This window comes from Vulpes lagopus, chromosome 21, assembly GCF_018345385.1.
Source record: "Vulpes lagopus strain Blue_001 chromosome 21, ASM1834538v1, whole genome shotgun sequence".
NCBI lineage: Eukaryota > Metazoa > Chordata > Mammalia > Carnivora > Canidae > Vulpes > Vulpes lagopus.
The window spans coordinates 37,931,844-38,076,022 of NC_054844.1; the positions used below are offsets into that span (position 1 = coordinate 37,931,844).

Below are 144,179 nucleotides of genomic sequence, written 5' to 3' on the forward strand. Positions count from 1 at the left end.
CCTCAACTTAATTGATAAGTTCTGTCCTATAAACATATTTATCAAAGAAATATATCCTGAAGGCAGACAAAAGGATATTTTCTGAGAAAATAGCTGGGCTTCCATATTTGCACACTTCTGTCTAGAACTATTGAATTTAACACTGGCCCCAGTTTAGGCACATTTGCTCAGAACTTAACGGGTACCTCAATGGAGAGAGATCTACTCAGGTAGACAAAATCTACAAGACAGGATTATTTAAAAACATCACCAATTTGAGACCTAGTAACCATAAAATGTAAATTTGAGAAAATTATGGGAATTAACTTAAAAAAACATATTTAAGAAGGTAAATCCTACAAAAGATAGCTAGACATGATGTTGAAGATAGGTAATGTTAAGAAACTTATTAAAGTTCGTGAATATGTAGAAAATTAATTATATATATTTTTACAAGGAAACAGTTTTTCATTTTATTTATGAAAAGCATAGATTTATAAAAGAGCAGAATAATACGTATAGAGTTTACTGAATTTTCATAAACCGGAATCAGCAATCAGATTAAGAAACAGAGCAGACCCAGGACCCCAGAAGCCCTCCTCCAGTGCCTACCTACCCCTCTCAAGGCAACCACTAGCCTGGCTTCTAAAATAACCATGGATTAATTTTGTTTCTTGAATTCTATTGATGCCTTCTTTTGTGTCTGGCTTCTTATGCCCAGTATTCAATTTGTGAGGTTCCTCCGTGATTTTTGTCTATAGTGGTAGATTGTTTATTCTCATTGCTATATTTTTCCATTCTACAAGTATGCCACAATTTTTTTTCACAATTTTTAAAAATCTATTCCTCCGTTGATGGACATTCGTGATATTTTCAGTTAGGGGCTTTTGGGAATAGTGCTGTAAATGATAAAAGTGTATTCTTGTATAATTCTTTTGATAAATATACGTATGCTTTTCCGTTGGGTACAGTCTTATGAGTGGAATTATTGGATCACATGGTGTACGTAGATTTAGCTTAAAAAGATGCTGCTAGACAGTGTGCCAAAGCAGTCGTGTCGATGTGCTTGCCCATCTGCAGGACCAGTTGTGGTGACTGAGGGCATCCTAAATAACATTTGCATTTCTTCTTCTCCCGCTTCATTCTCAGTCTTCTTGGTCTATTTTTCCTCCTCCTCCTTCTTCTTCCCCTTACATACTCTAATACTATTATTTCACAGCTTGCCTTGTAGATTATACCATGCATTCCTGACTATTGCAGACTAATATAAATTGTCACTGTTACTACTTTTTGGATAATGCAAAACCCAGAGAACACTTTAACTTTATTTACCCTTTCTACCCTTTATGTTATTCTTGTATTCTAATTCTACATATATGCTAACTATATACATTACTATCAGTGTTTTGTAGAAATAACATTCACTTAGATTTGCTCCTCATACTCTTCATTCTTCATTTCTATGCTTCCATCTTGGATCATTTTTCTACTGCTTAAAAGTGCCTTAATCTAAAAAAAATAAAATAAAATAAAGTAAAATAAAATAAAATAAAATAAAATAAAATAAAATAAAATAAAAGTGCCTTAATCTTTCTTTTCATAAAGGATCTACTGGCAACAGAGTCTCCCCATCCCTGCTAAAAAATGTCTTTGTTTCACTTTCATTTTCTTTAGGTTGTGTGGCAGTCACTTATTATCAACACTTTGAAAATGTTATATCTTTGTCTTCTGGATTTTATTATTTCTATTGATAAGTCAGCTCTCAGAATTATTGTTTTTCTTTTGAAAGTAATGTCTCTTTTATCCTGGCTGCATTTACATTTTTTTGTTTGTTTCTTTTCAGTGATTTGATTATGTTGTGCCTAAGTGTGGTTTCTTTGTATTTATCCTGGATTCATAGAATTTTAAAATATGTGGTTTGATATCTTTGGTCAGTTTTAGAAAATTCTCAAATATTTCATCTGCCTCATTCTTTTTCTGGGTTCCGATTATATGTATGGTAGGCCCTTCTATCATTATATATATATAACAAATATATATTTGTTTATATATATAGTTTTGGGAGGTATATATATAATTTTGGGAGGTAATTATATATATATAATTGGAATATATATAGTGGAATACATATAATTAGAATTATATGTGTATTTCTGTTTGTTTAAATGTTTCTCTCTCTTTATGTTTTAGATGCTGTACTGCATCACTCATATTCCCCAGTTAGAATTGAGAGGCTTATTTTCCCAGCTGCTGGGTATGTTGGTGCTGACAACTCTCAAGTGTTGGTCCTTTCCAAAAATTTAATTCAACTGAAGCTAGCCACTTCCCTGAAGTTCATGACCTCTTCCTGGGAATGGCCTGCCTCAAATGACTGATCAATGCAGAGGTATAAAAGATGAGCCCTGTTGCTCCCCGCCCTTGGTAAAATTATAAAGGGCTATTTCAGCTTGAGTGTTTCCTGTGGTGTTGGCTGACTGTATTGAGACCTGATTTTTCCCCCTGCCCAATTCTATTCTCTTCACTTTCTTTAATTCCCTCCGGATATTAACTGAAGAGCTCTCCCCTCCCCCCCAAAAATTCCTGAATTCTATTCTCTAAGAGTCTGCTTCCTAAGGAATCTGACCTGCAATACTACCCTACAGTTAGTAATTTTTCCTCTTAATCTATCTTGAGTTTACTAATCCCATCTAATGCTATGACTGGCTGTGGTTAAGGAATTCTTGAGTTTTTAAGTCATTCATAGTTCTATTTCCTTTTTTTTTTAATAATAGATTTCACTTATTTGAAGAAACTCTTCATCTTGTTAAAATTGAACTTGATAACCATAATATCTAGATCATCAGTGCATTTGTTTCTGGGTTTTTTTTTCTTGTTCCTTTCTACTAACATGCTTGCTAATTTTTTAAATTGAATGTTGGACAATATGAAAAACCATGAAGATTTGGGATGAGGTCTTTTTCCTCCCAAGACCATTTAATTTCCTTCTGGCAGAGAGGATAGGGTAGATTGCCTCTCTGCAGTTAAGCATAGATATGCCTTGAAGGTGGATTTCAGCATTTGTAGAAACCTGTTTATTTCTGGCTCACCCTTGCTCCTGTGTTCAGCTCTGTAGGAGTCCTACCTAGAAACATGAAGTTTGTAAGAGGTACCTCTTACTTCGATGGGTTCTGAATTCTGTTTTTTTTTTTCTTCCAGCAGATAGAACTTCTGAAAGCTCTGCTTCTCTTCTCAGACTATCATCTGATACTTTCTTCTCAGTTCATGCTGCTATGTGAGACAAATGCTCCAAAGGAAAAAGCATAGACCTACTGGGCTCACGTCAATGATGTTGTCTTCTCCGTGATATCTTGGTCTTCAAGTCTCTCCTCTTAGATTGTTCTGTAACATTTTCAAAAGAAATATTAAAGCTTTCAATTCCACTTTGCTTGTTTTCTTTTCAGCAACCTGCTTGTTTTCATTTTTAATGTTTAGGTAATTTCTTTCAAATTTTGTTCTGATGTACCAAGGTATATTTTTTAAGGCAGAATTTCCTTTTTAAAGAGTTTTTGAATAGTATTCTTGTACATGTGTACCAATATAAGCCAACCTATTGATAGTGTGTATATATGCATTTATTTCCAGTGCCCATTTCCCTTCCCAAAACTGTCCTCCATTGGAAATACACCATTTTATAACAAAGAATTTTAAATCTTGAGAGCAGAGGCTTAATTTAGTCACTTCAACAGAAAGTCCTAGCCTCTCATGTAATTTCCAGACCTAGCCTTATGGTAGGGAGGGTCAAGTAGAATCTCCTGGAGCTCTTTGTCCAGAGCAAATAGTATAAATGAGCCCATATTTCCTGCCATTGAACTCATCTATGTGACTATGAAACCCTAGATGTTGGAGAGTGACAGCAGAGTATCATAAACTTAATCAAATTGTAGCTTTAATTGCAATTCTATTCCTGGCCCCTGGATTGTGATTATTGATCTGGTTTTCAACCCTTTTCCATTACTTTATGCTTCTTCTTCGTTACACTGATTCATTTTCACATCTCAAAGTATAACCAGTAATTCACATTTTGAGATAATCAACCAAGCAAAGAATTAAAATCATTTCTAGCTACTCTAGCTAATATATCGTCAAATTTTTAAGTGCACTAATATCCTTACATTCAGCTGACATAATGATATCCCCACCCCCACCCCACCTTGGTCTGCTCTGGTACCATCAGAATCCATTTCCTTATTTTTTCTGCCAGCTTAGCTTTATTGTCATCACTACCCATATGTGGTAGGTTGAAAAAAGGGCTACAAATGACTTGCCCCATTCCATTAAAAAGTATAATCTATTTCTCCACTTCTTGAAAATGAGCAGGCTTCTGACCAGCTTTAACCAACAGAACATGGAGAAAGCCATGTTGCTCAAGTCCTGAATTTAGGCTCCAAGAGGCTTTGTAGCTTCTGCTTTGACAGTGGGAGCCATTCCACTAGCTCATGAATGAACCCAAGCCAGCCCGTTGGCGAATTTGAGATTGTACAAATAGTCTGCCGCCATCCACTTAAGATCCCAGACATGTGAGTGAACTCAGACATGAATAACTGAACCTGACCCAGACCAGAAGGACCACCCAGGCCTTCTCAGCCCAAGTCGATAACTGGACTCATGAGCTAGATAAAACTGCTGTTGCTTTAAGCTGCTAAGTTTTGGGTTGGTATGTTATGAAGCAATATGGAAAATTAATTAGCAAAGTTTTGTTACTTTTTTGGCATGTGAGCATTCTCCTGGATTTGACTTTCTAATTCGTCTCCTGGGGGATGCTGGGTTATAATTAAAACTCTAAAGGCAATGAGAGGTGGTATAGGTGGAGCCTGAAGAGACTTCGAACAAGAACAGTGTCAGGCAGGCTGATTCTGCTCTCAAAGGATGATTACTAGAGTTTGGGGAATTCAGAATCCTTATTCCTCCCAAATGTTACCATCTTAATTCTCATGGGCACCGGGGCACCAGCAGCAGCACCTTATGAAGTAGCCAGCCCACAACAATTTCCTGCTCCTCTCACCTGAGCCCTGAGCGGAATCAAAGCCATGCCTGGACAAGGGGTGCTTCAAGATAAGAGGGAAATCTTCTCACCCCTCCTTCTCCATCATGCACATGGCAGCCCCAAAGCTAAGCAGGGCTAAGGACAGGGTTCTCCAACCCCCAGCTTCCTGACTGGTGACCACCACCCCTCTTGTCATCGCCTTTCACCCACCCTAGTCTTTGTTGGGATTCCCATCAATTCTCAGAACTGTGTGGGGTTTCCCTGGGACCTTGTGGGGGCTGAGACCTCATGAAAGACTCCCCTCTTCCCATTCTTGTTTCCTGGAGAGGAGGGATCACCTGCACTGAGAATGAGACAGTTTGACACAGATCACAAAATAAAAATCTTTTTGAACAACTGCAAAAAAAGAAAAAAAAAAAGAGGTTCCACTCTTTCTCAGTCAGTGCTGTTTCACGTGAAATACATTGTTGACTTAATTCTTCAGCCCCCATGATGACACTCTGCATCTGATTTTTATCTATATATCCATTTTATCTGTTTTATTAATCAATATGTTTTATCTACTAGCTATATCATTCTTAAGAGATTTTTTAAGGGTTACCTAAAAAATTTTTACTCTGATTTTTTTTCAGGGTAACCCTGAGAAACTCCCTGGTTCTCTATGTCTTTATCTAAACACTTAGGACACTAAGCCTGAAATTTTCTTTAAGTTCTGAAGTGTAGTTAAAAGCCTTTACCACTCAGCACTCGTATTTCATATTGTGTTATGGAAGTAGCCCTCATATGCCAAAATCATTTCCTCAACAAGCACTTTCTCCATAAGGCTGAAAATGATAGTTTAAGTAGCTACTTTGCCACTGCTAGTTGTGAATTATAAGTATTCCATTATTTAAGGGCAAATGGATCTTCACTGTCTAGCCACCCATCCAATTCTGATAACCGGTCTCAGTCAGCCAAGGTACCTCAGTGTAAGCTCAGTGGTAGGTAGCAGAATCCATTCAAGCCAGTTTAAGGAGAGATTTAGTTAGGGAATTAGATGCTTGTAAAACTTTGAGAGGTGACACAGCAGTCTCTAGGCTGAGTTTCTAGGAATGACTCCCAAAATCGTACTGCAGAACTCGTTTACAAAGTGAGTGAGCTTGTGCCTCTGCCAGTACTAGGAAGCTGGGGATGTAGGAAGTTCCTCCACAATTGCTGGTTCCAGAAACCCTCCCACCCCTGATCTCTGCCATGATGTGGACCAGGTAAATGGATCTTCTGCTCCTTCTCTCTCAACACCCCTAAAGCTAAGGATGGTCCAGAGAACAAGCTTCTTCTGTGTCTCACACAGAAATACCCTATGGCACTGTTTCCCAGAAGCAATAGAGTACAGCTTCTATTTTTCTACATAGACTAGAATTTGAATCTTCCAAATTCCATGCAGGTGTATCTGCTTAGCCTAAGCTATGTAACTGGCTGAACTATAAAGGAGTCTGGGGAATACAGTTTTTCACTTTTCATCCTCTATTTCCTGACTATGCAGAGTGGATCTGTTGTCTGATGACATCAACATCATCTGGAAGGGCAGAGAGATGAGTGGGCTTATCTGTTGACTGTGACACAAGGACTAAAATGCACATGATATGCTTTGTGCATTTGCTGGTAACATGGGTAATGCTCAATGAATGTTTTTTTTTTTCTAAAGATTTTACTTATTTATTATAGAGAACATGGGCAGAGGAGGGGAAAGGCAGAGGGAGAGGGAGAAGCAGACTTCCCACTGAGCAGAGAGCCCAACATGGGGCTCCATCCCAGGACCCTGAGATCATGACCTGAGCCAAAGGCAGACACTTAACTGACTGAGCCACCCAGATGCGCCCATGCTGTTTTTATTGTTGCTGGCCTGGCATTGCTCCCCAGAGGTGAAAGGCAAGCTCCAGGGTAGGGGCAATCTGAAGAATTAGGCCAGAGTAGAAACATACCTTTATATATATATATAAAGGTATGTTTATATATTAATATATTATATAATATATTAATATATTATATATTATATTATATATTATATATTTTATTTTATTTTATTTTATTTTATTTTATTTTATTTTATTTTATTTTATTTTATTTTATTTTTTGTGCCACCAGTGTTGTGCTCTTACAAAAGGTTTTCCCAAATTACCAATGCTGGAAGGGGATTAGTTTTCAATGAGCAACTTTTCAGAGGGTCTCTCTCATCATGACCTCCCTTCAGCAATTATTTCAATTTCCCACTGAAAACAATTCCACTTTCTGTCCTCATCTTTGTTTCTCAATTTCCTGGTTTCCTTTCTTGCTTTTCTCTTCCTTCTTTGTCTCCCTTTCTTGCCTTTAAAAATAAGGTTTTTACATTATTAGAAATACTTGCTATTCTTTTTTTTTTAGAGTCTTTGACTTCACTATGATGAGTTAATATTTGTAAAGCATTTAAAAACAATTCCAGGCATACAGTAAGCATTGTTTGAAATATTCACTTTTATTTACTAACTTAATTCACTAATTAAAAATGGACCTATCTTAGGCATACTCCAGGGCCCACCATGCTTTATAGTGATGTTCTTTTAAAACTTCAGGAATTAAACCACTTTGGCTGTGATGCAAGATGGGTCAATTTAAACTAAATCTTGCTCTTGAGAGAGGAACACTAGAGGATGATTCAGTGTTAGTACAGCAAAGATCCTATCACTCCATAAATGTCGAGAATATTCTGATGCTGAACATCAGGTCTCACTGCATGTCATTAAATCTAAATACTATAAATAAAAACAACCCAGTTGCTGTAGATGCTCAATTTTGCATTTCTTTTTACACCTGGTTTCATGCTTACTTGTACTTCTGCTTAACAAAATTGGATTTGAGTTTTCCAGAAGAACCCAGGAATGACTGAAAAGGAAATACACCCATATTCATCACACAAGTTTATTTGGGACAATTTTAATTATATCCCAAATGGTTTTTTTTTAAAGGCCTTGAAAGCAGTAAGAAAATAAGGATACACTGACAGAATAAACACTTTCAAGTCTGAAAGATGTTCTAGAACCTGCATTCAGAGCCCACATCCTGGGAAGCCTATATCTGGGAAAACCTTGCAGGTAGAGATGTCATTTAAGACTTGTGGGATGAAGAGGCAGGGGTTGTCAGTGGGAAACTGGCTCACCTGGGGTTCTTACAGCTGTTATCTGCTTTGTTTTCCTGCACTTCAAGCACAGTTGGATTTAAAGGGCTGTTTGATGGTCTTTTTGTCCACACGTGCTTGCTTATGTTTTCCTTAGCTGTGACCAGCCCAGATGGACACTGTGTGCAGAGCTCTCCACCTCTGAGATAGCAATATTATCTTTTCTTTAATTTAAATTCAATTAGTCAACATATAGTACATAGTTAGTTCCAGATGTAGTGTTCAATAATTTGTCAGTTGCATGTAGCACCCTGTGCTCATCACATCACATGCCCTCCTTAATGCCCATCATCCAGTTACCCCATCCCCCGACCCACCTCCTCTCCAGCAACCCTCAGTTTGTTTCCTATAGTTAAGAGTCTCTCATAGTTTTTCTCCCTCTCTGATGACCTCCCACTCAGTTTTCCCTCCCTTACCCTGTGATCCTCTGCACTTTCTTATATTTCAAATATGAGTGAAACCATATGATAGCTGTCTTTCTCTGATTGACTTATTTCACTCAGCGCAGTACTATCTCTTAAGTCCCTTCAAAGGAGTGTTTTACAACCTCTGCCCCTCAGCTTTTGAATGTGAGGAAATGACTATTTTAAACAAGCATTGCAACGGACCTCAAATTTGGCACCTGCTTTGTTAGATGTACTTCACGAGTAAACAGGATGGCAGAGTGGGAGACTCTCAACAAGAAGAGCCATTAAAAGAGCTTGATTCAAGGATACGTCCTGATGTTTGCAAACCTTGTCCCTTACTGGGAGGTATATACTTCAGAGTGTAAGTTCTTCAACAATGTTGATACCCATAAATGACTTGCAGCCAAGCAAGGATCCAGCTGTTTTCTCCAACTCAAGTGTACTGCATCCAGCATAGTCAGTGTAACTGACCGATGACTACCTTGTGGGTAGGATGTCCACATATCTCCATTTTCCAGGACAGTCCTGGGTTATGCATATTGTTGTACATTAATCCAGTTAATTGTCCCATTCAATCTCAAGCATGTCTAGGTTTGGATGATAAATTTTATGGATGATAAAGTTTATTTTTTTAACAAGAGGTCAGGAAAAAGTTACGCAGGATACACAGCATCTGCTCATGCTCTGTAGAGTTTCTGGAGTCCTGATAAATTGTGGGGATTCATGCTAGTTGAATTGGGACCTTAATGGAAACTTCAGTGACAGTGGGGATCCCTCCTTCCCACTGACCCATACCTTTCTGATTGCTGTGTCCTCCCTCTGGCCTTCCCTTAAAACTGTACAAGAGAATTGGCATTAATTAGCTCCTCTTTACCCAGCCCCCACCTTCCTCTCCATCTCCTAGCTGCTGCAACTGTTGTTCCAGATTGTTTTAAAATTACATTTTCTTTTTAAAAAATATTTAATTTATTTATTTGACAGAGAGAGAGAGGAAGAGAGAGAGAGAGCCAGAGAGCGCAAGCAGGGGGAACAGTAGAGGGAGAGGGAGAAACTTGATCCCAGGACCCCAGGATCATGACCTGCGCCAAAGGCAGATGCTTAACCGACTGAGCCCCCCAGGTACCTCTACATTATATTTTCTGTGTTGAGACACTTTGCTGAACAATTTCAATGCATATTACAGTTGTCCTATAAGAAATTATTTCTCTTAATTATATGCTGTACTGGTTACTTGTTCATTTCTTCTAGTCTTGTTCTATTCCTTGTGTCCTTTCTTTCTTGGATTGCATTTTTATTTTGAGTAGTATTTTCAGAAGGTTATGTGGGTGGCAAAATTTCTAAATTGCTTGCATGCTCAAAATCCTCTTCATTTTGCCTTCATAGTTGAATGCTAATTTGGCTGGAAAAAGTTTCCAGATCCTTTCTCCTCAGAGTATTTTCGCTATTCCTTTATGACTTTCTGGCTTTTCCATTTGCTAGTCGGAAGTCTGGCGCCAGATTCGTTCTAACTCCTTTGTAATTTTTCCTTTCCTTTCACCCCCTTTCTCTGTTTTTGAAAGTTTGTAACACTTTTTTTTAATCCTTGGAATTCATAAAAATCACAAAGGTGTTGTTTCTTAATATTTGCATAAAACATATGCATGTCCTTCTTCAGCATATGGAAATTTCTTCCATTATTTGATTTTATTTACCCACTCACCTTAGTGGGTAAATACTAGATCTCTGGAGGTAGCTCCATGTTTATTAACTCCTTCATAGTTTCATTTCTTTTTTGAACTGTTCTTGGAAAAGTCCTTCGCTCAACTTCTGGGTTGCTCAGAATGCCTCTTGTCCTCTCTCGCCTTCTATTCAATTCTTCTACTGAGTGTTTATTTCAGCAAGCCTTCCAGGAGTTATTTAGTATTCCCATGATTAAATTCCATACTATCCCTTTCTCATTTAATGGCTATGATTTTCTTGAATTTTCAGACCTTAAAGGTTTTATTCTTAAGATTTTAGTTTTCTAGCATTAATTATGCTTCCCTTGTGGACAGTTCTACTTATTCTATTTATTGGCTTTTCCCCCTCAAATATTGGGGCCTGGCTCTCTATTGGGTAGGTTTGTGTGATGGGTGGGCTTCTTCTGAATGCCAGAGAAGCCCATCTTTGGGGTAGAGGACTCCATGTCCACAGTAAGAGTGGAAATGATCTGGGGCCTTACCCTACTCCTCAATCTACCTCCAGGGCTCATTGAACGGTAGACTGAGGGTAAATGCTATTGGCAATGGCTGGAAAGTGGATTTCCACACTCTGTTAGGTTTTGCCAATATTCAAGTCCATTTGCTTCATATTATTCATTCAGAAATTCCTTAATATTTTGGTCTGCTGATGACCTAGCTTTTGGTTTTTCAGTGGTTCTATGGGGTTTTGTTGATGTTGTTCTGATATTTTGGAGAGAGAAATAAGTAGTCCATCCATTTTGAGCTTTAAGGAATACCAATTCAACAATTTTAATCCCATGGAGGATTTGCCCATTCTGAACTGTATGGACTTTATAGTTGGTAAAAGTGACTGTAAAGCTTCTATTTATCCTTTCTAATGGTGTCTCTGATCTTATAATTTTTCTAATTTCTAATTCCTTTTTTTTTTAAATTCTTTTTTTTTTTAATTTTTATTTATTTATGATAGTCACAGAGAGATAGAGAGAGAGAGGCAGAGACACAGGCAGAGGGAGAAGCAGGCTCCATGCACCGGGAGCCCGACGTGGGATTCGATCCCGGGTCTCCAGGATCGCGCCCTGGGCCAAAGGCAGGCGCCAAACCGCTGCGCCACCCAGGGATCCCTAATTTCTAATTCCTATTGAAGGAAATCCTGTCATATCCTACAACATGGATGACACTTGAGGACATTATAATAAGTGAAATAGGCCAGTCATAAAAAGAGACATGCTGCATAATTCCTCTTATATTTAAAGTAGCATCTAAAGTATGGAAACCTTAAAAGCAAAGTAGAGTGGCAGTTGCCAGGGATTGTGTGAAGGGGGAAAGAGTTGTTTAAAGGATATAGAGGTTAGTTTTATGAGATGAAATTCTACAGATCTATTTTATAGCAAGTTGCTTATAGTTAAGGCTATAATTTTAAAACAATGGTTAAAATGGTAAACTTTATGTTACCATAATAATAATAATAAAAAAAGAGAACTTTAAATCAATTCAAGAGAAGCATTACATAGAACTACTCCAGGAAGAAGGAAACAATTGGCTGAAATTTGGCTGTAGCTGTAAGTGCCTGGTATCAGACCCTAGTCTAACAGCAGTTTCACAGCAGCAAGGATAGTAGAGAGCTTGAATCTTTGGGGCTTTTTTTTCCTTCTTTGGGGCTTTTGAAGGGGCAGGGTGCACACATGAGATGTCAACAGGTCAGACAAATGCCAACTGTTACACAGTAAAGTCCATGTTCTGAAGGTGAGTGGGGGAACATTTAGAGATTCAGCAATGCAAGTTTAATCGGTAGATCATATTCCTACAAAACTTTTGGGGAGTCAAAGAATGCTTGGGAGATAAATTTCTTGTGGAATCCTATGTGTAGTTCATGAAGTTATGAGCGTGTTTTGAAGGTTATGTTGTATATGCGAATGTGCTGTGAAAAGCTAAAAATACACAAGGTAGGTATTAATCATAATGAAATCAGCAACAAGAAATTGTTTTGAATAGATGTTGGTGAGGGTGTAGAGAAAAAGGAATGCTCATGCACTGTTGGTGGGAATGCAAGCTGGTGCAGCTACCGTGGAAAACAGTATGGAGGTTCCTCAAAAAAATTAAAAATAGAACTAACCTAGGATCCAGCAATGGCACTACTGGATATTAACACAAAAGTTCCAAAACACTAATTCAACAGGATACATGCACCTCTATGTTTATAGCAGCATTATTTACGATAGTCAAATTATGGAAACAGCCCAAGTGTTTATCAATTGATGAATGGATAATAAAGAGGCGATGTACATAAATAAACACAATGGAATATTCAGCCATAAGAAAGAGTAAAATCTTGCCATTTGCAACAACGTGGATGGAGCTAGAGAGAATAATACTAAGTGAAATAAGTCGGAGAAAGACATATCATTTCACTCGTATGAAATAAGAATTTAAGAAATAAATGAGCAAAGGAAAAGAGAGAGAGACAGACCAAGAAGCAGACTCTTAACTACTGAGAACAAACTGATGGTTACTAGAGGGGGATGAGGAGATGGGGGAATAAGTGATGGGGATAAAGGAGGGCACTTGTGACGAGCACCGTATGGGTAATGTATGGAAGGGCTGAATCATTATACCGTACACCTGAAGCTAATACAATACTGTGTATTAACTAATTGGAATTAAAATAAAAACTTAAAAATAATAAAAATGAGCAGATGATTTGGTCTTGCTATTTTTACACCTCTATTTTGACCCTGCTATCTCGACTTAGACATTTTATCTTGGAGAACTTGGATCATACAAAAAATTTTTTTGATTCTGTGCTTCATAAACACTGAAATCAGAAAAAAGAAGAAATTGTTTTGACCTGCTTTTCTTTTTTATATAACCGTTTGCCTAACTTGCTAAAAGCTAAACTTAGACTTAATTGTCCTCCCTATTGCAGGACAACTCTTCATGCTGCTGTTCTCAGTGCACGGTTCCCATTTCATGGTAATAACACCACACTAAACATTAAGGAGAAGTCATAAAATATCCAAGTTCCAAGGAACTAACTAATGTATGAAAATTAGGAGATACTAATGTGATCATTTGATGGAAAATCATGAAAACAAAAACAATAGATTTTTTTAAAAGAACTTAAGAATTTTTAAGCTGTAACTTTATTTGGAATGGGAGATTTTCCTTACACAATGGTTTTTAAAACCTCCGGAAAACTATTTTAAAAGTAGCTTTTTTAAAAAGAAAAGTAACCTTTTATTTTAGAAGGGTGTTGCTTACATAGTTTTCTATCCTCCTATCTTCTCATTATTAATACTTTTTTTTTTTTTTTACAAATATCCCTTGTAATCAAAACAGGTGGCTAAATAACTACCTATACTAAGATATCCGAGATCAAAAGCCTTTGTTCAGGTCACTTTTAATTGTCAAAATACTTATTTTAGTTACAACCATGAAAATACAGGTAGACTTGATGAAGCATTTTTAAATCCACAAAATCCTAGACCGTACATTGTAATACAGATTCATTGCTCTGGGCTTCAAGAAATGTTTGTATGCAGGTTTTCCTCTCCCTCTCTCCACCCCCGCCCCCATCCTCCATTTCACCTGTCCCCTGACCCACCTCCCTTCTGGTAACCATCAGTTAAGAGTCAGTCTTTTAGGGTGCTTGGCTGGCTAGGTCAATTAAGCATCTGCCTTTGGCTCTGGTCATGATCCCAGGATCCTGGGACTGAGCCCCGAGCAGGGCTCCCTACTCAGCAAGAGTCTGCTTCTCCTTTTCCCTCTGCCCCTGTCCCCCCACCCCACTTATGCGTGCTCTCTCTCTCTCAAGTAAAAACAAAAAAAATAAAGGGTCTGTTTCTTGGTTTGTTTCTTTCCCTTTGCTTGTTTGGTTCCTTAAATTCCACATAGGAGTGAGGTCATATGGTATTTGTCTTTCTCTGACTTATTTTACTTAGCATTATACTGTCTAGCTCCACCCATGTCATAGCAAATGACAAGATTTCATTTTTTTATGGATGAATAATATTCCATTGTATATATATATATATGTTGGTTGTTGGACATTTGGGCTGTTTCCATAGTTTGGTTATTGTAGATAATGCTGCTATAAACATAGGGGTGCATGTAGCCCTTTGGATTAGTGTTTTTGTATTTTTTTTAAAAGATTTTATTTGTTTATTCATAAGGGACAGAGACAGACACAGGCAGAGGGAGAAGCAGGCTCTTCACAGGGAGCCTGATGTGGGACTTGATCCCAGGACCTGGGATCATGACCTGAGCCAAAGGCAGATGCTCAATCACTGAGCCCCCCAGGCCCCCCAGTGTTTTTGTATTCTTTGAGTACCCAGTAGTGTGAATACTGAACTATAGAGTAGTTCTATTTTTTTTTTTTTTTTGAGGAGCCTCCATACTGTTGTCCAGAGTGGCTATACCAGTTTACTTTTCCATCAACAGTGCAAGAGGGTTCCTTTTTCTCTACATCCTCATCAACGCTCATTGTTTCTTGCAGTTTTTATCTTATCCATTCTGACAGGTATGAGGCGATATTTCATTGTAGTTTTGATTTGTATTTCTTTGAGTGATGTTGAGCAGCTTTTCAAGACTCTCTCTTGGGCTAATGGGGAAATAAACTGGTTAGATTGAGATTATTCCATCTATTAGTTTTAAGGCACTTTTGTAAAGTGGGCCTTATTTCTCTTGTCCAGTTCGTACTGGGAGAAATTATTAAATAGATAGAAACTGACCTGGATTACTCCGGTCTGAACTCAGATCACGTAGGACTTTAATCGTTGAACAAACCCTTAATAGCTGCTGCACCATTAGGATGTCCTGATCCAACATTGAGGTCATAAACCTTATTATCGATATGGACTCTTGAATAGGATTGCGCTGTTATTCCTAGGGTAACTTATTCCATTGATCAAAAATTATTGGATCAATAAATTATATAGGATTTTGACAGGTTAGTCTAGATTTTTATCACTCGGGAGTTTTTTCATTTTCTGAGGTCACCCCAACCTAAATTGTTAACCCATAAAAATGGTGATACATTATACCTAGTAGGTTAGTTAAGTCCATGTATTTGGGTTAATTAATTAAGGCTCCATAGGGTCTTCTCCTCTTATTGTTTTATTCCCACCTCTTCACCAGAAGGTCAATTTTACTGATTGGAAGTAAGAGACAGTTAAACCCTCGTGTAGCCATTCATACAAGTCCTTATTTAGAGAACAAATGATTATGCTACCTTTGCACGGTCAGGATACCATGGCCGTTGAAGAGATGTCACTAGGCAGGCAGTGCCTCCAATACTGGAGATGCTGGAGGTGATGTTTTTGGTAAACAGGCGGGGTTTGTGTTTGCCGAGTTCCTTTTATTCTTTCAATCTTTCTGTGGATGCATCCCTGTGTTGGGTTAACAATGGAATTGATAAGTATTTTATTTTTGGATTAATTTTATCTTGTTGTTAACTATCAGTGGATTATCCATTTCTGATATAAGCTTATTCAGGGAGAAATAATTATTGTTACTCATATTAGGATTGTTGTGTCTATATTTAAATAGATTAACCCTGTGCAAAATTAGGAGTTGATTGAATATTGTTGGAATCGAGTGAGATTGATTGTTGAGCTTGAAGGCTTTCTCAATTGATGGCTGCTTTTAGGCCAACTATGGTAATATTGATATTTACTCTCTAAGGTTGTATCCCTTTTCTAAAAAGTTGTACCTTTTTAGATTATATTTTAAATTTACATTAAAATTATAGTTTTTTTTAGGTAAATTTAAAGTTGAACTAAAATTCTGTTTTCGGGTAACCAGCTATCTATCACCAGGCTTGTTAGGCTTTTCACCGCTACCTATAAATCTTCTCACTATTTCGCGACATAGATGAGTTGATCCTGTAGATTGTTCATAGGTAGCTCGTCTGGTTTCTGGGGGGCTTAGCTTAAGTTCTTTTTGTTAAGCTATTTCTAGCTAATTAATTATACAAAAGGTAAAACGGGTAATCTTTGCTGTTTTGTACTTTTAAAATGTTTTTCATCATTCCCTTATGGTACTATCTCTATAGCTCCAATTAAAATTTCTACCTCCTATACCTTTGTGATTTAACTAAATGTTTTGTTTTAGAGTGATAAACTAATGTACCTTAATAATACACTAATTTATTACACTACTAATTAGTTTAATAATAAACTAATGTGCTTCAAACTAATGTACTTTAGTTTGAAGTTTGTTGGGCTAGCTTTTGTTCAAAGCGGTCACAGTGCATGAAATCTGGGTGTAAGCCAGATGCTTTAGTTAAGCTACACTTTGGTTGATCCAAGCACACCTTCCGGTATGCTTACCTTGTTACGACTTATCTCCTCTTGTGTTTTAGTGTCGTTAATATGCTGTGTGTGGCATTTTTACTTGAGGAGGGTGACGGGCGGTGTGTGCATGCTTCATGGCCCTATTCAATTAAGCTCTTTCTTCTTAATTGACTACTAAATCCTCCTTCAGTTTTTCATTTCATAGAAACTTTCGTAAAGTTGTTCTTAAAATAGGAAATGTAGCCCATTTCTTCCCATCTCATGAGTTACACCTTGACCTAATATTTTTATGCGACACAATTGTGTGTACTACTCTTCCTTTGGAGGGTTTGCCGAAGATGGCAGTATGTGGACTGTATTAGCCAGGGATGGGGAGGTTTATTGGGGTTTATCGATTATAGAACAGGCTCCTCTGGAGGGGTATAAAGCACTGCCAAGGCCTTTGATTTTTAAGCTGTTGCTAGTAGTTCTCTGGTGAATTATTTTGTTAATGGAATGATTTACGTTTAGGGTTGAGCATAGTAGGGTATCTAATTCCAGTTTGGATCTTAGCTATCATGTAGTCAGAAGTTTTAAAGTCACTTTCGTAGTTTATTTTATGGTAACTGTAGCTTTTTATGGCTTAGTTAAGTTTTAACTGTAGTATAATATCATCTTAAACACGCTTTACGCCGTGGGCCTATTAGTTTGGGTCAATCGTATGACCGCGGTGGCTGGCACGAAATTCACCAAGCCTCTTTAGTAGAGCTTAGTGGGGCTGTGGCTTAGCAAGGTGTCAGGAGCTACTTTAGAGTGGGCTTGAGGGGGATCCCTGGGTGGCCCACCGTGTAGCACCTGCCTTGGCCCAGGGCGAGACCCCGGAGACCTGGGATCGAGTCCCACGACGAGCTCCCTGCAGGGAGCCTGCTTCTCCTTCTGCCTGTGTCCCTGCCTCTCTCTCGGTGCCTCTCATGAATAAATAAATAAAATCTTTAAAAAAATAAAAAAAATAAATAGGAGTGGTGAGAGGAAGGCATCTTCCCCTGACCTTAGGGGAAAAGCTCTGTTTTTCCCCATTGGATATGATGTTGGCTGTGGGTTTTTCATATAAGGCCTTTATTATGTTGAGATATGTTCCTTCTACACCTACTTGCAGAGGGTTTTTTTTATCATGAATTGGTGTTGTAGTCTGTCAAATTCTTTTTCTGCATCTATTGAAATGATCATATGATTTTTATCCTTTCTCATATGGATGTAACCTATTATGTTGGTTGTTTTGCAAATATCAAACCACCCTTGTATCCCAGAAATAAATGTGTCTGACGTTTAATGTATGGTTGGATTTGGTTTGCTAACATTTTGTTGAGGATTTTTGCATCTATGTTCATCAGAGAGATTGGCCTGTAGTTCTCCTTTATTCTGATGTCTTTATCTGATTTTGGAATCAGGGTGATACTGGCTACATAGAATGAATTTCGAAGTTTTCCTTCCTCTTGTATTTTTTGAATAGTTTGAGAAGAATAGGGATTAACTCTCTGAATGTTTGGTAGAATTCACCTTGAAGCCCTCTGGTCCTAGACTTTTTTTGGTGGGGGTAGTTTTTTGATTACTGATTTAATTTCATTGCTGGTAATTAGTCGGTTCAAATTTTCTATTCGTGTCTCAATTCTGGTAGATTATGTTCAAGTTATTTTAAACTCACATTAGCAGAGTGTGTGTAAGAAACTGTTAATATAGATTAATAGAAAAACAATTCTAATAGAAAAAAATTGTAAAGGATATAAACAAGCAACTTTCCAGTGATGAAACAGTGGTTACAAACATATTTCTGAATATGTATAAACTTTAGATTAATTAAAACAAAATACTGTATTTCCCCATCATAAAGGCGACTAATAAATAATGACAATATTAAGGAGTTATCAAATTATAAGGAGATGAGTATTGTCTTATACTACCAGTAGAAGAATAAATTGATAGTTATTTTGGAGAATAATTTGACAGCTTCTATTAAAGTTGTATGTGCTATTTGGCCCAGCTAGAGAAACACCTGCTTATGTATATAGGTAGACGTGAATTATGACCTGCAGAATTTTTGTAATAATGAAAGAATTGCAAACAATAAATGACTATGACTTGAGGAATAGTTAAGTACGCTATATTAAACAGTGGGGTTATCTTAGTTAAGGCAATAAACCCAGTCTACTGAAAATGAAAATTTCAAAAAATTACACTCTTAAAAATTATAGAATAAATATAGTATATAAACTTATGTTTAAAAATGATACAAAACAGTTTTATAGTTTTGTCTATGACAAAGGTCTGCAAAGGTATGTAGCAAACTCTTCATACCAACTCACCCTGAGAATGTGAAAGTGGAAACTCCCAGGCCTCTTAAAGAACTGGCATAGGATCATTTCCTCTACATGCTTTTGGTCAGAGCAAGTCTCAAGACCAGCCAAATTCAAGGGCACTTCATCTCTTGATGGGACAAGTGGCAAGCATATGGGCAAAGCTGGTGCTGGTGGGATTGACGGCAACCATCTTTGTAGACTGAATACCATTTTCCTTCCCTTATTTCAGGCAATTAATATCCTCCAGCTCTTGGTTCTTTTGCCCACTCCTATATCAAAGCTTGCTTTTAAGGGAAGATTTTATAGGATTCTTTTACTTTAATTGAGAATTTAAAACAGATACACCATTCTAACAGGACATTTATATTTTATATCTCTCTCTGATCGTGGCAAGAAATAATTTATCTCTTAGGGCAAGTTCAGGCATTAATAAGTGGGTGAAGTGTTTTTCAGAGCCTTGCTTTTGAGTCACACTTCATAGTTTTCTAAGTGCTTCACCTCTTTCACCCTCTTAAAAACTGGCTGGGGATAAAAGGGGAATGTCATCCTGGAGGGACTGAGCTCTCCATTCACAGATGCTGCCCAGAGCTTGGCTTTGAACCTCTGAAGAGGTGTTCATTGCCTGGAACAGAGGTGTCTTTAACCATGTTTTGTCTGGGCCACAGTTGGTGGCCATGTCAGATATCAAGTAGGCGGAGGGGGACAAGAAGAAACTATCCATTCAAAAATACTTGGTGAGGACCATGTAGCCAGATACTACACAAGATGCTGGATGTACCAGTAGTGAATGAGATGGACTGAGTCTGCCCTTGTAGAACCTGTAGTCTGCTGGACTATATATAGACAAGGAACCAGCAAGTATATATGCATTAAGTACGATAGAGGGAGGTTATTACAGGAACCTACAGAGGGGTCTAAAAAACTAGACTGCTGCTAAGTCTTTAACAACTGGCTTTACCAATAAAACAAAACAAAACTAAAAGGAAACCCCCCCTGATTTGCCCGATTTGCCAATTCTCATGGTGTAAAGATGCCCCATCAGTTTCATGCTGCCAACATGATCTCACTGAATGGAGTTATTAAGAGAGTTGCAGCCCTAGCAAGCCAGCACAAGCCAACTGGACTACCCCACTGGATCTAAACAAGTAGCCCAAATACTTTCATAAAGCTCTACTAAACAGCACTTCATCTCACAGCAGGATTTATATCGAAAATGAACCATGTGATGAACATCCTTCACAGGTAAATTATTTGACAAAATAGTCCATTTTCTTTTCATTTTCCTACACAGCAAGATTACTGCCATCTTAGCAGCAGCTATACTCTTCAGCAATGGCTGGACTTCAGCTGGCCAAGATGTATACCGTTAGGAAAAGAGCTAAATGCAAAATGGCAACTGGTTTTAGTTCTCCTCAAATTGCTGAGTTTGCACAGGTTGAAGGAAATGCTGATTACCCATCTGGGAACAGAATTTCGGGCTGCAGACCAGGTTTAGACAATCTCTTACCTAGTAAAGCTGGATGACTTTCCAAAATTTTAAGTTCTAAAGCTGGCAGTAATAAAATAAATATGCCTATCACTTTCTGGAGCACAGTCAAATTTTCCTTTGAGAAGAGAATACCAGCAACCAGAGCATAAAATAATCATTCTTGAGTAGCTTATTCACAAATGATCTTGATAAAATGCTCTGTGATCCAGGGCCAGGGAAGCTGAGCCATGATGGACAGGGAAGAACTGGGTTTCTGTCCTGCTCCCTGTACTTCCCAGGGCTGGTGGAAAAACTTCAGCTTAGGGACACTTATCCTGAGTGTCCAACTAAGGGTAAAGATGGCTGTGTAGTAGCCTTATTGCTAGAGCTACACACTGCCTGAGCCAGACTTAGGACTTAGAGACTAGAAAGGCCAGGTGCAAAGGTTGTTTTATCACCCAGGGTATGATCTACCTTGGTAAGTGTTCCCTGCCTGCTGTGGGGATGGGGGTGGGGGAAACTGTGCCACTGGGGTGGAGCATTCTATATGTATCAGAATCTTTTGGTTGATTGTATTCCTCATATGTTCTTTATCTTTGTTGATTTTTCTGTCTAGTAGTTCTATCAGTTTCTGAGAATTGGGTGTGGAAGTCTGCAACTAAATTGCAGATTTATCTTTCTCTGGTCAGTTTTCATTTCATGTCTTTTGAGGTTCTGCTTTTTGGTGTGTGTGTAAATTTAGGGTTAGTATGTCTTCCTGGTGGATTGCCCCTGGCAGGTACATAATAAAAGGACCAAAGGAACACCTTTATATCTCTAATAATTATCTTTTCGCTGAAGTCTACTTTATCCAATGTGAATATAGCCACACCCACTTTTCTATTTTTTTTTTTTTGCATGTATGTCTTTTTATACCCCTTTACTTACTTCCAAACTACCTGTGTCAGTGAATTTGAAGTGAGTGTCTTATCAATGTATAGTTAGTTGGGTCATGATTTTTATTTATTCTTTTAATCTATTTTTATTGGTCTACTTAGACCATTTACATTTAAGGTAATTATTGATGTTATTGCTTAAGTCTGCCATTTTATTATTGTCTCTTTGTTTTTCCTGGTTCTCATTCCTGTTTCTCTTTCTTAGGCTTCCAGTGGGTTGTTTAAACATTTTTGAGAAATTCATGTTTAGTTATAGCATTTCTCAGTGTATCTCTTTGTATAGTTTTTGTAGCAGTTGCTCTGAGTATTGTAGGATACATATATGACTTATCACAGTCTACTGGTATTGACATATTACCATCCGGAGCAAATTGTGAAAACCTCATTTCCATAAGTGCCTTTTACTTTTTCCACTTAAAAAAATCATTGCGTTGAGTATTAGATGATAATGTTTGTTTTAATCATAAAATGTATTTATGAAGCTCATGAAGAAAAGGAGAGTCTATTGTGTGTACCCATATTTCTGGTCTTTCCTTTGTTCTTTCCTGATTTTCTAATTTTTTTTTTTTTTTTTTTGTCATTTTCTGTTTGAAGAACGTTCTTTAGTGCATCATTATGGGTAGGCCTGGAACCATTCACCTGGTTTTCCTTTTTCTGAGAACATTGTTGTTTCTGCTTTATTCTTGAAGGATAGTTCTGCTGGATATAGAATTTACTGTTGAAACTTTTCTCTCAGCACTTAAAAAAATGTGCTGGTTCTTTGTAACTCCATGTGTTTTGATAAGAAATCCTCAGACACTCAAGTGAGAGTTCCCCTATAGGTACTGTGTTTCTTGCAGGATGCTTTCAAGATTTTTTCCTTATCTTTAGTTTTCAGAAATTTTGATGATTATTTGCATGGTTTTCTTTGGGTTTTCTTTTTGAGAATTCACTGAGCTTTTTAAGTATGTAGCTTGGTATCTCTCAACAAATTTGGGAAGTCCTCAGCCATTATTTCTTCAAATTGTCTTTTAGCTTTAATTCATCTCTTTTCCTTCTGGGACTCTGATGATACAAATGTTGACTTTGTTTTTGTCCCATGGGTCTAGAGCCCAGTTCTGTTCTATTCTTTCCTTTTCTAGTCTCTTTCCTATTTTTTGTTCAAATTGGATGGATTCTATTAATACTTAGGTATGTTGATTCTATTCTCCATTTCCATTCTACTGAGCACATCCAATGAATTTTTCTTTAAATTTCTGTTATTACATTTTTCAGCTTATAACTTCCAGTTGGTTCTTTTTATAAACTTTAGTTTCTTTGCTGGGATGTTTTATTTTTTCATTTGGTTCAAGAGAATTTATAATTGAAGCATTTTCAAGATGGCTACTTTAAAATTCTTGCTAGGTATTTGAACATCTAATTCCTCTCCGTGTTCATGTCAGTTGATTATCTTGTTCAGGTTGTACTTTTCTTGGTTCTCGGCATGGTGGGTGATTTTCAATTGTGTATGAGATTTTCTATTAAAATATCATTGTAGCAAGTGGTCACTCTTTAGATTTGGCACATAGATCTTGGCCTACTTTGTGGCTGTAGTACTAATCAGTTTAATTTTAAGAATCTTTGTTGTTTTATTTGGTCTACTTGCTTTATAATTTTGTTGGGGCTTGTACCGATTCCTGTTGGAGCTTCTCATAAGATAATGAAATGTGTTTTAAATTACTAAGTGTGTGGTCATTTGTTATAGGAGCAAAAGGAATCTAATACAGATTATGTGAAAAGTGTATGCATACATATGGGTGTGTATGTGTGGAGTGCAAAGTCAATGGAGGAATCATTTTTTTTGTGTATGCTGCTGTGCTTCTTCATCTTTTTTTCCTGACAACTTCAATGTCTCCTTTAGAATTCAACGCAACGGGCATCTGCTGCTAGAAATCTGACTACTCTCCCCAAGCTTGACCTGGGCATTCCCCTTAGAGGCTCCATGGCATATGGATATATATGGTATATAGTAGAGCATTTTTCATTTTATATTATAACTATTTGTATACATGCGCCCCTTCCTCTATACTGTAAGCTCCTTAATAGACAAAGACTAATTTGTATTCTTGTGCTTAGGACAGTATCTGATGCATGGTCTTCACTGAATAAATGTTTATCCATTAATTTATTCAACCTAGTGGCAAGGTGGAGTAGTCCCCAGAAACATTTGACTGATTCTAACTCATTTTCAGGATCACGCTGCAGAAATCATTGTTGCAAGATATGCTTTGGAGCTCCCCAATGACCTCTAATTTATTGACTGTCAAGCATTTGTTGTAGAGATATGACTGTGTTATAAGGACTTTGATTTCAAGTGATCACGATCTAAATCATCTTGACGATTGCATTACACAGAAATTATACCAATGGAAATGAAAAAACTGAAGCTCAGTAAAGTTAAATGACTTGCCCAAACCATGGATCTGAAATCCTGGTCTACTGGCTATGCTATATCATCTTATTTAAGTCCTTTTCATGTTCCACTTCTGGCAAGGGTCTGCCCCATCTTTCCAACTTCTGCTTCAGTCACCAATAACTATTCCCCAATTGTGAATTGTACTGTCATCCAATTCTGCCTTTAGAGTCAGCTGAAAATACAAAAATGTATAGAAATTGGCAGCACGTTTTATTTTTTCCAGAAAATATAAAGGGATAGAAAAATGTTTCTCTAAGTTCTTTTTTTACAACTATAAAAAATACAACTATAAAAAATACATAATCTCTGTAGGAAATTTAGAAAATGACAAATATTAGGAGATGAAGACTAACATCACTTATTACCTCGCTACCTATGATATCTTTTATCATATATGTCTATTTCCTTTTCTTCCTATTTCCTATCTTTCTATTCCATGCATTTTTAATATGTAAAATTGGTATAATAAAGCATTTATTTTGTTTTTTTTTCCACTTTAATGTCATAGCATAGTTTTTCATTTTTTTGGTGATTATTCAAAAACATTTTTAATCACTATGTCCTATTCCAGCCTATGAAGGTCCTAGAATTTATTCAATCATTCCACAGTTTTGGACATTTGGAATGCTTAAAAAATGTAGCTCATTATATGGTGAAAGACTACATTAGTATACAGAAGTGAATTTACTTCTCTGATTTCTTCCTCGGAAGAGATTCTTAGAAAAGAATTATTGTGGGGCACCTGGGTGACTCTGTCAGTTAAACATCTGCCTTCAGCTCAGTTCATGATCTCAGGGTCCTGGGATCAAACCCTGCATCAGGATCCCTGCTCAGTGGGGAATCTGTTTCTCCCTCTCACTCTCCCTCTGTGTTAAATAGATAAAGTCTTTTAAAAAAAAAGGTGAGTGGATCAAAAGACATGAATGTTGTGTTTCCTAGTTTTCTATTGCTGTAACAAATTTCACAAACTTAGCAGCTTACAACAATGCTCCTTTATTACTTACAGATCTGGAGGTCAGAAGTCTGGCTGGCTCAGCAGAGTACTTTGCTTAAGGTCTCTTGAGCTTCAGATTGAAGTGTTGGTGCTCTGGGCTCCTAGCTGGAGACTCAGGAGGAGAACCATTTTCTTGGCTCATTTAAGTCGGCAAAACTCCTTTCCTTCTGTTTCCACATGGTCTCTTCTATCTTTAAGCCACCAGCAGCAGTTTGAGTCCTTTTCATGCTTTGACTCTTTCTGACTTCAGGTGAAGAAAGTTCTCTGATTTTAAGCGCTCATCTGATTAGATCTTTGGGGGGCTCTTCTGCCGGCTACACACATCCTTAGGTATCTTTAAGTGTTGCCAGCATGGTTTCCAGGGAAGCTGAGCCAAGATTTCTGCCACCAATGTTGAATGAATGTTCAGCTCCCTACCCTCACCAGCACAAATGATTACCTTTTCTTTCTTAGTAATATGACAGACAAAACAATTGTACTTGTGTAGTTTTTTTTTTAAGACTTTATTTATTCATGAGAGACACAGAGAGAGAGAAAGGCAGAGACACAGGCAGAGGGAGAAGCAGGCTCACCATAGGAAACCCAATGCGGGACTCCATCTCAGGACTTTGGGATCATGCCCTGAGCTGAAGGCAGACACTCAATGGTCCAGCCACCCAGGCGTCCCTGTACTTGTGTTTTTACTTGCAGGTCTTTGACTCTAGTGAGGTCAAACTATGTATTTTTTTCTTCTGTGATCTCATGTCCATTGCCCATTCTTCTATTAGTTTCTTAGTAGTTCCCTTATTGGTTTTTATTATCCATTCATACATTAAGGATGTATTGGTCTATATTTTATAGGAGTTGGTGTTTTGTTAATTGCTCTTTCATGCACTGCTATATAATCAACGGTCCATCATTGCCCTTGTAATTTCCTCCACTGTGTCTTACTTCCCCAGGCAGCTGTCACGTTGTTCTTCCTAAAATGCCATTGCTTCTATATTCCTTATTGCGTTTGTCCACTTTGGTGTGTGGTGTGAAGAAAGGCTCTAAACTGATTTTATTTTCCAGGCAGTTTCTTCAATATGGTCTACTGAATAATTAGTACCCAATATTTTCTGGGAAAAGACAGTCACAAGAGTACATGACATAGAAGCATAGGCTCTGCAAAACTGCTTCCGCACGTGAATGGAAACACAGAATCTAGAGGAAACGGCATGACTTCCAAGCTGATTAATAAGAACCACATGAAGTGATTTCTCCTGTTTCATCTGTACGTGCCTATAAGAAAGGGCTGAAAAAACTAATGAAGTTGATTACAAGCAGCCAGAAAGGGTTTTTGATGTCCTGGGACTATCTAAGTAGTACTAGGTCTCCTAACCAAGAGTCAAAGTGACTAGGCAAAGGTTATTCTTAGTCAATTACCTATAACAAAACAAGAACTATATTCAATAAAGCTCACTACAAGACAAGAAAACATACTACCCACCTTCACCCCTCAAAAAAAGAGAAAAAGAAAACTTACTCTCCACATTTGAAAATCTTAGCATTAATTATAACAATACCATCCTAATTAATTTTATCTCCATAAGACAGGAATTGCAGAGCCTCAAGCTATAAAGACAGGCCCCAGAAAGATAGAATTAAGATACCTTTAGGCAAATGAGTAGGCATGTCATAGATTGAAAAAGGTGTTTGCCATTTGACAAAGGACGTGTGTCCAGAATGTATAAAGAACTGACAAATCCACAATAAAAAGACAGACAGCCTAATTCTTAAAATGGGTGAAGGATTTGAATGCACACTTCATAAAAGGAAACCTGAATGGCCATTAAACACATGGAGAATTTTCAATACTCATCACCAGGAAAATGAAAATGGAAATGAAAATCACAAAGAAATACCATTTCCCACCCACTTGAAAGGCTATAAAGTACAATGCCTGGGGTTGGCAAAGCTTTGGAACAACTGGAGCTCGTATATATTCTGAGTGAAATGAAAGTGGTAGAAACACTTCAGAGAACTACCTGGAAGTTTCTTAGAAAGTCAAACACACCACTTAGCACAGGTCTTGTCTCTCCCACCAACTGTGGATTTCTACCCAATCCTCTGCACTCCCATGTTGCTTTCTTTCTTTCAGATCTTCCATGTCTTTATTTTACTTTATTTCATATTTCTTCTATTCTTTTTCCATCCCAAGCGAATTCTCCCTAATTAGCCATAAAGAAACACATTTTCCCACATCCATTCTAGGAGGTATATATGTGATGATATAAATGAAAATGACTTAGATTAGCTGTGTATTTTGCCAAAATAAGATGGCAACTATTTTTTTGACAGCTATAAATGTTAGTTACGTGTCAAGAGTAACAATGAAAATGGAACATAAACCAATAGACACAAGACAATATTTAGACTTAACATGTTTTTCACATGCAAATAATTTATAGCCTTCAAGAATAGAAAGAAATTCAAATCATAATCATTTGAAAAGTTCATTTATTATATACCAATATACACTTTCTGTAATAAAAAAAGCCTCCCAGTACATTGAACCATCTTATAAATGAAATAAGAAAATAAAATTTTCATCTGTTCATAAATGGGGTTAAATTAACCAGTACAAGATATGATATGAAAGTCTGCCCTGCAGTCTATATGAGCTCTAATCCTGAAAATGGCCATGAGAAAAAAAATGGTGCTTCATTATTTGGCACTGTAGTATTGCTCTTGAATATCTGTATAATTACAGAGGTTGATATTTTCAAGTTAGTTATTTCAAAGGTGTAAAACATTCAAAATATATACAGATTTTATGCTTTCCCAATTTTTAAAATTAATCTTTGATATTTACATTTAAATACATTCAGATTAAACTTTTTTTTTTTTTAAACACATAGAAGGTGACTTTTTCCACTTTCTATTTTGGTACACTCTTTAGGTGAATGTAAATGGAAACATATCTTGAAGATGCTATTTGGCAAATATTTTCCAATAATATTGACTCAAAAGTTATGATAGTTTCTAGTAATGCTCAATTTCCATAACAAAGTGCACCATTTGACAGTATTATACCTCCAGAAAATACTACATAAAACAAATGTGTATTTTCTTAAGGCACATTTTAAAGCAACTATTGAAATGCGATTTAATATTATACTTAAATGATAGTTGTATTTCATACTTGGCTTTATACTAAAATATAAAAATATGCAATAAATGTTCTTGCTACTGATTTGGGGGTAAAAAAGGTGGCACATTCCAGAAATTCTGGGCAGTGAGTGCTGGTTTTTAAATCCATTTCATGTAAGCGTGTTGTAGAAGTGAGCAAGAATAATAGTTTGCTTCTCTCTGTAGTGTTAGCACTTCCGGTTTTGTGGAGAACCATTTAACATAGTGTTAAATGGCAAATGAATGGCAGCATACTCCCGTGCAAGCCAAAATGAACTAAATCCTATCTTAGACATGCTAAGTTAAAAGAATAACCTCAGTATTGATAATTATTTGCAAATAAGGAACTTATTTTCTTGTAGATGATTGTGTTATCATTGTAAACATTGAAGAGCATTACTGAACTATATATAACTTAGGTTTCAAATTTAAAATATTCCTAATAGACAGATACATACAAATGGATTTTTGAGCCCATCAACTTAATTCCCTGCCCCACCCTCAATAATATAAACATTTTGACTGTGAAGAGAGAAAACTACACATGTAAAAAATAAAAATCAAATGTACCATACGTTAAAATTCTGATGACTACAGAATAAGATTATATACATAAACATATAAGCAATCACAGTTTCCTGCACTGAATGTTTATCAAATAAAAATGTATCAAACAATACTGGGTAATGTAGCTCCACACGAATCGTGGTCTATCTAAAATTCTGAATGACAATGGAAGACGAGAGGGAGAGCATTGTTCAATGACAAAAGCATGACAAGAGGACTAGGAATAATATTGAAAAGCAGATGCTTCCAGAACAGGCAGTTTAGCAATAAGCATTATTTTTGTTGTTGCTCTATAATTTAAATAAAGCCCCTCTCTCTGTTTAGTAAGATGTTTTAACGTTTATCAAAAAAAATATTGAACGAAGAAGGCATTCATTCAATGTCACAAACAGAATGGGCAAAACATTCCTTTACTGTTGACACTAAGGTGTTCTGGCCTGGTGTCTGTTCATTCATGTATGAACCTTACAGGGACAGTTCATAAGACATGCAGGCATACCCCGGAGATCGCAGGTACGGGTCCGGACCACCACAATAAAGCAGACATTACAATAAAGCAAGTCAAATAGATTTTTTTTTGGTTTCTTGGTGCATATACAAGTTATGTCTACACCACAGTCTACTAAGTGTGTAATACTATTATGTCTAAAAAAATGTACATACCTTAATTGAAATACTTTATTGCTAAAAAATGCTAACCATATCTGAGCTTTCAGCAAGTCTTAATCACTGATCACAGATCACCATAACAAATATAATAATGAAAAAGTCCGAAGTCCTGTGAGAATTACCAAAATGTGACACAGAGACACAAAGGGCAGACGTTGTGGGAAAAAAAGGTGCTTAAGGCAAGGTGGCTGCAAACCAATTTGTAAAAAAACAAAAACAAAACTTCAGTATCTGCTGAGCACAATAAAGCAAAGCGCAATAAAACGAGGTATGCCTGTGTTTAGTAAGCTGTTTTAACATTTACCAAAAATCTATTGAAGGAAGAAGTCACTATTTCCACGTCACAAGCAAAATGGGCAAAATATTCCTTTACCGGTGAGAATAAGATGTTCTAGCCTGCTGTCTGATTATTCATGGACAGACAGTTCAGAAGACCTGCCTTTTGCCTCTGTTATTAAATAAACCCAGAGAATTTGGTGCTGGATTGGGGGAACGCATTAAGCAGTGATAGCTTTGCCACCAGGGCATTTTTGTTTGATGTTCTCAGAATACAAGTATTTGGTACTTTGACGGGGGGAGGAAGGGTATTATCCGATGACCATTACATGCAGCTACCCTTATTCTGCTTGTACAACAGCAAAAATACATCCTCTCACACTGCTCTAGGAAAACCTGGGTAGAAATGCGCACCACAGATTTTAAACATATAAACAGCCATTCTTGACAAAAATGATGCCTTTCCTCTTCCGCAGGTGCCTGGTGATGTTACTATAAACATCTTTGGAATCTTCCTGTTATTTCCTATGAATAACATTCCAATCAATAGAACTCAAACGTCTCTTGCAGCATGATTTGCAACCATTTCCAATAGAAAAAGTATTTTTCCTTGGGTTAGTGATGCTTGGAATTTGGGGGATTGTAAATCCAGTCAATTATAATGAGAGCCATGCTTCCAATCATGAAGATGATTCCAACCACAAGGAAAATTAAAGCCTGTAAGTCAGAGAGAACTTGTTAGGGGACACAGAAACCAGGTTTAGCACGGTTTGCTCTTATAAGTTGTTTACTTGTAACAACTGGGCAGCAATCTGATTGGCATATTGAATTGTATTATGCTTCTAGCTCAGATGTCTGTTCCTAGCAGTTCAGTGACTTTAGAACCCAAGAAATGGTTGATTTGATACATTGAAAGTCCAAGCAAGATGGACCGAAGAGGGTAGGAATTCAGGGGTGAGATGATGGGAGGAGCTTTTGATACCAAGTTGTCCTGAAGTCCCTGAACAGCCTTGAGGGGTGAATGACTCTCCAGAAAAATTCAGCGTAACTCGGCAAGAGGCATTGTTTTTAAGCATTAAGTGTCAGACTTTATTAGAAAGTCATTGATAATATTTAATTATCAGAAAAACAATTATTTCTGGCATATGTTTCCATAGAATCATTTTGGAAAATAACTATGCTCTAGTTTTATAAGATTATATTTTGTATCCAGAGAGGTCAACTGGAAAAGGAGTGGTTCTGTCCTGGATCTCCATCCACACCAGGGTATTATGGAGGGGGAAACAAAGCAGCATCTTTTCTTTTGGCCTTACACACCTAACGGATATGACTAAAGTGTTTAAATTATTTCTTAACACTGCCAGGGAGCCTAATACCTTCCCACAAAATTTCCCATAGACAGTGCTGTGGTCTTGGTGGTGGAAACTGGTATACATGCATGCCTGCGGAAAACTCCATTAGTGTTGGGCAAATAGAAAGAACTCAACACGAGATCTTTGACAATATGAAAGGAAGAAATCCAGGAATCCTCACCGTACCCAAAATCCACCCCTGTTTCTCTCCATTACAGTTCCAGCTCATCTCTGATGTTTGGTTCTTGTTCATCAATTTTTTGAATCACATGTATTTTCTGCTTTACTGTAAGTAGCCGAAGAGCAACTTATAATGGGGGGAATTGCAAACCTTACTTACCCCAACCTTCTGTGGTGACCTGAAAGGTTCTTTCTTGACAAGTTTAAGATAAAACACTGCTGGAAGAATGAAGATCAGCATAGTGGCAGAAGAAGCCCCTGAGGAAAGAAGCACAGGACAGGTCAATGTCTTATTCAGCAAGGCAGAGACTCAAGGTCTTGCACTTTAAAGAACCAAATCCAGGGCACCTGGGTGGCTCAGTGGTTGAGCATCTGCCTTTGACTCAGGTCATGATTCTGGAGTCCCTGGGATCGAGTTCCGGGTCAGTCTCTCTACAGGGAGGCTGCTTCTCTCTCTGTCTATGTCTCTGCCTTTCTCTCTGAATCTCTCATAAATAAGTAAATAAAATCTTAAAAAAACAAAAAGCAACTAAATCTATCATTCCTCTAATCTTTGCACTAAAACTACTATATATTCACTCATCTTGGTTGCTTATGCAAAGAAGATATGTTTATGAGAAAATTAAAATATCCCTAACATCACAGTTGTATAGCACGTGCACATAGCACACAATAAATAACAAAAAGGCAGCCTATTAGCAATTCATAGGAAATTGAAAATATAACGCCCATTAAGGAAGCTGAACTCATCACACACCCTTCTTATCCACCTTAAACTTTCCAAGTTGCTTACACCTAATCTTTAAAAAATTTTATAGTATATTTAATATTTGAGTAATCCCTCAAATCAGGAGATGAATACTAAATTATTAGGCTACACAGTCAGGAGGATATGCTTTATGAGACCAATCTCCTTCACCTCCAAAGGTGGCCGTCACTGCTCAGCAGATCCTGACAGACTTGAGGGTAAAATCTATCTTCCTCACTTTTTGATTCGGATTTAAGACCTAAATCTAAGTCACGGATCTATTCCAAGTCACTGATATTCTCCAATTTTGAAAGTTCATGTTATGCCAGTTTGCTTTGGGGAAGACCTAGATTAGTACCTATTTTTGCTAATTGGAATCTGAGGAGGATTTTTGCCTTTCAAAAGAAAAAAAAAACGGCAACAAGTGAAAATAGCATTCAGAATTTGCTGCACAGTGAGCATGAATAGAGGGGAGCCCACCCTGAGCTGTGAGAGTGAGTCACCAGATTCTTTGCCTGGGAGCTGCCCTCCATCTCAGCAGTAAGCTGTTATAGCTTTTGAATGATGTCTGAATATCTGTGTTTTATCTCCATGTATTTTCTGCATTTGTTACCAATACGTATCCTAAGGTATCAGGAAAGCCCTAGGAGTTTATTTTTTTATGTCTGGGATGCTCAAATATTTTCCCATATAAATGGATGGTAAATTGCTTTGGTTTATGCCTTTTAGGCTTACAAAAGGTCTCATAGGAATGCTCGACTTTTGGATGGGGGATGGTGGAGAAGCTGTAGATGACTTCTGTGGGCTCAATTTCCTCATCTGTCAGAAAAGGCAGCTGGACTAGTTGACCTCTAAGGTTTTTTTCTGATCCTATGAATAACTTCCCGAGTCACCCGCAAGGGAGGGGAGGTGGCCAGCTGGAGTCCTGTTGGACTAATAAGAATCCCATGAGCCTAAGATGGACCAGGGATCCTTGCCCTCCCATCCACCAGCATCCTGTTTGCCATTTAAGGAGGTATCAGCTTGAGTTGACTAAATAAAAGCTTTTCTCAAACTTACCTATGAATCCAAAGATGTATTTTATAGTTGGCACGAGGATGACCAGAACGTTATTGAGTGCAAGAAGTATGGCTGCAATTAAGAAATGTCTTATCCAACTGAAGGGTCTTTTGGGAAATAAGAGTGTGGTCACTGATGTACGAATCTGCAACAAGAAAGTTCAAAGTTGATTTTAACTACAATTTCAGATATCCTTGTCACTCTAAAGCATCTTCTGTGTTTTTTCCTTTTCTTCCCAGAAAATATCTCGGTCTGATTTATCTTTCAAACTTTCAGTACCGTGGCAAAATATATATAACGTTTACCATCTTACCCATTTTTAAGGGTACACGTTGGTTATTAAGTACATTAATATTATTGTGCAACCTTGATTCTGACATTCGTTTGAGAGGGTATTTTCCTTGTGCTCACCTCAGCTTTCAGATTTTTTTCTTCAAAATTGTCTCAGAAAGATATAAAATAACAGGTAAGACACAGAATTCAGGGTAAGATCCTTGTTGATTCCTAAACACGTCTTTTAGACTGGATTAAGTATTAAGGGCAAGCATTGCATTGATTTATATACTGCTCATGAACAGAATTTTTACAAATCTGTTTTTTTTAAAACTTGGCATTCATTGTATTTAGCATTTTTGCCACATAATGTTTTTTTAAAAGATGGTATTCTTGGTATTTACTCCTCTCTCTTTTTTTCCCTTTTCCCTCCCCCCCTTCCCAATTCTAGATTATAAATGTACAAGAAGCAAAGAGTAGGACCTAATAGTTTTAACATTCTTTCAAGTTTCCAGTTCGGTGTCTTGCACGCAGCAGGCACTCAATAAATGTTGAATCAAACTGAACGGAACAAACCCCTTCCCTCCCTTCAGGAGCCTTATAGACTTCAGCCCTATTTCAGCAGCTACAATAAGTAGGTGAAGAGTCAAGAGAGGCTCCATCTGTAGCAGCCTTTCAAGTTACTGTGCTGTAACCGGATCAAAAGATCCTTGTGGGCAGAGGGAATGCCCTGCATGTTTGAACAGCTTAACAAAGTAGAAAATACTCTTATCTTTGGAATCTTTTAGAGGATACTTTTTGACTTAGTGGAATTAGTCTCTTGGCTTTTCAATAAGTGAGCACTTCAGGTAGGCTAGGACTTCACATTCTTAGAAATGCTGGGATTGATTTTTCACTTAAAATTTTACTTCTGAAGACTCTTACTGGTGGAGAGATGGGAACTCATTTAAGACAGAAAATGTAAAATACAGTTAGAAACACATGTAGGAACGACAAAGACTTCGAGCTGGATTGCTTACAGTGTCTAATGTGACATTCCTTTCATACCACTCCCCTCGAAATTAAAGCCATCTGTTTAGGTTTCAAAAGCAATTTCATTTCCAGAATGGCAAACCAGATAGTCTCTGGAAATGGTTTAAGGGTGACTTTGTAAAGGATTTTAAAAATTGGATTAGTGAAAATTATGAAACTCGCTCTGAAAAGTAGGCTTGAAGAAAGCAAATGGTTTGATTACGTTTCCCCCAGCTGCCCATACATTCTACATAATGATCCACAGTTCGTGCTTCCTCAGTATCGTCCAAACTGGTCTTATTAGGCTTAAAAATGAGCTTTCTCTGGCACATCCACATGGCTTAAGGATTTATTTGTCTGAAAGTGCTAAATTTATAGAGCGAACAAGTAGGATGCAGGTTATTAACAGGCAGAGGTGATACGTATGGGATTTTGCCTTTTGTTAAAATAATACTCTTTATTCAATAGGTTGAGTTAGAGGTAAACCTATTCGTACAGGGTCCCTGAGAATGAATGCAGTTTGCTAAGGTCTCATGGCTCCCAGAAAGACCAAGGTTTGGCCTGATGATGTAAGAGTACAGAAGGTTTACAGGAATCGAGGTCAGAACGAATGGTGAAAACTTGCTCCTCACAGCAAATAAAGAATAACAAAATCCCAAACAGAACTGAAGGCATACGCAATTGCCAGTGCATTCCTAGGAAGGATAAGAGGGCCCACAGGGAGATAGCAGGCTGCTGCTGGTGGGAGGTGGTGGTGGAAAGGAGTAGAAGAAAATTGCTGGTCATTCTATGTTAAAATGCCACCTTGGGAGGTGAGCCTGGATCAATAGGTCCGCAGCAGTTCTGTTTACCCTATGTCACCCTGTTACCCACAAAGCACTGCCTCCTGTTCCACTTATCTAAGTGCCTTTTCTCTACTGACACAAACTGATAAGAACCTGGAAATGTGGGTCAGATGCTGTGCATGGAGGGGGGAGGAAGTCCATAGCAACAGCCATGGCCTCTGACCCAATATGATTCTGGAAAGGTCCTGGGCAGCTCTAGAAAAAAACATCTGTTATTTCCAGAGAGAGTGTTTGGAATAGGAATCTGTTGGGGGCGGGGGGGGGGGTATGTTCTACTCTGGGGACCCAATGAGGGGCAGAGTAGAAAGTGGGAACTTTAGGTCTGAACTCTTAAAAAAAAATCAATCCCATTGTTTAGAAGTGAATCCCAGCTTCACTTTCTAAGATTGCTTAGGACAAGAGTGTTGGAAATATCTGCGGATCACTGGAGTATCTGGGGATCACTACTCTATTCCAGTCTACGGCAACATCTGCCATATTTCTATGTCTATATCTAACAGGGGGTCTGAAGGCAGCATAAACGTAAAGAATGATTTCACTATCAGAAGATAAAATAGAAGCAGCTAGAGAATCTGAGATCTTTGTTTGGGTTTTTTTAAGATGTGGCAAATGGAATGTGAGTCTGTGTTCTTGATAAACTCATTAGGATTATCTGGTTTTCTGTTTTTCATGGTGATGTGTGAACTTTACTGCATAAAGGGAAGTACAAGCTGAAAATGGTATTAATAGTCTTTGGGAAGGACGTGCAGCACCGTAATGGACAACCCTGCCCGTACCACCCCACCCCAACGATGGAAACAGAAATGTTGGGATACAAGTGAAAAAGTAATTCACTTCATTTATTCATTTGTTCGATAATCATTTTTGCACTCAATATGTGTCTTTTATTAAGAAGGGAAACACTGATCTAACTGGAGAAAATAAAGAAAATAAATGGAATCATCAAAGGAAAATCCATCCAACCACCCAAGAACAGCAACACCCTTGTCGTCTCTTCTTGGACTTCTAAGAAAAAGAGACACTTGACATTTGTTGAAAGAACTAGAATATAAAATTATTCCTAAACTTGAGAGGTTTTAATCCTAATAGATTAGGTTTTATTTTTATTATTATTTTTTTATTATTGGTATGTGGGGGTGTCAAAGCAAAGTAAATAAACTTCTTATTGGTCAAGAGTTTCTTAATTCAAAGAAACCACCGGGAGAACCCTGCTGTGTGTGATTCAGTGTTGGGCATGTTGAAAATGTGTCTGTAAATCATAAGGAACAAACACGCCACTAACAACTTCTCTCACCTTAGGGGGAAAGTGTTTGAAGGCAGCCTTGTGGTTTTGATGGGGCAAGGAGGCTTTTTTCTCCTCCATGTTCACTTTTATGTCCTCCATCATACCCATGGCAGCTTGGTTCATTTAGCCCAGATCCTCACCCAAACTGAAGTTCATGGCAAATGTTCAAGGGGAACAGCCTGTGCTTTTGCCAGAAAGGGCAGTTTGTCTTCCCAAGAATAGGCAAGATTCATTCGGAGACCATTTCTCTTGGCAACCATTGTTGATCTCCTGAGCCAGTCACCACGCACATCCCTAACCTCCAGGACTTTTAACCCAGGGGAGAAGGTGGACCCTTACACAGTTCATCTCAGTGTAGCATTGTTAAGGTCAAAGACAGAATTATGTGTGAATGTTTTATAAATGCTAATGTTGGGTGAAAAAACTGTTAAGGATAACAAATAGTTTTTCTGAAATTTGGTTCTCATAGTCAGTTTTGATACTAAGGGCCATCAAATGGGAGATGTTTCTTGATAGTCAGTTATACCAGTGTCTTAATTGTCATGAGAGAAAGAACTTCTATGGGGAGACCTAGGTTTTAAATGTTGAAGTGAAATTACCATCAGTAAATGAAAGGCTAACTTCCACTTCCCATTATCTTGACCCCAGCCATCAGTGTCCTGCTGTGAGCGCTGCATGAGTCAACTGTGACTGACTAACTACAAGACCATGGCCAAGTCCATTAATCTCCTGAGATCACAACATGAAAGCGCTATATTTAGGGTTTATGAATAAAACAATACAGAAGCACATAACAGATTTCTTTTATAAATTACTTTGATTCAATAATGATGTGAGTGCGTATTGTGCGCCAAAAATTAATGAGTGATATCTTTACACAGAAAAACAGGGCTTTCAACATTCTTTCCTCAGAGACACTGTTTGCTTGGAAATTTTACCCTATGGTAGGCTTTCTGTCTACAGCTGTCTTGTGCCTTGTACCCACGATGGAGCTGATTTTAGGCTAAAGCTGTGTGCATGTCATTTGAAATACTTGGAGACATATGAGAGGCAAGATATTATTTAAGAGTAAAATATTAGCCCTCCTGGTAATAAGGATCTGATTTCATGCACTCATGGAAAAGGAATGTGTCAAAAAATATTTTGGCACACAAGCTGCATTTAAAGTGACCACAGTGTCATTATAGGAGTAGTCCTCACATGCTGGGCCCTGTATGGAACATTCTGTACAGGATGGTGCTGGTTACCATGTCGCTTATTTTTCCCCCTAAAATGAATGAGTAAATTCAGTGTTTATGAAAGGAGAAGAGTTGGCAGGAGAAGGTAGACCTGTGTTTATCCATAGGTGGTGGTTTTAACTCACGCGGCCCAAATCTCTTCAACCAGCCCTGCTCTGTGATCCCAGAACAAGTGATGCCAAAGGCAAATGCCAGGATGGGGAGATCCCAGTATGAGTCTGGTAGAGCGTATATCAGTTTTAGGGATCATAGAAAAGATATATGATGGATAATATAACTGTTTTTCAAGAAATTTAGCTCTAGCATGTAATTTCCTTAAGAGGATTCCCCTTCTCATTGGTCTTCAAGGAATCAGATTAAGTGACTTTTACTTTTGAGTGTCACTGCAACTCAACAAACCAAGGGTGGGGGGAATTAAATACCTTCAAAACTGGTGAGAATGCAATGAATTGAAAAGTAATGTAGTTTTGCTTTCAAGTTTCAGTAGCTCTGTGAAATCCTACTCATTTCTACTAACCCACAAGATAGAAACCCAGGATCCGCTTTTCGAATTTGAGCTTAACAATGAATTTTCATCTCAATAAAGCTGGAAAATATAGAAATATACTTTGTGACTTTTTGCCCCCTATATTTTAAAAGTGTTTAACATCTAAAAGTATTTGTTGTAGCTACATATTAAATTATCCATTTTAAATGGCTCCACAGTGCTATACAAAAATAACGTCTTCACGCATTGCAAAGTCACATTATAATTAAATCCACATCAAATCAGAACATATGTACTAATTTAAGAGGTTAAGCAGGATTCTTTCATCAAAACTTCAGGTACTTACTGGGAACAGGACAATGGGCACTGTTAATGTCACTGCCACAAGGACCGCCAGGCGTACCATGAGGAGAGGGGTGTCAAATGTGTATACTTTGCTGTAAGCATGCAGTAATTCATCTTCAACTTCTCCTACAAAGAGGAAAAAGAGAATGGGTTCACTTGCTATTGTCAAGTCAATAACAACAGCAACATTTTAGAAAAGGAACATAGTACAATGGGATGAAAAAAAATGAAAACCCAGGTGTGGGAATCTAGACATCTGTTTTAATCCTGTCTCTGAGCACAATAGTTAGTTGTGTGACCTTTCTTCAAATGAACAAAGGAACCCTGAAGCTTATAAAGTTGCAGAAACTAGAATAAAATTATGAAGGTGACTCTAGCTCATTTGCTTCGTGAGAAGTCCATCCCTGCTATTTGGAAGCCTCACAAAAGAGGTGACAGGCTGAGGTGCTCTGGTTGAAGGGGATGAAAGGCCCAAGCCCCACCAGCCTGTCCCTCACATCCTGCCACCCCCCCTCCATTCCCACCTGCCAAGTGAGTCTTGACATATTGACATAGCTTCTCTGAACCTCGTATGGAAACCTTAGGACAAATGAACTCTAACATTTTTTCAAGTTCAACAATTATGACTCTATCATGACACTGATACACATACTTCTGGGGATATTTTTAAAAAGAGTTTTTATTTATTCATTTGATAGAGAAAGACAAAGGGAGCAAAAGCAGGGGGAGAGGGAGAGGGAGAAGCAGACTCCCTGCTGAGCTGGTAGCCCAATGTGGGGCTTGATTCTAAGACCTGGATCATGACCTGAGCCAAAGGCAAACCCTTAACCATCTGAGCCACTCAAATGCCCCTTTTGGGGATTTTTTTTTCAAACTTTTGTTTGACTTATGAAACCTATTAGAGTCGGCATAGGTAACATGCAAAGATGAATTAGCATGATTTTTACAGGGTCTCCCAATGACTATTGATCTAAGATTAAGATGCCACCCACCTAGAAATCTTATTCATTCAGAATTCCAGACACAGATGACATGGAGATGCTTATAGAATCAGATGTAGTTTGTTTTTTTTTCTTTTTACTCCCCTCCAGAGCAGACAAAGGGGGATAAAAATACCTTCACTGGTACTGATCTGACTTTTATTAATTCACAATCCAACAAAGTTAATGCCCAATCTAAAGTGAGTGTTGGTTAATAGCCAAGTATTAGCCAAACAGAGAAAAGCCCAAGTAAATGGTGACTCCTCCCCAGTCTTTTCCTCCACAATTTGTCATGCAATCAATTAAATTTACTGCATCGGGGGTGGGGGTGGGGGAAACCAAACTAAAAAGTTAGAGAGCTTTATATGAAAGATCTATCTATGTTGCTAACATCAATTAGCAGCAACAGGTCAATGTTAGAGTCCCTGAAATATATCTATAGGGCCATGCTTCATGAAAGGCGGTAGCAATCCTATTTTTTTGTGTGTCCATTAAGATGCCTCAGAGAAAATGTTTTAGGCATAATCTAATGTGTCCATAGTCACCTTCCTTTGTTTTTGCTAGTACATTCCCAGATTGAAAGGCATTCTGCATTGTCTTCTTTTCCAGGAAACCATTCACTGTCACAGAATAGAATGGGATAAGCCAGAAAATTCGCCTAGTGCTCCAAGCCCCCAGATTCCACTGGACTGGTCAACAAAAGCAGGTTCCAACTCCAAGACTTTGTACTTTTCCTACCACTTGCTTGGTAGCTAGTTATTCTATCAAGAGTTTCACAGTACACGATTGGACTCATTGTCATTGCTTCTAGCTTGAGATGGCCTAGGGAGTCAAGTGAAAGAAATATAATCTATCCTTTAGGGAAAATAATAGGCTGATTTTTATAAATATGCGTGAATTCACAAATTGTTGTAACTTGTTAGCCAGTCTAGTTTAGGTTCCATTTCCGTAGATCACAGTGACAAGACTAAAATAGCATGTTAATTGATTATATTATAGATCATGCTGCTTATAGAGGGCAATTAAAAGAATTATACCTACTTGGGTTAATGATCAGTCCTACTAGGATTTGCACAAAGAAAATGACTGACAGAGTGACCTACCATAGAAGGTTAGGTAACCAAAGAGGGCAGCAAGCAGGTACATGATGAGCATCCCCGTGATGGAAATATTTGACACTGTTTGCATCTTCCTCCGGGACCGACTGAAAAGAAAACACCAAGCTTTATGTCTTTTTTTTTTTTAACTTGTGAAAGTATCACTTTTATAATTAAATTTAAAAAAAAAATAGTGAAGGAATGTATGCCTGTGTTGCTATTATAAACCCACATTTCTGGTACAGAAACATAGCTTATTTAGATTTATATGAGAGAGCTGTGGAGGATTTGTTTCCATTTTTCCTTTTTTTTTTTTTTTTGATGTATTTATTTGAGAGAGAGAGAAAGAACACAAGCTGAGGAAGGAGCAGAGAGAGTGGGCAAGAGAGAGTCTCAAGCAGACTCCCATGCTGAGTGTAGAGCCTGATGCAGGGGTCAATCTCATGACCCTGAGATCATGACCTGAGCTAAAATCAAGAGTTGGGTGCTTAACCAACTAAGGCACTCAGGCACCGCATTTCCATATTTCTTAAACACTACTCCTTCAGTCTTAGAGACAACCATTTTCCTAGAAGACTAGTTTATTTTGTGTTCATAAATATACTTGTCTACTGAGTATTCAAGAATGTAATTAAGATAAAGATCAAACTGACTCCCACTGTAGAAAGCTTTCATATTTCATAGTAAGATGGTTTTACTGAGGATACAAACCTACTAGAATCAGCAAAACATAGCTTTCATGAGTCCAGACTACCAGGAAGCCTGGACAGCTTCTGGAAACCATTCTGAAGGGCACCCAGATGCTTAAAGTCAATTATCAGGCCCCAGAAATGGCTGCTATCTCTTCTTGATCTTTGGCTAAAACCAAGCATAGAGTAACTGCTACATGTGATTTTCCAAGTAAACCAAAGACATCAAAATAATTGAAAGTATTCCAAAAATTTCTTATAAGGTAAATCAGAATTTATGAAGCAAGTTACCACTATTTATGGATAATAAAGAGTGGGGTCATTGATTTCTGGGCTAAATAAATTGGGAATTATTATAGGACACCCTTCTCTAAACATAAAGGGAAAAACTGTGGTAATGGGCTCAGGCGTACTTCATACCTAAGTAGATGTCAACAGCCTCAAAGGGAAAAGACTTAATGAATCATAGAATTTCAGCTAAAAGAAACAAGATTGTCTAGCCTGTGTTTCCATTGTACAGATAAGACAATGAAGGCCAGATTTTGGCACATCCCCGTGGTGAATGTCTTCTAGACAAGGTTAGGGACTGACCACAAGTGACATCAATGGCTTAGCAAGGCCACCTTAACCATAATTTTTGGTCTTCATGGGTGTGGTCATTTCCTGTTGAGGTGACATCATTCCCAGCGAAATTCAAATTCAAATTCCTCATGCCAGCCAAAATTCTTCTAGCCATTGGCTCTTCCTCCTCCTGCCCGAAACCCCGCTTGTGGACCAATTAGGATGGAGAACTAGGAGTGAAGGAAGCAGATAAGGTAGTGCAGTGAAGGGGGTGACTCACACTTTTTGGTTAAAGTACATTACTGATAAGTGATATGTACCACAAACGTCCAGTGAAGAGAAAAACCATTAACCGTGCTTCTGTATAAAGCACCTTTGAACACATGAGCATATTTGCAAAACAAATTAAAATGCTAAGATGATGGTTGCCTTACTCTTTAAGTTCACTGTAGATGGGTAGGACCTCGGGGTGGCACACAAAAGCAAATGCTAGGATAGGGATTGCGTAGGCCGTCTGAAAAACAAAGGTAACAACACCTGTGTAGCATTCTGACACAGATGACAATCCCAAACCATCTCAACTTATAAAGATTCAGCTATATATTAGGCTCATCACTCACCCGGGAGTTGAATACAAAGTATTTGGGTTGGCACTTGTCGTCACTGTGGGCTTCATACTCTACTCCACTGCCATGAAGAGAGCCCTTGGCCTGGTTCTCATCTAGCCCTGCAGGATTCTGGTGGGTGTAATCCATCATGAAGTTCACACCACTACTCTCAGAGTTGTTAGGTAACATTACCATGTGCACTGGAAGGGTATTGTTGAATGTCAGATTTCCAACATTGTGATCCAGAACGGGCAGAGGGCAGGGTATTTGGAATTTCTTGTAAATCACCTAGGCCCAGTCATAAAAAAAAAAAAAAAAAGAAGAAGAAAGAAAGAAAGAAAGAAAGAAAGAAATCATCAGCCTTTTAAAGAAAACAATGAAACAAAAATCCATATATGTGATTTATGTGTTAGAGGTGAGGGGCCTCTGCTGAGGATTCCTTTAGACTAAGGGAAAATGGAGCCTCCTTCTAGCCTCTGCTCTAAGGAAAGACTTGGAACAGTGGTTGCTCCTGAGAGTCAACAGAGCAGTATTTTGCATGAACCCATCCTAAGCATCGTTCATATTCTTCTGAGAAAGATGACATTTCCTTACATGTCATATCTTTTAGTTCTTCAAACTAATATAATGTGGGTTATCAAAAATTCTCCTCTCTTCTTTTGCCTTTTTGGGGGAAATGCTGTATACATTTGGCCATGATATTACATGATATTACAAAAAAGAAATGATATTACAAAAAAGAAAACTCCCTTTTGGTAGAGAGTGGGGGCTGTGGGGAGAAGGATTTCTCCTTTAATTCCACTGGGGTCACTCTCTTTTCATGGGTGGAATGTGCAGGAGAAAATGGCAGATTGATGTAGATATGGATAATTCTATAGCCTACTCATTTCTCTTCTGGGACTCTTCACTTCCTCCTCCACCTTTCTAAATGTTAAGTCGTTGTGACATTACTGCTTGAAGGATTCCTTTTGTCCAAATATACATCCAGTGTGCTCAGAACATGCTATTAGCTATGGCCTTGACATTCTAACTCAACTATTTTTAAACTCATGACTGTCCTTTCCTCATTCCAAATTAGAATATAAGAAAATGGCTTGTGATGCAAGAAATATTTCATGCTAGTGAAGTGCTTGAATAAAAATGAGGACACTAATTCAGGGACTAAATGTCTCGTGCTCACCAACCTACAGGGATCGTGTCAATAAATCACTTACCACACTGACAAAAAACACCATGCAGGTAAGAGAAAATCCACTGGTATAACCAAGGTAACCTAAAAGTTAGCAGAGAAATTCTGGAAGGTGAATACGGTATCTACAATTAGCTTACCTTTTAGAATATGAAATTAAAATAAAAATTAAAAATGACTTTACCTAAATTTTTAAGGAGAGAAAGTGGAAGAATGATTCCAAGAGACACAAATATGACGAGGTAGTTGCCATTGAGGTACCATTCTCTGAAAGAGAAAGAGTGGCAAGGATATTAGGGTGCGCCTGGGTGGCTTAGTTGGTTAAGTGTAAGACATTTGATTCATGATCTCAAGGTTGTGAGACCAAGCCCTGCTTTGGGCTCCGTAGTGGGTGTGGAACCTGCTTAAGATTCTCTCCCTTTCCCTTTGCCGTGCACCCCCCACCCCTCACTCTCAAAAAAAAAAAAATCAGGATCAGAAAAGACCAAGTAGAATGAGTTAACAGATGTTACAGAGAGGACATAAGACATACCCAGTATTTTCTTCAAGTCCCATGAATGCTCTGATTACTTCAGGTAGTTCATATTTAATGATAAAGAGGTAGCTCGACATTGCTAAAATGGAAAACGTGATAGCTTAGTGGTGTAAATAGCACTAAAGTCACAGGCAAGTTGTGAGAAGTCCCGGCATTTGGGACATTCAGTCTTCTGGTAAGATGAGCATCTAATCCCCCAAACGGAAAGAAAAGCCACCAGTGTATTTTGTACTGCTTCCAAGTTCTTTTCAAAAATAGATATTTGGCCCTCTTGCACATGGACCTCTGCTAACAGTATCAATGCTGATTCTGTTTTTAATCCAGCTCTGAGGTTTTCAGTGAAGTTGCTCTTTCAAAGTTTCCCCCTAATTAGTTATAAGTCATCATGGCCTGTACTGAGCGCCTGTTTTAGGATCCATCACTTGGGCAGGGGCCTGGCAACAAAAGGCTTGGGCCAGAGGAGAGAGGCGGGAACTGCAGGCCGGTGCCCTGTAGACTGTGTGCCACTCTGGCTTCCCCAGGAGGGCGCTAGTCTAGTCCTCTGTGTTTACCCTCCCTGAGGGGCATGCAAAGCCTCAGAGCACTGATCATCTAAACTGGAGGCTGAGTGGGTTGATAAAAGAATGTGAGAGATGCCATCTTCTCCCACCTTGGTCAGTGGATTTGTTTTCTCTATATCCCAGTCTCCCTTTGACCAAATAAGAAATTATACAACATGGCAAAAGTTCTTGAGCATCTACATGAGTGATATATGTGTGATCATGTACTCTTCTGAAAATCTGCTGATATAATCTATAAAACCCTCTCCCTGGGAAAATGTGTATGTATGCATATTCATAACATATAATGAAGGTTGCCTGAAGTTGTAGGGATTTATGCAACACCTCTTTCCCCAAGTCTATCCATGCTGTGAAGTATAATGCAAATCTGACACATGGTCCAGTGAGTTAAAAATAAAATTCATTTTATTAATTTAAATTAAAAATACAACTGACAAGTTTTGCATTGCAGTGTTTAAGTGCGTGCTATATGCGTCTAGTGAATTTTTGCTCATAGGCATGGAAAGCAGCTAAGTTGCAAATTGTACTATTAATAGTTTTGAAGTATTTCTTTAACCTCCAACAATAGTAATAAGAGTGATGATAATTCCCTAGATTGTTTAGTCGTGCAGACTAGTCCATTTGATCAGCTGAAAAGCCACGTAAAACAGCAAGATGTAGGTTATTTTCATTCCACAGCTGAGGATATAAAGATTTGAAAGCTTACATGACATGTCCAAGATCTCACAGATTGAAAACAACAGACCACATCCCAAATATAAGGCCAGTGTTTCCTCTCTATTGTGAAGTGAAATGATTTTTACAATACCTGATGTGTCTTCTGTAAATATTATTTGGTTAATCTTTACAAAGACCTTGGCTAAAGCTAAATCTTACAGAGCGCAAACAGAGGAGATATTTCTGATTAACTGGCTCAGTGAGGTACCATTCAATTTTAGAGCTATTAATTGCTGACTTTCAGTGATGTCACCACTGTTAATGTGTTTGGTCTTCGAAAATTTAGAATGATCTGGGCCTGTCTGGGTAATGTCAACATTATTCTGCTAATGTTGAAACATCTGTGGTAAATGTTAATTTTTCAGGGGATTGAGAAAATTAAACGTTCTAAATGTGGAGTTGCTAAATACAGAAATACAAGTGATTTCTCTCAGGCTAATATAGCTACTAATCACATAGAATAACCAAAGTGAGAACATTTTTAGGAATGGTATATGAAATTTTGTTTTATTCCCTTAAAGCCATATTTCCTTCATGTGTGTGCATCTTGATTGAGAGACCATATTATAGTTCATTCCATTTTTTAGAAGCATAATGGAAGCTGCACTTTGAGCAACAGACGGTGCTGTTGCCCTTCAGCTCTTTGGGTCTAGGGCTAACTCTGTGTATGTCCAGGTATTTCAGGTACCCAAACAAATAAATTAGATCAGCTACGAGGTGATCCTATTAAATGCCTGACATTTTTAAGTCTTGAAAAGACTGAAGATTTGAACCAAATGTAAAGCAGTCTATTTGATGGGGGATGGAGAGCTTATAAGCCTGTGGCCCCAAACCAGTAAAATGTATGAAGCAATCCTGGTATTATTGCCAAATTCTATGCGGGCCTATAGTCTTAATATATACAAACGTGGAAATAAATTAATAAAATCCAGGCATATCTTAATGATTTGTATTTATCTGTTTACCAACCAACCATTAGCAGGAACAGGTATGGTTGGATAAGGTTATTAAAAGAATTGGCGCATTCCAGCAATCCTAGATAGCTCCAGTGATTTTATTTAAGAAGGGTTACCTCTTTGCAAGATCTCTGTATAAATTTATTTATTGCAGCAATTGTTAGTAATAGTGAAAAACTGGAAACGATCCAACATCAATAGGGATTCAGTAAACCCATTATGGTACATTTGTACAACGGAAAATCCAAAAGCTATTTTAAAGAATAATATGCAAATTCATTCAGGGCATATTGTCAAAAAAAAAAAAAGGAAGCTGCAAATCGGTATTATAAAATGATCCAATTTTATCAGTAACAATATACTTATTAAATTTTGCATAGAGGAAAACCTTGGAGTAGTTATTTCTAGTGGTGACTTACATAAACATTTCTTTATAATATATGTATTTATGTAATGCTTTAGGTTTTCACAATTAGCATATATTTGCCTTATAATTATAAAAAATGTCCATTTAAAAAATAATCAGTAGGGCCCCAGAGACATTGAATCCGAGAACTGGGGTGGAAAGAATGTACTGAACCCTTATTATGTGCCATATATTATCTGATTTCATCTTTACAATGACCTTGTGAAATGGAATATTTCATTTTCAATAGATGGAAAAAATAGACTCAGAGGAGTTAAGTCACAGGCAGTGACAGAAACACTCAAATTTAGGTGCATCATATTCCAAAAGTCTATTCTCTACTCAAGGGTTTGAAAACAATTTTTTTTTTTTAATTTAAATTCAATTAGCCAACATATAGTACATTACACCCACAAGTTTCTGGCCGAAGAAACTGGATGCTCCTCGTTCATTGAGAGAAGAAAGAAGAGAAGAGTAGAATGACAGGTTTGGGGACTGGAGAGGAGGAGATGAAGTAAGCACCCCTGTGTGATGATAGATTCCAGGCCAGGCAAGAGGACATAGGCAGTAGGACACAGAAATTGTGGGTGTGGATGCCTTCTGAGGGTCAAAGACTCCATTAGGACCAGTGAAGCTGATGGGGGAACATATCACCTGAAACACTATTAAACATGTGAATTTATAGGTTCTATTCTGAAAATTATATTTAGTAGGAATCCTAAGAATTTATAGAAACAAGTAATTTGTGGTTTTATTATCAGACTTCTGGTGCCTACCTAGCTTCTTAGGAGATACTCCAGTGGGCTGGCTCTATATAGGCTATCTCAAGGATCCCCCATATTTGGCTCTGCCTTTCACACACTTTATTTTCAGGTTTATGAAATAAACTCAGTCATACATATGAAACATCAACTGTTCTGTCAATGACAGGAATAAGCACTAACGCCTTAATTTTTTTACATTTAAATTAAAGCCATAGTAGCATTTGAAATCAAGAAAGCTTTTATTCTATATTTTACTTAGTATTTTCTTAGATATTGTTATTTTCAAAGAAGGACAGCAAATCTACTTAAGAATACTTATTTTTTAAAAAAAAAATTTCTGAATACAAACCAGCTGTTTTTCTGCATGTAAAGTGCTTGTTCATTACTGTAAGAGTTTTCTGATTTATTGAGCATTTTTTAGAAAGTTTAAGTAGTAGTAAAACTATATGCCCTTACCTCCAATGTTCTGCATCGTAATGGAAACAAAAGCTCCGATTTTCCCGGGCCATCCAAATGCCTTTTCCCCTAGTTTTTCATAAATTAAAGACCCTATAATAAAAAAATAAAAAACAAAAAACCAAATAAACAAAACAAAACAAAAAACGCTTTAAAAGGATTGTTTTAATGACTAAAATATTTCTATAATTGTACACTGGAGTCTCAAATATGTACACAAACACCACATAGGAATCATAAACCCCAAAGATGCAATCTCAAAAGCCAATACAAAATATGTTAAATGTTCTCCAGACAAGAAGCAATGGCTTCATTCATCTTCGCTCTGCACAGCAAGTCAGAACTGTTATTTCTGTCATCCATCAAGACTCCTTTTTCCTATTTGGCTTGAATCTGAGCCAGTTGCCTTTCACTTCTCTTAGATGCCCAAATTACTAAAAACATTGAGAGGCCATGTCATTGGGGTCAGAAGAAAATGAAATGTGAAATTGACTAAAATCCTCCCCTAGTTATAGACCTATAGACTGAACTATACTTCAACAAGAATCAAGATAGAACATTTTGGACTTAGGGTGTAGCATACCTCCTTCCTTGGCGGTCTTTAATAAAAGGTGAACTGAGTAGAGTGATAATATTGCTACAGCAAGCAGCATGATTCTGGGAAGGGAATAGAGAGTAGAAAATAAATTTCTATAATAAATAAGGCATATTCATGTTAGATGTCATAATAAATTATTGCATTGGTCCTTTCAATCATTAACTTTCCAAAAGTATGTGGATTTTTGGGAAGCTGAGAAATTCTTTTCTGAACCCCACACATACCCTTTACTGTCACAGAACTGGAATTTGCTATATTTTATGTGCTGAAACATACCACCGGAAGTTCTTAACGTTCCTATTTATTATTTATTTATTTATTTATTTATTTATTTATTTATTTATTTATTTTTTTAATGTTACCCACTAGTAGAATCTGGTCCATAACTTAGATGTTAAATGTATAGCAAAATTAGCAAGTACTATATCTACTTATTCAGCATATGGCTATATGTCCATCATATTTATGTGCTATTCTCAGCAACATTTATAATCGCAAGGCTATTTGACAGCTTGGCTAAGCCTTAAGGTAAAATCTAGAAATAGAGAAGCCAAAGCATGAAGAGTCTAAACTGTATTACTACTGATCCTGCACATTAAATGACAAGATACTTTGTGAGCCAGAGGGTCAGGTAGTTGCCTGTACACTAGAGAGAAGAGAGAAGAGAAGTGTGGGGTACAGTAAAATGACTTTTTTGGTATGGGTTCAGAAAGAATCATTTCTGGCATGTCCTCAGGCATGTACAGATTCTTTATGTATATATAGTGATCGGTGTTTCTCCAAACAAAAGAATTGGAAAGCAAAATTAAGAGTGTAGATAAAAGCATTCTATAATGAATAAAGGAACAATACTAAACTTTATTTGAAATCTAAAAAAAAAAAAAACCCAAAACAAAAAACACTTATTCTTTATTTTACACCATCAGAACACATTAAACATTTTCCCCACAATTGATCTAATTCTTTGGTAATTCCTGATGAAGTCAATGTTGCAAATGTACATTTGGGCCACAAGTTCCAAATCTTTACATATACTCTAGCTATTTTGTGCTCTTGTTTTCTACAAAATACATTTATCAAAACTAACTAATGACTTACTCATATATGTTTCCATATGCCTCATGAACTTACCTGTTTTTAAAGATGTAATTCAGATTACATAATTTTGTTTCCTGGAAAAATAATGAGCCTCCCCTGTATTCTAACCACATACTTGCTTTGGGCGAAATACTAAAAGTAAAACCAATGAAATCCTGTGTCATTCACTGTGAATTAAGGGAAATGGCCGAATTCAGTCTTGCTCCTTGGATACACAGAGCACGCCCTGTGATGTCTAACAATTTAATTGCTCTGGACGGTTTAATCCCTTAAATGTTTAGGCCTGAAATGAGGCCCTCGGTTTTAAAAGTGGAATATTCTCGTCCCATGAAAATGATCTTGTGGCCCTAGGATGGGGGTAAGAGCCTCTTACTTCTATTCATCAGTGATCAATAGTATTACCCTAATTGTAATGGTTTGTATAATTAATAAGGAGAAGACAGTCTGTCTTAGTGCATATTACAAAAGTACACGACTGTGTGTATGAATATATCTCTAAGCCATTAAGAATCAAAGAATGAAGAAACTACCTTATTTCAAACATGACCTAAAAAAGTGGTTGATATAAAAATCCGTTCTGCTAAAAAATATTATACCTACAACAGATCAGAGCACTAACACGATATAAATATTTATAGTCCTGCCTGATTCTTATCCCTCAAATAGCTGTGTGATTATCTAATCATAAATGATGTTCAAAACATAAATAGCATATATTTATAACATAAGCATTGCATTCTTAGACAGTTATTTAATGCACTAGCATTGCATTAGGGATGGCAATCTGCATTCACACTGATGCCTGACTAATATTAGACTGTATTCCTGTGAAGAATTCCACTACTGCCAACTGTGTCTTGGAAAATACCAGGCTGTACATAATGCACACAAACATCTGTGGCTGTCTGTCACAGACGGTGACATCTACCCTGCAGGTCAGCTATGGGATGCTGCTGCCCTTAGGCAACATTTGACCAAGTACCTAGGTTTAGGAATAAACATTGGCCACTCTGCAAATATTTCTGTGCCAAGCACTATACTAGGTCTTGGGGATACAGTGAGTCAAAACAGACATGGGCTCAGTCCTCTGGAGATTACAGTCTAGCAAGGGAGATGCATACTAACCAAACTGGACAACTACCCTAAAATATTAGAATTGTGGGGAGTGTCTAATGAGGTGTTTGTGCCAGTCATGGAGGTCAGCGAAGGCATAACTTAGGTGATGATAAGCTGTGCTATGAGGAGTTAACTAACTAGATGAAGAAGAAAGGAAAAAGAATTCTAGGACCATGTGCAAAGGCCCTGTGATGAGCAGGGAATAAGGCACCTCCTGTGATGGAGAGAAGGCCAGTGTGCCCATTATATTAAGCATCTAGGGGGTGTAGGGATGGGGCCCAAGATGGAACCAGAGCACACAGGACTCTGTATGCTTGACTTGGGATGGGATCCTTTTCCTCACAGTATGATACAGTTGGATCTGCTTCTGGGAAAGATCTTTTTATGGTAAATCACCCTGTAAAATGATTTCTGTGAACTGGTAGGGCTGCTCCAGTACTTTGGGTGGTTGACCACATATACTTTCTGTCATTTGGTGGGGACAGCTGGTTGAACAAGCACCAGGATTAGTCTACTGATTAGTCCTCGGATTGCTGTCTATAAGCCAGAGAATGTGCCAATACTTTCTCAGATCATTCTTGTTCACAAAGATCAAACTTGAGATTGTTAATAGAGATGGTTAATTGAAAGAACACCAGGTGTGCATGGGCGTTGAAGCAGATATGCTTACATAAAAAGTATGATCCCCGTGTTGGCCATGGCGTAGGACAGGCCCAAGATTCCACTGCCCATGATGGCATTACTCAGGTTGAATGAAGACATTCCAAAGGAGGTGGTTCCAGGGTGCTTAAAGAAAAAAAAGGGCACATTTTAAGCAAATATTTGCCAAAGGATGAACCTTTTCCAAATTATTCTTATTCTGCTATTATCTTTACTGGAGGAGGTTACAGCTCAAAATCAAAGAATAAGATAAAATCACAACGAATAAAAGCTGTTAGTTCAATAAAAGTATATAATTTTCAAAGGAATGCTTGGTTTCAGCAAGGGGTCTCAGGAAAAAAATAGAAAAGACAGGTTGAATAACGTAAAGAAGGGAAAGCATGTCTGATTGCAGATTACATTTGGGTTAGAATGATTTCTCCAAAAAACAAATGAATTTCATAAATGATTTATGTAGCCATATGGCGAACAGGAAAAACAAGTCCTTATTCCAGTAAGGGCCTGAATAAACAGAGAATGTGCTGATCAAGGCTTGGAAAATTTCAGTCACATTGTTTTCCCACAGAGACTAGGTAGATCAAGCACCCTCAAGTCCTGTTTACTACCCGAAAGCAGAGATTCACTTACATGTTCATCATCATAATCTGCCAGCTTCTTTTCCCCTAAAAATCCATTTGTCAGGAATTTCTGACTTTCAGCATCTTCATTAGTAAATTGACTGGATGCACATACAAAAAAGAAAATAAAGCAAAAACATCGAAGTAAATGCTCTGAATTATATTTATGTTTCAGGTGATCCATGTAACCGAATCAAGGAGGAAAATCAAGGCATTTGAAACTTTTTTTTTTTTCCTTTCTTCTCTTCCTTCACACCAGTGCTCCTTCCAGACCAACAATTGAGCTCCATTTATGAATATCCTTTGGGAAGGAGAGAAAAAGTTGTGAAGGAAGAAAACATTTTTTAAGCCACATTTCTTCTTTCCCTCATGAACTGTGCAAAAATGAGAATAATTACAGCTAATTTTGTTTTCATCTTGAGCCCTCCAAAAGAAAAGGTACAAAGTGGCGATTGAGGTTTCTCAATACTACTGCACCATGATCAGATGATTGTATTAATCAGTAAATACTAAGTGCCTAGGCATGTGATCCTCATCTCATTTGATGCTCAAATATCCCGAGGAGAGGAACGTTCATGCCCCTACTCTAAAGACGAGGTGACCCTGGCTCAGAAGGACGAAGTAGCATGCCCAAGTCTAGGGTCTTCCATGGCACTGTGCAGTCCCAGGCAAGACCCCATTGCTCATGTTTTCTTCTTTTCTTGATACTACTTGCTTAATCACATATCCCTTGCTGGAATGTGGTTCAATGGCAGCTCTGTGTTGTGTTTGGTTGTTTTTGTGAGTGTGTAGATTTTAACTACTCTGAAAATATACTTGGGTTGTTTAGATAATGAGAAACTAAGAAAAAGATTAAAGAAACCTATGAATTGGTAGAGGAGCTGGGAAGGAAACAGGACATTACACCGTCACTATCTGCAAACACTGTGATTGTCGCTTACTTGGGCAGAGGCTGGAACTGCACAGCGTCATACAATACATGGGTCCTGTGGTTATAAGCCAGGGGTTTTGAGGATACGGATCTAGTAGAACCACATTTCTAAAATGCTTGACTAGTAATTATAGGAGATCTGTACAAATTATCCTTTATAACAGCAACTAATCCTGAAAATATCTTGTGAGAAAGAGGGATAACAAGGTTACTTTGGGAGAGTACAGAACAATTTTTAAAGTGTAGGCAGAACCAGCAGACAAAATTACTAGGCTTTATTTGCTTTTCTGGATGTTCACTGTGTACAAGTTAGGAACATTTCCTGGCATTCCCCTCTTCCTCCTAGGAAGCATAATGCCCTCTGATGCTTTCTTCCATTCCTGTACTAACCCCTATCACCCTCTGCTCCCTTTTTGTGCTTTATTTTAATGGTCTGTAGTTAATATACTTGCTGTGTGGAGACTGGTACATAATGTTCATAGTTGGAAATAGGCAAAGTAAGATGAAATGGAGCCTAAAACAGGCCTAAGGATTATAAAACAAAAGTGTCATCTGGATTTTAAACTCTGGAAGGCCAACAGTCTATTTTTTTTTAAAAAATCCCAATCAATAAATTAGAATCCTTTAGTCCATGAGTAGTTTTTAAAATTTTAAATGTGAAAGTAAATAGATTCTCTCTCAAGGCATTCACATGTTTTTATTTTGGCATGAGATGAATTATAAAACATGAGAAGACTGGATAAAATGTATGAGACATGTTTTGAATGTCTTAAATGTTTTGATACCAAACCCAGCATGTATTGAAAATATATGCATAATGATTCCAAATAAGTGAATTATGTTCAATTTCCTAGAAATTTATGCTTAAGGCATCAATCCAAACCAAACATAAGCAAAACCCATCTTTTAAAAGTGATCATAAGATTGCAAAAAGATGACCTGTGTTTGAGTCAGGAGTTAAAAGCTCAATCACTGTAAGCCGTCCAGAACCCATTGTACGAATCTTAACAAAAGCATCCCTATCTTTCTGTTGCGGCTTTAAGAGGACCAAGTTGAATGACCCTGTAGGACTGTTCTCGAGATGGCGTCCCCTTCAGCCTGGCCACCTCTGCAGGAGTTCATATCTGTGTGCAGCCTTCTCGGAAACAAGAGCCCTCAGAGTTGGTCATTTTACCCCGGTAACAAAGTGGAGGTAAAAGAACCAGAGTTGACTGGGTATCAGCTCTCTTTCAGGCATTCGTGTAATCCTCAGAAAAGTAGGTGCAGGTTGTCATTCCACATTTTTCACCGAGGCTCACAGAAGATAAGTATCTTCTCCAAACTCAGGCAACCACTCTGTAGATTCCAAAGCGCTGTGTTCTGCCCCACTGTGCCCTCTCGAGAGTTGCTCAACCTAGAAAATACCACAATCTACATCTCCATTGTCTCTCTAGTCCAACAGCACAGAAGTCAACTGCACTGGCTCTGTGGAGGAAGAATAGTGCTCCTCCTGATGATCTTTCCTGGATGATGTGAAATGAAATGAGATGTCCTTGTCTGAGGGTAGTATTCTCTACTTCAGGTCTAGCTTTAGTAAAATAATTCCATCTCAGTGTCTTATGTGTTCTATGTTTTATGCCATCATCTGTGTTCTATGCCATTTTGTGAGAAATTAATTTACTTTATCAAATGACTATGTGAACCTACTATGTTCCAGGCAGTGTGATATGTGCTGGGGCCACAGATGCCATTACCCTGTTGGTAGTGGAATAAAGATTGAGAGAGGCCACACAAAGAAGGAAATGGTCATTTCTACTCAAGGGAAGGCTTCATGGGAGTTCTGATTTTGATCCGTGTTTTGGAGGATGAATGGTATCAATAGAGAAAGGGGAAGGTGGGTGGGTGACACAAGAAGAGGGCATTCTAGGCAGATGGAGCTGAATGAGTGAAGGTATAGGGCGCTGGGAGTGGCTCAACAAGGCTTTCCTACAAAAAGGGAGCAGAGCAAGAGATGGACAGGAGAGCCAGGTCAGGGACAGATCATGAAGGGCCTTACATGCCAAGCAATGTATAGCCCCATTTTTGTCTTACAGCTACTGGGGAACCACCTTTTACCAAAGGAGAATCCGAGTCACTTTGCAATTGTAAATTATTACTTTTTCAGGGATGGGAAGAGCTAGTTGGAGGAGAGCAAAATGTAAGATAGGGAGACCAAGGACAGGAAGGGCTGTTTTAATAGATAGGTGACAGATGATATGCTCCTAAAGAAAGATGGCAGTAGAATGGGTACAGAGAAGAGGGTGGATTTTTAACATTAAAGAGGTAGAACCAACTAGATATAATCGAACACTGGATGTGTGGTTGGGGGAAGGGATGATTCAAGATTGACAGTCAGGGTCTTTTCACTGACTTGCTACAGGATAGTGGTGACTTCCATCATGGTGGCAATTACTGGAGGAGGAGTAGATTTTGAAGAGAAATATCAGAGTTCAATATTAGACACCACAAGTTTGACTTTATAAATAAGGCAATTCACAGACACATGAGTCACCCTGTAAAGATGTGCAGTTGACAGTTGGATATAGTGCTCTGAAATGAAGTTGACAAGTCTAACAGGCTGAAGATGTGGCACACGTTCAGTGAGTGAAACCCTGATAGTTGTGAATGAGCTTGGCCACCGGTCACTTTTAGTGACCAGAGAATCCCTACAGAATTCTGGAGATGCAGCAACATTTACAGGGCAGTCAAAGGAAGAGGAGTCGGAGGGAATATAGTCCAAAAGGTAAAAGAAATGATTAGCTAATATAACTTAAAATGTTCTATATTAATGGGGACAAGAACATTGTAACCTCAATTCTAAATCAGTCACACACAATCTAAATCAGACTGACATATAGTAGTGATATAATAATGAACTTTAGGATCAGAGAGTTGATGTGTGAGCATCGATGCCATTGTTATCTCGCAAGTAAGTAATGAATCCAATTCTTCCTGACAAAACCCTTGTTTTACACATCCATAAACCTGACATTTTTCCATGGAACCTGGTCATTTTTAATCCCATACCTGCTCATTGCTGCTTTTTCTAAGTTTCCCATCCCGGTGTAGCTATCTTGAGCACTTTCTCCACTGACACTCTCCTCCTCATCAGGTTCGATGTTGACATTTCTCAGCTCCATAGGATCCATTTGAGCTGCCAGGGCCTCTTGTCTACACACAAGCTCCTTCAGCTTCAGGTTCTTCGACGTCAGGGTGATGTTCAGAACACTCTTTTCTGGAAGCAGAATATGAAATAAATCATAATTTTCTTTAAATTAGATAAATGAATATGAATCACATACTTTGCATATGGTCTCTATAGAAACATGGAAAGAAAGTAAGCTCCTGAAAATGTCCTATAAAAATTTATGTCTGGCATGTTTCCTTTACCCAACACAAAAATGAAAAATCAAAGAGAAGGAAAGTCACTGACGAATTGCTGAATCAGCAGATATTTATAAAGTGCCTATGCATATGAACATGGCAGGTGCTTTGCTAGGCACTGTGGGAAGAAAAAGAAAGAAAAAGACCTAGCAGTGATTTGCAAAAAGGTTTCCTATTTGTAAGCAAATTGCCTAATTTTAAAGAAGGGAAGATGAAAGTAAAACTGTTGACAAAGACCTGGCAAAGCAGAATCTAACAGTATCTCTACTAGCAGTAACAATTACTGCTTGAATTTGCTAATTGGGTATGAAAGATTTCACATCACCAGAATACCTGATAACATGCGACACAGGGGAGGATCTTGCTAGGGGAACTGCTTTCCAGGCACTTGGATCATGAAACCAAAGTTAAGAATATAATAAAAGGTAATCCAGGTTTATCTTTGAACCAGCATCTGTCACCATCCATATAAAATTAAAATGCATTTTAACAACAAAGAGGCTCAACTTTTAGGTTCTGTTAGGCCTTTAATTCATTGGATCCCAATACAAGTTAATTTTTCTTTTCTTTTCTTTTCTTTTTTTTTTTTAACTCATTTTCCTCAACTGTAACATGGAAAGGGGTGGACTGACATTGTGTTTAAAAAAAAAAAAAAAAGCTATGACTCCATCATGGGTGGGTTGATACAAATTCTTCTCAAATTTTACTATCAGAATCAGTCAATTCTTGTTGAAGTGTCAGTCACTCTTGGAAGGTGTGGTTCTGGAATACGCACTACCCATTTGGTAAGAAAATCCTGAGCACAGAAACTGACATGAAAATTGCTCTAGAAATGAAATCCACAAATCCTCTGGCAAATCTAAAACAACCACATGGGAATGCCTACCCAATCCGGTGCAGTGACAGCAAATCTGCAGAAGGCAACTCACACTTGATGAGGTCACAGCCCCAAATTACAAAAGCCACAAAACACACATGGAAACTCAGGGTGAGTGTCAGTAAGCATAAGAAATAAGATGCATACCTGAGTAACAAGAACCAAAGCAAACTAATAGTGACTTTAAAACTATATAATAAAAACTAATAGGAAATTTGATATAAGAAATAACATCCATGAAATAAGAAGAGTGTAAAAGAAGATCGGGCTGGTTTGAAAAAGAGTCAAAAAAGGAATTCTAAATACTAAAAAAAAAGTAGTCATTGAAATAAAGAGTACTCAGCTGAAGGGAGAGTCATGAAACTGAAAGATCCATGGAAATCACTCAAACTATATCACAAATAGGTAAAGAAAGACAAATATGAAGTTAAGAGATGTGGGAATGGGGAGAGCAAGAATAAGAAGCTTAGCATACTCTACTAGGCCTGCAAATATGAAGAAAGTACAAGGCCAGGGAGAAGCAAAATAGAAAGAAATAATGGCAGAGAATTGTCCAGAACCAAAAAAAAAGATAGTAGCTCTCAGGATTAAAAAAAAAAAAGCACATAGTACTCCATTAATATGAGGAATAAATTCATTAATACGAGGTACTATACATATAACATCAAAGATAAAGAGAAAAATTATAAAAGCTAACAGAGAGAATAGAAAATAAGCATATGGTTAAAGAAAAAAATAAAAACTTGTATTAAATGAGTAACATTTCTCTTACCATCACACAGACCAGTTTTACCTAAGAGCAGGAACTATCAATTACTGTTTCTATTTGTAGTTCTTTATTTAAAGTTAGTTTTTCTTTCTTTTCTTTCCTTTTTTTTTTAAAGATTTATTTATTTATTCATGAGAGACACACAGAGAGAGGCAGAGACACAGGCAGAGGGAGAAGCAGGCTCCTCGCAGGGAGCCCGACGTGGGACTCGATCCTGGATCCTAAGATCAAGCCCTAAGCCAAAGGCAGACGCTCAACCACCGAACCACCTGGGCATCCCTAAAGTTAGTTTTTCTAAATTTAAACTATTCACTAAAACCTCTCTGATGGTTTATCAATTCTAAATCTGTATGTATAACAGATGAGGAAATTAGCATAAGTCCCAACTGTCCTTCTCACAGCTCCTAATCGTTTTAGTTAATGAAATACTTCTACAAGGTTAACATGCATGATACTTTCATACTATTCTGTAAAACAATGACATCTCTCATAATTTTCTATCGATTGTTTTTGAACGCTTAAAGACAACTATCAACATTTACAATGTTATGATTGTGTAAATGATATGCTCCAAAAGTCACGTGGTATATGTGACTACATAATAAATGATAGAGAAGTCCTCTGTTAGGAAAACTTTGCAAGGGAATTTTCCGTATTTTTACTTTCTAAATGGTTTTCTCCTCCGCCCTCTGGGTCTCACTCAGCTGCCAATGTCTTCTGAACATCATTGCATGTACTTTCCTTCAATTCATTTTGCATTGTGCTGGAATCCACCTTGAATGACTCCTTTCATACAATGTGTCCATGTTTGTAAACAGAATTTCTGAGATATTTCATGTTGGGAAAAAAAAAAACAACAACAACTTTACTTTGCCCTCAAACTTTGTTTGAAAAAGTATTGAGTAGAGTAGAAAAACATAGTCTACTTTGTTTTTTGTTTTTATTTAAATTCCAGGGTGTTAACATACAGTAAAATACTAGCTTCAGGTGTACAGTATAGTGATTCAGCTCTTGCGTACATCAGCTGGTGCTCATCATGACAAGCCCTCCTTCATCGCCATCACCTGTTTCCCCCAGTCCCCCTTCCACCTTCCCTTTGGAAACCACCAGTTGGTTCTCTATCATTAAGAGTCTGTTTCTTGTTTTGCTTCTTTCTCTTTTTTCCCCCTTTGCTCATTTGTTTTGTTTCTTAAATTCCACACATGAGTGAAATGACATGATATATGTCTTTCTCTAACTGGCATATTTCATTTAGCAGAATATATTATCTAGCTTCATCCATGTTGTTGCGAATGGCACAATTTTATTTATTTATTTATTTATTTATTTATTTATTTATTTATGAATGACCCAGAGAGAGAGAGGCAGAGACACAGGCAGAGGGAGAAGCAGGCTCCCTGTGGGGAACCCGATGTGGGACTCGATCCCGAGACTCCAGGATCATGCCCTGAGCCGAAGGCAGCTGCCCAACCCCTGAACCACCTGGGTGTCCCGTATTCATTCTTTTTTATGGCTGAGTCATATTCCATGTATAGCATGGCTTACTTTTAAGCTAGATCTATTTTATTTTTCAATGTGTCCACTAATTGCTTTTCACCATCATGTTTTTAATTTGTAATAACTTGATCTTCATCTTCCTCTTTTTTTCATCTTAACCTTTCTATTTTACAGATGCAATATTTTCTCAACTCTTCCCAAGGACATTGACTAGAAGTTTTCAAAAGCTCCTTTTGTTCTGTAAATTAATTTTTTTTTTCTGGAGTTAATTCTGTTTGTTCATCTTGGTGCTTCTCATGCTTCCTGGTTTTCCTTAAGTTCTTAGGGATCCTAGGTTTTCTGTTCATCTTTATGAATGAAGAGTATGTTGGTTAACTTAGGTAGTACTTGGGTATTCTCTTAAATCTTGCAGGCCCACTTCATTAATGGGTTGCTCCCTTGTAGGTTCTGTAAGTGGCTTCTCTGCAGATGTCTATGTGTGGAGCATCCTGGAGAACCCAACTCCCAGATGCAGCTGGCACTTTCAGAGGGGTTTCTATAGGAGCAAAATGCTGTCACGGATTTTCCTCTTGGGTGGAGCTTCCGTTTTTGCTTGTAATCCCTCTTGGTCTCTTGTGGAGGCCCTAATGCCTTTTGTAAAGTTGGGCTTTCTTTACAGACTAAGTCACAGCCTTATCCTCTGAGCAAAGGTGGCAGCCCAAACGGACTGAAATGTCCAAATAAATAAAATCTTTTTTAAAAAGTACTATTTTGTTTAATGCTTCATTGCTTGAATTCCTCAACACTAGGTCCCAATCCCCCATTCTTCCCATCTACTCCCAAGGCTTCATATCACAAGTTCCATCTTTGGCCCAGGCTTCTCTGAGCCTCAGCTGCATATGTCCAGTGTCCTAACTGATGTATATGCTTGCATATCTTAAATTCAACATGTCCAAAATCCAACTTGTAAGTTTCTTCTTTTTCCAATGTTTCCTATCCAAACAATATTGTTACCATCTGAGAAGCATGAGTCTTCTATTATAAATTTTCTTTTCTTACCCCCACATCCAGTCCTTTACAAAGTCAGGTTGAATTTTATGAGTAATCAAAGTATATTCTCGTTAATCTACTACCTTCCATTTCTGCCACCAGCGCTCTTGTCCAAACTACCATCATTTTTCTTGCCCTGTCAACAGTTGCCTCCTGTCCCCCACAATTCACTCTTCACACAACAGCCAGAATGATCCTTTTTAAATTTTATTTTATTTTTCAGAATGATCCTTTGAAAACAAAATTTAGATCATATTTATTTGCTTAGACCCTTTCATGTCTTTCCCTTGTTTTTAGGAGAAAGTCTAAGTTCTCAACATGTCCATGCAGTTCTGCATGGTTCACCCTCTTTTCTGGTCTCCTCTCCACTCTACCTCAATGTTCTAGCTATATTAGCTCTCTTATAATTTCAGGAACTCTCCAGGTTCTACTGCCTCAGGCCATTTGCACACCTGAGCCATGGTGCCTGGAATGCTCTGCATTCCATGCTTTAGTTTATTAACCCCTCTAGAGGGTTACAGGAATATACATGGCAGTAGGCCTGGGAGCTTCAGTTAAATACCATTTCACTTCATACTTATTCAAAGGAGCCTCACTGATCTCATTCATATTAAGGCATGCTAACCTGGTATTGAAAAATATAGCCAATATGGTGACGCTCACTACGTACCTGCCAGATACTGTTACAGAGCTTCATATCTATTATCTCATTTAATCCTCACAGCAGTCCTCTGAGAGAAGTACTATTTTGGTTCTATTCCCATTTTACAGATAAAGTCATAGAGGCACAGAGAAGTAAACTGGCCTCTCTGCTATGCCACCTCTGTTCTGCTGTCTCCACCACAGAGAACTAAAGCCTACAGGGAACAGAAACTCTGGCTCTAGTGATAAATATAACTGGGTATAAATCTGACTTTTTTGTCTTACCATATGTAAAATGAGGGTAATACCATTTACTACAAGGCAGCATTCAAGGATTTAAATGATATATTTTTAAAAACCATTTCATTTATTTGCGAGAGAGAGAGAGAGAGAGCACACAAGTGGGGTGAGGAAGTAGGGGCAGAAGAAGAAAGAGAAGGACAAGCAGATTCTCCAAGGAGCATAAAGCACAATGTGGGGTTGGAGCCCTGGACCCTGAGATCATGACCTGAGCCAAAGTCAGACGCTTAACTGACTGAGCCACCCCAGGCTCCCAGGGATTTAAATGATATTCTGCATTTCATAGATTGGTATGTAGTAGTAAATTTAAATTCCTCTTCTTTTTAAAATTTTTATTTATTTATTTTTAAAGATTTTATTTATTTACTTGAAAGAGAGCAAGAGAGCACAGAGAGGTTAGGGAGGGGCAGAGGGAGAGGGAGAAGGAGAAGCAGATTCCCTGCTGAGTGCAGAGCCCAACTAGGGGCTTGATCCCAGGACTCTGGGATCATGGCCTGAGCCAAAGGTAGACACTTAACAGACTGAGCCACCCAGACAGCCCCCCTTCTTTCTTTTAATAATTAGAATTTAATTGCTGTCTTTATCTGCATGCAAGCTATATAGTATTTTATATGCATATCTACAACTTTTATAAAAGAGGACTTTACAATTCTCAAAACTCACAAAAAATGTAAGCAAGGTGGGTACACTTCTCAAATAAAGAAATTGGGACCTAATCTTATGCTGTTTATGCCAGATATAAAACATTACATTCTCTTTGGAAGATGACATGATATAGCCCATGAAGTATTAAACAGTGGTTTAAGATTTCAGCCCCAAATCCTAATGTTGTCCCTGGCCAAGGGGCATCTTCACGTAAAAGTTGGAACACATTTCATAGCTTATATCTTTAGCTCTGAAGATTCCATTATTGACCTATTTTAAGGAAACAATAGCCATAAGCAAAATTTAAGAGGAATTAGAATATTATGAGAAACTAGATATTCTGTACCATTTGCCTACAGCACAAAGTACATACATACCTTGAGACATTCAGACCGTATCATAGCTATTAAAATTTATTAGCACGATTATACTTCAGCGTGGGAATATTTTATAGATGGTATTTATTCATTCAACAAATACTGAAAATGAAATAGGAGGCAGAAACTATAAAATATGAAGCATGACTAAGACAATCCCATGGGGCACCTGGGTAGCTCAGTCAGTTCAGCAACTGACTCTTGGTTTTGGTTCAGGTCATGATCTCAGGATTATCAGATCAAGGCCCACATCAGCCTTGGCGCTCAGCATGAAGTTTCCTTGAGATTCTCTCTCTCTGTCCCTCTGCCCCTCCCCGCACTCGCACTCTCTCTCTCTCTCTCTGAATAAATAAATAATAATAAATAAATAAATAAATAAATAAATAAAAAATAAAATCTTTTAAAAAAGACAAAAAGATAGAATCCCTGCACCCAATGAACTGTTTGGTAGAGAAAAACAGATTTTGAATGAACTGTTCTATTATAACATAATTTACATTTTTTTCTCTAAGCAGCTACTTAATGAAAAATCGATGAATCTTTGCATGGGTAGGCTAGAAAAGAATGATGTTGGCATACACTTTGCTTGAAAAATATAATAATATATTACATTAATATATATGGTATGTTAAATGTAACATTATAATAGAATTAAATGTTCATAGGCAGAGATTCTTCTACGGCTATCCATCACCTTCATTAACCGAATTGCTCGTGGGAGGAATCTGGCTATAGGTATAGACACCTCTCACTCTCCATCCTGAATCTCCCTACCTATGTCCAGTCTATCACCAAGTCCGATCAATCCTTTCAACATTTAAAAATGGGCTACCTGGGTGGCTTAGCGGTGGAGCGTCTGCCTTCGGCTCAGGGCGTGATCCCAGTCCCAGAATCGAGTCCCACATCGGGCTTCCTGTGAGGAAAGAAGCCCTTCCTTCTCCCTCTGCCTACACCTCTGCCTCTCTCTTATGTCTCTCATGAATAGGTAAATAAAATCTTTAAAAAAAACCCAACAACTCATTCACTTCTGTCTCCATGACCAATAATTCCAAATGACTATCTGCTGAAGGCCCTAAAATGATTTTTTTCATCACTTTTTAGAATAAAGTCAAATTTCCTAATATGCTTTCAGGGTCCACATACTTTAACCCACACACACCTTTTTAGGTCCATATTGAACCACACCTCCCCTTTCTCACTGGATAAACTAGGCTTTTTAAAATTTCTCCTTGCCACTTTGGGACCCATTAACATTACTGTTCTCTCTGCCTGGAATGTTCTTCTCCACATTCTTTTTTAAAAAAAGAATTTTATTATATTTTTAAAATCTTCTCCATATTCTTAAACCTAGGTGTCTCCCAAGGTAAAAGGAACCTGAAAATCTTTAAATGCCAGGGGGCCAGCTACCACCATCATATAAACTCGATCCTCCGTTATACGCTCTCGTACCATGTTCTCCTCTCCTTCATATGTTTATCACACGTTGTACTTTAGAATACTATCACTGTTAGAAGGCTTTGTTTCTTCATATTCATTAAGAGCTATCTAAATGTCCTAATTTATATCCAAATTCTAGTTCTTTTTTAAATATATTTTTTTAATTTTTATTTATTTATGACAGTCACACACAGAGAGAGAGAGAGAGGCAGAGACACAGGCAGAGGGAGAAGCAGGCTCCATGCACTGGGAGCCCGATGTGGGATTCGATCCCGGGTCTCCAGGATCGTGCCCTGGGCCAAAGGCAGGCGCCAAACCGCTGCGCCACCCAGGGATCCCCAAATTCTAGTTCTTAAACATGATGTCTTATTCTTTGAAGACGTACCCAAGAAATGTAGGATAGGAGATTCTCAGAAATCTCAGAAATCTCAGAACTTACTTAGGTGATTCAGCTCCAAAGAAAAACCTCAAATCTGGAAAGCAAAACTGTCCTTGAGTCAAGAGGCAAAAGTTATGACCTTCCCTAGTGACTGCAAACATTTATTTTACTGATAAGTGAATGTGAAAAGGAAGCTGACATTGGCAGAGCACTTCCCACTATCCTAGTCTGTCTTTCTTTCATGCCAACCTATTTCTGACGAATCTACTCTGAAATCTGGGCTCAGATAGTAGATCTCCTCCCATGTCATTTACCTTTTGGTTGAGTAAGTGGGAAGTAGCTGGTCATACAACTTCTAAAAGCCAAATGATCTTTGCATCCCAGGAACTGACTTAAATCCACATCCCAAATGTGCCTTAGGTAAACGAACACAGCTTTAACGATGAAGTCAATCTTATATCACCTTTATACTAAATTCTTTTAAACAATTGCCCCAACGGTGCCCTTCTAGTTGCACACAGAGAGTCAGATGGTTTGTTAGTCTGTGGCATGATTTTTCACAGAAATTAGCTTCTGTAAAAATGTTCAGTATCATTCAGCCTGAGGTACATCTTAGAAAAGATACTGCCAATGACAGCAAAACTGTATTTACCTGACCACGTCTTATTGCTGGTGCTAATATTCTAGAATTTCCGTTCCTTTCCTCTATTCAGATATAGCTTAGAAATAATATCTAGGGAGAACTAGGAAAGTTAAAAGAAATAACCCTATATTGAGGTCTTTTCCTTTTGCTAAGAATATTAAATGCTTGCTCATATGAGTTACAGCAGCCATATGATGAGGTATAAAGGTTAAATCTGAATATGTTAAAATGTTATTTTGTTTATATTTTACATACAAAATATAAATATAAACAAAAAATAAATATAAATATAAAATATAAGCAAAATAACATTTCTAGCTCTGTTCTTAGAAGGCAACCTAGATTCTCTAGTCCTCTTAAACATCTTAAATTCACACGTAAATTTCAGTTCCTATTTTCCCAAGCAGTAGTTTCTAGAAATGTAGAAAGATATGTACCACGTATGATATTATCATAGTGAACTCTTCATGCTTCATGTATTAAAACATGATATTTAAGAACCTAAATTGTGGACGCAGTCAATTTCTAAAATGTCTACATCCTGTATAATAGATACGGACCACCTTCAGAGGTAATTTTTTTTAAAATAAATTATTTTACTTTCTCTAAAGTAACTCATGTATTAAAAACAAGAACTTTAGTAATCCACAAAGCATCCTGTATAACGTAATTAAAGAAAACTCGAGAGTTTGGTCCTCAAAACTATCCTTCTCAGTACTTCAATCTTACTGATTTAAGGATTAAAAAATAAAGACTTTCAAAAAAAACCTTCAACATCGTCTACATATAAATCTGAACAACTGGAGGATCTTGGACTCCAGAACAAATAGTAGTCTTTTCTAGAAAACACCCCTAAATATCTTTAGTATGTCAAAAATCAGACTTTCAGCCAACTATCCATGAATGCAATATATATCATCAGTTTAAATATTTTTCTTACTGAGTTAGGAAACACTCTTTGCTGTCAGCTAGGTGTTTAGTTAGAATCATCAAGATATGCTCTGTAAGGTACCCAAGAGATGGCGATACTAAAATCCACTGAGAATTTTCCCCCCATCTGACTGACAAATTTGAGGAGTACAGCTCTAATTGATTCTAGTCCTTCCAAATCTAACACTATGTTTATATTCTATTCAACTTCCCAGTTTCTTCCAGTAAATCTGCTCTAAAAATACTCCTTCATTAAAATGGACAAATAAGAAGACAAGGGGACGCAAGTCTTTTCTTTTTCATTTGACAATGGTGCAGCCCATACTCTTAGCTATTCGTATCTGCTGCAGTAATGGGATGTTCCTCCTTTCGTTAGTTTTTGTATTTTTGGTTTCAAGATAAAGACAATCTTTAATGTTACAGCATTGAGAATGTACTTCTAAAACCTTATATTTTTCTCTAAGACAAATTGTGTCCACTCTTTACTCAGTGATTAACCAGGAGATGTCAATAACTAAATACTTGTACCTTCCTTTTTTTTTTTTTTTTTACTATGTCTCCCTTTTCTATTATCCCCTGTCCTGATTTTATACTCAAACCTAAAATTATCTGCAAAAGAAAGCTGCAGTCAAGACCTAGGTAAATAATTTCAATGTCTGACATTATTCTGAATTTATTTTTTTTAATGAGAAAAAAATGTAAGTAGTATTTTCAAATATTTAAATTATAATAAATAAACATTCTACACCATAAAAAGAAGAAAGGAAGCATTATTTTAACTCTACAACTATTCGTGTAAAAAGAGCTTTACCTTAATTATTTATCCAGTCCTGTGCAATCTTTCTGGAATTGTTTGGAATGGCAGACCCCTGTAACAGTGTTGACTTATATGAACCTTTGGGGACCTAGACAATGATTTAAAGACCAGTGGGCGTGAATGAGACAAGCCAATCACACCACCACCACCTTGCCCCAACACCTCCCTCTGTCCAACTTGCGTCAGCTCTTAAAAAAAAAAATAGAGAGAAGCTAACTCAGTTTACTGTTGTACATTTGGATTAAACATCGGTTACACCAATTTCTATTTGTTTTTAGAATTTTGGCTTTTATACAGCAAAATACTTACTGAAAGTTTTCTCTTGATTGGTATCCTTCTGTATCAAGATGCTATAGGTTGGTTGATAAAGCTTTTGGAAAATTAACATTTCTAGATTTATGAACTGAAGGCAAAGTTATAATAATACAATAACAATAGTTATAGAGTCAGATTGTTTAATGAAACATTACAATCAGAATGCATAGAAAATAGTAATTATAGAAGAGAAGAGTTGTTTTTCTTTGGATTGCTGGCTTATTCAGAGGAAATTTTATGGGATGACAGACACTTACAAATGGCACCAACTCCTCAAGGAACTGCAAGACTGAAAATCATCGGCTCTATCCGCCACTGCTACCATTCCAAAGGCACTGTGCTGAGTAAGCAAAACGCTATTTGGAGTTTTTAAAGAATTTCTAAATGAACAATTTGTCCTTTTCAAAGAAATCTACTTGGCTTTCCAAACATCAGAGAAAGAGTTAAAATGTATTGGCATATAATTTATGCTGTTGTGAAAATATATCAGTTATATTTATCAAAGTTAGGTGAGAAAAAGATTAAAAATCAATCCAGAATTAAACATTCTTTGCCTTTTAAATATTTATGACACGAGTGAACAAGCTGATGACCAATCAGAAGAAATTCTAGATTACAACAGGTGAGTCAACTCCCAATTTCCATAAAAACACAACTAAACATTGTTCTTTTGAGTAAGAAATTCTTAAGCTAATGCAAGGCATTAAATATTAAGTAAAATGCCCAGTTATCCATTTCTTATTTCCTTTTCAAATGTGCCCATTTGGTTTATTAACTTTTATATGGTGTATTTGTTTGTATTTGTCTCTTAGTTTGTTCTTTATTTTTCAAAATTACTCTGTAGATTTGTCTTTTATTGGATGAAATGTATTATGGCCTAGGAAAAAATTGTAACAAATATGTTAATCTTCATTTCAGAAAAATTTAAAGAATATTCCTTTTCAACTTCCATTATTGTGATGTTTCCAATTTAAGACTTTTTTCCATTTTGAAAAGTTAACAGAGGAAGCAAGCAAAAACCTGCACTAATTGTTAGAAGATTAAATAGCGGTATTCTAATAAAATTCTGTTTCATAGTTGGTCAACTGAAAAGAAAAGGGTTCTAATATGTGAATTTCATACTATGATATCTCCATATAAATAAGGATAGAGATAAATGTCTAAATACTTTTACCTCCCTTAAAATATTGTTTAGATTTCTTCATAATTTAGATCTTCAAGTATACTAAGTTATAAACTAGCAATATTAGATTAAAATAAAATGCACACTTAAAAGACTTCTACGAAGTCTTAGATTTCTCTTGAGCCTATTCTAATTGCAAAATTCTTATTACAAACTTTCCTAATACACACTTAAAAATCAAATATAGACCTGTGAAAATTAATTTGACAAAAGTCAGCTGAATTAATATAGCTTAGGAACTTGTTTGTTGACTATTTTCTTCCCTTAATTTTTGATACGTTTAGATATGTTGATTGATGAAAAATGTATGGTCTGGTCTTGACAAAACTCATTGTAACTTTCCATTCATAAGGAAAACACAGACAACACTATAGTTTAATGTTCTGCATATTTCTTCATTTGGTAATAGGTCTGTGCTCTTTTGATTTTTAAAGCATGGCAAATGCAACATATTTATTTAGTTCTGATTTGGTTCCAGTACCACTATAGAAAGAAGTAATTAACCAGAATATGTACCAACTTAAAAAAATGAATAAAATGAAAAATATGCAGGTAGTGAATAATTAAGCAAGTCTGAGCAAGAAAATGACAAACACTTTAACTGATCCTTCATATGAGAAATTCATATAAGTGCCACTAGGAGCAAGTATATGAGGCTTGGTCCTTGGAGGGGGTGGCGGGGGCAAAGGGTAAGATATGTCTGGCTTCCCAGACTATAGCACAGTTAATGTCAGCAGAATTACACAGTATTCCCCAGGACTCCAGAAGATAAAGAGTCTCCTGAGGCTGAGGCAATCCAAGAAAGCATGAGGAAATCCATAGACCTTGAGGAAGGCCTTAAAAGTCTACTTGAGATCCCAACAGGTAGAGAGAAATGGGAAGGGCATCCTGGGGGAAAAACTGTAGATGAGCTAACGCATATTCTGGCAACAGTGAGAACCAGTCTGGCTGCAGCAGACACTTTCAGGGAAAAAGTAGAATAGAATGGAATAGTCCAGACTGTGAAAGCCATAAAGTCTAGGAAGCACAGAATTTTAGTGATAAGGATCTCTTGAAAGCTTCTGAAAAAAACAATCATGAAATCAGCAGAGAAGGAAGAGATGTAGGTAGGAAGATGGGATGGAGATGGAGGTAGGGACTTGGAGGATGGTGAGGAGACTGAATGATAGCTTGGCTCTGGTGATTTTTGCTGTTATTCTCAGACAAATGAAATGAATAGAGGTAGAAATGAAAATGAAATGAAATAGATAGAGGACCTAAAGTAATGACCAAGAAACCAAATTACGTAATGTTTAATAATTTCATATTGTGTCTGTATCTGCATTCACTTCCTTTTCTTTGCTCCTACTTCAACTTCTCTTTGGGTCCTTTATTCTCAGGCAAATGAAAAGGCAGATCAAAAGGATTTAAATAGGAGTCCGTGGCAATTTGACTCTTTCTTGTAGTATTACTTCTATTTATCACTTTCACTGGCTCACAATACAGTCCATGAATTCCATGTGACTATTCTATGAAAAATAAGAAACTTGCAATAAAGTCTTTATTTTCCTTTATATGCCAAAAGAGACTGTATGGTGATAACTCATCCATTTCAGCACCCTTCCATCCATCTGTGGTTATAATTTTTGAATAGTACAGAGAAGTTCATAAGAGTGTATATCCCAAAATGTTATCTTTTGAAAGTACATAATTGTTGGCTCAAAATAAATTCAGATCACATCTGTGCACTGAATTAAAATTTTTCTTGCTCATCTTTAAAATCATTGATCATCTTGTTTAAAATTTCTACCTTTAATGATGTCCTCAAAGACAAAGTTCCAGCTGGATCAAGTCAAAATGAGTCAACAATTAAAAAAAAAAAAATGCCTTAGCCAGACCATCATGGCATTTTGCAATGACACTGGGAAAGATAACCTCTTGTTCTCATCGGGACTGCACCAAAATTTCTAACATTAGTTATGGGACAAAATAGTACTTGGAAATAGGATCTAGATACAGCCAAATTGGAAGAAGATGGGTAGGAACAGTAATGACTAAGAAACCAAATTACCTAATGTTTAGTACTTTCATATTGTGTCTGTATCTGCATTCACTTCTTTTTCTTTGCTCCTACTTCAACTTCTCTTTAGGTCCTCTATCTCTTTTCTTCTCTGTTTCTTTAACTTTTCTATATTACATTCTTTTTGTGATGACTTATTTTCCAAGAAAGTTACTTAAAAAAAAAAAAGATTTATTTATTTATTTGAGAGAGAGAGAGCACGCACACATTGTTTGTGGCAGGGGCAGATGGAGGGGGGGAGAGAGAATCTCAAGCAGACTCCCTGCCCGGCATGGAGCCCAACATAGGGCTCAGTCTCACAACCCTGAGATCACAACAACAGCTGAAAACAAAAGTAGGACGCTTAACTGACTGAGCCACCCAGGCACCCCAAGAAGAGTTACTTTTTTTTAATCATTTTCAGCCTTTTGCCTCATAAACGCAAAATCTAAGGAAGTAGATTAAGTTCCAAGACGATATGTCTGTCATTCTACAGTCAATGCTAGCGCTTCCAAATATGGATACTTACGTTGATCCAACTATTTTCTTATTGTATTGTAGGTAAATCAGACTTGGTAGACTTGATCTACCAAGTCATTCCCCAAAATGGAAGATACTTAGCACCACTGCAGTCAGAAACAAGATCTTGATTACTTCTTTTTGACATAGGATTTGCACTTTGGATTTTGATTTTCAGGCTTACAGTGTTGAAGAGAATTTGATCTTTTTTTGATATCATGCTTTGGCATTCCAAATTCTTCACTTTAACTCTTTTAAAATGGATACATGCAGAAAAAGAAAATTTCATATGGAAATGGTACAGAAATCTTCCCAAATTATTCAAATAACTGAATTTCATGTTATTCTGAAGGTGAGTTGAGTACTTACATACTTGTGCCATTGTAGTCTCTGTATCATTTGCAGGGTGATGAAAACTTAAGGGTTGCTATAGGTACTTCTTTTCACAGTTATATAATTACTAACCTCAGCTTACAGAATAAAAAACATGGAATAAAAAAGGTAAAATTGAGTATTACCCCAAGAGGCACTGCCAAGTTAATTGTAGACACCAAAGTAAAGATTAATGTTTTTCTAATTCTCCTTCAGCACAGCCTCTCAGATATCTGTGGAATCTTAGGCCGCTTCCTTTTTTTTTGAGGCTCCAAATATATTAGAAAATGTACTTAAATCCAAAACAGGGTTACTAAATTGTAGTACATTGTCAACATGTCTACTTAAAATTAACACCTAAAAACACATATAATACAAATGACTTTCACTAGCCTAGTGTGAGGATACTTTTAAAAAGTCTAAATTCAGGACATTCCCAAATATGAGGCCCCAAAGGGCTTCCCAGCCTGTGTCCCTGGGGGGAGGCCTTGCTTTCCTGCTCTAAAAACCTCCCTGGCCAAGAAAAATGCAATGACCCATGCATTGTGAGGAAATTGCTTAGTTGATGGCATGCCCCTCTCGTCAACCCAGCCAAAAGCACCTTTACAGTTATACAATGGAGCATTTTGGAAATGTTTGAATAGTCAAATACTATGTTGCAAAATTAGCAAACAAGTTTGGTTCAGGTTGACAAATTTACTGGCTTTGCTACAGACCTAAATAGAAAATTCCTTTGAGCCTCAGCTGACAAAAAAAAAAAAAAGAAAGAAAAGAAAAAAAGAAAAAAAACCCCACAATTTTAGTAAGGAGACAGCTCATGTCTTGATATTTTTTCTCTGCCATTTGCCTTTGAAGCAACTCAATTTTATGTCTTGATTCCACATTGATATGATGCAGAGAAAAACATATCAAAAGTTCATGCCAAGTTTCTGCCTATGCAGATCTATCTGGGTAAAGAAGAATGACAAGGTCTGTGAGGCTTATTTATGCCTGATTACAACTTAAATAATAAATTGAAATTCTAAACGTTAAATTAGAGCTTTTAAAAGTTTCCTTTAAAGAAAGATCCCAACTCTTTACGATGCCTACTTGAGGAAACAGCCCTGGGAAGGACACTTCCAGCGAAATCACCTTGCTAATTCCAGTCCTTTGTACAGAATGCAGTATTAACACAATGGTAGTGTGAGCTGATTGCCTGTCTAATGAATAGCAATGGATGGCTTAAAAATTATATTCTTTGGGGGGCACGGCACATTAACTTCCATTGCTTTCTTTCATATTCTATCAATCCCTTTCCTATAAAAGCAAATTCTCTACCAGAATTTGCTCTACCAGGATCAAAATTCTACATATTTTGATTTTGTGATTTCATCAGCGATTGGAGATTGTAAACCAGGTGCCCTCTTGCTTGAATTTGGACTCCCCAACGTATCTCGAGCTGTGACTCAGGGACAGTTCTTAATGGACTGCTCTTAGGGAATGCAGAGGATTTCCTGAGTCAGGTCTGAGCAGAAAAAGAGAGGGACAGGTTTCTGTCAGAAATGCTCATCTCTCCTGTAAGCAATTGTGAGCAACTCCACCGAAGGGCAGTGGCCCTCAGAGCTCTTCACAAGGCACTTGTACGCTGATGTATTCATCCTTTGATGAATACAGGGGTTAGCAGTGCCCAGTGCAACAAGACAACTTGAGCTTTTTGTACTTTATGGGTCACTTGAGTGAGAATTTATAAATCCTGGAGGGCTGAGTGTAAAGTTGGTAGCATCAATCTTTCTTTTAATATAGGAAAATTGGGCACCTGGGTGACTCAGTGGCTGGGTGTCTGCCTTTGGCTCAGGTCGTGATCCCGGGGTCCTGGGATCAAGTCCAGTATCAGGCTCCCCACGAGGTGCCTGCTTCTCCCCCTGCCTATTTCTCTGCCTCTCTGTGTGTCTCTCATAAATAAATAAATAAATAAATAAATAAATAAATAAATAATCTTTAAAAATAAATATAGCAAAATTGACTCAGTTAAAGTAAATGTCTTGACCTTACTTAGCAGCAGATTGGAGACATTTGGTCAGATGGTTTAGGAGATTTGGGGATATATTCAAGCATGTCCAGACAGGCAATGTAGATTAGTTGTAAACAATCTCTTTTGCTTGTTTACCTTGGTTAATTTTAGCCTATGGCTGGGTTTTAATAGGTACTGTGTAAATGTTGAATTAATGAAAATCTCTGTTAAGGACGCTAATTCGATATGTGCATCCAAAACCTCTCATTGGAACTTATATATGAGGTTACAACAAGAAACATTATAATAATTATTTCATTTGATGGATCCTGCACTAGTTCCTTCTGCTCAGAAGGAAGCATTAAGTTCCTTTGCAAAAATGTAAAGCAATAATTACCAATCATTTGTTCAGAGAATATTCAAGGCATAATAAGGGCACAGGGAAAATTATAAGTTTTAAAAGCAAGATATAAAATCTAATAGTAATATGATTCCTATGTTTTTAAAATTATGAATATATAACATAAACATATGTATCCAAAGAAAAAAGTGCCTGAAAGTACATCTACCAAAATAATGAATAAGTGGTTATTTCCTGATTATTAAAATGTGGGTAATCTTTTTTTCCCCTCCCATCAATATTTGCAACTAACCTTTAAAAATTATGGATTACTTTCCCTCTGAGAGAAACCGTAAACGTTTATTAAAAACAAAAGCAACAAAACCAAATAGTTCTCTCCTCGGTTCTGCAACAAATGTTAATCAATCCTGGATATTAGCCACTAGCTAAATGTCTATTTTTAGTGAGAATATTTTGGGTGCTCGACCAGCAACAATCAACTCTCTTAAAAAAAAATCTTTGATTCTGAAAGTGCACTTATGAGTTATTTAGAGTCCAGACAAAATTATACATGTCCAGTTTGTTCTGAAAGGAAGGATTATTTTTCTCCCCCACCAGCAGGAGGTACATACACTAATAGATCTCAAAATGTTGAAAAAAACGGACATCAATATTTTTTCGTAATGCTATGAGATACTCAATTTCTATTACAACATAAGAAGTCATCTTCATTTATTCACTCGATAAATAATATTGAACACCTATGTACTTTGTGGTAGGGGCTAAGGCAATAGAGACAGTAAGAAAAGAAGACCCACTCTCAAAAGCCCTGGTCTCCCAAAGGAATCCATTGTTTATATAAGTCATGACACCATAAGGTAGTGGGTGAGTAGGAAGTGAGGGGTAGGAAAAGTGTGGCTCCCAACTCTGAAAGGGATGGACAAGACTTCCTGGAGGTGACAGCTGAGCTCAAACTAAAAGAATAAACAGGAGCTGGCCAGGAGCAGAGGGATGAGGAGGAGGCCACCAGCAGGGGAACAGCAGGAGCAAAGACAAAGGAGGCAAGAGGCAGCTCCCAGGCTGCCCAAATTCCTGGATTTTGAGGCAGGTGATGGGAAGGGGGGAAGAGAGGGGGTAGGGAGTTCGGAGGGGATTACAGGGTTTTGGGACCATGTCTTTTAAAGTTGTTCTGTTGCAAATGAGCTCATAAAAAACAGCAGTCAAGCAGTATCAAAATTTGAGATATCTCAGGAAAATGTGTTAGAAATTGTGATAATAAAGATTTACTGCAAACAGGAAAAAAAACCCAAAACCACCAGAGTGGCCCGGAGCAATTCTTGCCTGCATTACATTCTTGGAGAGAGTGTTCAGGTGGGTTGGGGCCTCTGCTTTGTGATTGGACCATAAGGATTGTAGTAGCATAATTTGGCTAAGAACAGAAAAGTTTAGGCTTATGAGATATTTTGCTTCAAATAGTGTAAAATACATGAGAAAGGAGCTAATTACAACTTTTACAGGAATTGAATTTTCAGGTATAGAAATCTTTGCTCTTTCTATTCTTTCCTACGTATTTGAAGATTATCTTTAAAGTTAGAATCTAAAGTTCAATATATTTAAGCTTAATTATTTTAAAATACACCCAAGTAAAGATCAATGCTTCAGTAAATTATGAGTAATTTATCCAGTAATATTAATACTTTAATTTGTAAGCATCTATAGTCAACTTCCTTTTCTATAGTGTCTAGCATAACGTGATAAGTGAAAACTTGAGGACTGATACTTTTTAATTTGGGGGGATCTGATATTGACATGTGTGTAAGACAACCACAGTAACTCAAATAATTTTGCTTATGCTCTTGAGTTTAAAAGGCTGATGGCATTTCCTTTGAATCTTGCATAAGACTTTAGTTTTTTCAAAGGAGGCCTTCCCTTTTTTTTTGTCTTGTAACTGTCCCCCTTCATCTCTTTCAATCTACACCAGAAGTCTTCTGACACCCAAAGGATCTGATGGCTGAACAAGTTCTTGTTCCTTTGTCATGCTAACACCTGACTGGGGTACCATTCAGAAGATTTGGGTTCAAGTTCTAACTCCTTCACTCACTAGCTATGGGCACTATCAACAAGTAAACTCTCTGGGTCTTCATTTTTTCATTTATAAAAAGTATAAAATCCTGAATATTACTCAGCCATTAGAAACGATAAATACCCACCATTTGCTTCAACGTGGATGGAACTGGAGGGTATTATGTTGAGTGAAGTAAGTCAATCGGAGAAGGACAAACATTGTATGTTCTCCTTCATTTGGGGAATATAAATAATAGTGAAAGGGAATATAAAGGAAGGGAGAAGAAATGTGTGGGAAATATCAGAAAGGGAGACAGAACATAAAGACTCCTAACTCTGGGAAACGAACTAGGGGTGGTGGAAGGGGAGAAGGGCGGGGGGTGGGGGTGAATGGGTGACGGGCACTAAGGGGGGCACTTGACGGGATGAGCACTGGGTGTTATCCTGTATGTTGGTAAATTGAATACCAATGAAAAATAAATTTATTATTAAAAAAATAACAAGGACCACTGGGAGGACCAAATGAAATTCACCCATTCACTTACTGGGGACCTACTATGTGCCATGGAACACACTTACAAACACAACTGTAGTTCAAACTGGCCAAACAGTTATTTATTGCTTCCCGTGTAGCTCCTTTTGCCTCTGCTTGGACTACAAAACTTAGAAATATAAGTAGTTGGTAGTTGGACTTATATAGTGGTCAAAGAAATATCAAAATGGTTGCCCAGGAGAGACCTGGACCTAAAATTGATATATTGACATAAAATCCTGATTCTAAATGTTTCAGTTGAACTCATTCCCCCCATCAAAATTTTCAGCCAAGTTAAAAACTGAGCAACAGAGAATGCATTGTCTCTAGTCTTTTTTGTCTGGCTCCTGTTTTCAGTAAGTCAATGAGGCAGTCATTCAATGGGGCGGCAATCCCTGAATATCTATTATATGCCCTGAATGATGCTCATCACTGTCTCCATGTCTCTGGGCTTTCCTCCTACTTGTGAGCAGAACATCTGACTCTGTTTCCTTCTGACTGACCACAAGCCTTAGAATGACTGTGAAGCTTTCCAGTTAATTTGCCATACAGAAGAGTTCTGCTGGTAACTGCATATATATTAAATTACGTGTTCAATGTATTCCGCAGGTATGCATTCCCTGTGACGAAGATAAGAGGGAGATCTGCTCACCTGTTCCTTGTCTACATTTATATCTGTTAGGAACCACAGTGCTTTTTCTGTCCCCAAAGAAGCCCAGCCTTTATCCTTTGGCTCACACGCCGTTTCCTATAAGTGCATTGTTTTCTCACTGTCATTCCAAACTCTTATCAAATATGGGCCTGCCCTGTGTCATGGAGAACACGTTGACTCTGGAGTCCAAGTTCACAGATTCACGTTTGACTCCCATTCTGCTCCCTGCCAGCTGAGAGCCTTTAGACAGGTTAGACTTAATCCTCCCTCCTCTGTGCTCTCTGCTTCCTATGAGCTGTACTGGCCCATTTGTCTACACTGTTAGACTTTGAAGTCCTTGGGAGCAGATGCTGTGCCTTATTCTGCATAGCACAGGGTCAGCTAATATAGATTGTGGGGCTTGACTGCCTACTTAAATCCAATTCCTGTCCTTTGTTAGCTGTCTGACTTGGGGCAAGCTGTTTGCTATTTCTGTGCCTTCAGGTTCCTCAACTGTAGAGAGGAGGTAATAATAGTACCCACCTCACGCTGCTGTTGTGAGGAATTACGAGTTCAGTATTTATAAGGCCTTAGAAGAGTGGCACATAGTAAACATTATGTAAGTATTCGTGTATTTAAATAATTGTCTCTTAACTTTAAAACCTAGCATGGTACCTACTTAATATAGTTTTGTTGAATAAGGGAAGTCATGTAAATATTCTGGAACTCCATTTTTTCTTTAAAACTGGTCTAACAAGGATGCCTGAGTGGCTCAGAAGTTGAGCATTTGTCTTTGGCTTAGAGCGTGATCCTGGGGTCCCAAGATCAAGTCCTACATGGGCTTCCCATAGGGAGCCTGCTTCTCTCTGCCTGTCTCTCCCATTCTCTCTCTCTCTCTCTCTCTCTCTCTCTGTCTCTCATGAATAAAATAAATAAATCTTTAAAAAAAAATAAAACTGGTCTAACAAAAACCATTATGCCAGGTTACTGTGAGGTGTAACTGTGATCATGGATATTTAATCATTATAAACAGAAAAGGCATATGCGTTTGGATCCTTTTTTTTTTTTTTTGGTTTTGGTTTGTTTTTGCTGTTGTTTTATAAGGGCGATATGACAGCAAAACCGATGATGAAATAGTTTCAGCACCGTTGCTTTGGAAGGGTATTGTCACTGTTTAATTAGACCGTTATTCCATTTGTCAAACTATTGATTTAGCACTGTAGAAAAGCTAGAAAACGGGAGGTTTTGACCCTGACCCATGGAATCTCAGAAAACAACCTCGTAAGAAGACACGATTTGCAATATGTGTTTGTTTAACATTAACCAACTTGTGAAGCTGAAAAGTACCACGGTACATATTTATCCCTGAACCTGTCCCCAGAGCCAGTGTTTAAACATGTAAATATACTTGCAGATTTTGGTGGGAAGGGGGCTGGTTTGGCTTTGCTTTGGGTTATTTTTCCTTTTGGTGAGACTGACAACACATGAAGACCCAAAGATATACCAAGAACACATTTTTCAAATGCCAAAGTAAGTGGCCTACATTTTGCTTCCACTCTAGGGTTTGAGATTGCTGGACATTTTAGTACTAATTCCCAACTTGGCCAGTCCTAGTTTTGGTTTAATCATTGTCCCTTAATTCAGTTGCAAGACCCTTTTCACCATCATCAATTAGTGCATGGATAAGAGTGCAACACGAATGGATGACTGGCTCTCTGAGGTAGCTTCTTGGTTCCAACAGGAACCCATAACTTCCATCTTTTATATACACAAAAGTGTTACAAGCATGTGTAGATGCTACTTCTCACTAACTGGAAGGTTAACCTGGATGCAACCACTTGGAATTTGAATTGAAGTCTACAAGACTGCGCTGTCAAATCCTTTATTAATTCCAGTTCAATTCATTCTTTGTGATTTAGACGTGAGGAAACATACATGCAAATATTTTCAAACAGAACTCTTTACAGAAATTAAAAATAACCTTGATTAAAATCTTTAACATTCTTATAAAATATTCTTACACTGTTTGGGAAACAAGCCAGTTTTTTTTTTTAACCCATTAGGTGGAATGGGTATAAATGTGAATGAGTGTGCCGCTGATGGCAGCTGGTGATGTGTGCTCTGGTATTTATTTTCTTTCCACTTCTTTCCCTCTTAAATAGTTGGTCTTCCAGTTGCTGACATATTGAGCTCTTCTCACACGAGTGTGAATATACTGATGTGAACAAGTCCCCGTTGTCTTCCAAAACAGAATAATACCAAAGTATATTTATTACGTAAATATAGATGCCTTTAGTCTTTAGGTACCAGCCCAAACTACTAAGATTCGTGGTCTCAACAACCCACTTTAAATTGTTTTAGGTAAATTTAGTTTTAAAAAAAAATCAGTCTTGCTATTTGGTGGTAGGATAACAATAGCTAGTCCGCTGAATTAGTCTCTGTCCAATGTATAGACTGGTTTTCCTGTGGCATTTGTTAAGTAAACAGTGTTTTTTTTTTTTTTTTATCACTTCTGTGCCCCATTGCAACAATCAAAGCCAGATTAAGAAAAGAAACAATAGCAGCAAGAACTACAATATGAAAGAGGAGAGAAAATGAGGCGGCAGTGAGTTGTTGGAAGACTCTCTAGGATTTTACTCAGTATGTTCTGGTCCAAAACATGGATTACAAGAAACATTATTTAAATATTTCTTAAATATCCAATACAGCTTATTTTCATTACACTAATATAAGGATTGAGAAATATGTGGCCAAAAGATGAAACACATTTTCAGATGTCTTAGAGAACTCTCCTTATGATGACTTCAATAAACTAAATCATTCCAGCTGGAGTGAAAAACTGGGAGCTCTGTTGATTTGTTTTCCTGGAATTTCAGCAAATGAAAGCATTCAATTTTTATAATAGACATTATCACAGATGTTTAGATATACCCAAGAGAATATTCAGGTGTATAAATAGATTCACTTTTAGTATGCAGAGATAGATGAGGTTTTGTGGCACCTGGATTTTCGCCTAAAATGTTTAAGATATGATTTTCTTTTAAAGCATCTCATTAACTCACCTAATCACAATTAGTTATTCTATGCTGTGGTCACTGAAATCATTTGAGAATAATTGGCACAACTGATACATAAGAAAGTATGCCTGTATTGGCCAGATCTGGGCCAAAAATAATTGTTCAAGACTTCTTAGTGGTTAGAGTGGTTATCTCACTCTCTACTGCTCTGCGAATCCTATGGAGATGGCCCTCATTTTACATCTTAAGTAGATGAGTAAATTAAGACCTCTTTTTATTTTTTGGTCCCTACCTTCCTTATTTTTGCACAGAACGATAACTTATTAAAGAAGGTATGTGTATTCTTTATTTACTTTTCTGCAAGTCCGATAATAACACGTAAAGGGCTTAGAACAGGACCTGGGATATAATAAGAGCTAGATAAATATTATTTATTGTTGTTGTTGGTTGTATATTTTTAAATCCGTGAGCCACATAAAATAGCCTATGTACTTACAGTTTTTATGAGAACCTACTCTTGAGCAGTAGACTATTTTTGATTTAGAAGAAGAATGATCTCCTATATCAACCAAACCACAATTCAAAAATTTTAGTCAGTATTCTTGGCTAAAAACCAAATGGCAAGTTTAATTCTTAGGCCTACTGATAAACACTTCAGGAATGGTCTCAAACTTCTGTTATTTATAATAGTCACAGATCTCCAGAAGAAATGGTTTTCCTTTTATTTCCTGTTTTAGGGCCCCTTGAAACATTCAGCCACTTGGGCATTAGCATTCATTGTCTTGTGTTAACTTGTTATAGAGTTAACATTTCAGGTAGGAAACCCTGAAAAATATATATTTATATCAGAAATGCTGACAAAGTCTTGATGCCTCCAGCACTACCTCTGTCTGCTGCAATATCTGTTTACTCTGGTCTGGTATTTAATAAAATATACAGACTTGCCATGGCAACCACTGCAACACAAAGCATATATGTGTTTCTAAGATAAGGAGAACTTTTTTTTATTAAAGGAACATTCAAAAATATGTTAGATGTACATAATAGTGACTTTGGCAAAGAAGACATAACCATAGCAATGTAAGAATTGGGGTGAATGACTATCATTTTACTAAAAACATGATATGTAAATATGCCTTAGTTTTATTTTGTCTGATATTTTCTATGTATGTTTGAAGCTTACTTGTTAAAAAGAATACAAAAAGAACCCAGACACTCTATACTAATTTCCAAGGAGCAAATGTAAAACATTTCTTCTTTTCTTATTGTGAGAATATTATTTATACTTTGTATGTCAGATGGGCAGATGACTGGGGCTTCTTTGGCCTCAATTAGTGTATTTGGCGACCCAAATCCCATCACGCCTGACTATTTTTTCACTTTTCCTATTCAAAAGTGTACTACCCTAAATTTATTTTTCTCAATTAATTTTGGTGGAGCATAAAAGAATAATAAAAAATGTACTCACTTGGGCTTTTGAATAGTTTTTCAACATTTTTTGCAAAATTTAAAATGTTTACAAATCAATAAACTCAGAAATATATATAATAATATATAATATAATAATAAATATATATAAATACATAAAAATATATAATATATAAATATATATAATATATATAATTACTGAAAGAATTACAAAGGGGCACCAATTGGCTTTTTATTTCAATTCTGATTAAAATTTAAAAAAAATGACTATGTAGGAAGTAACAGCTCAGAGGCATTGGGGGATCTGAGTATAGAATAACTTCTCACCAGACAAGAGGATCAAATTCTTAAAGTCTATGACAGGAGAATTCCAGGTTGGGTAACTTAATAGCTTATGGAGAATATATAGTTTATGGGGTTGGGGCCAAGACTGTGTGAATCTGTACAAAATTTTTGCAATCATGAAAGTAAAAAATATTACCAATGATGTTATTACATATTTTAAATTGGTATTAACAAAGACAATTAAATTTAGATTTCTCACCTTTTGCTCACTAAAATGTCTTCAGAGCCTCTCCCAGAGTTCCAACAATTGCAAGCTCATACTGCTTTGTTGTACAGAAATATACATCTACCAGAGCACATTTCTAGTGTATGACCTTATTCCAATAAGGTCTGGTGCCTTTTTCATCTTATGGATTAGAGGCATTGTCTCCTGCTTGTTATCTCCCAGTGTGATACAGGATTAACATAGATGCTTAAGATGGAGAAACTTCTGGAAGCCTTCATTAACCTACTAGGCCTAGATGAGTAGATATTTCTCAAGCCTATTCATCTGTCTCTCAAAGCAGGTATTTCTAATCTGGGACATGAAAACTACATCATAAGGTACAAGCTGCCAGCCCTTCTGTGCACCGTTTGCAGGTCCCTCCTGTCAAAGCAAGAACCCAATAGGCCTTTCCCTGAGCCCTATGTTCCACTGATGTGTTCCAAGGCTTCACACAAAAGCATTTCTTCTTACTGTGCATCTATTTTTCTTTCCTTTTCCATTTTCAGCCTCAGTTCTTACTCTTTTCCCCTTAATTATCTTCAACTGGGCTGACTGGAAACTTGTATGTACTGTATGGTGCTAAATTCACCTGACTTTAGAGAAGATGCGATGAGTCAGGTCCATATGTGTGATGCGTTTTGCAGTTGCATGGCTGATCACAGTTTTAACTGTATTATTTAAATATGATGCTAATGAAACAATAGAAAATTATTAATAAAGGCTGTACGTTCTTTAAAAAGCATTTCCTAGTATGTATGGCTAATGTAAGCCATAAGGTGTTAAATTTTCTTATCTTTTCAACAGTGGAACAAAGCAAAGAGCAATCAGACTAAAGTTAAATGCTGATAAGTTTCTAAAAAGGTCTGTTTCACCTTGGAAAACAGGACCTGCATGTTGTTCTTCTGGTAGAGTAGCAGGGAGAGCTAGTAAGTGTGACCTTCCTAATCTATTCTAGAATCTTTTTCTTATGGGATAATCAAATAGTTTGAATCACTCCTCCCCTGGGAGTCTTTTGTCAGCAGTTAGTTAGACTACAAGGGCATGTCCAAGAGCTCTGCCACAATAGAGTCTTAAGAAAGGCAACTTAGACAAATCACACAACTGTGATTCCTATTTTCAGTCATTCCAAGCCATGTCCCCCTTTTATTTAAATATTACTTACATGATGATTTTATTTTACTTTAAAAGTCTTGTTTTTAGGCAAGCCAGACTTATGGAATGGGAAAGCAAGTAGATTGTTCCTTAGGCATGATTTTCTGATGATGTAGCAAAGGTATTAACAACATAGGCTCCTAAGTGAAATGTTTCATTATTTAGCTTAGGCAATATAACGTATATAATTTCTATTTCTTTTTTTTAAGATTTTATGTATTTAAAAAAAAGATTTTATGTATTTATTTGAGAGAGAGAAAGAGATAGAACAAGTGCGCACACAGAATGAGAGGGAGAAGCAGACTCTGGGATCATGACCTGAGCTTAACCAACTGAGCCACCCAGACACCTCTCATTTCTATTTCTTATTATGGAAAATTTCAAATTTATACAAATGCAGATAGAATAATAAAGTGAAACCTCACAGATGCATTATCTAGCTTGAACAGTTATCAACCATGGCCAATCTTATTACATCCAAACCACCACTCTCCCTCCCCCATTATGTTAAAGCAAATCCCAAGTGTATAATTTCCTAGAGAATATATTTGTGTATGTCAGTAATCAAAAAGTACTTTTTAAAAAGTAGTCTTGTGGCACAATTTTTAAAATCAAAACAACCTAGTGTTTACTGGTGATGTCTTGAGATAAATTAGAGAAAGCTGAGTAAGCACTTGGGGGAGGACGGTACACATTTTGAAAGCTGACTGAAGGGCATTCCAGATTGGCCAAGTTCTCAAGAAGAAGCATTAGGTAAATCATAGGTAGTAAAAGGAAAGATATTTGGACAAAATTGAGAAAGATATAGCCTGGAATTTCCTCAAGGAACCAAGCAAAGGAATGACAAGGTATAATTTTTCTTTGAAAGAGAAGCAAGTTCATAAGGGTTAGATTTTAAGAAGGCAGACTACCGATGCTTGGCAATGACATTTTAAAAGTCTTGGAACTTAACAAAGTCCAGAATATGGGAAATTCCAGAGGACAAATGGCTTGTTTTCACCATCCAATAAATTGCAAGAGAGGAAAAAAGAGATTAAAGTCTCTTTGAATCCATATCAACTAGTGAATGTATGATTTGGATTCTGTTTGGATTCTGTTTCAAACAAACTAGAGGTAAAATAAAGAGACCATCAGATATATTTGAACACTGCTGGGATATTTGATAATATTAACAAAATGGTTTATTTAAGGTGTGATAATTTGGTTATTCTTGAAGACTTATCTTTCTGAGATACATATGGCTCATGTACAGATCAAATTATATGATGACTTGGATTTGCTTCAAAATAATTTTGTAATGGTTGTGGTAAGGGTAGCAGGGAGGAAAGGCATGGGAAGGGTTGAAATATAACAGACAAGTATTGATAATTGTTGAAGTTTTGTGCAAGACAGAGTGTCATTGTACTACACTAGAATTTGGAATACATTAGAAATTTTCCATATTAAAAAAGTTTAAATTCCCTCGTTTAGAACTTCAACATACATTTTTCTTGATAGTCCTCCCCAAAGTTTAAAAGCAGAAGAAAGACCTATAGATTCTTTCAACCAACCAGAAACTTCTATTGCCTAGCATTTTTTAGATTTACCCTGATACATGAAGTTAACGATAGTTAGTAAGCCTAAGGCATGCTAAAACATTAAATCATGTTGAATAAAATTCTGATTTTAAAATGGATCTTGCTTTATTCTAGTTCTTTGAAAATTGACAAGCCATGGCAGGTATAATTTCTTCCTAACCAGAACACTGGACTCTCTAATTGTGTAACAGAGTTTTTCCATATCCTTAGCTAAACAAATGAGACTTTTGAGCAGAAATTTTCTTTTCTGGGTCTCTGAAATTTATGAATAGCCATGCATACATATGTACTTCAGCAAATTTTTGAGGATATCTTTGAGGTTGGGGGACTGTTTATTTTGAAATACTTATACACATAGAGTCCAATCACTTGACAAAGAGTAATTATTTAAGATATGGCCCTAGGAACAAGATAAAATCAGAATCTATACGTGACCCCCCTCTTTCAACCCAAATCTAACCTACTTTGCTATTTATTTAAAGCATTACTATTCTGTTTGTAATCGCATGCTATAGTCTAAACCCATCATTTTAGATCTGTAATTCAGAACGCAAAAAGAGTTTGTTTAGACATCATTGTAAACAAGAGAGCACTAATGGTTATGCCCTTGATTGGATTGAAGCTATGCTTCAGTGAAACCATTTGTAGGAGAATATCAGAAAACCTACTAATTTGGTTTTATGCAGATCAAACAACCAGTTAATTTATTGAACTTTTCACTTTTCTAAAGCTACAGATTGTATTTGTAATAGCTTCAAGGATAGATGACTCATCATGAGACTATTTTAATTACTCTTTGAAGCCAATATCTAGTATTTGTTCCCTGCTTCATAGAAGTTTATTCATCATTTGATTACTTCTTACCAAAAATAAAATCTGTACCAAGCCACACACATTTTTGTTAGATCTAAAAAGAAAAGACTCTCTGCTTCAGTCTGTGTTCCATATTAGTAGGTATGGATTAGATACTGGCTCCCTGGTTGATAGGCATAGAGGGACCCTGTCCCTTCTTATGACAGCAGTTATGATTGAGAGACACAGAGAAGCCTTAACAACCAAGTTTTCTAATCTACATCCTCCATTCAGACCTGTTAACTTTATAAAGTCTGAAATCTCATTTTTAATGTTCTCATTAGTAATAATCATATTCACTACAGCCAGCCTTATGCTAAGCATATCACATGTATCATATCAGTAATACCCTCACCTTTTGGATAGGTAATATTATCATCCCCATTTTGTAAGTGATGCAGCTGATGCTCAAGAAGATTAAGTAATTTACCCAAAGACCAAAGCTGGTGAACAAGTGAGTGGGCCAGGCCTCACAGCCCCACATCTAACTGCAGAACCCAGCTCCTAACAACATTCCATCACCACTGGGTACCTACTCTTCATTGGACACTATTCATAACAGGATCCCTGTCTTCAAGACAGCTAGAGAGCTCAGCATGGGAGCTGGGGCAAGTGGAACAGGTTTCATGAAGGAAGAATGATATGACTCCAGAGAGAAGAGGGTGGTTCCAGGCTAGAGAAATGGGATCAGATGGAAGGGGCACCTGCACCCCAATACTTAGAGCAGCAATGTCCACAATAGCCAAAATTATGGAAAAGAGCCCAGATTTTCATGTACACTAGAACAGGTAAATATATACACAATGGAATATTACTCAGCCACCAGAAAATAAAATTTTGCCATTTGCAGTGACATAGGTGGAACTGGAGGGTATAATGCTAAGTGAAATAAGTCAATCAAAGAAAGCCAATTATCACCTGATTTCACTCATATACGGAATTTAAGAAACAAAACAGAGGAGTATAGGGGAAGGGAGGGAAAAATAAAACAAGATGAAATCAGAGAGGGAGACAAACCATAAGACACTTTGAATCATAGGAAACAAACTGAGGGTTGCTGGAGGGGCTGCTGAGGGTAGGGTAACTGGCTGATGGACATTAAGGAGGGCATGTGATGTCATGAGCACTGGGTGTTATATGCAATTGATAAATTACTGAACTCTCCCTCTGAAACTAATAATACGCAATATGCTAATTAATTGATTTAAAAAAGAAAGAAAGAAAGAAATGGGATCAGAAGTTTGGCCCCAGTAATACCAAAGCAACTATTGTCTACTTTAGCTCACGTAGGATATTTGTGTACAGTCCAGCTGCGGTTGACCTTGACTGCCAAGTTAAGGAATTTGAACTTTATGGAATTCTGGTATAAAGAATAATGTAAAGCATTATATTTGGTGTCATTTTTCAGTGTGGACATTGCTATAGTATTACAACATTTTTTGAAAATACTTGTACAGCTTTTGGGTTTTGCCTACATTGATATAGTACATGAAGCATTTCTATTCTATTTTTCTTTCAGAAAAGCTCTATTTTTTTTCTTTTTAAAGAAAAAGTTTGAGAGACAAATACCACCCCCGCCCCATCACCCCTTAAAAAAAAAACAAAACCTATAATGTTGAGAATAGTGGCCTCTGTCTGCACTTCATATCACAACGTTGGCATGGCTCCCACCATTTACACAAAATAAAATAAATTACACAGTACGAAGATGTTGTTCCATTTGGAAAGATTCAGGAAAGCCAATTTGCCCATGAAAGGAGTTATACATTATTTTACTTATGGCAGTTCTATATATGTGTAGGCTTTGAACAAGCATCTGCTACCTACCCTCCATCCCCTGGAAGGGATTGGAATAAGGAATATTTTTCTGGTAACAGAAATCATGAAAACGGTGACTTAGCCCAATGTCTTCACTTAGACTTGGATCTAGGCAGGGCTGGAGACTGATAGTTATTTTGTGAATTGATAGCATGTCTTTGAAAGCCCAAGGTGTGAAATTCTAAAAACACAAAGTATACTTTCAGATAGTAGTGGCTATTTTGTTCTCTCCTCCAGGGAGGACAAAGTGGGGGAGAGAACTCTCCTATAGGTACTGGCTGAAGCCAGGGATCGAGCCTCATTCTTCTAGGTACTATTCAGAAGGGCTGCATTTCCCTTAGCTAGTTACAGCCTTTGGAGAGTGCAGGTTCAAGTTGCTTGTGGGTGTTCGGGTGAAGAGTCACAGCCTCCTTTTAAAATCTGACTTAAGTGAACTCTGGGTGATGCTCCTCCCACTAGTGGGTGGGGTGAGTGGCCAAGGAGAGTCTCAGGACCCTCCACAGTTGCCCTGGGGCTAAAGATGTTATTTTGACTCTGGTGACCCTCCTCAAACTAGAGTCACTCATGGTCATTTCCAGCCGTGTCCTTGAGTTATCAGCTATGTTGACTGCACAGACTGGCAAGGGATTCCCTATTGCAGAAGCATTTTAAAAATCAGCTTCAAGAAATCTGAGTTGCCCTAACCAAAGATAAGAATCACAGAATAGATTGTCCTATTGGTGTGGAAATCTTAAAAAGTGCCAGGTTTTGGATCTTAACTGTCTAAATACATCCTTTTCTCTGCCACATTCCTTTTCTCCTCTGCACTCCTCTGGTGGTCTCTGCTTTAAATTAAAACGGAGCTTATATATCCTTTGGCCCTATCACACCCAAAGGTCATTTTGAAGTTGAAAACACATTCAAATTTTGTTCTCACACTCTTACTGAGTACCATCAGTATCCAACTGAAGTTCTAGACAAATAAATCAATTGAGAAGAAGAGGAAGAAGAAGAAGAAGAAGGAAGAAAAGGAAGAAGAAGAAGGAAGAAAAGGAAGAAGAAGAAGAAAGAAGAAGAAGAAGAAGAAGAAGAAGAAGAAGAAGAAGAAGAAGAAGAAGAAGAAGAAAAACGCTACCACTAAATGTGGTGAAGCAACTGGAATACTATTCAGTGATAAAAAGGACCCAACTTTGGATACAGCAACGTGAATGGATCTCTAGAATGTTATGCATTCAGCATAACCAGTCAAAAAGAGACAAAAACCAGTCTCAAAGAGATCACAGTGTGATTCTGCTTACGTAGCATTTGCAAAAACAATTAAAACATAGAGCCGGGAAACATCTGTTGTCAGGGGAAGGGGGAAGGAGGCAAGTGTGGCTGTAAAGGAATCCCAGCAGGGGGATCTTCCAAGTGATGCAAACTCTGTACCTTGGTGGTGCTGGTGGCTGCACAAACCCACGCGTGTGATCGAATGACATGGAAACGATACATACGTTTTGTACACACATATTGTACCAACATCATCAACATCTGAGTTTTGATCTTCTATGAAAATCATGCCCAATGTAACCACTGGAGGAAACTGGGTGAAAGACAGAGGAGGGGGGGGGGGCCTCTCTGTGCCACCTTTACAACTTCTGGTGACTGTACAATCACTTCAAAATAAAAACAAAAACTATCCATTGAAAGTCCTATTGATCCTACCTGACGCTCCCCACCAAAAAACAAAACAAAACAAAAAAACCCTTTAAATATATGTAAGTCCACCACAGATCACGGACTCCTCTGTACTGCAAGTATAATTAAAATCAGCACCGTGTCACATGCCAACAAAGCGTTTTATATATATATTTATATATATATATACATATATATTTTTTAAGTGTGCTGTTTCTAAACCATTGCCTCAAGAACCCAAAAAAGGAATAACACAGGGATGATGTGTTCTCGGGCCTGATAAAATCGCTCCAGGTCTGCAGGGCTGCGACCCATCTGATGGCTTTGCAGACGGTCCCAAAGCCGGAGCCGGGCTGGAAACACAAATGCTCTCGGGTTAGTAGGTCCAGATCGGCTGGTGCAGAGGGCCTCGGGCGCATCCCGCACGCCTGCCCACGCGCCTGCCCTTTGGGGACGATCCAGAGCCCGAGGCCACGGCCCGGGGGCCACAGGCGCACGCAGGAAACCCTTCTTAGAGCCCCGCGGCTGCCCTGCCTCACCCCTCCTCCTCCTCCAGGTCCTTGCCACGTCTCACTCACTCACTGGTTCCTCTGGCGAAGTCCCAGCAGAAGCCGCCAGCCTCGGAGCGCGCGGGCTGTCCCCGGGGGTCCCCGCAGGTCCCCGCAGGTCCCCGCGCGCGGCCGCAGAGCAGGTCGCGGGCCCCGAGCCGCCAGGCGCGGCGGGAGATGGAGATGCTGCTGGACAGCACCCGCCGCCCGCCGGGCTGGCCTCCTGGGGGATTGCCTCCCCCCCCCCCCTTTTTTCTTTTTCTTCTTTAACATTTTTATAGCGCCAGGAGTGTACCCGGGGTTATAGAATTATGCCAAAACAAAGAGCAAAGTCCTTGTCCTGAGGAGTATGCGGTGTAAAAGGCGCGGATGACGCAAGGCAAAATGACAGGACAAACACCCGGGTGGGTGGGGAGGAAAAGTGACCCTGAAGCGTCAGGTAGGATCAATAGGACTTTCGATGGATAGAGAAGGAAGGAAGGGGAGGAAGGAAGGAGAGAAAGGGAAGGAAGGATGGGGAGGAGGGAAGGAAGGAAGGGAAGGAAGGATGGGAAGGAGGGAAGGAAGGAAGGGAAGGAAGGAAGGAAGGAAGGAAGGAAGGAAGGAAGGAAAGGAGGGAAGGAAGGAAAGAAAGGAGGGAAGGAAGGAAAGAAAGGAGGGAAGGAAGGAAAGAAAGGAGGGAAGGAAGGAAGGGAGGAAGGAAAGAAGGAAGGAAGGAAGGAAGGAAGGAAGGAAGGAAGGAAGGAAGGAGAAAAGGAGGGACAGAAGGAAGGAAGGGAGGGAAGGAAGGAAAGAAAGGAGGGAAGGAAGGAAGGAAGGAAGGAAGGAAGGAGAAAAGGAGGGACAGAAGGAAGGAAGGGAGGGAAGGAAGGAAAGAAAGGAGGGAAGGAAGGGAAGAAAGGAGGAAAGGAAGGGAAGAAGGAAGGGAAGGAAGGAGGAAAGGAAGGGGAAAGGAAGGAGGGAAGGAAGGAAGGGAAGGGAAAGGAAGGAAGGGAAGGGGAAGAAGGGAAGGGAGGAAAGGAAGGAGAGGAAGGAAAGGAAGGAGGGAAGGAGGAAAAGGAGGGACAGAAGGAAGGAAGGGAAGGAAGGAAGGGAGGGAAGGAAGGAAGGAGGGAAGGGAGGAAGGAAAGGAGGAAGGGAAGGGAAGGGAAGGGAAGGAAGGAAGGAAGGAAGGAAGGAAGGAAGGAAGGAAGGAAGGAAGGAAGGAAGGGAAGGGAAGAGAAGGAAGGAAGGGAAAGGAAGGCGGAGAAGGAAGGAAAGAAAAAAAAATGGAAAAGCCAAATCAGGGCCTTAACTCCTTTGTGAAAAATATAAATAAGGATGCACAATAAAAGCAATAGGAATAGGAACTTTTTTGAGAGTTTATTATGTTCCATTGGTATCACGCCAAAAATACCTAAGTGGCCATTAACCCCTAATGCTCTCCATGAGCCATATATATTCCATTTTATCCTCAAAAAAGTGCTTATGAAGTAGGAAATGTGTGCCTCATTTTATAGCTGAAGAGAATGAAGCCCTCAGGTTAAGTAACTAGCTCTATCTGGATCACTCGGGTAGAAAGCGGGAGACCCAAATCGGAGGCCTGGAAGTCCCACCCAGTGAGAGAGCCAAGATCGGAATCCAGGAAGCCCAACTGTGTGGCACAGGGATTCGTATCCACACACCCTGATTCCCCAGCCCGCATGCTTAATTGTGTGCAATAATGCACACTGGATAAAACAATTTAATTGAAAAATATCTGTATTGACTGCTGGTAGTGCATAAATTCACTTTGCCAAAGCCTTTAATATTGCAGTGAAAACACGCTTAACTGAAGAATAAACACTATTATAAAAAAACACAATAGGTCCTCCTTCCTCCCTTCTCACTCAGCAAACATGTGTGAGTAAATCTGTTTGCACCAGGCACTGTGTGTGGCACCATGGAGACGGGAGTGACCAAAGAGGGAAAAAGGAGAGAAAGCAAGGGAACTGGAGATGCTGTGCATTTTAATGATGGATACACACTAGATTTATCAAAAGAAATAGGGGCAAATAGCCAACAGGAAGGGAACATTTCAATCTTCTTATACAGGGAATGACGTTATTCTGGGCTGGACTGTCCTTTGTGAGTATTATTTATCTCTTTTTTCATTTCCTCTCTTCTGTTTCCTTCATTTTTGTTTTGACAGAGGAAAACACCAAAGAACCTCTATTATAGACATTTGTTAACGTTTCAAATAATGCTTTGGGTGTCCGAGTGATGACATTAACAGTCATGACTGTCCCACATTGAGTGCTCGCTATGAATCAGGCATTAGTCTGAGCATTTCACATGTGTTAACTCATTTAATCCTCATAATAATCCCATGAGACAGGAGCCAGTATGATCTCAATTTTATAGCTGAAGACAGTGAAGCTCAAAAAAGATTAAAAAACTTGCCCAAGGATATAATGCTAAAAAGTGGAGGATTTAGTGTATTAACTGAAATTAGGTTTTGGATTATTTGTGGATTTCATTTACCGTTCGGATTCCCTTCCAAATAGCAGTTTAACTACGAGAGTATTTTACAAGTGTGGAAATAGTGAAGAGGCATGCAGACCTGTGAGCCTGGGATGGAAAACTGGTATAAAAGATCTCTAAAAAAAAAAAAACCAAAAAAACAAAACCAAGAGACTCTGGGAATTGCATTTTCCAAGTCTGTTATCAAAAGCCAGAATCTTAACTGGCATAAACATCTACTTTGGAGCTAAGAGGTTGACATCATTACTGTCACTCCATGCCCTATCTCACTTCATTTTTTTTTAATGCTTTTTTCCTTCCAGACTCTTCTGTAACACACTAAAATAAACAAAGCCACTAAAAACTAAAATAAGGAGAGAAATTCTCCCCAGCTACACCTCCCTAACCAGAAAAACACAGAAAAGCATTTGTTTGGGAATATTTTTTTGTGATTGTGTCAATTGTATCTTTGTTAAAATAGAATATCCCCCTTGAGAATTAGAAAAATAATTTGATTTTCCCAAACAGAGGACAGCCAAGTCTACTCTTTCCATTTGAGTGCAGAGTTTAAAACCCTAACGTGTTAGAGTCTGAAACACTAAAGTTCTCTAATAGAGGAGTGCATAATAGAATGATGAAATAATAAAAGGTGCTAATTTCTGTATTCAGTCATTGTGTTCCTCCTTAGCACAGGTCACTTCTGAAATTCAAGGGTGGGCCAGAGCTTTGGGAGCCTCACGGAGAGGCTGGCGAGGACCTCCCAGACCACACCTCCCTCCCAACCTCCTCTCGTGGGAGTTCCACTTCCCACTACTGAACTCCTAAATTCCCAGGGTGGCTCCCACTTTCTCCTTCCTCCTTTCTCCAGGTCTCTGTTGAATTTTCTCCCAGTTTGTTCACTTCTTTGCCTGGCTGACCTTTATTTCTGCTTCATTACCAAGTTTCGAAATGTTCTCTGACCCCTTCCCAAGCCAGCTTCAGGGGCTCAAATCTGAATTTTTCCTGGCCCTCAACATGCTGTTAGTACAACCATCTGCTTGCTTATTCTTTCCTCCTCTAGACTGATTCATTTATTCAACAAATGTTTCTTGGGCACCTAGTATTTGCCCAGGACTGCGGTAGGTATTAAGGAAACAGGGATAAAAGACACTCCCTAACAGGGTTCCTGGAAGATAATGATACTCAGTGATTGTTTGGGGAATGAACGAATGGAATTAGGTCATTACAAAAATAGAAGGAAGACCAGAGGAAGATGAGCAGTCACAGGGAAGACATTTGGCAGTTCCATTCCTCCCATTGGGCACATCCTACCGTGTTGTGTAACATCTCCGTAAGCCTCTTTCCTCCTTAAGTTTTTGTTTTCCTAGTTAACTTTCATTCTGCCAGCTCTATTGGAAGCAGGAGCTCTGGCATAGAAGGGGCTTAAAGCTCTGATGCCAGCGCTGTCATTTACTAGCTGGGTGACCCTTGTCTCTTTCCTTAGTTTCTACGTGCTTCAATTTCCTCCTCTGTAAAATGGAGATAACAAACACCTATAACAAGGAGGAGTGTGTGAACATTAAATAGATTTCACATTTGTAAAGGGCTTAGCGTAAAGTCTGGCTCGTAGAAAGTTCTCTCCTTTCTTTCTTTCTTTTTTTTTTTTTTAATGAAAGTCACAGAGAGAGGCAGAGACACAGGCAGAGGGAGAAGCAGGCTCCATGCACTGGGAGCCCGATGTGGGATTCGATCCCGGGTCTCCAGGATCGCGCCCTGGGCCAAAGGCAGGCGCCAAACCACTGCGCCACCCAGGGATCCCGAAAGTTCTCTCCTTTCTTTGTCTCTCCCCTACTCCCACCCCATACCCTTCCTACAAGATGTCACCAGGGCAGCAGGGGCATGCAAGATGACTTCAGGTGATATATGGAGTACATTTTAAAAGACCATATTATTTTGATACATCTAAAAATACCTAAGTGGCCATAAACCCCATTAAACCTTTGTGGGCTTTTTTTTTTTTAAATCATTGTTTCAGGTATGTTAAAATTAAAAAAGAAAAAAAGAGGCTTAAATTTTTTTTAAAAAAATAGTTGGAAATTATCAGTAAGTCAGTACAAAGGAGAAGGAGGAAGAGAAAGGAAAAGACTGTTGAAAAACACTGAGGAAACAAAAAAGGGCAATGACATGAAAGAAGAAAAACATTTAACCGAGAAGTCTGCATCTGATCTATTTATTATGCTTGGCCTGGGGATTCGATAAAACGATGGGTAGCCATAGGCATACTATGCATTTCCCAAATGTCACTTATTGGAAAAATCTAGTTCTGGGGCCGTGGGGATTCAGTCTATAGCTAAATGACCATGTGTTGGCTTTCTTAGCATAGGATTAGTCTGTCACAGGCCAAACGGTCAGCTTTGGCTCCCTAAAAGTCACCTGTCCAGTTCTGCCTCTGATGAAATACAAAGTGAAAGAGAATTGTCCATTTAGATTTAAGAATAACTAATGACCACGTAGGGCTTCCAAAGACCGTCTGTGTTCCTCATACTGTCTATGTCTCTGTCCTGCTCTGTAAAATGAGTATAATAATAGAATCTGTCCCATGAGGTTGTTATGAGGATTTAACATAAAAGAAATGTGATAATTGATATATATGTGTGATTGTTACCATTAATCGAGTGCGGACTAGCCTCCTCGGAGCACCCAGCACTACATACTCTGACGGAAGAGCTCATCTACCCCCGCAGGCTTGAAAACTATCTGTCCCCTTCCACCCATCTCCCTGCTTTTTAATGTTTTGTGATAGAATCAGCCCACTAAAAGCTTTCTGTCTCCGAACACGTGGTATTCAATAATTTGGAAAGTTCATATATATTCTCCTCAGTTTCTCTGTCCTTATAAGCTTCTACCCAGATCATAGATTTTTCTATAGATTCTCTGAGCCTTTCAGAAGCTCTATTACACAGGTGTGTGTGCGCACACACGTCTTGCGCCCATGTGAGAGAGTCCACCCATCTCTGTGCCTCTTGGGGGACTGGTATGCAGTGGGGCTAATTCCTCCCACCCTACCACTCCCAGAAGTCAGTGTCCCTAAAAAGGCAATAACCCAACAAACCCAGACTAGAGAGCCCTGGAAATCGTGATCCAGGTGTAGCAAGTGCTTTTTACAACATGAGGCAATTCACTCATAGCAACTAAGTCTAATAAAGGACTAGAAGAAGCCAGGAAATTGGGGCACAGGCCGTCGGGGCTCCCTCCTCCCCGGAGGAGCCGAGGTCCCAGCGCTCCAAGTGCTTAACAAAGAAAGCGGGTCGTGCAGGGGCGCGGGGCAGCGCCGGGCGGACAGGTAAGCGCGCACCTGCAGCACCTGCAGGGCCGCCGCTGCCCTGACGCCCCCGAGACGGGCGGAGATGCACTTTTGCCCTAAGAGAAGGACGTCAAAAGCCACCCCATCCTGCGGTGACACCAGGCCCGGGTATCTGAACACCGTGCTTGGAAGCGTGGCTCGGGGTGTCCGGGGCCTCTCCAAGCCGCCCCAGGTCCCAGCTCCTGCCCCCTGCCCGGCAGGTACCCCCGGGCGCACCGGGGGCCGAGCCTCCCCAGTTTAGTCCATCCTCTCCCCCTACCCGAGTGCGCCTCCCCTCTCGCTGGGGCGCACCCCGCTCCCTGCGCTGCTCCCCGTGCGCCCCGCTCTCGGGCTCCACGTGCTCCCCCCCCCCCCCCGGGGCTCCCGGCGTCGGGCTCCCTCCTCCCCCTTCATTCATTCTCCTCTCCCCGTTTTCCCCTCCGAGCCTCGCGCTCTGTCCCCCTCCCCCCCCCACCCGGTGCGCTCGACCCCACTTGCCTCTCCCGCTCCGCGCCTCTGCTCGCCCTGCCCTGGGTCCGGCGCCCCAGGCGTCCCCGTCCCGGCGCTGCGGTCTCGGTCCCCGCGCCCCCCTGCAGGCCCCGACCCAGCACAGCTCCCGCCTCCTTCCTCCCCCGAAGGAGCCTCTCTGGGGACTCCCGGGGCCGCAGCCCCCCACCCGAGGGACCGGCTGGCCCGGCCCAGGCAGCCCAGCTGTCAGGGACAGCGGGTCTATTTTAGGTCCAGCACCCAATGTCCCCGCCCTGAGGACACGGGCCCGCAACTTGGGTAGCACTTGCCAGCACTGATCCCCAAGCCGACCCGAGTTAGGCTGGTGGCGGGGCCACGGCTGCGGACCGCGGTCCAGGGACACCCAACTGGAAATCCAGCTGGAGGGAACCCGGGGCTTGGGGCCTGCGGTGGGGGGTGGAGGGGAGCAAACCCCAGACCCCCCCTCCCGCCTCCTGGGATTGGGCTACCTGGCCAACCTCTTGGGTCGGTGGCTACCCTGCCACCTCTCTTGCAAAGTCACACGTGAGCCTTCCCCATCGGTCCCCCTAACTCTGCCCCGGTTGACTTCATCTCTAGCCAATCCGGTCATCAGCCTGCAGTAACCCATCCAAAGCGCGATCCTTTGGAAAATCATAAGAATTGGGGTCAATCAACAAACAAGTGACAAAGAGCCTCAATACCTAACCTAAGCCCCAGACGGTTGAGAGGCCGGACTGCACACGTGTGCGTGTCCCTATGCGCTCACGCACACACACACGCACAAACACCAATCCGAGCTGGGATCCAGCCACAAGTTTGCACACTGACAGGTCTCTAAGCCTGGCAGAAAGCAGAAAAGTTTCACTCACCTGCGTCTTTTTCCACCTCTGCCGATTGGGACCCAAGGGAAGTATCGGAAAAGGGTGGATTGAGAGACCCTCCTTTCTTTTCTTTTCGCCTTTCCAAAGAGTGGAAATTTCCATCATGTGATAGGGGGCAGCATCCCCAGTGTCGCGTTTCCTGCGGACCCTCCCTTCCAGCCCAGCCACCAATCGTCAGGCGGCAACCTGAGATGTAAACAAAAGCATCCTCCCAGGTGGGCTGACTTGTCCAGCTGTCCTGCCAGAGTGAAGCCTGGGAGCCGCCAGCCCCTGCTCCCTCTTTTCTGGGTCCCTGAAACAGAGAAGATCTTGGTGTGAGTTGGGGTTTTCGTTGTTGTTTGGTTGGTTGTTGTTTTCGTGATGAAGTGTCTTCATTAGTCAAGGTTGCATTTGTCGAATCTGCCCTCTATGCAGGACTACCTGTTGATCTTCACTTTGAAGTCTGTAAAAAAAAAAAAAAAAAAAAAAAAAATCTTTCAGGTAGGTTGACTCTAAACTGCCTCCAGATTTATGGATGTCAGGCTTGCCATAAAGGGGAAAAAGTATTGAGGAAGGGGGGTACAAATGAAAAACGTGTCGTTCACAGTTAAAGTCACTTTATGGTCAGTGAAGTTGGGGATAACTTGGTAGCATTTAACCATGAGTGGGGATCTTGGTGGGAATTTTTTTAAGGGACTTCAATTTTAACACAACCCTCAGTGTATATGGAAAAGGAATTAGGTTATAATAAATAGCACTGTAATTTTAATTCTGTTTATTAAAGGCATTAGCCTACCATTTTAAGGGACACTGTTTACAGTAAAACTATTTTCTGATGCTAGGCAAAATTTTTGTTTCAGAGAAGGCCTGTGTAACAAATGTGTTCACAACCCTCTGTTTATTTTAGTACTCATTTGTCTTTCTTTGGGGAAAAAATATTCTCCAATGGAGAACTGACTCCACAGTTCAGCAAACTCACCAGGCAATACGAATTGCTTTCTGAACCCTGACATGTCCAATGTTGCTGTATTCAGGATGGTAAGTCTCACTGTTTAATCATACCATGAAAGCCTAGAACCATCTTATCTTACTCAGGGTTCCCATTGACTAAAAACACCAGCGGCACCTTAGCACATAAAAAAAAAAAAAAAAAGGATAAGGACAAGAATTACCCAGATAATGTGTAATGACCAGGAACACTTAAAAAAATATCAACACACATGCATGCGTATGTACATACATACACACCGAATTGTACCCAAACCATCCGACAATGCAAATTCAACAGAAGGATGATGCAATAAATGACCACTTTGGAGCCTAAACATATATAAAACTCAGTATCTAAAAGGTACTTGTTTTGGGGCACCTGGGTGGCTGAGTCAGTTGAGCAGCTGCTTCTTGGTTTTGGCTCAGGTCACAATCTCAGGATCCCCGGATGAGCCCCACAGAGGGCTCCCTCCTCAGCGGGGAGTCCGCTTGAGGATTCTCGCTCCCTTTCCCCCACCCTTTACTCTGTGCACCTGCCTGCTCTCTCTCTCTCTCTCCCTCTAAAATAAATAAATCCTTAAAAAAACATAAAAAATAAAAAAATACTTGTTTTATGAAAGTTGATTATCCCCTGCCTGACCAATGACATACCTCTTTCATTTGTCGTAACAAGAAGTTTCCATTCTAAGAAATTAGAATATGTCAGAATAATTTTCAAGTCCCTTTAAACTTGCTGAAATTAGATTTTTTTTACACTATCACGCTTTCCATTGATTGTTACTTAATAAACATGAGGGTATTTTAAAAAGCTACTAAAGTGTCAAAATTGGTAGGATTGAGAAAGGATTAGTAGAGAGAGCAGGACAGATGTATATTTCTCTGTGCCTAACCTAACATATTAAAGACAAAATTCAGATTTCTTTTTTTTATTGGTGTTCAATTTGCCAACATATAGAATAACCCCCAGTGCTCATCCCATCAAGTGCCCCCCTCAATGCCCATCACCCACTCACCCCCACCCCCCGCCCTCCTCCCCTTCCACCACCCCTTGTTCGTTTCTCAGAGTTAGGAGTCTCTCATGGTCTGTCTCCCTTTCTGATAGTTCCCACTCAGTTTTTCTCCTTTCCCCTTTATTCCCTTTCACTATTTTTAATATTCCCCAAATGAATGAGACCATATAATGTTTGTCCTTCTCCGATTGACTTACTTCACTCAGCATAATACCCTCCAGTTCCACCCACGTCGAAGCAAATGGTGGGTATTTGTCATTTTAATGGCTGAGTAAAAACTCAGATTTCTAAAGTGAAAAGCCATTTCCAGAGAAAACCAAATGAGGATGGCATCGTGCAATTCTAAGACAGACACTAGTTAACTGTGCAACTGCTCAACTTTTTAATGAACTGCTTATTTAATCAGTCCTTGGCATCTGTATCTTAGTCCAGAAAAGATATAAAATGGTGTTTCATTGCCTGATTTGCTGGAGTCCAATAGGTTACTCATCTATATAAACTGTTAACGTCAGGTGTGGGTTGAGGTAAAATGAGTTGCACTCATCTGTGAATCAGTGAAGCGCTGAACAAAGTTCAAGTGTATTATCTTTTGTAGCCAACACCCAGCAGAATTTAAGCAGAGCTCAGAACCATGTCTGGATAGTATGAGGCAACTGACCCCCCTTTATCTTCCCTGCTACCACCCAAACCTTGAGCCAATGACATCTCTGTTGAATCTTCCCAACAATCTTCAAACGTCTGTTCTAAACCAGTCTTTGAAACAATGAGAATCAGCCCCAACCAGCAACGTGAATACACCTACAAGACCACGGTGTAAAACACATTCTGATTTATCATCAGATCATTCACTGGCTCCGGAGCAGTTAGCTCAAGGTTTTTTTTTTTTTTTTTAAGTTTTTTTTTTTACATTTTTATTTATTTATGATAGTCACACACACACACACACACAGAGAGGCAGAGACATAGGCAAAGGGAGAAGCAGGCTCCATGCACCGGGAGCCCGACATGGGATTTGATCCTGGGTCTCCAGGATCGCGCCCTGGGCCAAAGGCAGGCGCCAAACCCCTGCGCCACCCAGGATCCCAGTTAGCTCAAGTTTGAATGTCAGAGCCACCATCCGCGAGCTATGTGACCTTGGACAAATCACTAAGTTCTTCGTGACTCATTTTCTCCTTCTGAAAAATGGAGAACATTTCTTGATACATTGTTTTCCTATTTTCAGACAGTACTGAAAACTCGCCTAGTGATGGAGGAAAATGAAATGTTTGCAATTGAGAAAAAAGCTTACAGGGCAGATAACATTTACTACCATTTTGACAAAGCTGGCTTGACTGAAGCTCTCTGCTCTAAAATTACATGAACACATTAGCACAAATATTAATACAAAATCACATGAACACATCAAAGCTCTCGGCTCTAAAATCACATCAACCTAGAATGGTTATTAGTTTTGTCATGAATACTTTTGTTTTTAAGAAAAGTCTATATGAAAAAATATTCCCCAAATACATTCTTTTGAACCAAAGCTAATACTTGAAAACAGACTTCTGTGCTCCAATAGGGTTTGGAAAACGTTGTGTTCAAAGTTATTGTGGGATTCCTCAGAGGTTTTAACCAGTCTCTCTAAGCTGGGATGGAGCTTGCAGCATTTCTCCATGACCATGAGCCCTTTTTGGAGAAACATCTCTCAGGGCTGATGATCCAGAGTATATTCATTACCAAATTTTAGCATGAATGAATGCCTCATGAAGGAAATGGAACACAATTATTACTTAACACTGCATGACAGTGTATGTAGTTCCTTGGTTTACGGACTATTGTTGAGTAGTTTGATAGCAGTGATTTTAGTAGAATTTGTATAAATTTTTTCCTTTGATAGCAGACTTTTGACATGGATTATTTCTCCATTTAATAATGATTTTAACTAGTAAAATGGCTGTAGGTTACAAAGCACCTTAATATATATTATGGCCCTTGATACTAAAATAAGCCAGCCATAAAATTATTATTTTCCCCATTCAATGAGGAAGGAAACTCAGAGACTTTAGGTAGTTTGTCCCAAAGACACAGAACCAATAAATTGACAGACTCAGCGTGAACCACTGGTTTCAAATTCCTTGTCTCTCACAGCGCACCTCCCTTTACTCCTGAGCATTTTCTTTTCCAAGACTGAGAACTGTTTTCCTGCCTTCAGTGTAACCAACCCTGAATGGCACGCTCAGCCATAAAATTATGATTTTTTAAAATAATTATTATAAAAGCAATTATCTATCATAATTGCATGAGCCTCTATAAATTCTAATGTCAGTCTAATGGCTTTATTTTATATGAATTTGAATTTGATTTATGTGAGAAACTGAGTAATCCCAGGATTGTATTTATGGTATGAGTTTTAGTGTTACGTTCTCTAAGTGGGCTACTATTTCTCACTAGTACTAGGAAAAAGATACCTGAGTAGATCACTCACCATTTCAGTTTCACACATGATGAAACAACTAGCAACTGGATCTCAAAACAAAATATCAAACTAGATCTAGGATCTTAGAAGACCCAAGTCTAGTGTCCAATATGGGGAGTCAGGAGCCAGACTGTGGGTCCCATCCAGGAGGTGAAAAGAGAGAGCTGAGCCCACGTGCCACACACGGATAGTTCAGGGAAGAGAAAGTGCACCGTGTGGTCAACATTCAACACCAGCCCCAGGGAAGTCAACTTCTGTTGGTCTGGTCTGGCCATGGCATTATATGCAGGCATCTGACCGGCCTTATTCACCAAGACATCACACTCCTTTTCCAACTTGCCACTCATGGAAGCAATCAGCTCTACCCATCTATACAGCTCACATTCTAAACTACTCACTTCCCCCTGACTCCCCAATACCATGGTCTTCCACGCCTTAGTGCTTTTGAATGCATCACGCCCACCTTCTAGAAGCCCTTGCCACTGACTCTGCCTGTCATCCTCACCTTTTATTAATCTTTCAAGCCCCGGCTCAATGTCACCACTTCAGTGAATGAAACCCTTCTGGACTCCAGTTATCTTTTCCCTTGGCAGGCTGGGGACGTGGCGTGGGGAAGGGATGTTCAAAGAAGGATGGGAAAAGAAAACCAGCATGTTCTGGACATGGAATTTAGTACTTACAACCACCTTGTGAGGTGGATGCTTTATCCCCACTTTTCAGATGAGAAAACAGAGACTGAGTTAAGCAGCTTGCAAGAGGCAGAATTTGAATTAGGACTCAGATGTAGGAGATCCCAAAGCTCTCCTCATTCTGTCCCATGAGTAAACTTGCCCTCATTTGGGCTCCAGAAATACATCATAATACATTAGACTTTAGGCCCCTCAGCAGCCAGTCTCTGTTATTCTTATCTGTGTTCCTGGCATTCGCTGTAGCACCTGACCCCTAGGTACTCAGCACGTCTACATCCAGTGGGTGAGTGAGTGAGTGAGTGAGTGAGTGAGTGAGGAATACCCTACGATTTGCCAATTGTACCAAACACCATCTATTCCTGAGTCATTAAATAAAATCACCTGTGATTTATCCCTAAGGATAATCTGTATCTTTTCCCTAGTGTTTTCCTCCTAAGTCAAGAGGCATCACGATTAGGTGCCAGCTCCAGTTTTGGTGCCCAGAGAGACAATGATGAGATCTCCCAGGCTACCTGCTACTCTGACACGCTTTGCACAACTGGTGTTTGAACAGAGACTGACATTAATTTGCCATCGCCAGGTAACACAGTAGCATGACAGCTTTTCAGAAAATGATACCAAGTTACTCTAAAAGCAGATTTTACCCTTTGTGACATTCCTCCAAGAGTTAGAAACTTATTCGTGTCAATCTTAACTTCATATTTTCTTTGTCTGGATAAATCAAATGAAAAGACTTATCACCCAAAGCCAGACATGTTTAATAACAGTTACCACGTTAAATACATTTATATGTACAAATATAGGTACAAAAATGTATTGTACATACTTGTACAAATGTCAGATGTACAGGAGACAGCCATTTGAAGTTAAACACTTGGTTTCTGATTTCTAGAACCAGATATCCTAGGTTTGAATTCCAGCTCTGACACTTACTAGCTAAAAACTACTTACATAATAAATAGGCAAATTATTAGCCTCCCTATTCCTCAGTTTCCTCATCTGTTATTCGAGGATAACGGTTGTACCTAGTCATAGAGTTGTTTAAAAAAGCTTAATTAGGGCAGCCTGGGGGGCTCAGTGGTTAAGCGCTGCCTTCAGCCCAGGGTGTGATCCTGGAGACCCGGGATCGAGTCCCACGTGGGGCTCCCTGCATGGAGCCTGCTTCTCCCTCTGTCTGTGTCTCTGTCTCTCTGTCTCTCTCTCTCTCTCTCTCTCTCTCTCTGTCTCTCATGAATAAATATATAAAGTTTTAAAAAAAGCTTAATTAAGTCACTTAGGCCACATATCCTTTTCAAATGGAAAATGCTGATAGTAGTCACATCATTTGTTAGTGAAAAATTCTTATAATTACCCCAGAACCCTGTTCCCCTGGGCCTGTTTCCTCATCCCTAGTACAAGAGGGCAGACTATTTGATCCTTGCGTCCTGTGTGATCTACATTCTACAAATGACTAGCTTCTGGGTGTTCTTTTATTCCCTTGCTACCACTGAGGTTTTGTAACCTCAGTTTCCTATTTGACCTCTGAAGAGATGGAGGACAGGAAACAATTATGAATCTACTTCCTAATTTTCAGAAGACTAAATCCAAAATAAGGCAAAATAAAACTTGCAAAGTTCCATGGAAGCCCTTCGCTTCCCGTCTTCAAATGTAGGAGAGAGAGGTGTGGAAGAGGTCAGAATTGTACGCTCCCTTGTACTGTCCTCTAGCATCTGGCTGTCCCAATGCTGTGTTTTTGCTTCATTCTTTCTCATTGTATAATCGCTTGTTTGCCTGGTTCCTCTTGAGACTGTAAATTCTGTGGCTGTTTTGTCAAGATGTATTTGCTGAATAAATAAATGAACGGATGGGTAAATCAACTGGTGTTTCCCTGTTTTTCAAGAGGTTGAAAAGTTGAGTAATAATTTGAAGAATGGACTTTTACCAAACGGAGAATTTCAGGTTAAAATACTACTGTGAAGATGACTTTGGAACTCTCTGGTCTTAAAACTGTAATCTGGTGTTACTGGGGGGCTATGTGACTTCATTCTGGAAGGAGGATATTCCTAACCTATATGGGACATTGGAGAAGTGGAGTCTTACTGAGATCATCGTCTGTCTCACTCCATGCAAGGGGTAATTCTGTTTCCTATTCTTCCCAGGGCAGTGCTTTTCCAGTTCCTTCTCTGATGAGCCTCTCAGCAAAGCAGGTCTGGGCCCTTCTCTTTTGTGGCAATACTACCTGGTCAGCCCTCAACAGCAGCCCCCTCCCCAGGACTACGTAGGTACGTTAAATTCTGAAGAGTGAGGCACATCTCAGAAGGTGATTCCAAAGTGGAAGTTTGAAGGTTGAAGTCATGACTAATTCGACTGTAGAGAGGAAGGCTCTGACGCAAAGCCTCCTGAACGCTACCTTCACTTGCAATATTCCTCCCCTCTGGACTCTGCTTACCCACAGTAGCCCTCCACTCAAGTCTGGTGACCCCATCTCCTCCCTCAGAAAACCCAGTCCTGTCCATAGCTACTCATCTTCTGATTTAATTACACTTATTGGGTTCCCCCTTAAAGCTAGGTGCCAGAAACAGAACAAACACGATCCCTGTCCTCATGGAGTGTATAATTTGGGGAGAGAAGCTATTTTAATCAAAGTGTGATACAAATATATGTAAAATGACAAAGACTACAATGAAGGAAGGATGCACTGGGCCCACAGAAAGACTTGCCTGAGGAAATGACTCTTGAGGATGAGTTTGAGGAAAGTTTTTGTTTCTTAAGACGGTAGTGACTTTAGCATTTTCATGCCCATGGGAAGGCCATGCCAGTGTTCGAGCTGGTGCTCCTGAGACGGTGGAGGGGCAGAGCCATCTCAGGTAGCAAGAAGGACTTCTCTCCAAGGCAGACATGCTCTGATCTCCCAAATAAGGTAAATGTGGGATTCTGATTCTGGTTCTGGTCTCCCTGCCAGCAAGAGCCAAGGACTGGCTGGCCTATTACTTGGTCCTCTGTGAATCCGCACATCTCACAGAGACGTGCTTTATTCACCTAGAGATAACCAGAGTTACTTTTCCTTTTGCTTGATTCTTTAAGAATAATAGAGCTTCTCATCCCACCCACTACGGTGCTTTTGATCATTTTTCTGTCCTGCTTCAGGCCAGCCACACCGCAGTAAACATCATGGGATGTTAGTTGTCAGTGGCTATTCCCTTTACTGTCCCGAAGGAAAGATCCAGGTTGATGGAATCTTTTTGATGAGTTCAGGAGCAAAAAAGGTTCTGGTTCTTGTGAAAAGCCTGACTGTAAAATGCGGGGGTGGGGGTGGTAATAAGGAATCAGCCTCAAGCATGGGACACTGAGGACCTCCATTTAGAGAAAGATATGGTACATGAAACACAGGTTCCTTTGAACCTTAAACAAACAAAAATGGTAAAGTCAGTTTGGAAGTGAGATTTACAGTCAGTCCCTGCATTTCTACTTAAACTTATGTTGACATATTGCAGCATGTAGTACGTTAGGAAAGATGTGTTGCAATATTCTGCAATATTTAATGTGTAAAGGACAAAGTCACACCTCAATCCCAGGTTCTGAGTTTTGGGGGTTTTGTTTCGTTTTGTTTTGCTTTACTCCTTAATCCCCACCACCTGTTTAACCCATCCTCCCACTTACCTTCCCTCGGATAACCATCAGTTTGGTCTCTGTAATTGAGTCTTTCTCGAAGTGTCCGACTCTTATTTTTCCCCTTTGCTTATTTGTTTTGTTTCTTAAATCCCACATATTAGTGAGGTCATGTGGGTATTTGTCTTTCTCTGGCTCATTTTGTTTAGCATTATGCTCCCTAGCTCCACCCATATTATTGCAAATGGCAAGATTTCATTCTTTTTTTGGATGAATAATATTCCATTACACACACACACACACACACACACACCCCACTTCTTCTTATCCATTCCCCAGATGATGGACACCGGGGCTGCTTCCATACCTTGGCTATCGTAAACAATGCTATTATAAACATAGGGGTGCATGTATCCCTTTGAATTAATGTTCTTATATTCTTTGAGTAAATACCCAGTAGTACAATTACTGGATTGTAGGTTAATTTTATTTTTAACTTTTTGAGGAACCTCCATACCGTTGTCCAGAGGGGCTGCACCAGTTTGCATTCCCACCAACAGTGTAAGAGGGCTCCCCTTTCTCTGCATCCTCTCCAACACCTGCTGTTTCTTGTGTTGATTGTAGCTATTCTGATTGAAGTGAGGTGGTAGTTCATTGTGGGTTTTTAAATAATGAATTAATTAATTTTGATAGAATGAGAAAGAGCATGAGCAGGGGGAGGCAGGGAGGGGCAGAGGGAGTAGCCGACTCCCTGCTGAGCAGGGAGCAGGAGTTCAATCCCACAACCCTGGGATTGTGACCTGAGCCAAAGGCAGAGGCTTAACTGACTGAGCCACCCAGGCACCCCTCATTGTGGTTTTGATTTGTACTTCCCTGATGATGAGTGATGTTGAGCATCTTTTCATGTGTCTGTTGGCCATCTGGATGTCTTCTTTAGGAAAATGTCTATTTTTGTCTTCTGCCCATTTAATTGGAGTATTTGGTTTTATTGGGTGTTGAGTTTTATAACTTCTTTATAGATTTTGGATACTAACCCTTTATCAAATATGTTGTACTTTTTCAAGTGCTTTTTCTGCCTCTATGGACATAATCATATGGTTCTTATCCTTTCTCTTCTTGATGTAATGTATCACATTGATTGATTTGTGAATATTGAACCACACTTGCATCCTGGGAATTAAATTCCACTGGATCGTGGTGAATGATTTTTTTTTTTTAATGTACTGGTGATTTCAGTTTGCTAGTACTTTGTTGATAATTTTTTCATCTATGTTTATCAGGAATATTGATCTATAGTTCTCTTTTTTTAGTGGTGCCTTTGTCGGATTTTGGTATCAGAGTAATGCTGTCCTCATGGAATGAATTTGGAAATTTTCTTTTTGTATTTTCTTGAGAAAATATTTTCTCAATGTATTTTCTAAGAAAAATACATTTTCTTGTATTTTTTGAATAGTTTTAGAAGAATAGGTATTCACTCTTTAAATATTTGATAGAATTTTTCTGTGAAGCCACCTGGCCGTGGACTTTTGTTTTTTGGAGGCGTTTTTTGATTACTGACTCAATTTCTTTGCTGGTTATCAGTCTGTTCAAATTTTCTATTTCTTCCTGTTGCAGTTTTGGTAGTTTATTTGTTTCTAGAAATTTATCCATTTCTCCTTGGATGTCCAGTTTGATGGCATGTAAGTTTTCATAACATTCCGTTATGACTGTATTTCTGTGGTGTTGTCATTTCTCCTCTTCATTTGTAGCTTTGAGTCCTCCCTCTTTTTTTTCTTGATAAGCCTGGCTATAGGTTTATCAATTTTATTGATTTTTTTTTCAAAGAACCACCTCCTGGTTTCATTGATCTGTTCTATTGTTGTTGTTTTCTTTAGTTTCTGTATCATTTATTTCTGCTCTAATCTTTATCATTTCCTTCCTTCTGCTGGCTTTACATTTTATTTGTTGTTTTTTTTCTAGCTCCTTTAGGTGCAAGGTTAGGTTGTTTATTTGAGATCTTTCTTGCTTCTCGAGGTAGGCCTACATTGCTGGAATCTTTCCTCTTAGAACTGCTTTTACTGCGTCCCAAAAGTTTAAGACCATTATGTTTTCGTTTTCATTTGTTTCCACGTATTTTCTTTTATTTTCTGCTTGACCCATTCATTGTTTAGTAGCACGCTATTTAACCTCCGTGTATTTATGGTCTTCCCAGGATTTTTCTTGTGACCAACTCCTGGATTCATAAGAGTCTTGTGTTCTTTAATGTAACCAATTTTTATGCTAGCAACTTAACTTATAATATAAAGGGAAAATCCTACCGACTAAATGTACCCATGTGCTAGTACGTAAGTTCATCATCGTGATCATGACATTTGGTTTCCAAATATAAATTCCAAGTCTCCTCATCAAACCAAGTCTTCTGCTCAGAAGCTTATTTGTACCCTTGTTCTCACTTTAAAATTATCCCACTACGTAGGGTCCCTATTCTTTACCAAAGCACACCCCTCTTCAGATCGGCCTCAGACAGAAGAAGTAGAGTGAATTGGATAGAATGTGACTTTGGCACACTGCTCAAATTCTCCTTTGACTGCCCCCTGGTCCCTTTATGTCAGTCCACTGTCCTATTTCCTATCTCTTAAGTGGCAAGAAAGTATATTCTGTCCAAATAGGAAGTTAAACTCCCTACTTTGCTTCTTGGTGTAGTGTCTTAATCAAGGGACAGCCCATCAAAACTTACTGCCCCTTCTCTCATTTATCAGAAGCTTGTTCTTAATTAAATATCAGCAACTGAATGTTTAGGGCCTTTAGGTACCACCTAAGCAAAACCCACAAAGCTGCTTCCTTGCAAAGCAAACCCTGAAAAGAGCTGTTATGGCAGCTTTCAGAGGCATCATCCTTTCTGGAGCTGACCTTGGCTCAAAAGATGAATGTTTGGCATCTGTCTCATATATCTTCCACTTTCTCTTGCCCCATGAAAGGTATGTGTGTGCTGGTGTGTGTGTGGTGGGGGTGGTGGGGTGGCGAGGCAGGGCTCTCACCTTCTCATCCTTCTCCATATCAAAGCCTGCTCAGAGGACAGGCCTGATAAACCCCCTGGCTTTGAGATGTGAGAATTTAAAGCACTCTCTTCTGTTTATTAAGCAACGATTTACTGAACACTCCTATGCTGGATAAGGTCTAAGAGACAAACAAATTAGACATTCTCTGTTTTTGAAAATGTGCAATCTAGTGGAGGGGGTCATACATATAAAAGTAATTCATATAAATGAGAATAACTGTTGGTGTGGGGTGGAAAGTTCCTCTCCATGAGGAACACGTATGGGGGAAATGCAGAACTAAGCAGCTTCGTGGTTCTGGTTGGGACATGGTAGGAGCATATCTCCATACCTTCCCAAAAGCAGTATGGTAGTGTTTAATGTTATTATTCCTTTTCTTTGGCACTTGAAGCAGGCTTCTTTCTTAATGATGTTTAATATTAACAGAATAATAAAACAATCTTTAGGCCAAAGGGCCTAGGACCTCTAAATTTGAATTTCAGATACCAGAAAGACGTTCTGTGTCCCTATGGTCCCAGATCGCTGACAGGTCTGTGCAGAAGGTTTGTACCAGATTTATCTAGAGCACAGAGTAAAATAGAAACTCTCAGACTCCATTCTGGAGAAGTTGATTCAGTAATGTTGGGCTGTGGCCTTTGCTTCTATATTTTAACCACATACCTCAGGTCGTGTTAACTATCTCCTGAAATGCCTGAAATTATACCAGGTTGGGGCATATCTATTTGGAAGGCCAGCTCTCTCCCTTTCCTGGGACCATAGCTTAGTGTCAGAGAGTGATTTAGGCTCCAAACAGATTGAATTCATTGTGTTTCAGTGTCCATATGAATTTCATGGATGCTGCTTGCTCCAGAATCCTGGTCCGTGAACTACAGCAGGATGGGGCCACCTGGCATGGGGCCTGGGACCAGATCAATAGTTTGCATGGCCACCTGAGTAGGAGTTCTACAAGATGCTTGTGAAAAATGTCCTAATCCTTCCCCAGGTCTGTTGAATCAGAATCTCAGGAATGGGCAGGAATCTAATTTTAACAAGTTCAGTCCACATTTAAGATATCCCTCAAGTGGCTCGTGCTGCTACTGAGGTTATAGACCAGGCTCACCAGCAAGGAGACAGATTTGAGGGCTCTGTTGGGAAGGTGACAGGTCCAGCTGACCAAATACAGTACCTAAAGGGTCTGGGGACAACTCACCATAGTGTCGAAGAACAAGGGGTCTGTGGAAGGGGAGTAGCTGAGGAGGAAATTCTAAGCAGTGCCATGGGGAGGGTGGAGAGATGCCTGATTTGGGGGATTCAGGAGATACTTTGGTCATGGATTCTCTCAGCAGAAGGACCCTGGAATTGGGGGGGGGGACACCAGTCTCTCCAAGGAGGCCAGGGTCCAAGGCTGATTCCCAAAGAAGAATTTAGATGGAAGAAAAAAATATAGCAACTTGCTATGAACTCTGGGTACAGCAGTGACTCGAGGTGGAGTCTCTGAATACAGGGTTCCTCTGAACTGAGCTGAAATGGCTTCTGCAGGTGGAAGTCAAAGGGCCACCGAGAGTAAGGGGAGGCGTAAGGCCAAAGAGGGGTAGCACTCGACGGCCCTGCTGTGCTGGTAAAGCCGAGGTACAGGGGAGGTGGCCACAGCACCCTAACCTGCTGCGAGAAAGTCATGGCCCTGAACTCTGGGGTAAACATTCTAGAATGCCACCTTTTCATGTTTCAGTCCTATGAGAAAATGATTATAAGAAAACAGAACCCTGAGGAGTTACAAAAAAAAAAAGCTGTCATTTCTACTTTCACTTATAAAGAGCAGCTGCTTTATACAGCCAATAAAATTAATTTACGAAACTTTTGCCCATTTCAATAACAAAAAGGAATGAAAAAAGAATATGAAGGACAGTACATAACTAAGTATACAAGTAGACATTAGAACAATACCATTCTGGGGGTGCTTTTTACAAAAATAATTTTGTCAGTAATTTCTATTATGGGAATTAGACTAAATAACGAGTTTTTAAAATGTGAAATTAAGGGACGCCTGCGTGACTTAGCGTCTGCCTTTGGCTCAGGGCATGATCCCAGAGTCCCGGATCGAGTCCCAGGATCCAGTCCCAAGTCGGGCTCCCTGCATGGAGCCTGCTTCTCCCTCTGCCTGTGTCTTTGCCTCTCTCTCTCTCTCTCTCTCTCTCTATGTCTCTCATGAATAAATAAATAAAATCTTTTTAAAATAATAAAAGTAAATGTGAAATTAAGCAAAAGGATAAACTCATCCATTGTCTCTTCTGCATGACTAATGTATAAAGACATTGGACAGAATTTTAGCATCCCCCAAATGATATTTTTCATTCATAGATATTTATTGCCTATCTATCCTAAGACCCAGTATCATATGTACACCATATAAGCGTAAATTTAGTAGAGGTTAAATAATACTATATGATATATAATGTATAATATGTACTATAATATATAATATTTTATAACATGTGTTACATAACATTATGTTATTTACATGATATGTTACATATATACACATACACATTTATGCATATATTATGCACTGTATGCATAAATGCACATATACAATATATGCATATGTATACATATATATATCTCCTATCAAAGTAACAGAAGGAGCTGGTTCTTTTCCTCTCAAAGTGCCCCAGTTACCTCCAAGTATGTCCAAAGGGGACACCTCACACGTTTCCACACACCAATCACTGTAGTCTGTCGCAGTCAACACCCTGTTCCTCCTTTCCTCCTCCGGCACCCATTCTACCACAGCTGTCCAAGGAGCCACTTGGAAAAGCTCAGAGGACATCCTGGCCCACACTCATAGTGTGGTCTCCAGAATGCCCATGTGTCTGTCAGGGCCCGGATGGGTTGGGTGGTGGTGGAAAGAAGGGACTTCTCTATTCCTTGGGCCCTGGGCAGGAAGCAGAGGCCACACCAGCCCCAGCATCCTCCTCCTCCTCCTTTAGCTCAGCTTCTTGCCCGCCAGCCATAAAAGCCATGCCCACATATGTTACTTGCAGGAAATGATTAGTGGGGTAGGGTGGGAGAAGGAACTGGGACCTGGAAGTTTCTAGATTGATAGCAACCAAGCCCAAAGTGTGACTTTATCAATTGCTAAACCCACACTCGGGATTTGCTCTAGCACAGGAGAAAATAATCATGTTTTTAATAAGCTTTTAGGACAACTACCAAGGATTGAATTCATTGTGTTTCAGTGTCCATATGACACTGTATTGTCATGTCAATGAGAGTATTGTCAATGAGAGTATTGTCTCTCATTCCTATGATCTTTGAGGCAAAATTGCTTATAGGCAAGTGTTATTTTTACCTCTGTAGGGAAAGAAGGAAGAATATTAGAAGTGCTTACGATGCTAATGATTTGTTAACTAACTTTTGTCCTTCTGGCAAATCATCTGTTTTTCCTGCTGTGGGAAACACATACAAAGATCTGATATTAAAATTTCATTTGAAGTCATACGGAATACAGTCCCATGCCTGCCTATTACCACCTGACACACAAGTATGGTAACTAGCAACGTAACTGACACCATAATTGGGACACTTGTGGGGCTGTGATCGGTCTAAAATTGAGAGAGAAAGGTCTTCCCATTAGGAAACTGAGGCCACCAAGTCCCAAGTCTGGGAGAGAGAGTTGCCCTCCCTTCCTCTCTGGGACCCTAGTGTTAAAGGCAGGACCAGGGGTGCCTCAGATTGAAGAAGGAGGGCGGGAAGAGCCAGTTCCACTGTCCTGGCCTAACATTGGATGTCCTTGGGGTCTCCTTGGCCCCCTAGTACCTGAGATCTCACTTTCTGGCTCTCTGTGCCCATCAGGGGCAGACCCTCCTACAGCATCTCCCTGAATGTTCACTGTTGTCCACACCCAGGCCCTATCCTCCTGCACTAAAGGGTAGGCACAGCTGTGCCCTGCAGTGAACAAAACAACAAGACTCATGGCCACTGGAGCCACAAAAATCAGAGCACTCAGGGTGCCTGGGTGGCTCAGTGGTTGAGCATCTACCTTAGGCTCAGGGCGTGATCCTGGGGCCCTGGGGTCAAGTCCCACATCAGGCTCCCCACAGAGAGCCCTCTTCTCCCTCTGCCTGTGTCTTTCCCTCTCTCTCTGTGTCTCTCATGAATAAATAAATAAAATCTTTTTAAAAAATTAAAAAAAAAACCCAACCCAACACTCTGTGGGCTCTCCTTACAAAACACACCAGAATCCACGGTCTGTAGGATTTCTCCCCCTCTCTCTGTTCCTCTCATGAGGTCTCTGACAAGAAATCTGGAGATCAGCTCTATCAGGAACGTCTTTACCTGAGTGCCTGGCCCTTGTGGCGAACGATGCCTCAACAATGTGGAGATGGCAGTTCCAAGTAATCACCTCAAATTTCTGCGTGACGGTGCTCATGGAGGTATTAATGATAACACTAATATGTGTGGGGTGGGGGGAAGGAAGAGTCTGAGCAACTCAATGAGATAGCTCCCCTTTACTTCATTTTTTAGTACAAAGTTGAAGTTTTTATGCAGTCAGTGACTATTTCTCAAACATCTGTCTTCTCTCTACCATGACCAGAGTATCAGCATGAGGAAGGAGCTCACAATTTAATTGGGGGGGGGGGGGGCGGTTAGTGCAGGGACAGACATGTGTTAAGTATAATGTGGCCACCCAGAGGCAGACATGGAACTTCACCTGAGGCTGGAGGAAGGGAGAGGAGATGTCCTTACCTGATGCCTTAATGCGGGCTTCTATACTGAAATGCCACAGACTGGGTGGCCCGTTAACAACAGGAATTTATTTCTGAGATCTATAGTCTGAGGTCAAGGTGCTAGCATGGTTGGGTTCTGGGGAGACCCCTCTTCTGGTTGCAGACTGCCAACTTCTCTGTGGGATATGTTATGGCAGAAAGAGGGCCTGTGACCTCTCTCGGATCCCTTTTATAAGGACATTAATCCCATTTGTGAGGTCTCCGCTATCATGACCTGATCACCTCCCAGAGGTAATTATCTTCACATTGTGGGTTAGGATTTCAATACATGACTTTTGGGGAGACACAGTCAGTCGGTAACACCTGAGTCTCGAAGGATCATGAAAGATGGGGATTAAAGGCAGCATGGTCTTGCTGACCGATGAAGGTTGACAGAGAATCTAGAGGAAGCTCTTCCGTTAGCCTACAGTTCTACAGAACAAATATTTCTCTGTAGAACAGAGTTTCAGTTATAGTTCAGAGGGATAATTTTTCTTGCTTCTTGAGGGGCGCTTACTGGAATGTGTCTTCATCAGACAGATTTATTTAAAATAGTTCAGGTACAGTTTGTTGATTTCTTAGTGAGTTGGCAGTGGAACTACATCAGAGAAAACCTTGTCACTACACTTAGTGATTGCCAAGTTAGAATGAGAAAAACAATATGACGGCAAAAAAAAGAGACTTGCGGAGAGCCTGGATGACTTAGTCGGTTAGTGTGTGACTCTTGGTTTGGACTCAGGTCATGGGCTCAGGGTCATGGGATGGAGCCCCTCATCCCTCAGTGGGATTCTTTCTCCCTTTCCCTCTGTCCCTCCCCACTCACTCGCTCTCTGTGTCTCTTAAAAATACAAAACAATACAACCTTACAAAGAGAGAGACTTGGTTCTGTTGATAAATAAGGTGAAAGAACACCTGTGGAAAATAAGTTTCTTAGTTTGTAAATGCTGCTTAATCAGTTGTAGTAGTAATGAAACTGTCTCCGAGGAGCACTGTGTCCTTCCCCAAATGCTTTTCCTGTACCTTCTTTAGTTAAATCTGCTGATTTCACTGATAAACATCCCCAGAAAAGAAATTATGTATATTTACATTTGTTTATTGGCTGTTTACTATGAGTTGGGCATCAGGACAAACATTTTCCATGCTGTTCACCTTGTTCTGATGTTGCCCTGTGAGATAAGAGCTCTACTGTCCCATATTACAAGGTCCACACAGCAGACTCCACCAGGGGAACTCATCACTGCCTCTTTCATCCCATGACTATGTCTTTGATATCATCCTTTTAACATTATGTACCCCATCACATCTCAACTATTTTTAAATACTTGACATACCTACTCTCCCTTCATTGGTTGTTAGATCAAATACACCTTACGAGTCTGAAAAGAATCTTCCAATACAGTGTCTCACTGGATTCTGAGCAGCTGATCCTGCAGTGGCTCTGGGTAACCCCTTCTGGGGCGTAGCTTGGTTCCACCATTTACTACCTTAGCAAGCCATTTTTACTGCCCCGTGCTTCCTTGATAAAATTGAGATAGTAAAAAAAATAAAATAAAATAAATAAATAAATAAATAAATAAATAAATAAATAAATAAATAAAATAAAATAAAATAAAATAAAATAAAATAAAATAAAATAAAATAAAATAAAATAAATTTGAGATCGTAATGGTGTACCTCATGGGGTTGTGCGAGGGTGGAAAGACAAAACCTAAAATGGAACAAAATCGTGCCTGATGTAGTAAATACTCAGTAAACATTAGATTTTAATATTATTGTTCTGATTGCTGCCATTGATTACCATTACTTTCTCACATTTGCATTTGCAGCTAATACTCTATAAATCTATTCTCTTTCCTGTATTCTTATTAGATATGTTCATATAATATATTCATATTAAATATATTATTTACACAAATAAAGATAATTTGCTCTCTTTCTCACCACCTGCCTCTAAACTTGTTAGGCATTGGCAGGACTCAGTCCCAGTTGGATTTTCCTCTTTGAAACCCTTCCTGACCCACACTCCCTTTGGAGTCACCGCTACGCTTTGTGACCTACATCTTCAGCATCGCTCATGGCACTCATTATAGTAAGTTGCTTATATATCTAGCTCCCTAATAACTCTGGGCTCATTAGCATCAGGGAGCATGCCTTATTTATCCTTTTGATCTCAGTCCATTGCAGATTTCCAATTATTTTCAGTTAATGAATGGATGAGTGAATTAATGTTAGAGGGACCTTCCTCATTTTTAAAATAAAGTCTACACATCAGAGCAGGAAGAGGCTCATAGAAATAACTAAGTCTGTTCCCTCTATTCCCATTATCCCTTCCTTTAGAGATGAAGAAGCAGAGGTACAAAGGGGTAATTTCGCCTACTGTCACACTGATAGTAAGTGGCCAGAGTGTGCATGTGGAAGCGTGTGGCCCTTGGCAGACAATCAGAAATAGTTGCCAAACATGAAACCAAAATCCAAATCCTAGGTCCTTTTTTTTACTATGCATTGTCCCTTTCTATCATGAGTCATTGTATCAGCAAAGATGCTTTTAGCTACAAGTAACAGAAAATGCAACTTTACAGGTTGGCTTAAATAATAAAGGCCCCTATTCGCTCTATGATTTTAAAATCTAGAAGGTAGGGTCGACTTCAGGGCTGGTGTGATTCAGCAGCTTAGTGATATCATGGTTTCCTTTCTATGTCTCTGTGTTGCATCCTGCAGTAGGAGCTTTATACTAAAGCCGCCTTCTTAAGGGTGGCTGCCAACTACTCTCAGGGCTATGTGCTTTGACATCCACATCCAGAAAGGAGAGAAAGTGAGTGAGGGAACAGTTGTGGATGGGGGTCGGGGTTAAGAATGTGCAGACAAAATGTGAGTCACTGCTAATGGGTATGAGGTGTCTTTTGGGGATGATGAAAATGTTCTCAAGTGGATTGCGGTAACTGCTGTACAAGTATGTGAGTATACACCATTAAAGTGTACACTTGAAGTGAATTGCATGGAATGAGAATTATATCTCAATAAAGCTGTTTTATTGTTATAAGTCAGAAGAACAGCACTTTACCTGATAGCTCATTTTCTGCCAGTACCCGAGAAGTTTTGTATGACCTTAACTGAAATTTAAGCTTGCTTTATCCCAAGTTGTGTATAATCTTCAACACAATATGAATGTGGACACAGGTGAGATGTATGACTCTGCTGCCATGAAGTCTGAAGGCCATTAGATGAAGACAGGAAGAGAAGAGGACATCAGGGACACTCCTGTACCTGAAGGGGAATTCTACTGAAACTCAAGCATCAGTTTTCCCTCTCCCTTTGGATTACTTCCTTCTAGTAGCATTGTTGGGGAAGTGGGAGGTCAGTTTCTCTTTTTCTTTCTTTCTTTCTTTCTTTCTTTCTTTCTTTCTTTCTTTCTTTCTTCCTTCCTTCCTTTCTTTCTTTCTTCTTTCTCTTTCTTTCTTTCTTTCTTTCTTTCTTTTTCTTTCTTTCTTTCTAGATTTTATTTATTCAGAGAGAGAACAGACATGGGATGGGGGTGGTGCAGAGGGAACAAGGGAGAGAGAATCCCAAGCAGACTCCCTGGTGAGCATAGAGCTCAGTGGGGCTCAACCTGACAACCCTGAGACCATCACTTGAGCCAAAATCAAGAGTCAGATGCTCGATCGACTAAGCTACCCAGGCGCCATGACTTATGTCAATTTCTAAGCAGTCTACTTGACTTCTCATATTCCACTCTGTTTCTGAGCTCTTGGTCACAGGCCACTGTCTACTTTACTGCTCTTTACAGCTCCAAATTGAAGGATTCCAGTCCCTGTCAAAGAAATGTTGCCACCCTCACAAGGGCATTTGTGGAGATGAGCTAGTTTGCTAGGGCTGTTGTGACAACCTGTCTCATACCAGGCAGCTTAAAACAACGAATTTATTCTTTCACAGTTCAGGAGGCTAGAGGTCTGACGTCAAGGTTTTGGCAGGGCTCGTTCCTTCTGAAATGAATTCCATGCTCCTCTCCTAGCTTCTGACGACTGCAGGCAGTCCTTTACATTCTTTGGCTCATGGGTCTCCCTCATCTCTGTCTCTGTCTTCACATGGTCTTTTCTTTTTCATCTCTATGTTTTCTTCCTTTCTGTCTCTTATAAAGGACACTAGTCACTGGATTTAGGGCACACCCTATCCAGGATAATCTAAACTAGAGATCTTTGCCATAGTTATATCTACAAAGGTTTATTCCAAATGATCACATTCTGAAGTTTCAGGGTGGCATGAATTATCGGAGGACACTATTCAACCCACTATAAAAAGTGAAGGAATCCTTCCCTATTGAGCCTGTTCTTTTTTACTCTCTACAATTCATTACACACAGTTATGTGGGTTCATCAGATTTTGCTGGAAGTTTGATGAAAATATAAAGGAACTACAGCATATAAGGGAAAAGCAACTATATGCTAATTATGATTTAATAAAAGATTCCTTAAGTAATTAAGCCTTTCATAGTCATCACTCCATGAATAACAGACCTTCTGTCTCAGGCCCATGAACCATGGAGAAGGGCTTCCTTCTTCAAACCCTCATGGTACAGCTGTCCCTTCAGTACTCCAGGGATTGCCCTTACCCTAGAGCCCTTCCCTTTCCCCAACAGATAGTCCAGGGGACCCGGTCATTATTAACCATTTCCCTAAGTCTAAGTTATTTACTACTAGAGGAACACCATAAGGATGAGTCCAACAGGATGGTCCAAGGTGGGGTTGGCAAACCTGCAGTACAGTAGAAAAATCAGGACTGGGTGTAGCACTCCATATACCACTCTTGTGAGTTACAGCTATGCCCCTTTCTTTTTCTAATTGTCCCCACATCTCTCAAGAATAGTTTCTCAAAACAATAGAGTTTGTATTCTTCTAGGTACTTGCGAGAAAAGGTCCATCACTGGGGCATGTATCCCTTAATATAAGGGCCAGAGTACGTTTTTAAAGGTGATATTCTTCTATATTCTTTCCTCACCCATTCTTGGGGGTAGTGGAGAGGAAGGGTTGGTGGTGGTTGTGGTAATAGGTAGTACTGGGGAGGCAGGCAGTGGATTCATTGTCCTGTTATAATACCAAAGTCATTTCTGATTAGACACCAACAAGATCACTAGTCTTGTTTCAGACATAGTTCATTTCCAAATTTTGAGTATATTTTTGTGTATAGAGGGCTCACAAAGGTACTGTTAATTCATTAAACCAGACTAATGACTTTTATGTGCAGCCAACACAAATAATATTGACCAACTTCTTGCTTCTCATTATCCTGAAATATAAATAAAGCCAAGATTTTATTCGTTATGGTCTCTATAATGTTGGAAATTCTTACAAAATATGTCAGCAAAGTCTTTTAAAGCACATCTTCTTAGGTAGGGCCTAAACCTTTCCTACTGGGGCCAAGTGACACCTTGGCCATATCTCTAATCCTTTATTTTTCCCTTAACTGATTCTGGCATTTAATTTTCTGGCCTGATTTAGTCTTTAGTTCCTGGAATATTTTATTGTTACTGTTTGTTTAATTATGAAACATGTCATTTGTACAAAAATTACAGAGACATATAACAAGCACTTATGTATGCACCCCTAGACTTCACCAAATGTCAATAGCTTGCATGCTTTGGAATTTTTTTTAAAAAACACATAAAACATTACAGATTCATTTAGGGCCAAGGAGGTGTAGGCTTTTTGTTTTTTGTTTTTTTTTTAAATCTTCTTATTGATGGTAATATTTTAAAATTTGGTCAAGAGAAATTTTATTTCAAGAAGGTGCTAAACTTCTTCCGAAAGTGTTTTTCTTTTAAATGACTGGAAAGTGAGTCTTCTCAATGATGGCTTTCTGGATGTCTCTATCCTAATGTTTTTTCTCATTCTGCAGTTCTTCTCGACTTGTCCCATTAATGCCCGTGTTTTGATTACTATTCTGATGACTCCTTAGTTCCTGTCTTTAACTTAGGTCTCTCTTTGGAATTCCAGAGTGGTACAGCCAGAGATCACCTTGTGCCTGTTGTGCCACAAGCCCTTCCATCTTAACATAATCCACGAGACCCATGATTTCCTCTAACTGCTTTTCCCTTTCTTTGCAAATTGCATCATCATTCAGTTAAGCATTTCCAACCCCTGAGACACCTTGATGCTTTATTCTACAGAGCACTTCTCTAAATGCATCAGCATGTCCTACTAATTCTAGCTCCTCAAATAGGTATCAAACTGACTCCTATCTTCTCCTGTGACCACCAGCCTAGTCCAAAGTATCATCTGCTTCCATGATAGCAATAGGTTCCTGATTCTTCTCTATCCTTCTTAGGGCCCTCCAGCAGGTTCTCCACATGGTAGTAGATTTTCAGAACACAAATCTGATAAGACCCCATCCTGCTCGACTCTGATTCTTAAGCTAAAAAAGAGTTGTGCATGTTCAGCATAGTCTGCCCAGACCATTCCTCTTTGCCTCTTCTGTTACCCTCATTCTATGTCCCAGTTGCTAGGTTTTGAAAGCAATATGCCTCTTCTTCTACCCAGAGCCTTCGCATGTGCTGTTCCTTCCTTATGATGTATTTACTCACTTATGGAGTTAAGTTCTATTCATCACTTAGATCTCAATATTATTTCCTTAGGGGAGCTTCCCTGACCCTCCACAATCTGGGTCAAGTTTCTTTAATATTAGTTTGTATTCCACTGTATTCTTTTCATCCTGGGACTTTTCTCAGATATAATAATAAACTCTTTTGTTTATTTGATTAAAATTGATCTTCCCATCTCCCCATCCCCTAGGAATATATTGTAAGATCTAAGAGAACATGAATAAATAAGTGAATCTCAAGCTACATGATTTATAGGTAGTCTTGCCCCGCCTGGATCATGTGGAAACAAGTGTGGTAGTGCCGATAAACAAACTTATGGCATTCTGGGTTTCCATTGTCATGGTCTCTCCCTCCACTGTTTCAAAAATAACATTAGGCCATAAGCTAATAATACCATTTTATAGTAAGGTGAAGGAGGGAAAGCTCCTGACATAAGATGCTTGATGAAAGATAGACTTATATTTTGGTATCTTAGTAAAATATAAAGAGCAATTAAACCAAATTCCTTAACTGTTCTGAAATGTTAGCCAGGAGGGACAACGGCTAGCCTCAGTTTCAGCTTCTAAAGTGACAATATGCTCTCTTCTAAGTGAGCTGTAATAACTAAAAATTATACATCCACAGCGCCCGTACCATAGTAAGAGTCGATAAATATTTGCAGACTAGAGAAACAACTGAATGCATAAATTAGTGAAAGTGAAATACCCAAATAGGAAATGCTCAATGAATTGTAACCATAACAATATTATAAAATGACAGGAAAGAATGCTTTCTTGTAAGAAAAAGGAAGCAGTGAGCTGGTGTGGTAATGAAAGATTGAAACTCGGTGGAGAGCAATCCTGGACAATAATCCAGAGCAGGTTTTGGGTCCAGGTATGGTGCCTGGGCAGCTTGGCTATGTTAACCACTCAAGAATAGGAAGACACCTACAGCCTGTTGTCGACTATCACCTGATGTCCACAGGCAGCTGTAGATAAAAAGGAATGGAGAAATAGGGCCTCACAAAAGAAAGGAAGGGATGAGCCACAGACAGAGGGGTAGAACCAGCAGAGGGGTGGGTGACCTCTGAGGTCACCTCTGAGACCAAAAGGCAACTGTCAGAACTCCAAAGAGTCAGTTCAGGTGGGAACAAAACCATGTCCTCCGTACCTCATGATAGCAATACAAGAGTCAAGGATGACTTTGGCAATGACGATTTTCAGCTAAGTGGTGGGGCTAAAGGCAGAATCAACTGAGCCGGGCCATGAGCAGAAGGTGAGGTACACAGACAGAGAGCTTGCATTCTTCTTTCAAGAAATTTGTCTGGAATTGGCAGAGGAGAGACTGGGTGGGGAAGTGTGAAGTGGAGACAGGGTTGAGAGAGAAGCTTTTTTGTTTGTTTTGTTTTTAGGTGAAGATGCTTAGCATATTTATAGTCTGAGAAAGGAATTGGAATTAGTGTTCTGGGGAGAGAGGAGAATTAATTTTTTTTTTTTTTTTTAGAGAGAGAGGACAATTAATTCATTGAAGTTCTGAAGAGGCGTCAGGGTGCTTGTCCAGCCCTCATCAGCCCCCTGGGACACCCCAAAATTTTTTTAAAAAAATGCTTTCTCGATATCCCCTCTCCATTCATCCCTGGACCCTCTCTCTTAGTCTGGGCTTGTATTTACATTCTTGACCTCCTGCTGGATTCCCCTGACCTTTTACTTTGCCTCTTATTTTCTTTAGCCTGCTCTCACCCTTAAGATCTGATGACGGATTTAGCTTGTCTGGCACACAGCCACCATTCGCCTTGGCTGCACTACTGCCTTCACCCTTAGCTGTTGCAACTCTTGGCCACCCTGGGTAAAGGCCCTGCCAAACCCCCCTCCCAGACTTGTCCACGTGGAGGAGAAGTGCTTCCAGGAGGAGCTCACAGCAAGAGGATGAAGTCTGAGTGCAGAGGGAAAGTGAGCTTGGCCAAAGGCTGGCAAGGAGGAGAGACAAGGAACCAGTGGAATTTCCCAGGAAGGGCGACTTGACTGTTCCCTTTAATCTGATTCTGTACTATTCTGTTTTTTGTTTTTTTTTTTTTTTTTTTTTTTACCATAACAATATACTATGTGAAAAACAAAGCTTTTTTAAAAAAAAAAACAAAACTGATAAATGAGGAGAAGGAAGTGTGTTCATTCATTCATTCATTCATTCATAGATACTTCCAGAGCCCCAGGTAGACCACCTGCTAGGTGCTGGGGACACAGGTGAACAGTCTCCAACCCCGATCTCAGGGAGCTTTCCACTAAGCAGGATTGATGAGCAGACATTAAGCAAATAATTACACACTTGCTTGCGTCAGTGCAGAAGTTGGGACTCTGGGAGAGTTCGACCCTGAGCGCTTCTGCTTTCCCTGAAAGGTAGGAGGCAAGGTCATTTGCTTGGAAAGGGACTGGAGCTGGGTAGGGGGCTTGAAAGCTATGAGGAAGGTTAGGAAAAAGGGTTGCAGGAAAGGGGGGAACATGGAAAGAGGAACAGAACTGCGCAGACCTTTTGCTTGAATGTCTCCAAGCTCAAGTCCCAGAGCCTGATTTGAAGCTGGCCATCCATGTCACATGTGTAGCAAATTCCTTTTCTTTAGACTCTGTTAGTCACCATTCTCCTTTTAGCATTGCCAGCAGCGATCTCCTTTTGCAGAAGTATCCTCAATTCACAGTGATCATACTGGTAATAGCCAATCCTTATCTTCAGGACTGTTAAGTGACAGGATAGACCTTTAGATTAAAAGCAATATGATAAAAATACATAAATAAATAAAAGCAATACGACTGTGTCCTTATTAGATTCTTAATTAGACTTTAAGGCGCTACTCTTAAGAGTCACTCCGCCCTCGTCCCCTGGGCTTTGGCAAGCCAGAACCATTGCCTCCCCAGGACATTGGCACCATAGCCCTGATGAAGCCTCAAATATATTACCAATAAAGTGACTCCAGTGGTATCTATTGTTAAACAACAACCCTTTAATCACAGTCTTATGAATTATAAGTGCCTTGGAGCTTTTTCCCCTTAATCTTACATGCACATTTCTTAACATTCACTATCCTATGAGCATATATTTTCTGGATATTGGAAAAGAGAATTAAAAACAAGACAGGCATCTCCTCACACGTTTCTCTTGCAGAAAGCAGTGCTTTATTTCATTGATCTACAGGGTCTACCTTCTGTGCAGTGAATTTTCAAATGTTTGTGGAGTTTCCTCTTGAATGCTGTACTAAAATCAGGGTGGTGTTTTCAGATGTGAAAGAGCAAAACAAGAGGTTGTGACAAAGAGAAGTATTTCACGAATATGTTCTAGATAACGGATTCACTCATCCTGTGCACATCTTGCCTAAATCCCTCCATTCATTTTGTTTGTTTTTACAGGAGATATCTATCTGGGGCAGCTCGATCTGTTACGAGCTGTGAGGAGGGAGACAAGGAGAGACAAGATTTGTTGCTGAGTTTTTAAAAAAAAAAAACATCTGCATATGTTTCACATAATAGGCAAATAAATGTTTATTCAATTGAATTAAATTGAACCAGGATCAAGGACGTGTGGCTTATGGTTGAAAAGCACGTTGCTACGGTACACAGTTGAATCAACAGTACTGGGATGGAGGGGGGGTGAGGTGGGGAAGAGAAAAGAAGAAGGCAAAAATCTAAAAGTGAGGACACAGAAGCAAAGTGAACGGAGCACAGCTGCAAAGATGGAGATCGGTACCCTTATGCCTTATTTGTATTTTCCATTTGTATGTGTGTAAGTGTGTATACGCAGCAGTGTCCACATGCGTGTGTGGAGCTAGGATAACATGACAGGGTCAGACGTTAATAAATAAGAAATCGAGTTAAACTTCATCGCATCTCTTTCATTTTAAACTAACATACCAGTTCCCACGGCTCCCCATGCCACACAACCCCCCCCTTTCCCAGCCCCACGTGTGAACAGAAGGCCCATCGGTAGCCTGAAGCAGGTACAATTCCTGCAAACTACTTCCCCCTTCAACTTTGCACAGATCTCCAGGGTAGGCACCATGGCCCCTGTGTTCTAGAATGCCAGGGTGAAGCCCAAATAAAAGGTTCAAAGAAAACAGCAAGGACAGGAAACAGTAACCATGAGTGCGTGCTGCGGTGTTCCCCTTGCCCCGTGTCACCCCCAATTCCTGCGTTTGCAGAACTCCCCACCTTTGAGGGTTGGTTGGGCAGCTCAGACACTGCTTATTATTAGAGCTGAATACATCAGCGACTGGCTTTCCTCACCTCCTTTGGGGTAAATCAGGAGTCCCCCCCACGCAGGGGCAGGGAGACTGGGTGGGGGGACCCTGACTCCTGCAGCAGCTGCAGGAGCTGGTGGTGTGGACAGAGCCTGTGCTCGCCTGGTCACCCCCTGGGCTGCCCTGCTCAAGGAGGTGGCCCTGATGGCTTAGACCAGCCCCCTGGGGGAAGTGGAGCATTTTGGAGATCTATCACCCTACCCTAGAGCTTGTGGGAGGCCCTTCTGTGCCGAAGAAGAATCTGCCCCCATCTGGCAGGTGCAGGTTCCTGCCAGTCATCCTGTCCGTGGCTCCAGAGCTACCAGCCCTCCTTTCCCTAAGTTTCTGTTCTGTTAAAAGCCACCAAAGTTTGCCTCGTTGCTTAACAGCTACCAACCCCTGGTGGTACAATAAGGCTGCCACACGTGTCCAGTTACATCCATAAGCCTTTTCATGGTATTATGCGCCTCTGAAAATATAGAAGTCTTTTATGAAGATGTACTCTTGTATTATGGGGCATTACCACAGGGCCTATTATGTCCCCCCACCCACCCCAAAATAACAGAACTAGCACATGTTTCTACTCGTTTAGCCTCGGACTACTAACCCAGAGAAAGTAATTAGCTTACTTATACTTTAATTTTTTTTAAAAGATTTTATTTATTTATTCATGAGAGACACAGAGAGAGAGAGAGAGAGGCAGAGACACAGGCAGAGCGAGAAGCAGGCTCCATGCAGGGAGCCTGATGTGGGACTTGATCCCAGGACCCCAAGATCATGCCCTAAGCCAAAGGCAGAAGCTCAACCGCTGAGCCACCCAGGCGTCCCTTACTTATATACTTTTAAGTGTACATAGTCAACATTAAGTGGCTCAACTGCCAATACGCAAATGAGATATTTTAAAAATTAAGTTTATGTCACCCTGGGAAGGAGGAAAAGGAAAAGACCGTAGTTATCAGCTTGTACATAGGGGACCCTTAAAGTATACACAATTTAAGCCCATTCCTGGGAAGAATAACCTGGGTCACCTGTGACCCCACTCCCTTTCCCATTGAGAGACTACAGCTTCACACTTGCTGTGCATCTTTTCCGACCATTCTGTGGTCACAGTAGCTGCCATCACCAGTGAAGGCTCACCTGGCTCCCAGTATAGTCACTGGGCTTACTTCAAGGACACAGCCCAATCCTACTAAATCTTGGTGCTCATCCCCTCCTTTATGTCTCCTAGTTGAGTTTATGAGGGTCACATGAAATGTAAGCAGGCATCTCTGGTCACCTACCATCTCCTGAGGGCTCCTTCCCATACTGTTTTCTATGTCCTGCCTGTTAACTGAACCCTGAGCCTCTCCTCACTCTCCTACCCAACCCCTGTGACCTCTAGAATTCCTGCACCATAATCATTAATCTTCCTTACCTTTGACTTCTTTCCTGGACATTTGCTCCACTTCCTTGTCGTCATTAAAATAACCCCCAGGTGGCATATCCCCTGCAGCCTTTTCACCTGGGGGCTGTTTCTTTTTGTGCTTGCCAGAGTCCTTTCTGTATTAACAGAGGTGTCACGGACAAGTCTTGCCATGGTTATCCAAAACAGCACCCCTTGAGTGCGCACATCTTGCCACCCCAAAGACCTTGAGCTACTAACAGTCACATCTTTTTTTATGTAGGTTCTTCTCAAGAGGAAACTCTAGTCTCTCCCATCTTCTTGACGTGTCATCAATATCCTCTCCCATGTGTGGATTGTCATTTCACTCTTTGAGTATCTTCTGATGAACCCAAGCTCTCAACTTTAATTAAGTACATCAATCTTTTATGGCTTATGCACTTTATATAATATTTACAACATGACTTCTATTTACAATTTACAGTTGACCTTTATTTACTTAGGACTAATATCCATAATTTTCTGATCTTGAAGTCCTAAAGATAGTCTATTTTATGATCTTCATAAAGTTTAATGATTTTTGGCTTTCACATTTAGATGTTTAGTCTACCTGAGAATTTTCTATGCATGGTGTGAGAGAGGCATCTGACTTTGTTTTTGTCTGGAAGGATAGTCAATTTCCCAGGATGACTTATTGAAAAGATCATCATTTCCCTATTGACCTGCTGTACTACCTCAATCTTATTTCAATAGCCCATTTATTAATGCATCTGTTTGGGAAGTCTACTTTGTTCTACTGGTCTATGTTTTTCTCTGCCTCTACAAACACCTTATGGTCTTAATTATTTTAGCTTGATAATGCCTTACGTAAATGATGTCTACTTGTCACCTCACCTGTTTTTCTTTTTTCTTTTTTTTTCAAAAGTGTCTTAGTGATCTTTGGCTCTTTGCATTATGCAAAATTTACATCGGCTTATTAATTTTCAAAAAAAGAAAAACCTGTTGGGTTAAGATTAGTATTTCTCTGACTCAGTTTAGAGAGAGTTGACCTTTCTTAAATATTGTGTTTTCCAATCAGTGAACATGGTCTATCTTCCCATTTACTTAGACCTCCTTAAACATCATTCAGTTAAGTTTTATGCACTTATCCAGAAAGTTCTTGCCTATCTTGTCATTTTTATTATTATATACTTTTTATATTAATTTAAATAGTATGTTTTAATTTTATTTTTCAACTACTGCTAACATGTGAAATACGTGCCAAATTTTATTTCCAGGAAGTTTAATAGAAATAATAAGAGAGTTTATTTAGCAATTTTCTGAAGCATCTTTTGCCGAGTATATGCACAAAATCACATCATTTGCAAGTAGTTTTATTTGGTTTCTTCTTCTCTAAGCTTTGCAGTTTTAGTTTCTTCTTGTCTTCTTTGCATTTAGGCATGCTAAATTTGAAGGAACTGTGTGGTGTTGAAAGCAGCTGTGTTACACAAATTCTACCTTTATATGTATTTATTTACAATAGTTCATTGTTAGTAAGTGGAGAGGTAAACATATAACGGTGACTGTTCAACAAAACTATTAAATGTTAATGAAAACTTCTAAGATGCTACAGATATTACAATGCTATCTCATCTTGATGCCAGTATGTAAACTTTACAGAACTATCAAATTATGCCTCATTAAAAATGCCATTTGAAGACTGTTCATTGGCAAAGTGTTGACTACCATAACATCTGATAATCTTGAACTAGCAAGCAAAACTTTGATGTTAATAACATTTTTTACAACATGTTAGAGAGCAGGCATTTGCATTTGTATTGTTGATGTTTAGAGAAAAAGGACACTGCATCTTTCCACTATTAAGTCAAGCCGTGGCAATTTAGGTTCTGCAAAACAGTATTTTCTGCAACAGTGTACTAATGTTCTAAATCTGAGTTCTGGTTTTCTCTGTGTTTAATTTGTAAATTTATTTGCTTTCATAGTGTTATAAGAACTATGATTATACATTGTTTATGCTTAATTTTATTACATATTTGAGTAAAATTGTAATTAAATTAGTTTAAAGCAATCCTGGCTTCCTGTCTGAAATAGTCTCTTATTTTATTACTTACATCGGAGAAATTCTGTTCTGATGAATAGGAGACTCTCCTTTGTCTCACTTTGGAAGACTCTGGCTTTGCTGATGTTCTTAAAATATGTACGTTACCTACTTGCATTTGGGTACATGTGCCTGACTACATCTTTCCCCACTCTGGGGGCTCCTGAGTGCTCTTTTTTAAATGCAGATATTATTTAGCCTTTGTCTACTTAAAAGTATTCAATAACTTTATTTTTAAGATAATGTTAAAAATTCTTTTTTAGTTTTATTGACATATAATTAACATTCAACATTTATTTATAAGTATAAATACACCACATAATGACTTGACATATATCTATATATCTATATGATTACTACAGTAAGTTTAGTTAACATCCATCAACTCATACAGTTACAGAAAAATTTTTCCCTTGTGATGAGAAGTTTCGGATCTTACTCTCTTTCAAAATTCTTAACATAACTCAGAAAGCTCTGTATAATGTAGCTCCTACCCACCTCTCTAAATTCACTTTTGCAAACTGCTCCATTCACAGTTGACTCTAAGTGGAAACCTCAGCCTTCCAATTGCTCAGACAAAAATCCCCATAGTCACCCTCGGCTGCTCCCAAGGATACACCATATCAGCAAATCATTCAGGCTCTACTTTCAAAATACGTAGAAACTGACCGTTTCTTATCACTTTCACACTGTCGTGTGGTTCATGCCACCAACATGTAGTTACTATTCTGCAATAATTTCTTGATTAGTGTCCATGCCCTTACTCCTTCATTAATTTTCTATTGCTGTAACAAATTATCACAAACTCAGCATCTTAAAACAACACTAATTATTATCTTGCAGTTCATAGCAATCTGATAGATTTGGCTGGTTGGTTTTCTGATCTGGGAACTACAAAGTTAAAGGTGTCTGGAAGCTCTGGGGAGGAATCCACTTTCAAGCTCATTCAAGTTGTTGGTGGAATTCAGCTCCATGTGGATGTAGGCAGCCTAGTGTTTCTGCTCAGAAACACATTCAGGCTGGGGATCTCTGCAGCATGGTGGGTGATGCTCCAATGGCTGAACTGGCTCTCCTTGAGCATGGGGGAAACACACACAGCCACAGTGCACTGCTTTAGAGTGTTTTATACATAATGTGCTCTGTGTGTATGTATCATTGAAGGAAAATGTTTCAGATATAAATGGTGCATGCATAGGCTGGCTTTAAAGGATGTATGTGTGCTCTCGTATGACTGTTTAATATTAGGCTCTTCCCCTGCTAGATTATAAGCTTCGAGAGGGCAGAGGCCCTGCTTATGCTACTCTATCCTCAGGGCTAAACACAATGCCTGGCACAGAGGAAGTACTCAGTAAGTATATGTTGAATAAATACTTGAACAAGAGTTTTGTATTGGTCAGCAAGCCAGACTACAAAAATGTTTTGAATCTCATCATCAGTTAATGTTATCTTCATAATCGAGGTAAAATAAATTGAGCCTATAATATTACTGAGTGGATTTAGGAGAAAAGATGTCTATCAGAAGTCAATTTCTGCTCCTCATGCAATAGTCCTGGGGTGAATCTGCGCCCCAGAGAGACGCAGGCCCTGCTTGGATATATAGATGGGGGCTAAGACCTGAGCCCATGGCAGACTGGGGCTGCGTTATACCTAGCTCACTGGTTGGCTGATACTTTGAGACAGGCCTGTTCTTTCTGTCTTGTCCTGGCAAGGATGCAAGGATGGAGATCCAGCAGCAAGCAAGCCTTGGTCTGACAAGGAGGTCTAATACCTTATTCAGTCCAAATACAACTACCCCAAGGGAGACTAAGTAGACTCTCAAAATACATTACCTTCGACCTTATAGAGAAGGCTGTATGGGGGATGGGCTAGTCAGCCTTCTTCCTGAATTTTTTTAATTAATTACTATTCCCTTTGAATAGGCCCTTCTTCCCTTTGTGAATTCCTGATATTGAGGGCTCAAGTCCACCTGACAATGTGGGTGGGTTACAATGACTGTCTTTAAATCCACTAAATAGGTAAAGAAGATATCCAGATTAATTTGTACAAAATAAAGAGAATTAATTCCTGTCATTTGTGAAGATTTTTCTCCACTTTCAGTATTATGGAAGCTATAGGAAGGGTTATACTAATCTGTGGAACCTAATCTATAAACCAGGAAACATTCAGTAAGCCAATGATGAGCAAGACTCATAATAAGCCTACCTCTTTAAAAAGGAATACTAGTTCCACATTTAAAAGGCTGGCTTCTATTTGTTCAATTCATACATTCAACACACATTTAAAATAATCATCATTCGATTTTTGTTAATGGTCCAAAAAAGAAAGTTGTATTGGATAACCCCCTCTGGGTGTTCCCTGGGTTTCATGGATTTCCCCAATACACATCAGGGTCAAAGCCAAGTAGACAAAACCACTTGTGGTGAGGGCTGATGATTTGCCATGTGATTTGAGATGCAGTTTTTTGATCTATTTGGGCTCAGTTCCCTGATCTCTGACAGGAGGTGAACATTTCTCCTTCGGGGTTTTGAGAAACAATGGAGTTAATTATAAAACACTTTGCCAAAATACCATGCTACACACAAGTGCTCAATAATAAAGGCTGCTTTGTAACTTCAGGATGTTCTGAAAGTTGATCAGAGATGATGTGGGTGAAATTCACTTTGGAGTTAAGGTTTTGCTTAGATTTTATTTTTCTTTTCCTGGGGGTGGTCCTGTGAGGAGTGCTGCAGGTCCCCAGGATTAGTGACTTCGGTCTAGCCAGCCATACAATGTGGCAGGCATTTCAACAAGCAGAGGACAGACAGCAATGAATAAATAGTTGTTGCCTTCAAGGAGCTTAGCAAATGGGGAACACAGAGAAACGTGCACTTCTAAGTCCATGTGATAAGTGCTTTGAGAGCACAGATCCTAATGCTGTGAAATAGAAGGGGAACCAGAGTAGAACAGCTAAAACCTGAAAGAGTTTATAAAGGGGAGAAGAAGATAGGACAGTATGGTCCCAGAGGAGAGAAGAGAGAGAAAACAGAGATCTTAGGGAACTAAAAGTAGTTCTGTCTGGCTAAAGAGCAGAGAAGAGTAGCCTCACAGTGGGGTAGTGAGGGCTTTACTCCACATTAGAGATTTTAGGCTTTATCCTAAGAGCAATAGGTAACCATTAAAAGGTATTAAACAGGGAAGCAATATAATCTGATCTGTGTTTTGAAAGGTCATTCTAGAAAAGTGTTCTGAAAGGTCACTATGTTACCTATATTTTACCACAATACAAAAATACCCTCATGGGGCACCTGGCTGGCTCAGTCGGTGGATCATATATAACTCTTGATCTCGCAGTTATGAGTTCAGGCCCCATGTTGGGTGTAGAGAGTACTTTTAAAAAATCTTAAAATAATTTTAAAGCTCACTATGGACAATTTTTCCATAAAAGAAAAAAATCGGACATTATCAAAATTAAAACCTTTACTCTGTGAAAGCCTCTGCGAAAAGAATGAAAAGACTGGAGGAAAATATCTGCAAACTACACATCCAACACAGGATTCACATCTAGAATATATAAAGAATTCTTCAAACTTGACAGTAAAAATAGCAACAACAAAAAATATTGTGATTAGAAAGTAGACAAAAGACACGAGTAGTCATTTTACTGGGGAGATACAGATAGCAAATAAGCACACAGAAAAAGCCTCAATATCATTAGCCATTAGGGAAATATATATTAAAATGCCAGTGAGCTATTACTACATACCTAACAGAATAGCTAAAACTAAAGATAATGAGAATACCAAGTTCTGGTAAGGATGTGGAGAAACTGGATCGTTCACATTTTGCTATGGGGAATGTAATTGGTACAACCACTCCAAAAAATAGTTTGGGAGTTTTTCATAAAACCAAACATGCAACTATGTACCACCTAGCAATTATATTTTTGAGTCTTTACCCCAAGAGAAATGAAAACTCATCCTTACACAGAAACCTCTCCATGAATGTTCATAGCCACTTCGTTTGTCGTAGCCAAAAAAACTGGAATCAATCTAGATGTCCTTCGACGGGAATGATTACACAGACTGTGGTACATACTTACCCTAGAAACTATCCAGCAATAAAAAGAAACAAAACTATTGATACACACGACTTGGATGCATCCCCAGCTAATTGTGTTGAGTGAAGAAAGCCAATCCCAAAAGGTTACGAACTGTATGATTTCGGTTATCTAACAGTTTTGAAGTGAGAGGGGTTTAGGAATGGGGAACAGAGTAGAGTTTGCCAAGGGTGAGGAACAAGCCAGGTGCAGGCTGTGCTAGAGGAGAGCAGGTACAGTTAGAAGGGATAAACCGAAGGTTCTTTACGGTGTTGGAACTTGTCTTTGGTGGTTGATGCACGAATACACATAAGTAATAAAACTGCATAGAGCTTAATATGCACATGCGTGCCTGCCCACCACACGCACTACTGTAAGTAAAACTGCTGAAATCTGAATAAAATAGGTGCATTCTCTCAATGTTAAAATCCTGATTATGACATTATCCTATCGTTTTGCAAAATGTTACTATTGAGGGAGCTGGGCAAAGTGGACAAGAAATCTCCCCATAGCATTCCTTACAATTGCATGTGCATCTACAGTTATCACAACAAAAAATTCAATTTAAAAAAAGTCGCTCTGACTGCCTTGTAGAGAATGGATTTAAAGCAGAAGTTGTCCCACTTCAGTGTCTCCGGGGAGCTTGTAGAACAAATTGCTGGGCTTCGCCTCCAGAATTTCTGAGACAGGTGGTCTTGGGTTGGCCTGAGAATTTGCATTCTTAACAAGTTCCCAGGTGATACTGATACTTCCGGTTGAGGAACTTCACTTTGAGAATCACTGAACTAGAGGGTCATTGTGGCTTACCCCCACTTACGGGGAAAAAACAGTTTGGCTTTACCTCCAGTGTTGTTCAGGCTCGGGTCTCGTGATAGGCTTCTGCTAGGTCCTTGGGTTCTAGGGCAGCTTTGAAGCAGAAGAGCTCAAAGGATGGCCCCCAGGCTGGTGGCATTAGAATCACTTGGGGACTCACTAGAAATGCACAATTTGGGGTTTCCCCCTCAGATTTAGTGACTAGGAAGCTCCCAGGGTGCAGCCCTGCAGTCTGTGTTTTAACAAGCCCAGCAGGTGACTCTGACGCATGCCAAAGTTTGAGGAACCTTGGATTAGACAGAGGCAAGCGAGGATGCTGGGAAGCTATTTAGGTCCTTTTGAGTTAATATTAACAAGCACGAAGGGCTTTCCAGGTGTATCTAATTCCAAAACACGATGTGGCAAAGGAAAAATCAAGGTGTGGTCTCTGTAGGGCAGCGGTTATTGACTTCTAGTCTCTTAAGAGCAGACACAGAAGTCAACACTAACTTACTGCCTTCACTCACTCAGCCAATGCTGGTCTAATTAACCAATTAAGGGATCATAAAGCACACAGAAACAATAAGTCTAAGATTGACATTAAGTGGCAATTAGTGGTATTAGGCAGTGCCCATTATATGCTCATAAACGTATCAACAGGTTGATCTTAAAAGGGAATACAAGCAGACAGTGTTCGTGAGCTGCCAGGCTTTCAAGGGCATCTTATTTACTGTGAGTCACAGGATCAGTTGCCCCTTGAACAATACATTTCAGGTTGGTTAATTCCGCCATCCCAAAACTTAAACTTAAAGCCACCTATTGAAGGCCTACTCTGGTTTTTCCATTATGTGCTGGGAGGGTTCTGGAAGTGGAGAGCAGTATCTGATTTCTCAGTCCTCTTCTATTCCTAGCTGTGATTTTAGATGTGGCTGGCTGTCAACATTCAGAGACCCGTTAAGTCACTGGGGACCACAGCTCAGGGTACATGTGTGAGCCAGTGGGTTTATTACCAACTCTGTGCTCATGAGTCATCACTGCTCTATTTGTGGAACAAGGCAAAGATTGCCGGGTCATGGTCAATGCCTGACTTGGCTCAGCAGCTCTCTAAGTAGATATTAATTTGGAATAAGTTTACTCATTTATTGCTCTGCTTGCAAATTAACCAGTAAAATGTCTAAAACACTTTTTCAGTACGTTGTTAGCAGAAAATTGACAGCTCTCAAAAATGCTTCTTTGTTGAGAACTTCCCGACCATCCTCTGAAATTTCTAACATCTGACTTTATAAAGAGATTATATGGTGTAGAGGAAAGAACCGAGTGTTGAAATAAAACAGATTTATATTTAAATAGCAGCACCGTCACTTAATAGCTGTTTGGTCAATTGCTTAAATTCTCTAAGCCTCAAGTCTCCATTTGTAACATGGGCTAAAATGCCTTTCTTGTGTGGTTGATTTGAGAAAAGCAAATGACAATGTACAGAGCACAGCATGCCTTTGACATAATGCTCCTTCCTCCTAATGTTGGAGCTAATTGCTTGGTCTTGGTGTGAGCCTTTCCCCCATAAACTTAATAATCTATGGAAAAACTCAAATGACAGTATGACAGATCCATTTTTCTTTTCCTTGTTTTCTTTTCTCCACTGTTTCGGTCGGCATAAGATCAGTCCTTCCGAGGTTTGGTCAGCTCTAGTCCATTTGCCAAGGATCCTGTCACTCCTTTTACGGTCTGAAAAGTGATATTCATATCTGGAAGGCATCCAAAACATAATGATACTCCAGCTCATGTTTGTCAGGCAGGGCTACAGAAAAGCAGACTATAAAATATTAAAAGGAACAGAATTGGTTTCCTATACCCTCAAAAGAGCTGAACAGAAAAACAACTGAATGCTTTCCCCAGTATTACCCAAATCATATATATGATTTGGGTAATACCCAAATCAAATGATATATGATTCTAACAAGATGATGTAGTAAAATACAAGTGGCTAATATTCAGCTCCACAGATCATAGTAAACTTACAACAGTAAGGCGTGCATCAGGCCTCTGGTAAATCTGAAAATATATTTTCCTTTAAAGTGAATATTTAAAATATTTGGGGGAGTGAAAACCAATAGACATAGAATCTAGCTGAAAATCTGTCTTATTAAACAGTATTATATTTTGTAAAATTAATGCAAAATGCCTTTTGGTTGGGTATGCATTCTCCAGCTAGCCATGGTTCCCACCACCCTCGCTGTTCCATGCTCACCAGCCCAGTGGCTTCATACATTACAGGGCTTGCCATGCCCCTGTAGGCATTTAAGTTTGCAGACCCCAGTCCCAATTATTTATTTTATTTTTTAATTTGTTTTTATTGAAGTTCTATTTTCCAACATATAGTATAACACCTAGTGTTCATCCCATCAAGTACCCATCACCCAGTTACCCTAACCCCCCGCCCACCTCCCCTTCTGCAACCCTGTTTGTTTCCCAGAGTTAGGAGTCTCTCATGGTTTGTTTCCCTCTTTAATTTTTCCCACTCAATTCCCCTCCTTTCCCTTATAATACTTTTCACTCAAACAACTGGGTTCCTGCTCAGGCAGCTGGGCTCCAACAGCAGGAGCCTTAGCAACACATCTGAGCTGTCCTTTGGGTAAGGTTTTGCCTCAGAGATAGTCACAGTTTCCTATAGTTATTAATCTTCAAGTAACTTGATTCTACCATCTTTTGCTCCTTCAGAATTTCCAACAATCTTGCAAAGAATCTCTGTATTAAATTTGATCTATATTAAATGTTTAAAATAGTTAGTGTGGTTTTTTGTTTTCCTGTTTGGACTCTGACCAATGTGGTGCCAGATTGAACACAGCTAACTACAAAGGAAGCCCAAGCTCAGTATGTGTACTTCCCAATCTTCATAAACATAAAAAGGAAAACAATAGTTACTGAGCATTTAAAAAAAATCAACACCATGAAAGAGAAAAACCAAGATGAACAAAGAAACACTAACCCTAGAGAAGAGGAGATGGCTTGGTGAACAAACAAGAGCTTACACTTAAAAAAAAATGAATATTAGGGGAACTGGAGGGTGCGGGGCGGGTGGGGGGCGGGTGGGGGGTGGATGATGGGGATTAAGGAGAGCCCTTGTTATAATAAGCACCGGGTGTTATATGGAAGTGTTGAATCACTATATTGTACTCCTGAAAACAATATTACACTCTGTTAACTAACTGGAATGTAAATAAAAACTTCAAAACAAAATAGTTTTTGCCACCAAAAATGAGAACAGGCTGCAATTCATATGGAACGATCAGAAAATGGGAAAGATATTATTGAAATTAAAAATTAAAATTAAAAATAGAGTTGCTTGAATGAAAAAATAAATGGTCTGAATAATGAATTGGACACCTAGAAAAGTTGATGATACAGTAGGTAAATTCAAGGAACTCTTAGAATATATGAGTAAAGAGCCAACAAAGTGGGAAATAATAGTAGTAGTTAATATGGGCCAGATTGTTCTAAGTGCCATCGTTGTTACATATTTAATTTTCATAACAACTCTCTGAGCTGAGAACTATTATTATTTACAGAGAAGTTAAGTAACATGCCCAAAATCACACAGCTATAGGGGCAGCAGAGCTGAAATTAAAATCCAAGGAATCTAACCCCAGAGACCTTGTCCTTAAACTAATATTCTCCATTGCTTATTTTAAAAATAGGGGAGAAATTAAGAAACATGGAAGATGTATTTATGAAGTCCAATAGCCACCTAATTGGAATTCCAAAAGGGCAAAACAGGATGAGTAAAAGGAAGGAAATAATTGAGAAACAAGAGTAAAAAATGTACTGAGCTGAAGAAAGACCCTAGTTAGTGTCAAGAATAATAACTTAAAAATTAATATATTTAGATACATACTTGTGAAATTTTAGAACTCTAGGACAAAGGGAAAAACTTAAAAGCCTTCAGAGAAAAAAAAATACTTAGCTACAGATTACTTGCACCAGGTTAACATCAGATGTTCCATATATAGCAATGGAATAATAGGTTTTTAAATTCTGAAGTTTTGGATTTAGAATTTGCACCCAGACTAATATTAATTAAGTGGGCAGGCAAAATAAACACATTATTGGATATATAAAAATTAAGAAAGTCTAGCATTCATTGCAATTCAAACAGAGAAACCAAGAAAATATAAAATGCATCTTAGTCAGTTTGGGCTGCTGTCACAGAATTCCATAGACCAGGTGGCTTATAAATAACAGACACTTATTTCTCATGGCTCTATAGGCTGAGAAGTCCAAGATCAAGGTGCAGGTGGATCCAGTGTCTGGTGAGAGCAGGCTTCTTGGTTCTTAGAAGCTTCTTTCAACAACCTCATGTGGCAAAGAGGTGAGGGGGCTCTCTGAAGTTCCTTTATTAGGGCACTAATCCCATGCCTGAGGGCTTCACCCTCATGACCAAATCACCTCCCAAAGGCCCCAAATCCAAATACCATCACACTCGGGCTTAGGTTTCAACATATGAATTGGGGAGGATATAAACATTCAATTTACAGCAAAGGTGGCTCTAAGAAATGCACTTGAGATACAAGAAACATCAGCGGTTGAATGTGAATGCAGAAATGAAGGGCTCCAGAACAAAATTAAAATCTTTTTTTTTTTTTAATTTTTTTGTTAACTTTTATTTATGATAGTCACAGAGAGAGAGAGAGGCAGAGACATAGGCAGAGGGAGAAGCAGGCTCCATGCACTGGGAGCCCGACATGGGATTCGATCCCAGGTCTTCAGGATCGCACCCTGGGCCAAAGGCAGGCGCTAAACCGCTGTGCCACCCAGGGATCCCTCCAGAACAAAATTAAAAGTGAACTCCTTAGTCTGGAGCTTGTGAAAGATTCTCGTTAGAAAACTATAAATGACAGTACTATATTTTACTTCTCTGTAACTCCAAGCTCCATATCTCATTCCACCAGCAAAATACTTACATAGCCCTAGTATAAGTAATATAAATGGCATTTCAAATTATTTGAGATTTTTGAAATTTACATTCATGTAATTTTTAAATATCTAATGAATAATGAAGAAAACCAGTAAGTGTCACTAGTTATGAAGAGATTTAAGCCAAAACAAACAAAAAACTCCAAGAATAAAACAGATAGTATCAAAGAGAACTTAATTGAGATCAAACAACTTTCCCCCACTTTGGAGAGGAAAACACTTCGCTTCTACATTTTTTTTTTTTTTCAGAATAATGGGAACATATTCTTTTCCTAATCATGTCTCAACTGATTCTTGAAAGGGCAAGCAACAACATCTTCCCGAAATCCTAGAGAAATTGCTAGGCAGCAACCTGAGACATAGGCAATGGGCTGACACCAACTTAACAATTTAGATGTGCTGTATCTAAAGTTATCTGAAACTTTCTCCACAAGCTAAGCACTTTGAGAAGTCAAATCACCAAAACCTCCTACTTGGCGTTTTCCATTCCCAGAGTTTACTAATAGATTAAATTAAAGTGTAGTAAAATATGATGAACAAAGCCATATAAATTTATAATCATACAGTATTATAGTGTTCTGTCTATTTTGCTTTTGCCTCCTCAACTTGAAATAACTTACTTTTTTTGGTAACCTCATACAAGAAAAATATACTACTGATACAAACACTTCTAGGTGGTATGAATCTAAATATCTTAGGATTTTCACAATAAGATGAAATCAAAGTTCACCCCAAAGAAACAGTCATTTCATCTCATATATCTCAATGGGCTTAAAAAGATACATAATTTCAAAGCAGCAAGGTAATCTACTAATATCCTGTTATAAGTTTATCTTTTATAACCACCAAAATAGATTGAATTTATTCACTCAATTTGAGTCATATTGGTGAACAATGACACTTTGTCTTCTGGAGTTGGTGGGAGGAAGAATGTGGGAAGATTCATTTAAGAGTATGTTTAACTTGCTTTGAAGTCAGATTTCTTTGAACTAGTTGTAAATTCTTATACTTCATCAGTCTGTGTTGACTTACATATGAGTAAAATACAGCTTAGCTTTGGAGCTATAGTTGAGAAATTAACATACTTCATCTACCCCCCCCCCCAAGTCAGAATATAAAAATTGGTGAAAATCGGTGTTGTGAGTGCAGAAAAAAATTACCATATATCGGGAGGCTACTCATGGTAATTGGGAACTTTGATCACCGTCCTATGGCTTCTCATTAATCCTTCCATTCATTTACAAAACATTTATTGAGAGCTTTCTATGTATTAAACACTGGCCTCGCCTCTGAGAACTTAAGAGGGAAACAGAGACAAGGTGCCTGCTATCAAGGGAGGTTAAATTTGTCAATGGAATGGCATCTAATATGGATGATAGACTCTAATTTAGAAAGATTATTCTCTCTCTCTTTCTCTAACTGTAAATTTCCATTAACAAAATCAGATTCTCCTATTGAAATTAGCTATATTCTGATTTGAAATGAAGTTCTTTAGAAAGCTGTGCACAGTCTGAAGAGAAATTTCCTGTTAAACATGGCATAGTTATCACATGGTTATGTTCTTTTGCTCCTGAACACCATTAAAATGATAAATGACCAAAACAAGAAATGGAGATGAGTCATCAGCAGACAAAGTCTTTCAATAGATTTTCAGATGGTGCAATTAAAAAGAGGCATGGTAAGTGACTTAGAGTGGAAGAAGCTAAAACTCACATGCCTCCTGAAAGGGCCACTGATGAGGAATGAGTCAATTTGCTCCCCTGAAACTCATAAAGTGTCTCAAGACTTGAAGGCACCAAGGTGTGGATATAGCAAAAGATTAAAATCCAGGGAATAAGTTGGAAATCTGCATGTGAAGTGGTTGAAACCCACAGATCTTCTCTAACTCACATCGGATAAGTGTCAACCTTCAACCCACCCACCTATCACCTCTTTCCAAGTGACCATATGTTAAATTTGTAGAAATTAAGCAAGAGGTGTTCTAGACCTGAAAGCAGCAATGGGGGAAGGTATAGGGTTGAGAACAGAGGCTTTGAATACTAACTCTTGAGGAAACTCCAGGAAAAGCCCAGCTCACTGCCCAGTAACCCTAGAGGAAAGCTTTCTATTGACTAGCTCCTCTCATGCTCAGCACTTCCAATTAGTCTTTCAGTATTTCACTCATAAAGATGGATAAACAAGTCTTTTCAGCAAATGGTGTTGGGACAATTAAATGCTCACATGCAAGAGAATGAAATTGGGCTTCTTCTAAATGCCATATACAAAAATAACTCAAAATGCATCATAGACCTAAATACAAGAACTAAAACTGTCAAAGTCACAGAAGAAAATATAGGATTAAATCTTTGTGACCATGGGTTAGGCAAAGCTTGCTGAGATATGATACCAAAAGCACAAGATATGAAAGAAAAAAAATAGATACATCAGACTTAATTAAAATTAAAAACTTTTTGGGATGCCTGGGTGACTCAGTGGTTGAGCATCTGCCTTTGGCTCAGGGTGTGATCCTGGCCCCAGGATCAAGTCCCACATCAGGCTTCCTACAGGGAGCCTGCTTCTCTCTCTGCCTATGTCTCTTCCTCTCTCTCTGTGTCTCTCATGAATAAATAAATAAAATCTTTTTTAAAAATTTAAAACTTTTATGCTCAAGAAAATGCAAAGATAACCCACACAATGGGAGAGAAAAACTTGCAAGTCATATATCTGATAAGGGACTTGCGTCTGGGATACATAAAAAATAATTGTACAACTCAACAATAAAAAGGCAAATTACCCAATTAAAAATGGATAAAGGATCTGAGGAGACATTTCTTCAAAGAAAATATACACATGGCCAATAAGTACATGAACAGATGCTCCATATCATCAGCTATGAAAGAAATGCAAATCAAAACCATGAGATACTACTTCATACCCACTAGGATAGCTATAATCAAAAGGACAGATAATAACAACTATTGGTGAGAATATAGGGAAACTGAAACCCATACACATTGCTGGTAGGAATGTAAAATGTAAAATGTAAATGCAGCACTTTGGAAATATTTTGGGCAGTTTCTTAAAAAGTTACACTTAAAGGGGCACATGGGTAGCTCAGCTCAGTTAAGTGTTGGCTCTTGATTTCAGCTGAGGTCATGATCTCAGGGTCCTGCATCTGAGCACAGAGTCTGCTTGAGACTCTCCCTGTCCCTTTGTCCTTCCCTCTACTTGTATGCTGTCTCTCCCTCTTTCTCTCTCAATAAAGCTAGAGTTATCATATGATCCAGCAGTTCCATTCCTAATTGCAAACCCAAGAGAAATGAAAACATATGTCTGTAGCAAAACTTGTACATGAATGTTCACACGAACCTTATTCATAATAGTCAAACAAGTGGAAACAATCCAAATGTCCACAAATGGATGAAAGGAGAAATAAAAACATGGTATATTCATACAGTGGAATATTATTTGGCAATTAAAAAATGAAAAACTATACACGCTAAAACATCTTGAAAACATAATAAGTGAAGGAGATCAGTCACAAAAGACCACATATTGTATAGTTCCATTTATATGAAATGGCCAGAAAGGGCAAATATACAGAAGGGGAAAGTAAACGTGTAGTTTCCTAGAGCCAGGTTAGGAGAAGTAGGGGCGAGAAAATTGATTCAGGGGAAACAGGAAATGACTACTAATGGGCATGGGGTTTCTTTTTTGGTGTCATGAAAATGTTCTCAAGTTTAATGTGGCAATGATTGCAAAACTCTGAACATACTGAAAACCACTGATTTGTTCACTTTAAATGGGTGAATTGTGTGGTGTATAAAGTATATCATAGTAAAGCCATTACAATAATGTAAATGGACAGCCACAGATTACCAAACATTTGTGGAAAGCCTCCAGCATGAGAGACACTAATGAAACAAACAAACTATGAACTTGGAGGGAAAGGACACAATATAAGAAATGGAAGAAAAGGTAAAATAAAAATTTTTATTAGCATCCTCAGAGAGATAAGAGAAAATACTGCATCCCATTTTTTAAAAAGATTTTATTTATTTTAAGATAGTGAGTGGGAGAAGGGGCAGAGGGAAAAACACAGAGAGAATCTCAGGCAGATTCCATGCTGAGAGCAGAGCCTGATGTGGGTCTTGATTCCAGGACCCTGAGATCATGACCTGAGCCAAAATCAAGAGTCAGACGCTCAATTGACCAAGCTACCCAGGCAACCCCATTGCGTCCCATTATTTTCATAGCAGACCAAACTGCTATGGGGAAATATAGAAAGATTCCCTGAAAGTACAAATATGATTGCAACCAAATCAAAGAAACTATCTCAGAAAGTAAGACAAAAGATAGAGTTGTAAACTGTTAGAGATAACAAAATTAGAAAGCAATCCAGCAATATCAACAATAAGATTGCTAGGGAAAAAAAAAAGAGGATATGGATAGCAAGAAAAATTTCTATGGATAAAGGACATGAGCTTCCAGATTAAAAAAAAAAAAAAAAAACAACTTCACAGAACACTCTGAATAATGGATTTTTAAAATATTTATTTTGAGGCATCTTGAAATTTAAGGACTCCAGGGTATATATGTGTGTATATACATATATCTATAAAATTCTTAAAGAAGGTTTAAATACCCTGAACATACGCATGAATCAATGTCTTTAATATCTGAGGAGGAGAAAAAGACTTTAGGTCAAAAGTTCTATACTCAGCCCAACTATCAATCAAGTATGTCAGCAAGACATTTTCATGTACACTCGGACTAAGAAAAATCACCACCCATGAACCCTTCCTTAGGAATGTACTAGAGAATATGCTATGGAAAATGAAGAAATAAACCAAGAAGAAAGAAGTTATGTGACCCAGGGACCTGGGGACCCAGCACAGGAACACAGCAAAGGGAAGGGTGAGAGCTCCATTCAGGACTAGAAAGTAACTCGTGTCAACTGGATCAGAAGGGAAGAAGACTCAGGGATGGAGACCTGAGGGTGAGGGGAGGGATGAAATGAATGATGAGCTATTGTAGGCATTTGGCTAATTCATTAAGTATTTTACAGGTCCTGTGGAGCAGTTGGATAGATTCATAAGAAACTACAAAAAAAGGAAGGGAAACTAAAGAACTATTTGTACAAGGAAGAACGTATCAAACAACAGTGTTTGACTCAGCAGTGGTCAATGTTTACACAGCTACGGTGGTGCAACCATGAACTGATCTTTTTAATTCTAGAAAGTGTGATATACGGTAATAGAAACAGTAGGGAGTGGCTAAGAGGGATGAGACTTGCAAGATGTTTAAGTAATCTCAACAGTAAATATTGGCCAAAGTTGAAAAAAAAAAAACCAAAATAGAGAAATTATGGTTTTAAAACACAACAGGAAAACACAGAAGAAGCAGTTAAATTGAACGTTACTGCAGGAGGGGGGTTATGAAGAGAGGTGGGGTAACCAACTGCTGATTTTGACTAGAGATGTTTTGACGCTGCTTGGCCATGTGCATATATTTATTAGAATAAACTATTTTTAATTCATTTTTTTAATGACAGCACTGAGAAAGCAATGTGAGGTGTAGACACAGGCTGTGAGAAATTTTAGAGGAGAGAAAAGACATGTTCTTTTCTTTCAAAGACCACCATCAAACTGAAAGCCAAACTGCCATAGCTTAAGTTTTCACCCTGAACCACCTTGGAAGTGCTCCTTACTCACAGGATATCTAGACCTTTCACAGACGTCTTTAGCATCCGAGGACAGTAGTTCTACCTTGCAAGAAAGATACCCCACGAGAAATAAGAATTGTACCAATGCTGATTCTCCAAATATGTTTTACAACCAGGAAATGTTTTCCCATAAACAGCCGTGTATTTGGAAAGGAGACAAGAAATAAGAAAGGCCAATGTTCCTGTGCTAATCTCAAAGCCTGGAGCTGCCAGGTGGAAAGGTAAGCAAGATAGAGTGAGAGTATTTCCCAGCTGTTCTGGGGAATCGACTCAGGGGTGTCGCCAGGGGCTGTGTTAAAGATACCAAGGCTGGCCTCATTCATCTGCTCTCAACCTTGCGAGGCCATGAGCCACAGGCCAATAGAATTCTCCTCTCTGAACCAAATCTTTGAGATCACCCGAGATTAATAATCGTATTCTATCCTTCTGACCTCTGCTTTCATCCTAAATCCCAGCCTGTGGACAGGGTACAGTCAGTTCTGCTACAGCGTAAGGAATTCCCTGGGAACAAACCACGTCCAGCTTAGCAGAGCACAGGTGTTCGTGGGAGCTAACACGCTTACCTGGTTCTGGAAAGCCCTGTTGGCCAGTTCCACAGGTCTAGAATTTGAAGACCTGCCTTGGCCAAAGTGCCAGGTGTGGGATTTTCCACAGCTCCGAACTAGGAGGGAAGATGGAGATGTTCTTGACCCTTAGTCCCCTGGATGCCACACTCTCTTAGGGCCCCTATCTACCTACCCCTGTCAGGGTCCTACCTTGTCATTCTCAGGGCTTCCTACGTTCTTAGTCTCATGTACGTATTAACCTCTTCTTATCAGAAGAGTGGGCTGCTCAGACCAGGTTCTCACTTTATACTTTCTGGGGCTCCCAGTTTCCCTCTTTGAGATGTCCTGCTTACTGCAAAATAATAGAAGCCAAAACTTTTATGTCCATAGAACCCGATTGCATGGCTCTTGTCTAACGGGGATAGGGGCCGAATTAGAGCCTTCATTTAATTATCCAGCTAAGCCAGAGCACAGGGCTGTAAAGAATCTGTCTTGGGGGATTGTGGATGCTCCGACAAGAGTTCATGTAGTTCCCAGGCATTCACTTCATCAGGTATTTTCCCAGTGCAGTCCTTGTCTGCAGATTTAGTGTATTGTCAATCAAATAAGGTCCCTAACCTGAAGGACTTTATGAACTGTGGAGAGATCTCAAGATGAGAGAGTAAAAATGGTAGAAAGAGAGTCAAAGTGAGCTGTAGAAAAGCCACGCTAAATGTTGGGGTGCTTTGAGGAGAAACAAAGCCTAGCCAGTCCAAGGTACAGAGTGGACTGAGTAATTTGACGCAGCATTTGGGCAGCATCTGCTGCGTGCTGCGCTAGGTGCTGTACTAGAGGAAACCAAGAGCATAAAGACAGTTGTGCCACAGGGATGAACAAGTGCCGGAAGGTCGCAGCAGAGGAGCTGATTCATTCTCCTGGGTGTGGGAGGAAGGGTGGGGTGGCAGGAGAAGCTCTGTGGAGGATCCTGGGTTTTGAACCAGACCTTGAAACCAAGTGGGAGGCCGATGGGCAG

General features: G+C 39.1%; 1 protein-coding gene and 1 long non-coding RNA gene across 5 annotated transcripts; both read right to left on the bottom strand.

Moving 5' to 3' along the window:
* Positions 1-27,214: 27,214 nt before the first annotated feature.
* Positions 27,215-95,517, bottom strand: SLC38A4 (solute carrier family 38 member 4). Of its 4 annotated transcripts, none has more exons than XM_041735712.1 (16): positions 95,404-95,517; positions 55,822-56,029; positions 51,856-51,946; positions 51,239-51,354; positions 48,340-48,413; positions 47,757-47,849; positions 43,895-43,976; positions 43,547-43,629; positions 43,388-43,446; positions 42,186-42,461; positions 42,000-42,079; positions 40,322-40,422; positions 38,240-38,364; positions 32,755-32,899; positions 31,108-31,205; positions 27,215-30,132 (listed from the first exon to the last, which is right to left on the bottom strand). In XM_041735712.1, exons 2-16 carry the CDS (start codon positions 55,941-55,943, stop codon positions 30,031-30,033), a joined length of 1,647 nt encoding a protein of 548 aa, XP_041591646.1. In that variant the 5' UTR covers positions 55,944-56,029; positions 95,404-95,517; the 3' UTR covers positions 27,215-30,030. The 4 variants fall into 4 exon arrangements, with proteins under 4 accessions (XP_041591646.1, XP_041591644.1, XP_041591645.1 ...); XM_041735710.1 differs by lacking the exon at positions 95,404-95,517 and adding an exon at positions 89,137-89,337; XM_041735711.1 differs by lacking the exon at positions 95,404-95,517 and adding an exon at positions 89,133-89,337.
* A 26,021-nt stretch (positions 95,518-121,538) lies between these two features.
* On the bottom strand, positions 121,539-132,147 carry LOC121480363. The gene is made up of 3 exons (XR_005984942.1): positions 131,997-132,147; positions 121,864-122,087; positions 121,539-121,726 (listed from the first exon to the last, which is right to left on the bottom strand). It is a non-coding gene; the product is annotated as an uncharacterized LOC121480363 (long non-coding RNA).
* Between the last annotated feature and the right edge of the window lie 12,032 nt (positions 132,148-144,179).

What these genes read in the sequence shown, in the direction of transcription:
- SLC38A4 (XM_041735712.1), bottom strand. Translation starts at nt 55,943, where the DNA reads ATGGATCCTATGGAGCTGAGAAATGTCAACATCGAACCTGATGAGGAG. An exon ending in ATCTACAGTGAACTTAAAGA is followed by an intron (nt 40,423 to 41,999) that starts GTAAGGCAACCA and finishes TTTTCTTTTCAG; the next exon opens with TCGGTCCCGGAGGAAGATGC. An exon ending in TGCCCATTGTCCTGTTCCCA is followed by an intron (nt 32,900 to 38,239) that starts GTAAGTACCTGA and finishes TTCTTGTTGCAG; the next exon opens with ATTCGTACATCAGTGACCAC.